Here is a 144,179-nt window from a genome sequence, read left to right as displayed (position 1 = left end):
ACAGCTCTTCAAATCTTCCCGTTTCCCCCCTGCTGTTTTAATATGCTTTATACAGATAATTATTTCCACAAGAAATACACATCTTGGTAGCCTGTGCTCTTGCTGTTTTCTCTTTTTTTTTCTAAAATATAACCCATTAAAATCGTTTAACTTTTGTATTTTTTAATACAGATGGATTAAAGGGAACTATCTGCCTATTTGCTACATATTACAGACAGCCTGTAGATTACACCACTAACATGTAAATGTAATGCCAGTGATTTAAGACTTACATAATTAGAGGCAGGTCCAGTTTTCTTTAATGTTAAAGTGTCTATTTGAATATTCCTCAGTGCAGCTACCAAGCATATCTCGGAGGTTTCTCTCCTCGCCCTGAATTGAATGTTTAGAACATTTGAAAAATTCATGAATAATATTTTTCTACTGTCCCAGGATTAATCACAGAATAAATTTACTTGTGAAAGGATTTTCCAGTCTCTGAGAGGTGAGATTAAATGATTCAGCGTGCAGACAAATATATGTACCTGTGCACATCCATATTTCAACTGTAACTGCATGCTCATTTTTCACATTGTGTATTCACTTTAACATCCCACTCTAAATTGAGTTATAGAGGTAATGTTTCCCGTTGCACACACCTTGTGTATGTGTGTGTGTGTGTGTGTGTGTGTGTGCACGCGCACGTGTGTGTGTGCGCACTGTAGGTGGGTGGATAGACTTGTGCTTTACTGCACATGCTGATTTGAGTTTACCTCTGCTTGACATTCAAAGGCTTATTGTGAGAAGTAGCATGCCATACTGTAGCTACCTGGATACAGTATCGATACCTGGCATGCTGATGTAGATGAATATTGAGTGTACTTAATGTCGGACATGACATGTTATACTGTAATTTACTGTAGGCCTAAACACTACCTTCAGTCAGGCATCAGCTGCTTGTACTGTATCATGATAGCAGGGAGCATTATTGAGTTGTTATGACTTTTTATGTCATGTTTTGTGCTGCTTTTTTCCTCCGCGTTGCACTAATGGCCTATTGAACCTGCCAATTCACATTCAGCTGAGTGTGCGAAAGCCCTCCTTGTTGTGAAAGGTCTTATCATTATGAACAGCTTACAGCGTCTCGGGCTGTACACAGTCTGAATACCAGTGCAGAGTTTGCGAGGGATCTATTTTTCCCGTGAACAGAAACATTCCATCCAGAGGAGGGATTCCTGGTGCTGGATGGGGCTCAGGACGCAGAAAGCAGATGCTGGCGTTGGAGCTGTGCCAACATGTGCAGGAGACCAGGGCCCTGGATGGTGCGCATGAACAGAGAGAGAGAGAAATGTTTGCTTTTTAGATGTGAGTTTCAAATGGGGGGAAAGCTATAAAAAGCATACGTCCAGAACTGAGTCTGGAAGTCAAGGCCAGAGGCCCGTCAGACAAGCGCATATATGCAGCACTGCTCTTTTTTTGGAACATATTTACGGTATAGTTACATTTCCTCCTCTTCTGAAACTTATGACTATTCTCCAGTTCTTTACTATGGTAATATTATTTTACAGTACTTGCCACTGTGCTGTATGTAAGATGTTTCTGAAAAATGCACCGCCGTTTTTAAACTTTCCAATGAAAAGTGGGTCTGTAATAGAGAAGAGTGTCCCAAACTGTAACACAGTGGCTGTGGCCTATTTACCCAAATTAGATTTAGAGCACAACTTAAAGGTTAGTAGTTCAGATTAGTTCACATTTTGTGACCTTTTTACCAAATTTTTGAAGCTCCATTAGTCCAAAAAAAAGTCCCATTGGACTGAAAGCTCATTTCTCCAACAGCCTGTTATTCCAAAAACAAACGCCCATCGTTCCAAAGTCCTGTTCCTCCAAAAATACACACCAATGCCACTGATCCTGGGTGTTTTTACCAACCCTTCACAGCATTTCCTAGTGGCATTTCAGCCACTTATCCCAGGTGTTTTTACCAACCACTTGCGGCGTATCCTAGAGACATGTGAGCCACCGATCCTTATGCTTTTACTGCACTTTGTGGCGTTTCCCAGCAGTGGTTGAACCACTAAACCTGGGTGTTTTTCACTGAGCCATCCCCACTTTTCCAGCAACTTTTATGCCACCAAAACATGATCTATTAGTTACCATAATCAAGTGGTTTCTGTGCCTTAATTTTATTACACATTCACCACAGTGTTGTTGGCAAATGTGAAGTATCCATGATTCACAGAAACATACCATGCAAACATTTTTTCTGCCAGCTGGGTTGTCTTACTGCAGGGAGTGTATATATTTGGAGTAATGGGATTGTGGAGCAATGGCTGTTTGTTTTGGGGACAACGAGCTGTCCGGCTTTTGGTCCAGTGGGACATTTTTTGGACTAAAAGGGAATTTTTGGCCGTTGGAGCAGTGGACACTCCTCTGTCTGTGCTCAGTCTTTATGCTAAGCTTAGCTGGCTGTAGCTTCATATTTACTTTACAAGAAAGCAAAAATATTACCCCAAACTATTCCTTTAATTCTAAATGACTGTGTACACCATTCAGAGAAAATTGTATTTATCAGTGTCAGATTGTTTGTGTCTCTTGTTACCACCTCCTTTGCTAAACATAAGTGTGCTGTGTGCATAATACAACATTTCACACCCCGTTAAGAACTTTAAAGCTGAATCCGTAACGATTCTAAAATGTCTGCTTCCCTCTTTCTTGCAGAATTTGATCAGGTCCACATGGAAATAAAAATTAACTCTGAGCTGAAATTGAATCAGCTCCCTGACCTCTGTGAGTTTTCCATGAACCCTCTCTGTGGGGTTTTTCAGGGACATAAATCTCTGGGAAACAGTCCTCCAGCTGAGCACCTGCTGGATGGCCAAACTGCTTACCTCGGCCAGAGCCCTTTAACAACGCGGCTGTGACGACTTCTCAAGGTGGCTCTCTGTTGCCAGGTCAAACTAAAACACACCTCATGTTATCCTTAACAGCACTGGTTGTGTTGGATGTACATTGTGGAATGGGTCAAGGCCAGAGTCATATCGTTTTATGATTAGCAATAACACCAAATACTGTTTATGTTGGTCATATGTGTTGTCTTAACCCTTCTATGCAACACTAGCTGTTAGTTGTTGTTTGTTAGCTTCAAGGCCTCTTTGTTGTATTGACTTAACCTTTAATTAGCCAGGACGCATGGCTGGTTTAATGACTTTGCCGCCTCAGGTCATGGCCACTGTAGGGAGCATAACAGCCTTTAACACTGGTGGTATCCTTCTGCTGATAGTAAAGATGACATTTCAGACAAAGGTATAGGAAACAGTCCATATAGTCCTTTCTTACTATAAATATCAGCTTGTATGTGTATGTTCAAACACACCTACATGTGTGCGTGCACCTGCATGTGTGTTTACGACAGGCAGTGAGCGAGTCCGCTCCTCCAGCCTTCAGTAGGATGCTATAAAAGTCAAAAACCAAATCAGACCCACAGGAGTATTCTTACCAAAAAATTTCCCAGCCAGGAGAAAGCAGTAAAATGTTATGTGTTCTCTGGGAGCACTTTGAACGGAAGAACCTCGACACAACACGATGCTTGAGCTCCACTCCGGCCGTCAACATGTGATGTGACAGCGGGGAAAGCATTCGTCACTTCCTGTCTTATCAGAGACATGAGCTGAAGTTGGAATTTGGCCTGTGTTTCACACGTTAAGTGAGGTTATATTAAGTCTATTTAAGTGTGTGTTTTTCCAATACCATGCACTGTACATGTAGTTTTATTTTCCAGATTCCTCTGTTTATTTACATTGCACAGTCAGTTCTTCAGAGCCGAAATTATACGATCAGATAATTCAAATTGATTAAAAAGAAACTTAGTGATTCATTTAAAGGAAATGTTTTCCAAACCAGAGGATATTATTGTAATTATGCACCCTTACAGGCATACACCCATGCAGCAGGAGAGAAAACAAAGAGGAACAAATGAAAGAAAACACGAAACAATTAAAATGCTAATTGTTTTATATGGTACCAACATGTGGAGAGGGGAGTCTGGAGGCCTTCCTTGAGAGCCTCCTCCAACATGGACTACCATTACAGCTGCTGTGTGAGTGCCAGTGTGCAGTTTTGTGAACGGGTGTAAAGAGAAAGACTTTTTTTTTTTCATTTCCGAAGGATTTTCCAGTTTGCATCATATGCTGCTGTAAAGGTTTCAGATGAACTGTCGCTTCGAGGGCACATGCATGGATCACCACATGGAGTTTTGATTGACAGCTCATCAGAATAACAGGCTTTGATGTGAGGGACGCCTAACCTCATGCACTAAAACATTCCCAACACACAGCTCCCGCGCTATAGTGCTGAGTAAACAGAAAAATGTAAACGCCGGTTATTTAACAAGCCTCCACCTCTCCATCCTCACATACCCCCTCGTCTCCTCCCACCTCCTGCCCTCGTCCTGCACCCCTGCCCCAGCGTCCCCGCCTCTTTACACATTAAGTATGCATTGATTCAGCCTTCCCCTGTGTTATAAATACAGCATCGATCCGCCTTGCGATCAATAGACTCATTCACATGCATAGAGCCACTTTGATAACTCTCCTACTCTGAGCCACTTGCAATAGCATCCCTCCCTCTCTCTCCCTTTTTCTCTCCATCTTGATAGCTTGACATATTCCTCTACATCATTCATTATTTTATCCCTATAAATACATATATGTTTTAAAGACATTAAAAACCAGCGGCACAAATCCCTTAGATGACAGTTACTCCAATCCATTATTTATCAAAATCACAATTACAGTGCATGAGCATGACTGCATGTCCGATACCTTCCCTTCTTGGTTACTGTCGAGAGTGACTGAGTGCATAATTGTTCAAATACGTCCTGCAGTCCAGATCTCTGGTCTCCTTCAGCAATAATTCACACACAGAGCTGATGAACAAGCTGCACGCTATCGAAAGCAGAGACATGCCTTCCAAACACCAAAATCAATTAAAGGTAAAGAATTAAAATGTTTATTAGGTGACTGATGGATTGAGAGCAGAGCCACGCGCAGCACCAGATCTATGATTATTTGCTTTCTCTGCAGACATCTGGATGGAAAAGCCATTTCTGGAAAACAGCAACCAGAAAAGACTGCCCGGCTATAAAGGGAAAGCAATTCACACAAGTTACAACTGCATTTGTAATCAAAAAAGATGGAAACAAACTCCACCCGGTTTAATCAGGCTGCATGTGGTCTGCTTTAGATAACATCCAGGTGGTTTATTGCCTCTATGTGTGAATAAAACCATGCGGAAACTCTCCCCATCGCTCCAGCTGCTTAACATGACTGAGGTACTAAAAAGTGGGATTTAGAAAACTGCTTTTTCACAATTACTTTCATTTTTATTTACTATCTTTCACATTCCTATGTCCTCCTCCACCGCACTCTTCCCCTCTGGAGGAAGTGAAGGTTGTTGATGATCTTTACAGGGGTCTGTCCCTGTTGTGCACTTAAGTAGCTCCTCATTGCTTTTATGGCGACTCACTAAAACCTGTCTTGTAAAAAGCAGTCCAGGGAAGGTAAGGAAAGGTGGAACACATTCATAAAAGACAGAGAAACGGGGAGAAAAATCAATGCCCATTTCTTCAGCACCTATGAATTTTATTGACGCAGCCCGCCCCCATCACTCGGTCACAAATTTGTCAGTTTTACTTGAAAATGTTGAAGAAGAAAAGTATCATATCCAGTTTGTGTATTTGTACTTTTTTTCCTCTCAGTGCTAACATTTCAAATAAATGGGAAGAGTCAACATGAAACAGGCCTCTCTGGAAATATGCAGCTTCACATTTAAGATGACTCCTCTTAATGTCAGAACCTCACTTTACATTAGTCGGGGTGTAGAACAAGCAGACAGATAATGTCATTTTGTCGCCGTGCTTTACAGCTACTCCGTTCTGACGGGGAGAGGTTTGCCTGGCAGTGCGTCTCATCTTAAAGATCAGCCTTAATTGTGCCAATGTGCAGGAGGACCCCGTCGTCCTCAGCGGGATTCTAATTGGCTTAAACTTAGCTTAACCTTTCCGCAGCTTCATTGTACAAGCAGTCAAAACGACATTATAAATGGATCTTTTGTAAAGCAACACAGTATGAGAAATTGTCGCACACCTCTGTCAATTACAGCAACACAGCGGATAGGCAGAAGCATGTTGCATGTGTCGTGCAATTCTGTGGAAGGAAATGAAATCAACGGTTTGGGTCGACCTCAGAAAAGCATTCAGATTTCATCTATCCGCCTCTGTCAAGATATTTTATACGTACACCGAAAGAAAAAAAGTCCACTGCAATCATTACTCTCCATCAACATGCTCAAAATTCAGAGATTTTTTACTTCTCAGGTTAAAGAGTGCTCTTCTTTTATTCTTCAAAGGCATGCAAATGTTCTTCCTCTCTGTCTTTTACCTTCATTCCAATAAACTAGGCTTATTAAATGCATTAGGGAGAATCAAAGTTGAGGTGTGCTTTGAGTGCATTCAAAGAGGGTGGTGATTGGAGCTTGGAAAAAGGGAAAAGATGGGAACCCCTCTCAGTGTCCCTGTGCCCATTACTGTACACTACTTCATTTAGCACCAATTAGATTTTCAGTTCCCTTTCTGCTGCTAATGCCCTGGCTTGCAGGGTCCATGCTAAATTAAGCACTAGATCTTCATTGCGGCCTGCAAACCAATTGATTTCGCCCCTTAATCAATTTATTTCATTAGTTATACATTCCTCTTTTTCCCTCTCGCCTCCCTCTTCGCCGTCTCGTCTCGGGAGCCGGCGTGAGGAGAGTGACCTATCCTGGAGTGTGACACGGAGGAGAGTGATTTGAATGATAACCAAATAGCTAGCACAGCCTCGGCGGTGTTTAAAGATCATATGTAAATCAAATGTCGGGGTGGGGGGGAGAAATTGCTTGGTGGGGTTCTGTCAGAAAACAATTTAGTGATCGTTAAAAGGAATGCCTTGCCGTCGTGCAAACCTCCGCAAATTAAATCAATGCAGCCACCGGTCTCTGCCCCCTTTCACTTCTATCAAGCCCCTCTCCTCCTCCTCCTCCTCCCACCCTCATCTTTCTTCTCTCTCACACCAACCTAAAGATACCCACAGAGGAAGACGGAAAGTGAAAACCTAAACCTTAAAGATTCTCCAGATAAGCAAGATAAGGATGATTTTATTACTCTGCTCCAACACTGTGCAATTTTGGAATTAATAAAGGGGAAAACTGCAAGTGCTAAGCCGTGGTGTAAATAACACAAAAGGGACACAGCGTGGCACATGCATGATGACAGGCGTGATAATGCAACATGAGATGCAGGGAAGATTGAAACAGACCCCACCCAGGATGATCTCACCGTTTATCCTAATGAGATGAGTTACTATAGCAGCGCCAGACAGCTTTGCTACAGAAAGACATCACTACAGCAGTAGTTATGGAGGAAAAATACTCTAAAATGTTAACCCCCCCAAGAGAGCCAGTCATGCTTGACTCCTATCCCTAAAGCCTGTATGTGTCAATCACAGTCCCTGGGGAGAGGCTGCATGTTTCATAAGACTAAGGAAATAAAAACAAGTTGTGGAAAATCTACATTTGGTAAGATGGAGGCGACATCACTCGCGTCAACATGTTTGCAGAGTTGCACGCCGGTGCGGGCTACTGATGTGGTTTGCAGTTGAAAAAGCAGAGTGTGTTTTTCTGTTTCTCAGCCCTTTTTCTCAAGCAGGAGTGTGCAGGCAGAGATGTGGGTGGGCTGGCATGTATGCATGCCCACATGTATGTTTGCTGTGTTGTCTGCAGGGTGTGCCGTCATACACAGTGTCACTACAAACACATACTGTGAAAAAGAAAAGAACTACCCCATGTGTTGTCTGAGAGGCTTGTAACAGCACCTTTGTTGAGGATAACACGCAGGCGCTTACACATGCATCTCACACACACACACACACACACACACACACACACACATAGCCACGTAGAGATTTTGCAGTACACACTCATTGTGTCTGCTTGTCAAATGGCACCTGATATCCGCCAGCGTCTGGGAATCAAATTAAGTGAGCGACTGCTGCTGAGGCCTCCTTCTCTTTTTTCTCATCCGCCATCCCTGGGCATAATTAATTTTATCATCAGCGTCATTATTATTGTTAAATTGTTTTTCATATTTCTTCATTCCCATCCCCCCCCCCACCCCACCCCCCACCCTCGCCTGCCCAGAATACCAAGTGTATGCTAATGTGTTTTGGAGATTGCCAGCGCACACAGAGATGGAGAGAGGTAGCGAGGAATGAGAATGAGAGAGGGTCTGAGATGAGGAGAGGGTGGGAGACGGAGGTGAGACAGAGAGGAGGAGGAGGAGGAGGAGGGGTGGGTGGGAAGAAGAGCAGGAGAGCAATGAGGTTGGGAGGCAGGTGGAGGGGGGAGGAAGGGTGTCGGTGGTGGGGAGGGGAGGGGGGGTGGCTGTTCAGGTGGGGAGGGGGCGCTGTTGTGAGGGACGCATTACGTATTCCGCTGGCATATTTGGAACCCAATTAATCAAGCCGAGGAGAGGAGAGATGCAGAAAGGATGAGATCGCCCTTCACGTTGATGAGGCCTGGCCGGGGCAAACGCTCAACCACCTGAGCTCCTAACAGCCATGCCGACACACAGGAATTATGGCAATATCTTCCCTCCTTTCTCTCTCTCTTTCCCTCAAACATACACTCCCTAGCTCTCTCTCTTCCCTCCTCTTTTTCCTCATCCCTCTCTTTGTGCTAATGTAACATAGTCTCACCTTCTCTACTTCTTCTACCAAAGCTATTTACCTTGCACATTTTTCACCCTGGAGGAGCAAAAGTCTGAGAGTTATTTTCTTTTCTTTGATCTGCTCATGTTAAAAGTTTTTATGTTAAATGAAAATTTTGGCTTAATGTGGTATAATTTAAGACACACTGATACCAGAGAGTAGAGTAAATAGGAAGAGACCTGAGAGAACGAAGGTAATTCTCATTTGTTTATCACATTTTATCTCTCGTAATTCCTTAAAGAGTTATGTTCAGTGTCACCTTCGCTGACTTCTGCAACAGCGCAGCTCTCCCTCCTCTCCACACATTTTGGGGTCAAGCCTTGTGGCGTTCGGCCACCACCGGCGATCGTTGGGAAATTGACCGTCTCATAGAGGAAGAGAGACAGAGAGAAAAACTCCAGTCCCTCGTTGACTTAATTTGATTCCCCTCCCTAGAATGCAAGCCAATAGATCCCGTATCTACATAGTGCTCTGCACAGGGTCTATAAATATTGACCCTCCATTTCCTGTGTGTGGCGTTAATGAAGCATTTAGTATACCCACAGCATTATGGAGGACCTATGTAAAGCCACCTCTCCCTCTGTCAATGCCATCCAATCCTACACACACACACACACACACACACACACACACACACACACACACATACTTACACACACAATAGATGGACTAAGGTGCCAAGAAAACAGACTTTCAAAAGGTAGGTGAAAAAGGTCACTTTAAATGCCCTTTCAGAAGGTAAAACAGAAACACGCACTCATCAGTTTCTGAATTTGTTTTTAAAGAACCTGGACTCATAAACTGTGCACACAAACTATGAAACTTGGTATTTCTCAGGGTAAAACTAAAAGCACCATCTGGATATCTTGCTCCCCAAACCAACCGCCTGTTGCTCCTCCATCTAAATGCTGTGAAATATACTTTATTTATATCACTTTCTGTGCATGGAGCATATACTTTAAGTTAAATACATACTCCTCCTTACACAAAACATTTAGAGGTCTACAACTAATATAACTTTTATGATTTAATTTTAGCAATGCCTCTCTGTATCTATGCAGTGATGTGAAAAAAAAGTGGGAAAAGACTGTTGATGTACAACAAAAGTGAGCAGCAGATGGATATTTGACCCCCCACAGAAGTTTGTTTTGACCAAAGGTGGCGGCGTCACCACCACTGAGCCTGAGCCAGCCTTTATTTTTATCACACATTGAGTGTGAAGGACAGTTTCCCAAAATGTCCTCTTGGAGTTTTCTTTCTATCACTATCACTTCCCACATCTCTCTGCTGCACTCCCTCCGTCTGTCACCCCCACTTCTCACCTGTCACCCCCTCACCTCACAACCAAACACCCTCCATCCTTTTTTTGGGGGGGAAAAATGAAATAATTTTGTTGTGGGGTCCCCGGGCGGTTTTGTAATTTCATGCCTGTGTATGATAATTTTATGCTGTCCTGCGTCGCGTAACTCAGGGCTGCCAAATGCTGACAGGTGATAAATATGATCTTTTCCGCCCCGTGTGCAACAGACCTGAAAAAAAAAAAAAAAGACAGACAGGAGGGGGTCTGGGGTTTGGGAGCTGAGGGTTTGTAGGGGGGGTGGTGGTGGCAGAGGAGGGGTTCCTATTGCAAGAGACTGGCTGAGGCCTTGGTGGAAGCAGTGTGCACAGCGGTGTCGCCAGTGTTGGGAGCAATTTCACGGCTTGCCCACCCCACCTTCCCTCACCCACACACTTTCATTCACTTACAACCTGCCTCCCAACATCTCCCTTATCTCTCTTTCCCTCTCCCTCTCCCCCCATCTTTTTCGATCTCTCTTTCTCCCCTGTCTTTCTCCTCCTCCCTCCATCCTCCCCTGCCCAGGGAACTCTGAGAGGACAAGAACCTTCAGGTAGCCTTGAACAGCAGGGATAGTGATCAGTGCATTTTTGCTTCTCTCAGGAATCATAGGAAATAAACAAGCAGACAGTTTACAGAGGGGCAGTTTTCCACCCTCTCAAGGAGACATTTATGTGGTGAAGGGGCAGGAGAAAAGGAGAGGAGGGAGGGAGGGAGGACAAGGAAGTGACCCAAGCGTGGAGGACTGATGGTTTTCTGAGTGACGTAATTATTCGCCTCCTTGCATCGTGCAGTTAGAATGATGATATCCAGAGTAAAAAAAAAAAAAAAAAGTCCAGTCTGCACACATGTCATATGTATACAGAGTACACAGTGACCTTCACATTATGCCTGCATGTCATGTGCATTATAGTTTATAGGTTATGGCAAACACATCCTAAAGCTTCTGTCATATGCACGACGGTTGGTTCTCTCTGCAGTAAAAAGACCTATCGGAAATTCACCTTTTTGACATAAATATATTAATTCTGCCAATGTTTTTTCTGAAGTGCAGGTACAGGATCCTGATGGCATTTTAACTCGCAGTAATAGGGAAATTGAATGTGATCATTCCTCACAGCATATCTGTGGATTCTGCACCATGTCCAAGAAATCCACTCAATCAATCTGGAGATGTGGGCGAGGGGCGGGGTGTCTGCACCACCGAGGTTCCAAGTCATTAAGCAGCCAGAAATTAATTGACTTCACGGTGCTTATATGGCTGAGCGTGGGTTTAACCCAGGCACAGCAGCCGCTATTAGTATTGTACTGCATGTTCCTATAGAGCTGCAAAATTGGAGGGACACAGCGCGATTCAAGTCAGCAAAAAACGTGTCCCGATGTCCCATATAGTATGATTAATAAGGCAGTGGTGTAGTGATAAATCGCCTCAATGATACACTGTAAACGAAAGGTTAATAATGAACATGCACGCATGTGATCTGAGCTCATTATGCTGCTGATAGTTATATGTCAATAAATTTCAATATAACCTACAATGAGGTTTGTAGTTCATAAGATACTTTTCCTTGTCAAAGTGTACATGAATGACCAGAGGCTTGTGTCAGCACACACACATACACACACACACACACACACACACACACACACACACACACACGAATGAGGACCGTCCTCGAGGCTCTCTTTGACCTCTGTGTTCGATCTCTCTCTCAGAATCCAATCAGGCTGAAGTCTCCAGAGGGAGAACAGACCAGGGCAGGAGGAGGAAGTGAAGTTAGGAGCATGGAGTCAGAAAGCAACAGGAGCTTAACACATTATGTCCATGCGTGCCATCAGAGCTGATGTGCTCAGAGGCAGCCGCTGCTCAGCACAGTGTGCTTGATGTTGCTTTGTAACACCAGAATCAAGACAGTTCACTGGAAAGAGACATGGAGTGATTGTGTGTGTGTATGTGTGTGTGTGTGTGTGTGTGTGTGTACGGTTCTGTTTAAATCTGATCTGATTTGTTTGCTTCATGCCACTTTGTGAATGAGAAGAAAGACTCCGGCTGGAGTCGGCAATTTATGAATGAAAGGAAGGATGAAAGGGCAGATGGGTGTACTGAAAGGCAGGTTAGATAGGCAGACAAAAAGCTAGTCAGATAAAAACACTTCAAAGTAGTTTCTTTTCCCCCCCATGTGAATTTTGCAATATTTTGCTGGGGGGAAAAAAATGAAGTTGTTTTTTTTTTTGTAGTTTGAGACTCCACTTGTGTCGTTATTACAGCCACGATCAACCCGAACTGACATCTAACAGGCAGAGGAGCCAAGATGGATGTTTGGTCCAATCTGTTTCAGCACTGTTCTTCTGTTTTATGGCCTCTAAAACCACATACGTCTTCAAAATCAGTCCAAGTGTCATGGAAAGACTTTTCCAGCCAAGAAAAAATAAACAAAGATATCAGAAGTTGGAGCAGCCAGTAGCCGTCCATGTTAGACCGGTAGTGCAACATTTTTTATGTGATACATATATGAGAATTACTTTTACAGTAGCTGTTTTACAATGACTTTATCTCCAAGGGATGAACAATGCTGCTCTTATAGATACAAACTGTTGCAGTGAGCTGGAGCTTTAAAAAAAAATAGATATTACTGGTAGTATTAAAGGTTCAGTGTGTAGGATTTAGGGGGATATATTGGCAGAAATTGAATATAACATAATAAGTATGTTTTCTTTTGCGTATGATTTCCTGAAAATAAGGATTGTTGTTTTTTGTTACCTTAGAATGAGCTGTTTAAATCTACATAGGGAGCGGGTCCTTATACAGTACCACGATGTACTTGCACCACCATGTTTGCACCACCATGTTTCTACAGTAGCCCAGAACGGACAAACCAAACACTGGCTCTAGATAGGGCCATTTGCATTTTTACAGTTTCGTATTTCCATGTTGGCTACCATGGTTAGCAGCCTCCCTGTGATGAGAGCATTATAAAAATACAGATCTTTTTAATTTCTGTTTTTTATTCTATTTTATTTTATTTTTTTAGTTTTCACAAGTTTAAAAAAAGGTGAGGACTCATTGGCAAGTGCGGGGCAAGCGGGCTGTTTATAAAGAAACACTCATTTGTAACATGAAATTACTTTATTCAGTGTTTTTACTGGTTTTAAACACCTGGTCCATTTGATTGGAGAGGAAGAGACTTATGCAAATAATTCAGCTCCTGGTTAAAACCTCCTGAACAATGAACACTGAAGGAACTCTAACTAGGAGAAGTTTCAGCTGGCTGCAATCGTCACTGCTAGATGTCACCAAATCCCCCTAAGTCTTACACACTATTACTTTAAAAGAGGATTTTTTTTTTGTCCCTGTTTTCAGGATCCTGTTCATTTTTCAGACCAGACCAGTTGTGTCCGTGCTGTTGGGCACTTATGCTGCAGTGTATGTAGTCAAAACTTACAAAGGTGAAAAGCATAGTATAAATCTCTCATAGTATAATGTATTTACAGAGTGCAGGTGAATGAATTGTGCAAGACACTCCCAATGTGTGGGGTAGCACTGTGTGTGTGTGTGTTTGTGAATGAGAGGCAAAACTGTAAAGCTCTCCGTCTGTTAAAAAGGCATAGGTAGAAAAGTGCAATATAAATGCAGTCCGATTATATAACCTAGATATTACACAGTATTGTAAGGTCAATTGTCATGTCTTTTAAATCAGAACTCATCTTTGGATGAATAGATTAGCATGTGTAGGTAGAATGAAATAATGACGGGCTTGACCCTAACTCTTACAGAAAAATCTATACGATATGCAGCGAAGGATAAAAAATGCCAATAAAGGAATAAATCAAATATATTTTGTATGAGAAATATATTCCTTTATGCTGTGACTTGACCTGCAGTGTCAGAATGTGGTTACAGAAGGCCCAGCATGCTGGACAAATCATTAAAACTATGTCAAGGAAAAATCCCAGCGAGCTTAATAAAACAGTATGATTAAAATTCAAGCAAGGATGGTAGTTATTCCACACACAATGGCTGTCTGCTTAATATACAGCAGTATGCAGGCCCCAGGTCTCTTTGTCCCAGGCCTCAGTGCTTGTAAAGAGCAAGGTCTTTTTACATTTTCACTGGGTCTGAGAAAACAAGCTGCTCACACATTCATGCTCCACAGCAGAGGAGAGTTTTTGGATGGAGGGTTGCTTCACCTCTACACACCACAAACTTCAATCCACAGAACCTGAAAGCATCTATTCTTTCTTTCTTTCCTTCCTTCCTCCTTTCTTTCTCTCTCTCTTCCTGTGTCTGTCTGTCTTACAGGGCACTCTGTCGCTCCTTATTCTTCTTTTCTGTTGTATTTGTGTCCCAAATGCAGGTTTCACCTTCAGAAAACAGTGGGTCTGAATGTCAAGGAGAGCAGCAGTCCCTTGCTCCAGAAACTTTTTTCTTTTTCTTTCAATAAATAAGAATCATAAGAGTGGCTCCAACTCCACACTTGACTGTCAGTAGTAAAGTATAGACAGTCTGAAAGGCATCAAACTGGGAGATATCTCTCCAGCAGCTTGATGGAGATTTGTGATAGGTGTGTGTGTGTGTGTACAGTATATGTTCCTGTACTGACCGTGTGTGTGTGTGTGTGCGTGCGCTGTCAGTTCCAGCACAAGGGAACTCCTAAACGGATCGGGTCACTGCTGATCACATGGCAGAGATAATGGTCCAAACAACCTTGACGAGAGTGGAAGAGGTCTCTCTATTTAATTAGAAACTTTAATATTTCATTCTCTGCTATGCCTCATTAGAGCCCTTCCATCACACCCTCCCAGGCCCATACGCACTACCACACGGCCTTTCTGTCTCAGAGGACTCTCATTGGCCAGATTTTCTGTTCCAGCACTGAAAATCAAGCTTAAAAAGAGAAGAAAGAAAGGCAGAGTTTTTCTTCTTTGTTCACAGTTTGTCTCTTCAAAGAAAAATGTGTGCAATTCTTCTTAAATATTTTGCACAAGTCTTTTTTTTATTTAGCAGAAAAGTAGTAATGGGAGACTACAACTTGCAAGACAAGGGTCATGATGTGACGGATGCAAAAACAAAACGAGCAATGCAAAAATGTAAAATCAAAATCTAACAGAATGCAGGGTGCGTTCTAGATGTTGCTTAGTTCAGCATATCCTCATAGAACAGTTCATATGATATTCTACGATAATGCAGGCTTGACAGTTTGTATGATATCCTACGAATTAGCGCCCTACGAATGACGTCCTTATATACAGTTACATAATTAATGATACAAAGGTTAGGTTTAGACAAGTAAAGTTACTGTGGTTAGGTTTAGGAAAAGAAACATATTGAGGATGTAAAATGACTCGGAGTTCACATAGTTCCAAGCCATGTCTCCAGGGGGAAAGTTCGAGGGTCATTTTTATGACCCATCCACATTTAGTTAGAAGATAACACAACAGAGGTTTGGAGGTCAAAACCTTCGTTACTAAATGCAGGCTGGAAGCAGGAACCTAACATTAGCTTACAGCTACTTGGGGCAAACAAATTTAATGGTGAATGACGCAAGGCAAATATTTGCATATTCGCAGTTGTATATGTTACAGAATTTTCCCTAAAATTCTTTAATGTGCAGGTCTGTCGCTCAAGTGAAAGCATCGCCAACTCTGTTCAGAGTTTAAAGAGAGGAACAGCAGAGGAACCAATTTAAGACCAGTTCAAGCTTATTTGTAATGATCAATTCTTACTGAAATGTGTCCATTGTAACGTTTCCAAGAAGACTGTCAAGCCCACAGTCAGTGTGGTCTTTAGATAATTTTGTTTTTGCTCAGCTGGCAGTAAAAAACATGCCAGCAGATTAGCTCGCTGCAGTGCTAGTTCGGCTACGGTCACGTGACCCTTCTCTTGCTGGTTGTAGCCTTTCATCCAGAGTCTCCCGTGGTCAGACAGGTGAAAACAGCCTTGGCAGTAGTTTAATATTTGCCAGTGGGTGCACATCATATGTGGAGGCTTAAACTCTCCACTGCTGGTTGGTCACTTTCGTCTCTTCACACAGCAACCGCTCAGGTATTCCACTCAGCTCACAGTTTCATAACCATCTCCGCCATGGGACCAATAAGATCTCATCTATTCTCTCTGCTTTTTATCTTTTGTCTGGTATCACGGGGGGCTCGAGCCTGGTTAGGAGAGGGAAGGCTTTGCCCAATCACTCTCTGTCGTCCCAGAGGCCCCCCTGGCCCTAATAATGGGAGGCAGGAATGTGATGACAGGACACTTTAAGGGTGATTCTGTTCAAGGGCACGTCACTCTGTCACTGACAACACTTTAATCCTGATCAAGGCGTCTGACTGGACACTGCTCGCTCTCTCTCCCTCTGCTCCCTCACTGTATATACAGTATATACTGTGTATGTATAAAAGCACTGGTGGTACCTGTGAGAAATCAGTGGTGAGTTTCAACAGATAGTGGTTCATACTGAACTGAACTAAAAAATTAGCATGAGCTAATTAGCATTGTATTATAATTACAAAAACAACAATTCCTAGTAAATATTAACAAGGATTTATGCAAATATGTATTTATTGTATATGTTTGCATGCGATTCTGCATGTGTGCGTTTGAAAGAATTGCAAATGTGTGTGTGTGTTTATGTGCATGTGTGTGGTACATTATATGTTTGTGTGTAAGCAGGCATAGAGGGGGGCATAAAATATGACGGATAATTACCAGGAAGAGGTTGGGACGCAGATGAAAAGGCCTCGTATTGATTCTTGAAAGGACCTGACAGCTCGCCTGAATGTTTTATTTCCTCCGCATTGTTTGTTTTGCATATAAAGGATTCCATTTTCTTGTGAATTTTGATTGCAGAATAGACGGCGGACCCTCTGCCTGCTGAGGGGAGGACAAGAGCCGTGTTAACTGTTAAGAGACAGAGGAGGGATCTGGGATGCATGTGACCCCTGCAGCAGGCTGCTTTACCTGTCAAATCCCCAACAACCAGAGGCAGATGACAGACATGCAGAGGTGTATGATAATGACATGACAAAAAAAGAAACACTCGCTGTAAGGAGGTGGAAGCTGAGACACTGGATTCATAAATATTCCCTGCTTAGAAGCTGCAGAGCTTTGTGCTCTTACATATCATGAGAGAGCAGCAGAATCCTGAGACACACACATATGCACACATTTAGGTAATGAAAAGTCAAGCGTGAAAACATGGATCCGGATCTGGTGAGCCCACCGTGAGCGCTGGAATGCATCGGCGTGTAGCGTCCCAGCCCAATGTAAACAGCCCACGCACGTGCTTGCATGCCTCCCTCCTCTAAAGCTGCTTTCCATTTCCCCCTGGTGCCCATTTCTCCTCATTCAGACCTTTGTTCCGCCAGCTACCACAGATGCAATCCCACCACAGGATTTCATACTGTACACAAACACAGCATCCGGATCCTCCCGCCTGCAGCCCACCCCTCTCTGAGTCCAGCTGTCCTCACCATCATGTTGTAAAGATAGCAGTCTGAGCTTCAGGTAAAGAAATTATATCAAAAATCATTTCATGTGCTGTTACATTTCAAGACAGAATCATCAGATTTTCTGAGCAGATCTTTTTTCAATAGTTAAATATTTCTACTTTATTGGATTTTAAATGTTTAATCACTCTCTTTTGTTTATATGAAAGAGTGAAGGTTTTTTTTAACCTGAAATGTGTTATACAAAATAAAATTAAAGACTCAGATTACCCAAACCACTTACCCCTAGCCTTGCAGATAGTTTTGAGATCTCAACCCCTTAGACTTTGCTGCCACCTCTTTACAAAGGAAGTGGAGCCAAATTCATTAACAAAATGTATATTTTAAAAACCCATTGTCATGTGCGCTTCCAGAAACAATATCCCGGTTAATCCGGATAATCCACAGACCTCGTTATTAGCACTTTTCATTTGAAAGAAAAAAGTGAAACACTTTTGCCCCGAGTACGCCACAACAGCTGCAAATTCGAAATATTATCTTGAATATAGGATACAAAGTTTAAACTTCATGTTAAAACAGTTGCCTCTTTTGTCTTTTTGAGAATCCAGATTGATGCTGCTTGCTTGCTATTTTGGCTGACATACCAGGAGTTATCTTCAGGGATGAAAATAGCTTTTGCCCTGTTTGGTTGTCAGCCAGTTTAAAACGTTATTTTATTGCAGTAAATCACATTATGTTTAAGAAATCACAAAATAACGGTGAATTACTGTTTTATTTATATCTAATCTCCCTTACTCCCTAATCATTTGCAGATTGAATTTACAGGCCTTTGTGCCATAATAAATATGCAGTACAGTATTGATCTTTAAAGGAAATTCTCCTTTTGCTTGTGCAGCAGGGTCAGAGGTCCGGGTCAATCACAGCACTTTGCCTCTGGAGCTGATGAGGAGGCTTCAGAGAGCAGAAGCTCACCAATGCTGGAGCAAATATATGGTGTCTCTCTTTGTACACCAGGCCATGGTGATGCCCCATCATGTATTTATCACTGGATGCATGAGCAGTACTTGCTGTTCTCAGTGGAATAGACCTCTGACCCCACACCGTGGCTATTACTAAACAAGACTTGATATGCAGCACTGCAAGACTTAAAGAATTTTCCACCAACTTCTCATAATATTGTAGACAGCTGGGTGAGATACAGATGCAGCAGATAGTGGAAGTGTAGCACACAGGATAGTCTAGCCAGACATCTGTTGTGTAAAAAGAGATGTTCTGTGTATTTTTTAAGAGCATTCATCTTTATTTTTAACCACAAAACATGCATCTCACTTTCACATTTAAATTTGTTCAGCATGTTTTTAAAACTCTGTTAAAAATGTTTTATTTCCACTCCGTTCCAATTAAATTAAGAAATAAAAAAAAGACACTTTCAACAGCTGACAGGGGAAAAAACAACTCAGATAAAAGTGAGCTGAAGGACAACAGAGTAGCTCTGTTCTGCACGCAGAGATTTATTTCAGGTTGGTGAAACACAGGAACATACTGTGTGACATATTCTTCTTTTAGTGAGCCTGATCCCCGCCTGAAGGATACATGTATCATGTTGATGCACATTTTTTTTTTGTGCTTACACATACTTTTTCATGTTTCTACTTCACACCATCTCCTGATTTCACTGCACCCTCTCACATAGTTAAATTCCTCACACACACTTAACCAACAGTTCCACCATCTAAAATGTCACTCCTCGTCCCACCGTCACCCCCATTTCAAACCATCACCCCCATCAATGCCATTTTGCTCCTGGGCTGAAAAGCAATTGAAACAATTTTCTTGCAGAGAATTATTGTCCTTAATTGCAATGAAGGGCACGTTTTCCCGTCATTCCTTGGGAGTTTTTCTCTCTCTCTCTCTCTCTCTCTCTCTCTCTCTCTCTCTCTCTCTCTCTGGGTGGAAATGTAGGCATTGCCACTGAGCGTGGGCTCTCTGAAAGAGGTCATAATTACATCCTTCAGTATGCTCGCCGTCGGCAAGGATTTTACGCCTCATAATTATTAAATGGCAGATTCACTCTGTGTCTGTGTGTGAGTGTGCGCCTGCTTGCGCGTGCATGTGTTAAAATGCAGGGTGAAAAGAGTCTGAATTTGTTCTCCAATGAAAGATTGAGAAGAAGACTATTTGTGTATGCTGCGCACGCACTCGCCAAAAGTTCTCCCTGGTGAGAGAAGTTCAAAGAAACTCTGCGGCACTGCTCAGTTGTTTCCATCTCACTAATGTATCACCAATCACACTCAGCATTATTGGCTGCCGCTGAAGTAAACAATGCATGAATAGCATCAAAGTCATTTATATGTTCCAAGGGGCACAGCAAATTGATTTCAAGTATATAATATTATTACTGAAGGACGGAATAGAATCCCAAATAGATAAATTATTTTGTAATTGTTATTGAGACATTAGTAATTGATATCGGAGATTGTAGGCAAAGTGCCATCCTAACAAGATAAGCTCCAGTCTGCTTAACTTTCCTCTTTCAGCATCATTTCCATATCATAATTATATTGTCTCATTCACAGCTGAGATAACATCCCACACTCTACATTCCTAATCTCCCTCCCATCTCTCTCCTCCTCTCGGCTCCCTTGCTGTCTTGGCTTGCTGTTATAAACTTTACACCAGAAACAAAAAATAGCCATCTTAAAAAGTCATTAAGTCTTGTGTTTTCTTTTAGAAAATAGCAAAAATTATGCCAAGATAGCTCTCCACATTTCTGTTGTGGTTCAAATTGCTAAAATACTTCTTAAACAAATGAAACAAGAAAACATGCTGATCGCTCTAGTCTCGGCTAAATGTATTGTTTAAGCATACATTTAAAGTGTTTCAATGAAATGTGTTTCCATTTGTGAGAGAAAGGGCTGTATGAATTACAATTATATAAGTCATTCAGATATTTTACCAGATGAGTAATTTAGAGTCTTATAACATGTCAGGTTCAATCTCAGCATCCCTCCCTTCCCTGCACCTCGTCTTTGATGAAGTAATTCTAGAGGTGATAATTGATTGGCACTCATCACAGACCCTGGCTCAGGCCCTCTCCTCCCTTCACTCCATTCACTCCTCCAGGAATTCATTATGTAAAGAGACCAGTGAGGTGCAATGGAATATTTTATATTATTATAACCAACAGGAAAGTAAACAATTAGTCCGCACCATTATACCCCCACTTCTGCTAATTGTTTTATTCCACTTGGTCTATATATACATATATAGCTGACACAAACATGTATGCATAATGACAATTCCCAAACACGCCACTAATTACTCTTTTTCCCATCCAGTTATTGTGTAGTGTCCACTGACTGTGCTTACGTGTTCCCCACTGAGAGCTATTAGAAGCAATTAGAAGAAAACTCTGCACCGTTGTTGTTGTTGGGGATAAGTGGAGTTTGTGTGCTGGTGGGAGGCAACAACATCTGCAACCAAAGAATCCACGAGTTTATTAGTGAACTTACAAAAATGAGTGAACATGGCAGTTTACAACATTTCTGTTTTGCTGATGATAGACGGCTGGAAATGTTTTACAAAAAGGCCAAACACCCGGTTTCATGTGCACATTTTTAACATTAGCATTGAAATGTGCACTCATGGCCTTTTGTGATTTTCTTTCTTTTGGAGGAGTGAAATGCTTTCGCAGTCACACCTTTTAAAAGTAAAGATTTTTTTAATTATCTTTTGTTTTTATGAAGGACTTTTTATTTCTTTTTCCTATCTAGTTAGTGAGGGTACAGGGACACAACACAAAAGATATTGAATGTACTCATACAACACCAGAGACGTACACTCCATAATTTAATAGCTGCAAACAATGTCTGAAAAACACAGTCAGAATTTTCTAACATCTCGCTCTTGGGCCACAACAGTATAGAAATAATTCTAAAGAAAATGCTAGTGCTCACCTATCCTTACTTACCTACACCCCACGACTGCAGGAGAGAAAGAGGAAATCGGTAAACAAATGAAATATGTAACAAACACAAAAAACTGAGAGCATTATCAGGCTTTATAGTCGGACACATGATAAAGCTATGAGCCTGTCTGGGCACAAAAAGCTTCTAGTAGTTAGTTTTGTTAATTTTTATGTTAGTTTGTTGTTAGTTTAGCACAATGTCATAGGTTAAGCTATTTTAGTAACTTTTCTCCTAACAGCAGGTTTGTACTAAAAAGTAACTGGTAGCTTTACCTATATGAAAAGTGCCTTTCTAAACATTGTTTTTTTACATTGTGATATGCTACATTTTTACACCCTCTTCACTCGTGCATGCTCTGTGCTGACAGATGTTTTTGCATGTGCACAAAAAGATCTTTTTGAGATCAAGATCTCTTTTCAGGAGAGACCTGTGTGCAACAGCACATGCAGTATAAAAGCAACGTCTATGTTTTAATTAAGAGTAGAAAAGAAAATACAACACACTCGATATATACACACACACAGCAGGGAACTCAGACTCAAATTTAAGAAACAGTTATAATTCAGAATGCCTGAGTTTTAAAGCCACTCCACAGAAGAGCCACACATTGAGGAGGATTTAGTTCATTTTTGCACAGCTCTATCTTGTGAATGTGCAAGATACATTGTACAACGTATGTGACAATTACTGCAGGTCTGTTCATAACAAAGGCAGGTAAATTGTGTTGTATGCTGAAGTTCAGCTTTAAATGTGGTGTAAATTCACTTGTCTATAAAGGTGAGGTCACTGTGTGCTGGCTACTCTGTAATAATGCCACTTCATGACACAAGTAAAGTCCCTGAGCAACACAAGCTTACCCACAAACAGGAAACAGCTTCCATGTAGAGTCAATTGAAAATAATAAAATAAGTGTGACTCCTATGTCTCTGGGGAAAACCGAACATCTCCTGCAACAAATCAAAACTTTCCCTCTCTTCTGCGGAGCGGGTGTCGCAAACGCCCTGTTTAGTCGTGCTCTATTTCTTCACAAACATGCGTTTTCTGGTGAAAAGGAGGAATCAAGACTTTTCAGTTGTCTCACTGGAAACAGACACCTGAGTTGGAAAGTGGGAGAGAAGTTGAGCTGTTAGATCTCAGTAGCATACGCTCCCCTGGGGAAAGCCACAGCTCAGGGTACTCATCCTACGCTGCTGTGGAGCTAGTTTAAAATACTGTTGTCACATAGCGATCACAGGCTTCCACTGATGGTACACAAATAGTCCCCTTGCGAAGCTCTTAAAAGCCCATTAGACGTCACCACGCGCGGCGCTGAAGACGCCAGTGCTAAGTGCTCCTGATGCCAAAGGGAAAGTATGAAGACAGACCTGATGCAGAACAATTCCTGTTTTCACCTGTTTTTCCTTTACTTCCATCTGAATATGTTTGTTGACTTTTCCGCTCATTTTATGTGGTAAACATCTAAGAGAGTGGCAGCAAATCTCAGATCAGGGTGTGACATTTCTTCACGTTCACAGTGCGACACAGATGTTTCGCTGGTGAAAGCTGAATTCTCAAGAGCGTTTCACTCTTTGCTGTCTCGTAACATCTCACAGTGTAACACGGCAGAGTCAAACAGGATCCTGCACTGTGTAGAGGTCAATCATGACCGCTGACCTCAGGGAGGAAGCTGCTGGTAAAGTTCTGCATCAGAGGAAACAACTATTAACATGTTCTTGTTGAGTTCTTTATGCAGTATGTGGAAGCTAAATAGTGCCATCTGGTGACTTTTAAGAATCAGGTGGCAAAGCCAGAAGATAATAAAGTGATAATGTAAAGCAATAATATTAATAATAAAGATGAACTGTATTAATTATGAGACATAATACGAAGAATATAGCTCAGTGCAGAATTTGTACAGTTTATAAATCTGTAATTTAGGCAAATAATAAATCTAATAGTTCAATCCAAAACAGGTGCTGTGTCTAATTAACACAACATTCTCACATCATGCAGCAGAGCGCGGCATCTCTCATCATCTCCCGAGCCGTCATAACGACTTTTTGAAATACAAATTCACTGATTCTGAAAAAAGAGCATCATACAAGTTGCCAGTGTTAGGAGAAAAAGAAGAAGCAATAAGAGGCAGAGGTGAAAATGTGAGAAACTGGAGAACGAAGCAGAGGAGGGGGGCGAAGGGGGAGTAAACAGCATGTGTGCGCTCCGTGCTCAGAGAGGTAGGTGAGGATAAATGGAGAGCAGAACACTGTTTGAGTGTGAGAATGCGTTGGCAGCCTCGGGAGCTCAGTGATCACTCCTCCAAACGGTTGCTGTGGGGATTGTGGCTCCTGGAAGTGGAAAAACTAACAGGTTCTAAAGAGGCGCGAGCCCAGAGGGAGGGAAACAGTGCTTACAGCAAAGGATCGGCCCAGCCAGTGCCTCTAATTGCACTTCATTATCTCATATTGATTTAATTAGCAGCTGCCTTGCCTTGTGTGCTCAGGGTTATGGTATGCTTTCAAACAAAAGCAGGCCAAAAGATGCATATATACTCGGCTGTATAGCAGCTTACTCTATAAAAGCACATCATATGACAACACTTAGCTGTGTCACTATAATTACCCTCATGCAATCCTGCACACGCAGACACAAATAAATATGTGTTTCGACCACAGGCCACAAAGCGGGGCTTGAAGAACAGTAGGTCAAAGAGTTGAAACACATACTGCACAGACCTGGAGTCAAGGTTCCTGTTTGCTCTCTCAGTAAATTGGTGTGCCATTATTTAAATAGAAAATATCTAAAAGGCTTCTTCTTGTTTTTTATGCCTGCTGTAGTTATGGAGTCAACGTCATGAAGGCTCTAAATATATAATTATAGGCCAGTTTTTACAAACACACGCTAAGTGTATAACTGTCAAATGAAGATGGCAGCACATGAGCAAACATATGAAAGTGTGCATTAGCAAAAATACTCTCTCACGTCAGAAGGTGAATACATTAAAATAATTGTCTCAATGGGGTCTGTTGTCCCGCTCTGCCATTACAGTGACTTCCACACCGACCATACTGACTTCAATGTTTACATCAGAGCTTGAAAAAAGTAGCAAAGGCACAAAAGAGCTCTATGAACACAGTGAATGGGTCACACAGAGGCATAAAGTGGGTGAAGACGATGACCCCCAAGTTGAGTTGTGCAGGTGGACAGACCGCACGTTTATAACCCACGTAGAAAAACAACACGTGTGTGGTGGCGAGTGATAGAAATAGTGAGGACATAGTGTGAGTGTGTGAAGGTGGGATGGGACTGACAGCTGACTGAGCGCTCTCGAATTAATGGTGGATTCTTTTGGAGTGAAGTTAGCACGCTCTTAAGAGTTGTGACAAGTTTTGTGTCCATCAGGTGAAGTCCCGAAGGTGGCAGAGGAAGCTGACAGCGGATAGGGACAAATGCTGCAGAGACAGCTGGGATGTCTTAAATGATCCAAGCAGCTTTGCCAACAGTCATCTTTGTAACATAACTTTGCTATATTCCGCCCCAACACGCTCCGTCCCATTACAGCAATCTGTACCGTATTATGAGCAACAACTGGGGAGAGATATTTTAATCAAAAGGACATGTCCTAGAGGGGAAGTTAAAAATATGTATTATATATATAACTTGAAAAATGCTGCTATTAATTTTAAAACCTGCTAAATATCTTAAAGATGTATTTTACTTATCAAACAGAGCAGCCAACGGAGGACAGATCTTACAAAGGAACCCAAATTTATTTCATATCCGCAGACTTTCCTGATTGTCACAGCCTTTTGAACACCCCTCTCTCTTCCTCTTTGACACAGCCCCTTTGAAGACTCCTATATACTGGCGGAATGAATGAATAGTTGAAATCAGTAACAGGGTTTAAAAGGGGTTAGCTTGACTTCACCTCGCTGCTTTTCATCCCGCAGACATGCAGTCTTTTGACAGCTCTGTCCTCTATTCACTCGTCCAACAAAACCAAAACTGCGGTCCCTCCTGTAGTCTACCCTCTAACCTCCTGAACAGACCTCACCGCTGTGTTTCAAAAATATATGTTCTTTATCTTTACTATCATCTACCTTTATTCAGCTCATTTCAGAAATTGTACAAGAGTCTTGCTGCACAAATGACTGTGTGCAAGTGGAAATGGAGTCTGTATTAAAGTAAATCCAAAGAATCTGCGGTTCACAAGAAAAGAAGTGAAGTGAGGGAATGGAGACGGCAAATAAAAAACAGCACTGGTTAGCAGAGAGTGCAGCATGGAGTGGAAAGCCCCAGCAGCAATCTGCTAGCACTTAGAGTGAAAGCAGCCCGGGGTCAATATCTAAAGCCAAAGACTTAGACACACAGACAATTTCAGCCACTTGAAATTGTTAAACAAATAACAGTTGTTTGGAGAGGACCGGAGAAGGTATGATTCTGTTCTTTTCCTTGCATTCTTTCTCCCCAAGTCTTTACGTTGCCTCCACTTTCTCCACTTTTCTCCACTTGGCATAACTTCTCCTGGAGTGTGTTCTCGTCTTCGTTCTCTCTCTGTGCTGGCTTGGCACACTGAGGCAGAGATAGATGGATGGACTTGGCAGGCACACATAGCCAGCCTGGTAATGTGAGAAAATCTGGTGCCAATACAGAGATGGTACAGATGGACATGACATGTTGCTGTTTTCTGTTTTTGTCTAATATTTCTATATTCTTTCCACGTCTGTCTTCTCACATGTGTTTAAACACATACTCGGGTGGTTCTCGCAGAGGTCTTTGCTCATATAGGCTGAGAATTGGCCATTAGGGTATATGTTCAAAGGACAAATCATCAACGGCTAATTAACAATTATTAACTGTTCTGCTGTGAAAGAAGACAAATTATCATAAATTACTGCCTAATTAAAATGTGATTGCTGGCTCAATAGTTATAAATCATTAATTTTTAACACCCTTATCACATGCGGACGGAACCAATTCAACAAAAGGTCTATTAGACAAAAATGAATTCACTGGCTTCTTTCAACACACACCCCACTTTCTGCTTCTCTCTCCCACTGCAGTCATTAGCTATAATTACTCTATGTAACACATTGGCTTTATCCATAGATATTAAAGAACAATTAAACCACAGCCTAATTGCATTAAGTGAAGTCTTGTGTAGTGGCTGCCCAATCTTAAACTCTATACATGCAATTAGTGCATGGAGATGTGCGGGTACACTGAGGTAACCAACCAGGAAGGTGCAATAAGAAACTTAAGTGCAGCAGTAGTAGGCTACTCAGATCCTTCAAAGAAGCAACACCAAAAATGTAAAAATATTCCATTACAAGAAAATAAAGTCCTGCCTTTCAAATTCTGCGTCTATAGAGGTACAGAAGTATGATCAGCTGAATATACACTTTTTTTTCTTCTTCTGTGTGGAGATTGCATGTTCTCCCCACATTGGTGTGGGTTTCCTCCAGGTTTTCCAGCTTCCCACAGTCTGAAGATATGTAGGTTAGCTTAACTGCTGACTGGAGCATGAATGGTTGTCCGTCTCTTTGTTCATCCCTGTGATAGTCTGGCAACCTGTCCAGGGTGTACCTTGCCTCTCACCAGTATCAGCTGGGATATGCTCCAGCCCCCCCATGACCCTGAATATGACAAGTGGTTTCAGATAATAAATGAATGAATGAATAATGATTTTTCTATATAGTCATCTTCATTGTTCGTGGCGGAGTCTGCCATTCCCATGCTTGATTCAAAAATGATGCTTGCATGTAACCAAACTGAATTTTATCTCACTGATAACAGCCTTGTTGTTTATTGTCTTCTTTCCTAACGCTGTATCAGAGCAACAGCTAGCTAAGACAGATTAAAAGCTTTCAACTTGCAAATCATGGGGTGCCTTTTTTTTGTTGTTGTTTTTATTGTGAAGCAGCCACACGAAACACAGTGTTTTGTTATATGGCATTTTTTTCATCAGTGGTTCCATTTTAAGTTTTGCAAAGGAGTAATGGAACAAGTCTGAGAACACATGATGAGCTGTCAGATGAAGGTAGGCAACTTTACTGTGCCTGGCTGTTGTATGGAAAACTACATGCACTGTGTGCAGCATGAAATGAGATCAGTGTTCCTATTGATATTGCCTGCCTTATTAAAACAATATTAAATTGTTTGACTGCACTGTAAACACATGCAGCAGTTGTTATATTATTGTAACTCTGACAAAGCAGCTGACCAATAAATATTTGCAGCTGTATCAAACTCCACTTGCCATTACCATGGTAATCACAGGGGGTGCCAAATCAACCAGGACTAACTATCTTAAAGATTACACGTTTAAAGTATCAAAAGCTTAGACTGTATAATGACGTACAAACTGAGATGTCACCCATTGGTTTGTGGAGCCCTGTTTTGTAGGGCTGTAGTCTCTTGGTCGACTAGTCGGTTATTTGGTCGATATGCTTTCGTCCAACCACATTCTCATTGGTCGAATAATTGCCGTGTTACTTCCATAAGGAGAAAAGTGCTACATCAGTAGCTTTCCAGGATTAATCCATTATTTCCTGCGGCGGGGGGACAGGCTAAGTTACCTGTGAAAATGGGGGTGTTTTCAAAACACCCCCGTTGTTGACAGAAAGTTGAACTTGCCCACCCTCACACTCAGTGTCACGGTGATGCAAACCTCCTGTCTGTTTCTGTATACTGACACCATTTCCCTCAGTGGAAACGAAGCTTGTATTTCACAGATAAGAAACAATAAATTGTGAAGAAAGTAAAGCCTCCACTAAAACAGCATTTTAAGTCGTGTGTGATCTATCCTTCAGGGATTTATACTTTGGGATTTATCATGTATGAGCAGAGGAAATCTCCGCTCGTCGCAAGGCTAATGTATACCATGGCTCTAATAATGTTAGCATGTTGTATTTGCTTGGAAAACGTGTTTAATATAAGACAGGGTTTGTCGGTGAATGCTGTGAGTTCTAATGGAGCCAAATTATGTACCGTTACCTTTGTTACATGTTACTGTTGTCCCTGGTTTTATATGAGAAGAGGAAAAGATCGCTAGACGCTAGGCTAATTTATACAATGTAAAACACCATAAACTTGTGCTAATAACGTTAGCATGTGGTATTGGTGAGGAAAATGTGTCCAGATGAAGACAAGTGTTTGTCAGTTCTGCGATTTATAGTGAAGCCAGTTTGCATACTTGTGTTTGAAATTGTCTCTATTAAGCCAGGTTTAATGTGTGTTTTGAATCAACTATATAAATAAAGTTTGATTTGAACTAAACTTCACAGCACTTAACACAGTTGACTAGTGTTTTGGAGGTGTAACTGCAGAGTGACACAGACACACCACCGCAGAAGTAAAAATAATGTGCAGATTTTTTTTTTCCCACGACCAAGATTTTCTTTGGTTGACTACAGCCCTACTGTTTTGAAGCATCGAATCTGGCATTTTGGCCGTCGCCATCTTGGAATTTTGGAGCCAGAAGTGATCCAGGCTGACCATATTTGGACAAGAGGGTGGAGCTGGGGATGAGTGAGGGTGGTTAAGTGACTTGAATTAGCCAAGGCGAGGCCTAGCAGACAGCCTGTCGCTCAAAGTGGCTACAGCCTTAATAATGCATAGGTTTATGTCTAATAAAATTAAAACGGTTGAGGTATAAAAAAATTTCACCCCACGAACAGTTGTCATGAAGGGTGAAATTAGCTTTAGAGACCAAAACCATTTTTTCACCAGGCTTTGTCTATTTTTGCTGTAAAGTTAGATATTTTAACATGGGGGTCTATGGGGACTGACTTGCTTTTGGAGCCAGCCTCAAGTGGCCATTAGAGGAACTGCATTTTTGGTACTTCCATGTTGGCTTAACTGATCCATCAATGCATGACTAAAGTACATGCAAAAAAGGTTGGGTTGGGAACCATAGGTTTTTATCATTCATTTTAATGAATTGTATTTAATAAGCACATCATATGTTTTCAAGTAAGCTAATAAATATACATTTCAGTTGTGTCCACATCCTCTGCCACCCTTATGTTCAATTATATCCCTCCTCTAAGTCCAACACCTCCTCCACATAGGTGATGTTATCCCACGGCTCCTGTTTGTACGATTTTTCTGTCTATTTTCTTTGCCTTCGACCCCTCCTCCTCTCCGTAACAAGCTAGCTCTGGGCCCAGCGAGGTGAGCAGAGGTGAGGTTACGGGGGGAGAGGTGTATTGTTTAGAGCTGCTTCCGACTGACATCCAGGTAAATGGGTAAATGTGCACTCTCATCCATATTCCAGCAACCCAGGCAGAGGCATTTGGCCAGAGCGTGGTTGGGGCCAGAATATGAAATATTAAAAGGATAAAGTGAAAGGTGGAGTACCCAGAGGGCCTCTGGACAGTTAAACAGCTCTTTGTGTAGATGCGTCTTCACCGCCTGTATCCCCACCTGGCATCCACCTCTGTGAGAGGCTGTGGGATTTCAGCAAGCCTGCATTGTGTACCTCAGCCAAGGTCAGCGCACAGTACACCAAGTTAGCATCAAACTGTGCTGTATGATCAGCTCTTACCATCCTAGAGCATTGTCAATGATGGACCATGTTCACAGCTCACAAACAAATCAATAACTCTTTGGATTGCATGACTGGAGAAGAGACAGTGAGCTGGGGAAGATGTAAAAAAAAAAAAAAAAAAGTGAAAGATGGAGCTCTTTCCAGTTTTTTTTTTCCAGCCTCACTTGGCAGGATGAAACCCAGCCTGCTGTTTGACTGGTTGTGCGCCAAGTAGGGACTCAGATATATCAGATTTCAATTAACCACAGTTCATGAGGGCCATCCACAGAGGTGACATGGCCCTCACATTCTCCGTCCCCTGCTTAGTTGCAGCCCCAGGGAGTAGGTAATGAGATGGCTTTCTATCTGGCTCTCCATCTTCCTTTCTCTTTCAGGAGGATGCCTGGCACTCAGGGCCAAGGGGGCCTGTTGACACCTAGGGCAGGTGCTTGGCCCATTTGACTCTGGCCTGCAGCCTCCAAGCATGTTTGGCTTGCAGTGGCCACACAGTTTGCCCCTCTGGACTGCTCTAGGGGGGTAGATAATGAATAGTCTGAATGCAGGTTTGTGCAGGTGCAAGCGTGTGTGTGTGTGTGTGCGAGTGTATATGTGCATGAATTATAAGTAGGTAATGAATATAAAAATGTTTTTAGCATTTCATATACAGGCATACCTACTTTGAATATAATGTTTTTAAAGCATTCAGTGAAATCTCACAGCAGAATTTCAGGTGGATAACAGAAGATTCCTGCGGTCACATCTGTCAACTGAGAAAGACAAGAGGCCTCCAAACCTGTAGTTCACTGCTCAATCACTTGAGCCTAATTTGTATGCTGATTCAATCACAGAAAAGGAAAACAAACCAAGGTGCAGAAAGATGACAGCCAATCACTCAGAAAACAAGGGAAGGAGGCTCCAGCAATTTTTCAAGCATACACCAGCAAATTCATAGAGTTACTCATTGGTGCCTGCTGCTGACTGTGAGATTCAAGTGGATGGTGGGCAGGTTGAGATGTCCTTTGTGGTAGTCTGGTGGGATGTGAGGGGTTGAGGCTAACACTTGTGGTCAGGGAATTTCCAGGCCAAGGCTTACTAACCTGTGAAAATGAGGGTGGGCGAGAGACAGAAATGACAGGTGGTCCTGACGACACTGTTTTTGCACGTGTTCACATTTCATTTTTGTGCCAATATGCTTTTGAGTCTTTTACTGGTTCGTTTGAGACTAGAATTCTGCCTTAGACAGAAACTAGTGAAGAAAAAGACTTGCCCCCGTATTTCCACGCTATGCCAGCAACATTCATAACCTGAGTGGGGCTGAGAGTTGGGAGGATGCAACAGTGCATCCGTCACCAAGAGGAATGGCGGTGTCATCACCAACTGTGGTGTGGAATCACAGGCAGTCGCTCTACGATACACTTCTTTATGGAGGCACTTTTTACATTCTGCTGAGTAGCCCTGGAAAAATAAAAGCTAAATCTTAGCTGTCACGATCACGCTTTGCTGCACTATAACACTGTCCGGTGTTTGGGCACTCCGCATGTAGCAAATGGAAACAGAGAAATTCCACGTATTCATCGATGCTGCATGCATCACACAAGAAAAATGGAAGGGGCTGTTTGTGTCTTTATATGTTTGTGTGTTTGTGCATGTGTGTGTGTGTGTGTGCTTGTTTGTGTGGTGGTGGACAATAATAGGGATGAGAAGGTCTCAGCGTGGCTGCACAGCCGTTTCAGAAAATCAAATGCCTGAACAGTCAGTAATGAGGCAGACAACAGAGACTCAGCCAGACCCAGAAGATTTGAAGGGCAGACGGAGGAGAGGAGGAGGGGGGGGGGGGGGGGGGGGGGATGAAGGGATGACAAAGGGGGGAGAAAATTATTGAATTAGTCAGACAGTAATAGCAGAAAGAGATGAGTATAATGTGAACATGCACTGGGAGGAGGGAGGAGGGGGGGTTATGACCCAAAATATGAAATCATGCAAAACAATAGCAGAACTAACAGCAGAGAGAAAAGATGCAGAGGACTGAATTGGTGGGTGAAGGTTCGCATTTGCATTATTTATCAGAGGGAGAGGTGTATAATAATAGGAAAAAGCATCTGCACAGTCCAATCTTCATTTATCATTATCAGAGGAAGAAGGGGCAGAGAGGAGAGAGGAGAGGAGAGGAGACGAGAGGAGAGAAGAAGAGAGGATTTGTGGCTCATTAACATGCTGTTGATCTTCTAAGTGCCACAACTCGCCCACCATTTTTTCAGCGTCACAAACACACTGTCACACTCGCAAAGCCACTTAAGTTATCACTGACAAAGTAATGTTGGGTATATGTGATATAGCAGCAATTGTGGTCAGTGGGCAATGTAACTGTTGGGACATGGCTGTGGCGATTATACACCTTTTCAAACGGAGTGCCAGGCTTGGGCTACATGTGATTTTAGGGCTACCAAATATATTAGCCACAAATATTACATACCACTACCTCCACCCTCATAGGTTTGCTTCTCTAAAAGGCTTAAGCAGGTTTATGCTAATGTGTTGAATTGATGCCGTACATACGGTGTAAGCTCTGTATAGACGCGTACCCTGCGGCATAGCCTACACCGTAGCCTGACGTGCACCTCCCCAGAAATGTAACTACATGTTGGGGCTACACAGACCACCTGTTTATTTAAAGTCTTTTGTGTGATTTATCCTGGCTTGATACGAGAAGAGGAAAGCTGCTGGGCTAAATTATGCAACAGGAAATGTCACAGGCCAGTAACATTAGCATGCTATATATGTGAGAAAATGTGTCTCGTATAAGACAGTGGTTTTGTCGGTTAATGTTGTGACTGAGTTAATAAAAATAAATTTTGTAATGTTATATTTGTGGCTGTTAGTTGCTAGGTTAATTTATGCAATATAAAATGTCATAGGCAGTGTTGGACTATTTACTCTAAAAATGTAATACATTACTCATTACTGGTTACTCTTTTCAAAAGTAATACTATCACTTTACTTATTACTCTCTGCCAACAGTAATTTGTTACACTGCTTGTTATATTACTTCTCAGTTACACCCCATAAAACTGGCAGCTTGCAAATTATTTATTTATTTATTTATTTTATTTATTTATTTTTTTACCTGGGGTCTTGTGTTGCCTGTGACCAGTATTTCCCAAAGATCCGCCTGAAAGAATATTTCCGGTCGCTAAGGTAAGTGTTTCCAACTTCATAATTAGCTTGCTGCTTTGTGACGTGCTTATGTATTAAAATGAATCCACTGACATGATTGTTGTATCTTAAGTCCTAAGTGATGTGTTACCAAAAGTAACGCTGTAACAAGTTCTTTGCTTTTGGGGTAACTGTAATATTATTACTGAATTTTTTTTAGTAATTAGTTACACTACTCGTTACTGGGAAAAGTAATTATTACTGTAATGCGTTAGTAACACATGTCTGCCCAATACTGGTTGAAGGCTTATGAGAATAACGTTAGCATGTTGTATTTGTGGGAAAATGTATCAAGCGGAAGATAAATGTTTTTTCTGCTAACCTTGTAAGTTATAATAGAGCTTTTCTTATATATTGTTGCTTATTAATCCATCTTTTATTAGTGTTTTAGTTGTGTGATTGAACCAATCAAATGTAATTGCAGTACAATGCAGACACACCACCACACAAGTAATGCTCACAACGGTGTGGCCACTTGTGTATGCTACTTGTCTAGGCTATCTGAACACTTTCAGACAAGGTGCCTGGTAAGCGTGTGCATTTGAACTCTGTTGCCGTAATCCTTAAAGTAGCTCAGACACTTTGTTGTCCATGCCTCAGACTGTTCATGCAAAAGTGTTTTAAATAGGCCTGGGTGTTAGGAAAGTACCAAACATACAATACGACATAATAACACTTGGATTATTTTTAACAAGTTGTGTGAGAGTTTGTGAACACCTGTTTTGATATGATTCAGCTGTTGTGAAATGCAGCCCCCTTTTACATCGATTCATCAAGAATTCCCCCCGTTTTTGGATTCTGTTCACTTTATGATTTCATTGTAACACAGGGTGGGTAATTGATATAGAAATGATTACTCTGTGAGTGAAGTATTCCTGCCTACTTCAATTTAACATTATCTCCCACACTCTGAGTCCAGCCAAATGTAAACACAGAAAGTAGTCCCCTTGAAATGACTGTAAGATCAAACAATCAACATTTTTGCTTGACCTGTTGGTAGTAAAATTTGCAGAAATGTTCTTTATTGTTGATGTTATATTATTGAGCCATTTATATGTAAACCTCATATTAATTTTATAGCAGGTGGACCAGGTCAACCCCATCTCATAGCAATCATATTGATATACCCTACTACTACTTTACAACCAAAAATATGTTTTAAAGAAACCATAATAGCACAGAATTATGTTGGTGTTTTGTGTTCGCTTGTTTTTAATCAACACAAGGAAACTTTTTTAGCATATCTGCCACAAAATATTTATACTTCTTCCAAAAATGCACACTGACATTTCATTTACTTATCTTACAGTATCCACTCTTGCCATACATTACCTGCTCATAGCAACTGAAACACACCACTTAGTAAAGGTTAGGGAAAGTTCAGAGTACCTTAATGCTTTAGCTACTGTTCAAATCTGGATATCAGAGGACTTTGTAATATGTCAGTCAGTGGACAAACTCTTGCAGACCACTGTGTGATAATGTGTGTGTGTGTGTGTGTGTGTGTGTGTGTGTGTGTGTGTGCAGAAAGATGCAGCTGGAGGTATTGTGATACTTCCTGTCTTCCATCTCCCCGGGAGCCCGGCTCTCTGGTATTCCTGGAAGGTGGTGATGCAGTGTCGGATTGTCGCTTCCTCTGATCTGCAGTCACACAGCGGATTCCCAGGGAGCGTGTCACCGAGGGCGGGGGGAGAGGGGGCTCAAATGCTCTGCTCGTTACTCTAAACGCCGCCTAATTAATAATGTATCAGAGAGGACGCGCTGAGACGCAGCGGGGCTCCTCTGCTTGTCACAAGCACTGACGCACACACACACACATACAGACACATACACATACACACACACACACACACACACATATTTGGGACTGATCAAGCCTCCCCCCTTTCCTTCTTCTACAGAAGCCCCCCACCCAATGCTCCTCTCAATATTCAGACATGGAAGCAGGAGAGAGAGGTGGAGGAAATAGACACCAGGCCCTGAATACATGTGTACAGTCCATTGTTGATGAATCCTCCACCCTGCTGAAGCCCTGTACATACATATATGTACATACTTACTGCACACACTTGCAGAGACAAAACAGGAACTGAGCACAACTTGATTCTTTTGGGCTTTGTTTCCGCCGCATGAATTTTCATAAGTGAAATTTTATGGTAAACTGAGCCGGTGAAGGGAGGGGTTGGGAGCAGTGACGGGGGTTAGTTTCTCTAGATTCCTCTGACACACACTCAAACATGCACCCACCCACACACATATCCAACCTGGATGGAGCGTGGCCCCCTGAGAGGGATGACAGGTGACACTGTGCTGGTGTTGAGGTAATGGCTCCTCCTGTCCGGCTGAGTCTCTCTGTTCTGTACCACACAAACACTTCAGGCCCGAAAAAACAACCACCTATTTTGAACTTCTTTAGATTGTATGTTTTTTGATTTTTGATTTTTTTTGTCAAAGCTTTTTATTCAAAGCCAGCTGTCATCTGGTGTCATTGTTGAGGACAGTTTGGGTTTTAATGGCGGTATGTTGTCTATTTAGTCTTTAAATTAAAACAAAGCTAAGTATTGGTTCCTATGGAGGAGCGCTCAGTCATTATGGTAACCATCCAGTGTTGCACAGCCATAATCTATTCATAGGTTATCAATATCACCACACTGTTGTTTTCATATATATGTTCTGAGACAGATAAACATCCACGGCTGCTCTCTGCCTCCTCCTCTCCTTCTTTCTCTCTCTACCTCACATTTGATTTATTTGCTTCTTTGTTTGTGTTTGTCATATGGAGAGATGTAAATTTAGCCACCCCAAGGGAGAGCATCCTCACTAGTGACACAAAAAAGACTGGAGAAAAAAAATCAGAATAACATAAGCCACAAAAAGTGAGAGGGGTGGGAGGAAAAAGTAAAGGAGGGATTGTGGTTTGAGAGATAGGGAGGGAGGGAGGGGGGGAGAAAACAGAGAACAAGAGACGGAGGTTTGAGATGCGCAGGACTCTGTAAACAGTCGACGCGGGGGCTGGAAAATTAACGCTGCATAAATTGTGCGAAACATGTCCTATTTTCTCTCCCTTTTTTCCTCTGCACCCTCTTTTAAAAGGGTTCAGGATGCAGGGCTGTCAGATGAACGCCAGACAGGCATTTTCCGACTTCGTTTGATCCCGGCTCCTTTTTAAAAAACACTTCCCAATGACAGAGGGGAGGCAGAAAAGCAGGTCGCAGTGTGTGTGAGGTGCCAGTGGTGAGCGAAGGAGGAACAGGAGAGACGAGCAGACAGGAGACACATGTAGACAGACTTTCACAGTTATCACACCCTCATTGACACTGCCTTTATAGTCCCTGCAACCAGCACCTCTCGCCGGGAGAGCGGCAGGGATTTTGTGTCTGATAACTGTGTCAGCACCTCGGCACATCTGATCTGTGCACAGTGGCACTGTGGTGTTATGGACAGGGACATATATAGTGTATAGCACAGGTCAGCTTTTACACTGAAAGGCCAGAACAGGTGGAAAAAATAGGACAAATACAGCAGAAAAAAACTACACTGACTCTAGCACAAGGAAATGAGTTGTGTGTCAGGGCAGGTGTAGGTTTATTCCACTCAAAAATGTATTAAGGAATAATAAAGGTTTAATATTTGATATAAGGAATGATGGATGGTGAGTTCTAAGTGTATTAAAATCACACAGCTGTTTTCCTGCTGCCCTCTTGCATGAAACAATTATATTTTTAAAGCTGTTCTGTCCGAAAAAATAATCCTAACTTCTTTCCTGCTGCTGCTGCTATCGACTTCACCCTTTGTGTCAAACTGCATCTGCCTCTGCTTGCTTCACCAGATAATGAATTCCAAACAGAGGGAAGAAATGAAAGAGAGAGAGAAGAAAAGCAGGGCATCTCTCATTGCTCTCTCTCTTTCTCTCTCGATCACAACAACACCATTTCCATTTATAATTTCGATTGTTAATTTGCATGAGAAAAATTAGTTGGGTGACATGCGTGATGTTTTCTTCACCCCCCTCTTTTCTTTTCTGCTTAATTTTCCCACTAATTATAAGCAGCAATGGCACATTATTTACATAAATAATTGTTGTTCCTTCTGTTCACTCATATTTTCCTCCTTTCTTTCTTTGTCAGAGTTGTTTTGGCATTTGTCGTCCGCAGGGGCAATTCTCCTCTGAGAACATTTTCACATCTCTCCTGACTGAAATATCTTGGATCTTGAGTATTTTTTTTTCCGCCTGATGTTTGTTGTGGTGTTTTGCTGTCCTTTGTTCAATAAATAGATTCATCCTACATTTTTACTTCCCCCTCAAAACTTCTAAACTCTCATTAATAAATATGTCAGTTGTGAACATTTTTCTACTATTTTTACTTCAAGACAGATCACTTTCCCACTTCTCCATCCGTGACTTTACAGAGAAAGTTGTGGTATAAGGAATCAAACGCAGACCTCGGATGTGTGTTTCTTGTTTGTTTATCGTCACCATTTTGTTACGGCTGGTTTTGTTCCTGCGAGCGTATCAAGGGTGGGTTTCAGTTATAGGGAGCAGGATAATAATGTCTTTTGTGTATCACAGGTGGAGCTGTAAACTGCCCCCCTGCTGCTTGGGGAGCTTTCACAGTTCATAAAGAACAGAACAACCAAACAATCAGGCCTGTAATGCAGGCCACATTTCACATGTAATGCACCCTGCCACACATAAAACCTGGTAATTGATATGGATGTTAAAAATGTTCTGAGCAATTCCATTAATTATGACTTTTTTTTTTTGCTCTTAGTTAATACAAGCTTTAACCCTTAATTAACCCTCAAAAGGAAAAACAAATGTTCAACATGCTCTTGTGTTGACTGGAATTCCTAAGAGACACATTTCCCAGTAGTGCGTATACAAAACAGTTTAGGATGTTGAAAGATAAAATTTCCCAAAAGTGCTTCTGTGGGGCTTTTCATCAATAGGTGTTTACAGAGAAATACAAAATAATACTACAAATGCAGAGAAAATCAAAAGATGTTTTAGAATTTAGTCTTCATAAGAAACATTATGTAACAGCTCAGAAATATGTTAAAGGTTTGCTTTATCATATTGTGTCAAACCCTATGAAAAGACCAAAATCAATAACATATAAAAGGTCCCCAACCTGTTTGTGACACTCAGCTGCAAGCCCAGTAGTTCCTACTGAAGACGTAGAGCTATGGTGGCTGACAAGGGCAAATGTGCGACACATTTGTTCAACAGCCTGAACATTTCCAGGAGAAACATGCTTCAGCTGCAGCTTCAAAAAGGATGCCACTTCAAAAACACATGAAAATGCAAAACAAATACAGACGGAAAAGAAATACAACAAATACAACCAAAATGTGTTGCAAATAAAGAGAGCCAAAATAAATAGATTAACAGCATATGCACTGCAAATTACAAAATGAATGTGAACTCAAACATCCCCAAAACAAATGCAGCAGAAAATTTCTGCTAATTCAATATAACTTAAGTTCTGCAGGCTTCTTGGAAATTTCAAAAATCAAGCTATTCTACCTAGCACTCCCTCTAGAGGCCTGGAGGACTTCCATCATGTTGACCAGATATGCAGTGTTTTGCTGTTGCATTTGTCCAGGTCAGGCTCTTCTCATGCACTGTTCACATGTGTGCCTACAAAAAGTAGTGTACCATAATTCATATAAACCTAAACCTATAACATAATCAGGAAGGCTGCAATCACTTGGCTAATGCGCTGATGGGAGTAAAGAAGGAAATAGAATAAAGACCGAAAGTCTGTGTAATGGGTCAAATAAATGTTCGCAACCATGTAAAAGCAAGTAAACCTTGAGGTATTTTAAGATACATCGTCACCACATTTCTTTTCTTGAATCTTACCCACATAAATAGAGTGACACCTGCGAGCTAATTCAGGCAGTCAACTCAAGCTACACTGATTCATAGACACACGATATACATCACTCCTCATATGTCATGTGCAAAACACACCCACCCAATTTGGCGGTATATTTAAGCTGCAAAGTCTTCCCAGGTCTCTCTTGACATTGTCTATGCCTCTGCTGCTCTGCATCAGTACTTCACCCCAGCATCCACCTGCAGGCTCCGGGGAAACATTTAATAATCACTAACCATTATCTCAGGTAAACGTATCTGCTGGGAGCAATGAGGCCAGAGTCTAGACTGCAAACTCTAACTGTTCAGCGGTTGTTGTCTGACTAAACTTTACTTGCCAAAACCTAAAGATGCCCAACTATGTTTCTTTTCATGAGTCTAACCTATGTAACTTCACATTAAGTATGTGACTTAACCATAAGATTGTAACATCATTCATGGGGCATTAATTTGTACAGTCATACAAATCCTTGTATGTGCATTTTCACAAAATATATGAACCACTGGATGAGGATACGTGGTCAGGGTTTGTGTGTTTTTGACTTTATCATTTCTGTATTTGCAGCTTGTTTGCTGGTAATCATTAGTTTTGGCTTTCTGCAGCACCTTTTTTTCATTTGCAGAAGGTTTCCATTGTATTTGTTTTGGATTTTTGCATGTGTTTTTGAATTGGCATCACTTCTAAAGCTGTGGCATGCTTCTCCTAATGCAAATGTTTTGGGCAACTGTAGCATGTTTCCCCTTGTTGGCTACTGTATATATCTGTATTACTGTCTTACAAATATATAGTTTAATTGTTTCAAAATGCTTAGTGATTTCCTAAAACAGCAGAGGACTGTATTTTATCAAATGTTACTGAAACAATAGTAAATATTACACATGTCGGGGACTGTTTCCAGCAGCTGCTGGATACATATTTGGTTTATTAGTAAGTATTTAAGGCAGCAGGGTGGTGAATATGGGATTTACACAAAACAAACAGCACCCTGAGGAGGAAGTGGGTATACTCTGCTTTATATTCCAGTGGCTTTTCTGGCTGATAATTAGGTATACGTTAAACGGACAAAAAAAGAGGTGGGTATACCTGCATAAATTCTCCACCACACCACTGGTTTTGGTCTTTCTTTGGATTTGTTTGCAACATTAAAATGTAAAGTATAAGAAGCCTCATCCTTTAAGTGCAATTAATGACGATCACTACACACTCAGACTGATGGTTTGTCTAATTCCTCCTGCCTTTAATTGTTCTTTTCCCCCACAGTCCTGCTAAGCTCTGATGTGAAGGCCCAGTTTATTCTTGGTAACAAGGGGAGTGAGAAGTCACTGGGAACAAGGGGAGAGGACAGCGTGTGGGGTACACACTTTTAATTGAGGGGAGGAAAATGTGCATCAGTAGTGTTGTGAAGGGGCGGAGGGCGATCTTCAGAGGCCAATTAATTTGGAATACAAAGCAGCGGTGCAATCTGCTCAGGTTTCTGTCCGGGTGTGTGGCTAGGCTCACACCAGCCATGTCTCTGAGGCATCCGAGATCAAATTAATTTAAACACTCCTCCACCCACCCCCTCCAACTCCCAGAGTCCTAGCACCACATCCACACACCAGTTCACTGTCTCTACCCCTTTTATTGCAACTCTGAACTCTCTATAGAAAAATCTCTCCCCACAGTGTAAGTTCATACTATTATCCCACACAAAATCACACAGACACGTTTTCAGTCTTTCTCACAAAGCATCTCACAGAGAGGAGTCTTTCAACTCAGCCAGAGATAGCAAGACTTTTCTCCTCAGATTGCTGTCTCTGTGCCTAGCAAAAAGACACACTGGTGGCCAAAGCTCAGCCACCCATTCCTCGATTTGGTTCTCTAACCCTGTGCATAAACACAAAGGGAATCTGGCTGTGTTCAACACTGCAATCTTATTATGCTAGCACTGAAAGTTTTTAATTCCTTTACAGTGGCTCAGCAGCAGAGAGCCACAGGTTAACTTGACAGGTCAAGATGAACACAGTCTGGATTTAGCCTACTAGCAATCTAAAAAATGCATTGTTTTAGTGGTTGTTTTCATTTCTTATTGCTCCGAATGTATGTTTCTGAAGGTTTTCCATGATGGCACTTGGAGCAACAACCCTTCCTAGAATCTTAAACAGACGTTCTCTAACTCATGATGAATGCTGTGCACTCGTGAGGATGAAGGCCTGAATAAGAATGGAACGAAAGGAAAATCGTGATGTATGTTCGTGCTGATGAAGGCCCGAGTAAAAGCTAAAAGATAAGGAAGGCTTACAAAGAGGAGAAACCTAATTGTGGAGGAGAGAGAGGGTTGCAGGATTGAGCTCCTCTGTGAGATGGTTAATTTATAAGACCGGTGGCGGGGGGTAACGTGACAGGCCGAGTAATGGTAAGGAATAGTTTGAAAGATTCCTTTGTCTCTCAGGTCAGGCATCCTTTCACGTCACTCAATTCCCTCTTCTGTCTTCCTTTTTCCTCACTCTCCTTTTTTTCAGTCTCTCTCTTCCTTAGTGGACACTCTTGTTCCCTCACAGAAGTAATCAATCTTAATCATAGTATGAATGAGATATTTGGCTTGGCTCAGTCGGAGCAGCATCTCTGGGCTGGGTCGAGTTGTCTCCTGTTTAAATCCCAGGAGGTCTCTTACATCAAGAAACCGAGGTGGGATGAAGGGACACAGTGTTGGCATTTTAGAAAATGATACACATGATTCTGCTCTATTTTATGTTTTTATTTTCTTTTTAACCTCCATTTTTATTCATAGTAAAAATCTGACAACAAATCCTCTGTCTCCTTCCCCATCTCGCTTGCTCTCTCCCTCTCTCTGCATATCGCTCTTCCTCTCTTGCCCTCCCTATTTCTTTCACCTCTCTCTATCTGCACCTCATTGCCAATGCAGGGAGCATAGCCGCAGCCATAGACCTCTGCGTGGAAACACCCAGCAGACAAGAAAAATGACGGCCAGCGCAATCTCATTTTCTGAGGGGCTGCAAGTCAGGCAGGAAATGGCTATTATTCCATCGACACTGTCGGTATTAAGTTATTTCCTTCTCTAAATACGAGAATGTTCATGAATATCTATTGAGTTCCAGGTGCGAGCGCTGGAGGTTTTGTCGCCACACACTCGGATGATTGCAGCCCTATATTCTGCCCGCTGCACCCTCACTTCTGAGATTGAAGTGAAAGACAATGGTAGTGGAAATTGGCTAATAAATCCAGAGGAGGCAAAGGGCTGTTTGAGCAATACTGCCAGCTCATGCATGCTTTTTAAGAAGAATAAAAACCTCCTGGCTTTTCTCAACCTTATGCTTTTCTAAAAAGAGGTTACCGGGCTAAATGGCTAACTCTCCAATGCCAGGCCCAGGCAATGTTCTTAACAGCTCTCTGCTTGTGTTGGTAGGAATGCAATTTCGCAGTGTGGTCAAAGGGATGCCACACTATATCTGCATGTACACAGCATCTATATTTCATAGAAATGAGATTATACATTTCTGCAGGTAAGTGCGCCCAGGAAGGGTGAGACAGAGCACGCAGCGTGGAAAGAAAAGAAGCTCATGACAGAACTAAGGGCCATTCGCATTTGTTCGGCATGTGCTTCTCTCAGTCTGCCGTTGGCTGCGTGCTTTGTTTATCATGAATCAGAGCCATATAGCTGCCAGTCACGAGCGGAGCAGGGAGGTGAAAGCCGGAGGAGGACGCCGAGAAAGGAGGGCAGGAGAGCAAAGAGTGCCGGGGAAAGCTGTAGGATGATGACCAGCAGCCAATCTAGGATTTGAGTGACCAGTTACCTCCCACTGCACAGCGACACAGAAGGCAGCCAGCTGAAGGAGGAAAAAAAAAAAGTCAGAGCTTGTGGAGCTCTGCTTACATGTGTCCAGTCAGAGGCAGTCCATCGTGGAGAGGAGACGGGGGCAGAATTGATTGAAGGTGGTGGACCATAAATGAAGGTATTGATTTCGGGGTCAGAGTCGCAGGATGAGGTCTTGAAATAAATTGAAATAAACATATCAATACATCAAGTATATTACACCCCGAGCACACACATACACTTTCACAGATATATTATGAACCTTGTTTAGCCTAATATACGGTTGATTAATGCAGACGTAATGGCTTTTATAGATAACTGGATGAAATAAGCAAACTAGGCCATCATTTCTGATTATGATTGTTTTAAGCATCTGTTTTTGTGAGGAATATTACATGCCTGCTGATTTAGGTGAATTAGGAATTACTGACTATAATGATGGTTTTTTTTTTAATCTCTTGGCAATATCTGCAATAATACAGCATGCAGTAATGCAGCACGTGTTTCTTTATGCAGTCATGTTATTTTCTGTTATAAAGAGATAAACTGTGCTGAGCCAATTAATGCCATTCTGTCATTTATTATGTGCTCTTTTCATAAATGTAGTCTTAAAACACAAATTCTGAAATAAAAAGTATTTAATAAAAGCAGGTGTGAGTGATACCAGTCCCTTTTTGAGATTTGAAAATCCATCTCATCTGCATAATAAAAGAATAAAGAGAGCACTATAAAGTGAGCACTCAGGAAAGGTTAAAGCACTTCCAATTTATGGGTCAGAGGGAGACGCTTTAGCTGGAAGAGGGGGAGAAATTACTTGGCTGGGAGACCAACAGAATCTCAGTGTAAAGACATGGCAGCCAATTAAGAGAAAGGTCAGACCATAAAAGAGGAAGCAGCACAGGAAAGGCTCCGCACACAAGGCAGCGGCATCTCCTCCTTTTCAACTAGGCCTATCTCTCACTCCACAATCGCTCCGCTGCTCGCAAAATGTCTTTATGTCTTTTACAACGACAATTTGTTTTATGAACCACGATTCATAGATGATTATTCAGATGAATAAAAGTTTATGTCCAGCTGCAGGGGAATTGGCAGTTCAAGCATTACTGTATATTGAATTAAACAGAAACTTTCTGAGAAGAAATCAAATCAACATGCTGTACACAAAAGGCCTGTAAATCCCCAGGATGATCTAAGCCGCTAAACCAAACTAACATCTGATCTGCAGAATAATCACCCTCACTTAAATGTCTGTAGCCATAAAGATATAACACATGGGTGCAAAGGTTTTTTCCTCATCTAAAATCAATGTAACCTTGCAGTTTGTGCCTAATAAAACACAGACCATCTCTCTTTTGTTTGCATAAATATTTCATTGCATAAATACTTTAAACTCCCTCTTTTCAGACCCCCTTCCGGAGCCAGTTTTTGCTAGATGACCTCACTTAAAAATCAAAAACAACTGGAACTGAATAAAAATGAAAGAAAAAGAAGTTTACCACACGACCACACAGTGTGCCTATTTTCTAGTGACATCTATGGTGATGAGCACTTATTGTTGTCTTCAAAGTGCACAGCCTGAGAATGATTTCAACATCAAATTGTCTTGTTTTTGCTCAAATGCTAACTCATGCTAACTACCTACTTCTTCTTGTCTTCACTCCAAACAAACCACTGCTGTACAACTGATATTTGTTATGCACCACAAGATTTCTTTCAGGGGGCAACATGATTTAGAGTTGTGTTTCTGGCCACCTGATGAATTCATGTCTAGTTCTTAGCTCTGTTCAAGTCTCCACCAACTCTTAAGAAAAAATATCTGGCTCTTCAGCTGCTTAAAGCTTCACCAGCTAGTTGCTAACTTTGTCTGTCTGCCATTTGGTGCTGAGCAGGTACAGTAGCATACAGCACAGTCCTGCATCAGGTACCAGTGGGTGACCCACAAAAAAGATGATTCGCAGGTGATATTTTGTCTCTATTTTATTTTCGGATTTGCTTCTGCTGGTCAGATCGCGGGTTTTGGATAATAAATGACAATAACTTTGTGTGTCGGCTCTGTCTTCTGTGCCGCCTATCATTCGAAAGCCACTTTAATCAGTTGCGTTACTTGAGGCAACTGTAGAAATGTGCTGCTCAATAATATGCAAATAAGCAAAAAAATATTCATTTAAATTGTGTCTCCTGAATTAACTTTGTTTTAAAATATATTACCTTTTTTTCACATTAGGGGTGTAGTGGTTCTCAAAATTCACAGTTCAGTTTGATATGACAGTGACATCACGGTTTGGTATGTTTTAAATAAGGCAAATAGTAAAGTTTCTCTTGATTTTTACATTTTTTAATTTATGGAAACTAACATAAAGTATTATGTTTTTTGACTCTTAAAGGGGAACTAAAGTTTTTTTTTCAACCTGGGCCCTATTTCCCGATCTACGTTTGTAATGAGTGATAGGATGTTCAATATTTGACATTTCTCCAGTACAAAGCTAGGGCTGACCTGCCTGCAGCCCGTGAGCGCGCGCTATATTAAATAATAGGGCACTCAGACAGCGTCAAACAACGTAAAAATACGTCCACTAAAAGTGCATTTTTTTCACACAGATAGGCTTGGATTGTTAGTATAATTATCCGACAACATAACGGAAAGGAGAAATGAATGTTTGTGTTTACTTTTTAGCTGGATTCGGACATGTTCCTCTGCTTGTTGCTGCTCCTCCTCTCTCCTCGTCAATTTCAATTTCAATGAGCTCTGCGTCCGTGTACGTCCATGTACTCCGTGTTCAAATAACTACGGGCGGCGGTCGTCAAATTCAAAAGGCTCATCCAGATCAAGTTGGTCAAAATAGGGTAAAAATTCAGCCATGACTACTCCAAACAAAGTAACTCCTCGCATTTGTAAGGTCACTCTAGCGGTAACTTCCCGCAACAACTCAAATCTCGCGAGACGTGAGATTTCAGAGCCAGACTTTCACTCTCTGAGTGAGTGTTTTGACTTGCCAAAACAAACATGTCTGAATTTTCACCCGATTTTGACTAACTGGATCTGGATGAGCCATTTGAATTTGATGACCACCGATATTTATTTGAACACGGAGTACATGGACGTACACGGATGCAGAGCTCATTGAAACTGAAGAGCAGATGATGAGAGGGAGGGAGCAGGGACAGGCAGAGGAACATGTCCGAATCCAGCTAAAAGGTAAACACAAACGTTCATTTCTCCTTTCCGTTATGTTGTCGAATAATTATACTGACAATCCGAGCCTATCTATGTGAAAAAAATGCACTTTTAGTGGACATATTTTGACGTTGTTTGACGCTGTCTGAGTGCCCTATTATTTAATATAGCGCACACTCACAGGCTGCAGGCAGGTCAGCCCTAGCTTCATACTGGAGAAATGTCAAATATTGAACATCCTGTCACTCATTTAGACAAAAGTAGATCGGAAAATAGGGCCCGGGTTGAAAAAAACATTAGTTCCCCTTTAACAATGATGGAGCTATACCTGAGTGACCCATCCTCTGAGTCATCCTCTGTCTTCTTAGCAGTATATAAAACAAAAACAGCTGCTTAAAAAACTTTAAGTTTAGTAGTTATAAACAAATACAATCTTGTGTTCTTGTGTATTTTATTTCAGAACTTGCCAAAGATGAATTTCTGTTACTTGTGACAGACAATAAAGGTTTATCTTATCTTATCTTATCTTATCTTATCTTAATCAAAGAAACAGGTCGGTTTCTAAAATTAAAGAAAAATTTCCTTTTTTTTTAATTTATAAAAACTGTCATCATAATTTGGGCCTTTTTTGTACAGTAATTATGGTCTGCCTGAATTGGGCTCATAAAGGGTCATTGTAACAGGGCTGGAATACATTAGGCATGTTTGTAAAGCCAGTCGGATCTCATATCCCCGTCTGTAAATGTAATGTTACCAATCGCTACAGTGATTTCTTTACCACTGTTTGAATCGGTTAGGAATGGCTGCATAAATGCTGCAGGGATTATGTTAACTTGTAGTGTTTTTGTTGCTCCTTGTTTTTGACTAGTTCCACCTATTTACACACTGAGGTGATGTTGTGTAGCAGATGCAACATACCTTTTTTTTTTTGTCCACCACTCTCTCGCCATTGCCCTCATAATACACAGTAAAACCAAAAGGGGCTCCAAAAACCAGATCTGTAGGTTATTGAAGGATCTTCTATTTCTAGTCTTCTAATGGTGTTAGTAACTAAACTGCAATGAGCTAGCTTAGCGTAGAATGCCTCCCAGTGTGTCTCACTGAAGTAGAATGTTTTGGTTTGGGGGTAGGAGGGCAGACAGCGTGCAGTGCCACTGAGAACATTATATTAAATACAATTTAAGCTGTTTATTTTATTTCGAAATGTAATAGAATTAATTTCATATCGTTGGGTTTCTAATGTGTGCCAAAATGAAAGCCTCACTCCAGACATTTCAATACAAATAAGTATATTGTTACACCCTTATTCACATGAATAAAATATCCCAAAATGATCACTTCTAAACGTGCTGTAAACTGAATTATTTGAACAGTGCTTGTTCACTATACGATTTCTGGTTTCAGGTTGGGCCAGGTCACAGAACTAATTGGTCACATGTGTGGATGGCAGGGCGGATGCAGCATTGCATGTTGCGGTTCTAGTTTGGGAGCAGGTCTTGAAAATCAGACCCATGCAGGACTCTGGCGGACAGTTGGTTTAGAACAGGGGTGTCAAAACTTTTTTTAAAGGGAACCAGATTAGATAATGTGAAAATACCAAGGGGCCCTCCAGTTCTTGCACAGGTTGTTTAAAAAAAATCGGCAGCCCTCGCTGTCGACTTTATGCTTCTTTCCTGTGGCCATGTCTGCTACCTAGCTGGAAATGTTTAAATGGTAGTCTTCTGAACACTCAAAGCACTTTTATACTGCATTTCATATTCACCCAGTCACATACTGGTGGCTGAGGTTTCCATACATGGTGCCATCTGCTACACAGTAAACATTCACATGCACTTGCACACGGATGGATCAGCCATCAGGGGCAATTTGGGGTTCAGTATTATACTTTGACATGCGCACTGGAGGAGCCAGGGATCACACCGCTAATCCTCCAACTAGTGGACAACCCACTCTACATCTGAGCTACAGTCGCCCCAAAAGATGCTATAATTGTCGTCTGCTGTTAGTTCCTACATGGTGCATGTCGACACTGTATGACAAGTCCTGCCATTGTGAGAAGAACAGAAGAAGATGCAAAGCGATCTTGCTTGATTAACCAATATTGTGTGTTGGGCCACTTAAAGTATATTTTGAACAACAAGTCATGGTCCGTTTAAAATCAGTCCATGGGTCACGATTGGCTTCCGGGCTTGATTTTGGATGTGTCTGGTTTAGAGCATAAGAAATTTTTGGCTGAAAACTGCTGCCAAAATATGTAGTTAGTCAGGGCGATGAGAGTGAACTAAGAAAATAAAGTTGCAAGCCGGAAAACCAAAACAATGGGCTGAAAGATTCTAAAAAGGCGTGACTTACTTAGGTGATATTTCTCTGCTACTTTTGTCACTATGAGTGACCCTTTGCAAGTACAAGTATTCATGTGATTCATGTATTCATGATGTGTGTCCATTGTTGTTATAAATAAAGTGATTATAGCGGCTTTAAAAACTTAAAAAACAACCACCACTAGCAAGTGTTTAATTGGAAACGATTATCTTTTTTAAGTCGTAAATGAAAATCTACATAATGAATGACCAAATCGCTCCACCAGCACCATCACCACACTTTGCACTCTGGCCACAGAGGGCCAGTTCATCCTCATTATGACAGACTGATGATGTTTTTCATTTAGTGCTAATGAACGAATTAAAAGGCCATTGTAATAACTGCAACTGCAGCAGCTCACTGCAGTTTCCCTTCACAAATCTGTCTCACTCAAAGCCACCACAACAGTTATTTAACCAGTGCATGAAACCCCAGCAGATACACATATACATGCAAACACACACACACAATGCGAGAATGACTTAAGACCTTGGGTGGTTGGTTAAATGTCGCTCTGTAATTTTGTCACGAAAAATACTGAAATAGCTCGTGGAGATGAAGAAAACTGAGACATCATTCTATTCTTTCTCTCTCCCCTTTCTGTATGTGATAAATGTGTTCATGTATGCATGCATCATGCATGTATGCGTGTATGTCTTTGTCTGTGTACATTTCTTGTTTCATCACCTCCACATCCCACTATAGACCTCATGTTCCTCCAGGGGCTTCGAGCCGGCCTCTCAGCTTCAGCAACAACATCACAGGTCGCTCCGCAAGACCTGCCCAGCAGGAAGTGAGATCATCATGGCTGTGAAACAGTCTCATTTTGAAAGGCTTCTGGTTCCTTCTTTCCGCTCGCCTGGCCACAGCCTTCGCCTTCACCTTAGGACCAGTCAACCATGGCCTCCGTTCCCTGCCTCATTTGCCGAATATAGTTTCTGCTCTGTCCAAGTGGTGGCAGGTGGGGGTGGAGGAGTTGTCAGGTCCAGCTATTCTCAGAGAGGAAGGAGCGCACGGGGGAAATACTATCATGGGGAGCAAATGCGCTCAAAAGGACGGGAGTCTTTTGGAGTCCTAGATTACATTTGCCAAGGTAATGAGACAGAACAAAAGCTGTCTAATATCAAGCTGTTCAAATGTATTCCTCATGTACTTAACACTGCCTTTTTTCCAGGCTGAGAACTGACAGTGATTATATTTTTCCTCTGTGAGAAACCTGGGAAAAATGTGATCTTGGTGAAGTTGCATTTATAATGAGAACTCACACATTTTTAAAAAAGGACACCTACGCTTGCACAACTAGTTGTTATACTTTTAAGAAATGATATTTGCAACCCGTTTACTCATCACATACAGTAGCTTGGTCAGTGACCCTGTTACAGATGCATAAGGCATTCTTTGCTGTCTGAGATGCACCACACTTTCAAATGTTTTCAATGTTACCTCAGAGCAACTGATGTATTTTAAAGAGCTAGAAAGTGCTTGTAGAGAGGTGGTTGGGGTGGATGATTTAAACAAACACAAGACTTTCACCCAAGAGACCACTGTTTGTGTCCTTTGTGAAACCAAAACTCAACTTAATTTTAACCCAAACCATGATCTTTTCCTAAACCTAACCAAATAGTTTCAGTTGCCAAAACCTACATTTCCTTTGAACACAGGAGTTTATTTTGAAAGGACACTGTACACGTTACAACTATAGTCTGTATATAAAGATGAACAACGTATCTCCTCTTCCTGTCATTGTACAAAAATTTGCCGAAATTTCCTAGATACAGGCACTGCCACGTTGTGCTGGTGACGTCATAATAAGCTAGAGTCTGCGCAGTAGCGATTGGGAAGTGGAGCAGTGGTATCGAGTCCCCCATACACCCGTCTGACCCAATTGCAAGCAGTGCCATTGATCACGAGTGCACAAAGCTGTCAATCATGACATCATATGCCCTTTTTATAGCATCACATAACTAATCAAAACCAAACTTATCATAAAATTATCATTTATGTATTTGACGTTTACGTAGATTTTTTAGTTTGGCCCCTGTCTCATCACTGCAGCAGCCAGCCACCATGGGGCAGTCCAGATGTTTTGGTTTCACTTTTGGGGAACTGTCATGTTGTCCATATACAGCCATTGGAAATGACAAAAACTGTACATCTCCTGTTAACACAGAAGTTAGTGTATTTAACAAGCTGGGAGTGAGAACGTGTTGATATTTGACTATACAGAAGACTGTGACTAACCTGTGTGTTAAAGTGATCAGAGTTTCTTCTTTACAACATGTACAGAATGATTATTTTTGTTGGGCCATAAAAACTTTGCCCAAAACAGATTAGTATTTATTTAACACTAAAGTTCAAGTGACATCAATTCATGGAAACAGTGACACCTTGCCCTGTCCTTGCTTTCCAACCCCTTTTGAGCAGCTGGCCAGGCACATGGGCATGGGAGCGTGGCATGAGGAATGACATGTGTAATGGGAAGTGGCGTGACAATTAGGGTGCTTATGTGGTACTGGAGGTGGGCTGGGTGTGGAAGGGCAGCCAGGATTCCTGCTGTACTAAAAACTGGCATGATAGGTCACTCACACTCAATAAGACACACAACAAATCTCTTCCTGTGGGTCTCAACATTTTCCTGGGGAAGACCAGCATTTTACAAGGCTTTCAAATGAAATATCAGTCAGCAGGAGAAAATATTCAAATGACATTTTATCAAGATGAAAATGCTGTATTGCATTACTTAAAACATGTGACATGTTGCATGAAATTACTTTGTAGGAAAGAATCTAGACATCAGGGACAAAATACAGTTCACAGCCTCATCATACTGAGGCCCATTGCCAATTACACTGACAGGGACTTACCGGAAAAAAAGGACAAAGCAATGATGAATTATGAGAATGATGAGGAGATGGAGGGAGGGAAATCATCAGAATATAAAAGATGGAAAAAGATGAGGCTGAGGAGTCTAAGCATATATTTTTTCCCCCCTCAAAGGTATAACAGCTCATGGTGGCTCTTTGACCTCAGCAAACCACTTTCCTTTCTCTGCTGCAAAGAATCCTGATCCTGGGTGGTGACAGCACCCTGACACCCTGTCACCTCCCTGCTCCCTCTCCAAGAAGCTCCTTCGTTGTATGTTTCTCATCTCTGAGCCTCCAGAGCTGATGGGAGAACAACCCGGCACTGTCCTGTCTGGTGCCTCTGTCTGTTTACTCCCCCTCCATTTTCAACAGCAGCGGCCGTGGATAGTGTCATCTGTTGAGATGATGTTTTTTTGTATGGTTGTTACAAGTTGGGTTAGATGGTGTGTTGAGAATTATTTTCACATCAGTAGCTATACAATTCCATGAGTTACAGTATTTCCTATGTATAGATTTCGAGAGGGAACGCAGGGGACATGTCTTCCTCATTAAAAACATGAAAGTGGCAGAGGACATATACACCATAAATTGATGCTGAGAATAAACAAATTGGAGCATAAGAATTCACCAAATTACAGGAAATTAAGTGTTTGATGGTCACAATTCTCTGGCGGAGGTCTCCCAAACCTCTTGTTTCATACAAAATCCACTCCCCTGCAGTATTTTCATGCTAATTCACAGCTACAGTGAAATTCACCTGTATTGTTTATCACAAATTTTTCCACAATCATATCCACTAAAATACTTACCTATTCACATTCATACATATACACTGCAAACTAAAACAGGGGCATAAATGCATGTGGGAATCAAGATGATTTATTTTCAGTCTGTATCCAGAGCTGTAGGATGAAAGATGAAATGCTATTAAATACTTGCACATACACTAAGAAAAACAAAAAACAATACATGCGTGTACACAGGATGAAATATGATAACCACAGGCTGATCCTGCATCTGTGTATATGCACACCATGGTGCACAAATACTGGATTCCCACAATTAACAATAGCCACATCTCACAGTTCTATTTATAACTGAAATACATGTATCCCCATATATTCAATATATGAATAGACAACACTGTTTAATAAAATACTGTTCCATACCCATTGGTAGCTTTGTCACCTTCTACCTATGCCAATCCTCAATGCCTATGTGCAGTTTCACATAGATTGACCACGTCAGTGAGTAGAAAAACGTGGGACAGACAGAATGACTGACTGACAGTTTCCGTGATTATGTACAGCTTACCATACCATGACTTAGTCATACCAAAAATTAGAAGAAAAAAAAACAAACATTCAGCCACAGCGATCTGTCACATTTTAGCCATTTTTAAGCATTTTTCTGTTGTTATAGCACCACCCAGTTGCCAATTAGAGTTAAATTTCTCCAGTCACCTTGAGGCGTCCTGTGCTAAATATCTACCAAGTTTAGTAAAAATCGATAAGGCGGTTAGGCCTAGATAAGTAATTAGCTCTCTAGCGCCCCCATTTTGTTTGATGGGGTCAATAATGGAGGGATCCCCTCAGATTATGTGTGGTCATATGCCTACAAAGTTGCGTGGTGACCGGTGAAACCCTTGAGATGTTATACACCTTTATGTGTTGAGCCACGCCCTCCACAATGTTCATTGCCTTATAGAAGCTCAGTTTTAGTAAGTTTTCCAACTTTTGCCAAGAGGGAACTTTAGATATTGGTCCCTACATTATGTTCACCGAGTTTCATGCAAATCAGTCAAACTTCCTAGGAAGAGATCGATTTTAATAGCCTGAGTGTGGGAGCTTCAGTCTGACACAAGGCAATGTCAGACTGAAGGTTCTGGCATGGCTTCCATTGAAGGCGATTTACAAGGGGGAGGGAATTTGATTTTGTTCCCTAACCAATCAGTAGAGATCAACGACTCACCCAGAATCTGATGTCAATAGTATCCATGCCTCGGGGGTGCCGAAAACAAGCGAGCATTGCCCGTTTAAAATGTCTCCGTCGTCTTGCACGCCCAGCTGCATCACCGTTAAATCCAGTTTAGCAGCTTCCTTAATTTGGTCCTCCATTAACGTGAGTAGTGGCGAAATACCTCGATAGCATCGTTAATGTGGTCTGTAGGATCTGTAGCAGTCGCCATTGTTGCTATCCTCACCAGTTACCCACCAGCGTACAGCTTGACATCAGGGTGGCGAATCGCTAGACCCCCGGCGTTATTGGTCCGTCCATCGTTTGGACGAGATAAATCGCAAATTCATTGAAGTATGCCAGACCAGTAATGCAAGCCTACTCAGTTGAGTGGGCGGGGTCTATGGTCTGGAACCAGACTACTATTTTAAGTGTTTTTCAAAAAATTCGAAATGGCGGAAAATCCATATAACCGTAAGTTATGGGGTCTTGAAGCAAATCTGTTCCTCATGAGGAGAGGCATCTCTGTGCAAAGTTTCATGTCTGTACGACATATGGGGCATGAGATATGGCGATTCAAAGTTTGCAATTTCATTCAGTTGCTACAGCGCCCCCCTTTGGCCAATTGATGTAATATTACTTCATTCGCTACCACTGTGCCAAATTTCACATGGATTGACTAAGTCAGTGAGGAGAAAAACGTGGAACAGAGACACAGACAGAGACACCCACAGACAGAGTTTTCGTCATTATAGTAAAATAGGATTACCGTACTTTAATCTGTGAATATTATGCATGATTCCCCTTAAAAGATTATGAATCTACAAGTTGTTACTAACTCTTTACTAACAATGGATAGAATACTAGACTTCACCTTCAAAATGTCACTGGAATTAACACATACTGACCAGGAAGAGACTCAAAATGACCACATAGAGACACAAAAAGGACCACAAGGAGACACAACAGAACTGCAGACACAAAATAACTACAAAAATGGGCAAAACAACCAAAAGGAGAAACAAAATGACTACAAAGCAAAACAAAAGGATCAAAACAAGACACAAAATTACCTTAGAGAGACCCAAACAGCTTCAAAACGACACAAAGCAACCACAAGGACAAACAACATTACTACAAGGGGCCACAAAACAACCAGAAAAGAGGCACAAAATAACTACAGAGTGACACAAAATGGCTACAAAGGGGCACAAAAAACCAGAGGAGACATAAGACTACATCAGTAAGACACAAAATTACCTCACAGAAACTCAAACGACCCCAAAAATTAAAAATAAATAAATGGAAATGCCCACAGAGATGCAAAACTACGACATAAGTCTGTGTGTTTTGGTCCTGTGTTGGAGATGTTGTGTGGCCCTTTGCATATCTGTGCCCAGGGGCCGAACGCCTCAAAATCCATCCATACTAATAACCAAAATATGACACTGTTATAATTTACCCATCAGTGAAAATATATTAGGCTATTAAAATATTATCAGATGAATCTTTGGTCCTGAGCATGGTGGACTTATGTTGAAGGTTAAATGTCTCCTCTATAGGCAGTTTTCTGCCAGTACTTTACAACAATTCAATTTTTTCTAAGCCTGTACAGTATGGGGGGCATGCTGTTCTTTAGACAGCAGAGCAGAATGGGAGGCTACGGTACAGAGGCCTCACTCTAGGGGTCTAGGGTTTTGGCAGCAGAATGTGTTTACATTGTAATTAGGACTTAATTGTCCTAATTAGAATCCCCAAACCCTGATTACTCAAAGCCTTGCAACCTACTGAGCCAAACGACCTGACTTTGCTTCAGTCATCAACCTAGACACCCTGCATAATGCTTGTTCCAAGAGCATGGTGTAATATTCATATCATTTTCCAAAAAGGCTCTGATGACTATGAAGTGACTACTCAGAACTGTCCAGGGAGCATTGAGAAAAATGGATTTCCTGGAAATGTGTTTCTTGCCTAAGGTTGAGTATATGTTAACAGAGGCAATCGTATGCACAATCCTGTATGCAGAGAGGAAGTCTTTGTCACAAACTACATCCTACAGGAATCCTCTATTGATTTTTATTGAGCAGAGTTTATGAGATCAATTTTCATGCCATCACATCACATTTTCCTTTCTCTGCCTCCATACCATGTCCCCCTTTTTGTTCCTTTGTCTGATTCTCCGTCTCTGTCTTTTCCAAAATCAATGTCATGGGCATCTGTCCTGGACTCTGTGGGGAAGGAGGGGAGGGGGGCAACAAGTGGAACATAAACACACCTGTCTCCCTCACCCTCTCTACCTGCCCTCATGGGGCTGCTGGGCAGAAGGCCCCATCAGCGGTCCATCTGAGCCCTGTAACCAGCACTGCCAAGCCCAGCTCCCAGTAGAGCACACTGGGCTGACACTCCAAGCGGTGTGCAGGGACGTCAGGCAGGCTGGCCGGGGCCGGCTGGCTGCTGCCGCTGTGCTGGAGGGATGCATGGAGCATGTCAAACCACAGCCAGTCTCTCCTGGGGCTTCGCACGGCTGGACGGGCCTGACGCTCTCAGGCGCATGGGGCTGAATCGATCCACAGCCAAGTCACGAGAGGCCACCACACATCAATGATAGCAAGGAAGGAGCATAGCAGAATGTGCTCAGAGCCTTTAAACTGGGACTTTTGACATACTGTACTTCCACGTCAGCCTTTCACTTTCTACATTTTTGTCCCACAGCTTTTGTGATGTTATTGTGAAAGACATCTGCAGATTCAAACTGAAATTGAAATTCAAAGTTTGTTTTGACTAGTCTGCTTAAAGTCTTAGGTCATACTTGCCATGAAAAACAAATTAAAGACTATTAATTTTCCTGTGGTGTAAGCATAGTTTTGACCAAACTGTAAGCACTCTTGTTAAAAAACACACTTATTGAAAAAGGATGAAAGATGATTTTTTTTTTTTGCAGTGAAACCACTGCCTACATTATTGTTCTCCAGGGATTGGGCAGACAATAAAAATAGTTCACAGCCGCACAGGCCGTTAACCAGCTGCAGGCTGCGGATCACAGTTAGCCAGTGCTTAAGCCTAGTTTATTTTTGCCACTGTGTCAACGTCACAAGGTTTACGTGCCAAAAAAAGACATCATCACGTCTTACGTGTCAAGGGCAAACTCTTGCAGCACTTGGTACTTCATTTCAACATGGCTGCCTTTAAAGGAAAGACAAGCCTCGCAGGATTGGTTGATAGACATGTTTACAATTATTCATGGAGACCACAGGGACAGTCAAATGGCCATTCTTGGAAAGAAGTAGCTACACCAACCTGGTCTTACTCCAAAGTCGTCGAAATCTGGCACTTGGGCAGGGACTTGCAGCATCAGACCCTGAGAAAAAAAAAGCCATCCCTTAAAGGGGAAGTTCCGTTTTTACAACCTGGACCTTATTTCTGGCATTAAATATGGTTGTTTACTCACCCAGATAAGTTTGGTGTCATTTGGAGTCCTTCGGAAGATATTTAGGTCCGCGAGAGCCGCGTACATCCAACTTGTTCATTTCACCAATATGTTTTTATGAATCGCTAGAGTTACTTGTCATCATCATCCTGGTCATTTATACTGACCTACTAACGTCTGACCTGGATGATGCCAGTAAATTCCAGCATTACAGCTGGAGTTTTTTGAAACATGCCTGAATATTTGCCAGATTTTGAGGTTGTGGACAACGACTTTGAATATGATGGACATCCTTACCGTTTTGAGCCAGAGTATACGGATGAGGAGCTCTTTGAAAGGAGGATGCGGAGGCAGAGAGAGGAACAGCTGGCCAGAGAACAACAAACCGCTGCACGTCCGAGAATAGATGCTAACTGGTGGTGTTCTTGTGGACAATGTTCCACTATGCCAACAGAGGAGGAATGCCTTTGTTGCTCCGAGTGGGATTTGAGGCCAGGAGATACACACTGGATGTCTCCAGAAATTACTGTCTCACAACTACAGAGGATTTCACTTCTATGATCAACCGTGCTGTTGTAGAGACTTTGTTTCGTGTCCCGAAAGTAAACTGGAAGACCCAGCCAAAGCCTGCAGGACCAAACGGACAACTTTCGATTGAGTAAGTAGCCTACACAGCTGCATAAATTGTTTATTTTCCTTGAATTTGTTTGCTTGATAAGTAAATAACAATGAGAATTTACATTTCTTTAGTTTTTTCTCATCGCTTGTGTAGAACGGCCCACTGCACAAAAAGCAGAGGCACTTCTTATGCAAAATGTGAATTTATTATTACATAGTGCTCAGTGACAAAAAGTGAGAAACAGAAAGGTGAACATTTCGGTGGTCAGAGGTTAGTAGGTCAGTATAAATGACCCGGATGATGACGACAAGCAACTCTAGTGATTCATAAAAACATATTGGTGAAATGAACGAGTTTCACAGCAGATAATGTGTTATTTAGAGCCTCATTGTCGGTGCCCCGATCATTCCCACTATATGGGTGTATGCGGCTCTCGTGGATCTAAATACCTTCCGAAGGACTCCAAATGACACCAAACTTATCTGGGTGAGTAAACAACCGTATTTAATGCCAGAAATAAGGTCAAGGTTGTAAAAAACGGAACTTCCCCTTTAACATTGGCGTGATATGCAGCTGGTTGCCATTATAGTTTAATGGCGCTCGGCAGTGTCAGTGGGAAACAAGGACAAAAGTTGAGGCGGCAAAAGTCCAAGTATGGCGGGTGGAAAGGGTGGTGTATGGGTCCAACACACACCGACCTTCACCCGAGAAACAGTGTTCACGTTCCGTAAGATTCTAAAGCCAAACCCTGTTCTTCTCGCCTAAAACCAACCACGTGAGTTAGTTGTTGGAGGAGAAAAATGCCAGTTTGCAGTGTTGTACGGATGTAGTGTGTTTATTTTGAAAGAGACACGGTATAAACTTCAAATACCTGTGAAAACTGAAGTGTATTTTGAAAGAAGACAATACATGTAACAGGCAGAACTTGACATGGCGTCCCAGAAAGTCAACAACCAACACACCCAGGGTACCTTTCATGTCGTATCTGGACGTGGAAAGTCCATGACCAAACGTCAATATGTGATGAGGTCAGAGTGAGAATGTGCTGACCACACTGAGGAAAGATGAGGCTTGTCGTATGGCCTGAAAGAACAAGAGAGATTGCTGTAAAAGCTAAAAAACTCAGTGACAACCTGGGGGGACACAAAGCAGTACAAAATAATACAAAATAGTTTTTCGAAGCATAATACAATGAGCAATGTATGAAGCAAACACCTTTCTGAATGCTCATCAGTGTTGGGTAAGGGTTACTTTAAAAGTAATCAAAGTACGTTACTGCGTTACTTTTTAAAAAAGTAACCAGTTACTTTACTGCGTTACTCCCTGAGTAAAGTAACTCAAGCACTTTTAAAGTACTTTTGAGTATTCTACATTTCCTATTGGGCAATGGGCCACAGGGCGCTAAGCCTACTTTCTTTTTGTCTCCAAAATTAAAGTTATGGACCACTTGCCCTTCACTGAGATCCAATTCTCCCATCACAGCCATCACTTTGACCAGTAGAAACACACAACGATCTGCTGCCGTAGACAACTGTATGACAACAACACCCCAACATTTATAATATTTCCTCTAGGGATGTTACCACACAGAGTAAAAGGGGGAAATGATGGAGTGAAACAGCAGAGGCACTTTGTCAACCCGCTGAGTTAACGTTGCTGTCATTAGCATCAAGCTAGCAAACAATGGTACATCCTCACGGTCGGACATAAAGTAATAACATTAACAAATAACGGCGGGGGCTTTGACTCACCACAACTGCAGACTCCCAGCTTCATTTGAAACAGACTACATTATAGACGGTCCGTTATTTATTAATCCCTCTGTGTGTTTGTTTATGTATTTACTTTTTATCCGCTCCCGTTGTCTTTGTAAAGTTAACATATCACACCGTCATTTCAAACTCAATACTTGTTTCAAATTAAAAGCCCCTTATAACATCGACTGAGAGAATCCCTCCATTTTATAAATAGGCTTTTATTCTGAAACATTTGTCAGAACTTCCTGTGGAAAATACAGTAGCTTGATAGTTTACTTATGGCGCTTCAAATGTAGTGCCATCTGCTGACGCTTTTAGGTGACTACAACAACATGTCGGCTGGCACATGAACAGACACAGTTTGACTCAAATAATAGTAAAAGTGATAAAAATAGGACAAGAATAACCCGATGACATCACACACGCCATGAAAGACGACCGGGGATAATAGAGTGTGCCAGTAAACCCGGAACTCCGTTAGCGCTTTTAGCTCTTCTGGTTCTCTCGTCAATACAATAAAAGTCAATACGTTTTTTGAATGGGATTTTGGTAAAATGCCTCAAATAAGGTCTGTGGTTAACAAAAGCTTAAGTGAGTTTCAGGTTTTGTTCTACAACAAACACGTCAGTAAACACCCTACTTGTGAATTTTGAAGCTTCTACGTGTCGTAAAAAAGGTGGTTGCTAACAAGTTGCTCAATACGACTACAAATCCTGTTGGGGACATTAAACGTCATCACCCCTGAACAGGCGAGAGTGCTGGCAGTCCGCCATTACAGCTTCTTATTTACCTTAAACAATCCGATTCCCCCATTATACAGTATTTTTAAAACAAAGCGGCCAAAATCAGTTGAAAGCTTAGTGGCAGTGACGTCAAGAGTCATGCGACCGTGGAGTAGTCATGTAGTCCATTAAAGCCTAACATTAGTTTTTTACTTCTGGCGATCGCATTTAAGCTTCAAATGCGGTATGAAAGGTGTTCATATGTGAAGATTATCTCGCTGAACAAAACCTGTAAATATCATAAACTTGTGTTAGCCACAGAGCTTATTTTCTGACATAATCCAAAACGCAATGCAAAAATCACATTCACTTTCTCTTCCGGGAACCAGTGCAATGCTAAACTTCCGGGTTTTGACGTCAGCCCTTGCACACTCTATTGGTGAGTACCAGCGCGTGTACCAGGCATAATGCAAGTCCTGAGTCCACGTAGCGAGCCACAAGCTCTGTGGCTTCTTTCAGACTGATAGGTTTAACGTTATCTCCGTTATTAGAATCAAACGACAGCCGTTGCTGTTTCAGAGCTGAAGGACCAGCGTTCTAAAAGTAATGGAAGTAACTGATGTCTTGTTTGAAAATGTACTTAAGTATTTGATTACTCAAACAGCAAACTAACGCGTTAGGTTACTCGTTACTGCAAAAAGTAATCAAAGTACTCTAACGCATTACTTTGCAGTTACTTTGTAACGCGTTATACCCAACTCTGATGCTCATATATATAATTCAGATATTATTTTGACTTTAATACTTATACCAACAAATAGCCTACATCTTTCCTGTTTTAAACCCACCTTCAACCAGGAGGTAGGAGAGCAGGAACCCTTAACATGCTTCTTTGCATCTGCAGTTGCATTTATCTTTGTCTCAGGTGTGAGACAAACCTCATTTCATTTTTTTCTTTTGCTAAAAAGCTAAATTAATGGAAGAAAAAACACAGGGACAGCCTCTCAGTGTGTGATCTGCGCTAAGCCCACACCGCTCGCTCACATCATTTAATGAACCAAGTCCTCTCACTAATGAGGCTAGCAAAGGACTCAGGGGTCAAGTTCTCTCTCTCACACACACATACACACACACGTACACACTTTGTCTTCACTGACGCTCATTTCCGAAGCTCTGTATAAAAAAAAAATCCTGGCGGTAAAATTTAGAGGCCCTTAGTTAATTAGTAAGGACAGGTCAGAGTCTCTTCATTAGACTTAAGTTCATTAACCTTCCATGACACCAGGCGATGAAGTGCCTTTTTCATATCACATCATTGTGGGAAATCACACCTTTGTGACCTCAGAAGGTGCCATCTGCCATGTTAGCATTATCAAGGCTGAAATTGTCTGTTACATGTTATGATAAATAATGATGCGAGATGATTAGCTGAGTCATGTTTGAAGCTGCTGTGAAGTAAATGCAGGGAATATTAACAGCACTAGAGATCATTTTTCATATACTGCCATCATGTTACTTAGCAACATGCTCAAAAACTATGATGCTGGGGAGAATATATGATTATTTTTATTGGTATGAATTCTAAATTAACGTGAGTAATAACAGTGAACCTTGGCCTCTCATGGCTTCTTGTCTAACTATCTGACGCTGTGCTGCCTAACTGAGGCAGAGTATGGAAGCGGATTTCGACAGCCAATCAGCATTGGAGGGGTTCTGTCCTGACAGAAGAATCTCTTTGTAATTTTGAAGCAGATTATTTCGAATATAAAGCAAATAAACATAGCTGTTACCCTACAGTCTGAGGTAGACATTCTGGTGATGAGTCTTGTATCTGTGCATCTGAAGGCATCCTTCACTGAGAGGCATACACAATCACAAGAAAATAGTGCTGACATGCCCGCACACACACACACACACACACACACACACACACACACACAATCAGATTCTCCATCTCTGCAGGTGCTGTCATGGGCCCACTCTTCAGCCTCCCATCTTTTCCCCAGCTCTCCTCTTCTTCCTTTGTTCCCAGACTGCACACCGACATGTCCAGGTCTCGCCTCTAGGGAGTTTAGCCTGGCAGGAGGCTTGTTTTCAGAGCTTTGCTCTTTTTTCCCTTCCTCTTCTTCTCCTTTCTCCTTCCTGGGTTTTTTCGTCTGTACCGGTGCTGGCTAATTACCGGCACATTCTCCTCCTGCCAACAGCGTGCTGCTGCTGCTGTCGAGCGCCTACCCGCCTCCCACCCTCCTCACCCTCCACCACCTCCCCCACTCCTCTGTTTCTCTCTTCCTCCTCACTAGGAGAGAGCGGAGAGAGGAGGTGGAGGGGAGGGCCGGGGTACAGATGTGTATTAATGAAGCAGTGAAGGGCAGGGGGTGACTCATAGAGAGGGGAAGAGAGAGGGAGGGAGAGAGGAGCAAGAGGCTATTTGCATGCAGAGACAACGAGATTCACCACTTCTACAATGCCTTTCTCTCCCTCTCTGTCTGTTTCTCTCTCCCCCTCCACATCCTCTTCCCATCATCCTGCATTCTCTCACTTTCTGCCTCTCTCCCCCTCTCTCTCCTCTACCTCCTTGCCTCTCTCCTTTGCTCTCCGGCTTGCTGCCACTGCTGATTTGAATAATTCAGCACAAGCCGGTATTCTCCAGGGCCCCATTGTCTGTGAGCGGCAGGAGAATGAGAAGGAGAGAGATAGGGAAAGAGAGGGGAAGAAGAGAGAGAGAGATGGGGGGGGGGAGTAGTGCAGGGCAGTGTGTGTATGAGTGTGTGGGGGAGGTGGGAGGTCCATCCTGCCTGCTTTCACCTAGCTGTGGCGTAAATCAGCACTAATGAGGTAGAGGAGGAATACCTAGGCTTCGCAACAGACTACAGAAGCCTTCGCCAGGCACTAATGCACACAGGTAGTCACACATTTAGCAGTCCACATGCATACAGCACCTCTATAACCTTCACTGCTCTGCTGTGTTTCGGTTATTGACTTGTTGCTAACCCTCACTCCCATGTGTGCTCAACTCGGCGCATGTTCAATGTCATCCTGCAGGAGGAGGAATATTGGCAAAGAGAGCAATGGTCCCAACAAACACAAGAAAAACAATCAGTGTAAGTAATCAATAGCGCTGCGTTAAGGTCATATGTTTGCAAGTGGTCAGCAAACACTTAAAACTGTTGGTGCATCTGCATGAATCACAATGAATTCATCATGGAAAGGGAAATTAGGGAAAATCATAATGACACCAACTGGCACTGACTAATTGCTGGCACACTTGCAGCTTTTTCTCCTACCATATATATACCCAGTGGTTCTATAATTTAAAAGCTATCATAAAGTTTGCTCATGGAGTGTGCGTCTCCTCTCTGGAGGATTTTCTGATGTAATACTTTTCTCATGATGTTATGACCATTTGTAGTTTTTACAGCTGCACAGGGAAGAGTAAGGATTGCACCATGGATGGATTACTGAAAAGCCAACCGGGCTCAGGCCCTGGGGTCTTAAGTGTCAGGGCCCCCTGTGGGCTTCACCTGCAAAATATGACTCAAATTAACACGCTTCAACCATGAAAAGATTAAAAATGACCACAAAGAGCTGCAAAGGAACTACAAAGACACACAAAACAATGACAAAGACTCAAAAAACAACCAAAAAAGACACACAATTATATCAAAGAGACACAAAACGACCAAAAATTACACACAGTTATCTAACAGAGATACAAAACAACCAAAAAAAAAAAAATACAGAAATGTACCTTAACGGGACACAAAATGACCTGAAAGAGACACAAAACAGCCACAAATAGATGCAAAGCAGCTACCAAGAGACACAAAATGATGGAAAAAGAGTCACAAAATGACCAAAAAAGACACACAATTATCTCAAAGGGTAACAAAATGACTATAAAGAGACATAAAACAACCATAAGGGCACACAACATGACCACAAAGGGAAGCAAAACCACAAAAAGACGCATAACAACTACAAGGAGACAAAAAAATAATAGAAAAAAGAGGCAAGCCACCTCAAAATCTGTGTCTTGCTCCTGTGTAGGAGAGGTGGTGGGGCCTTTTGTATATCTGTACCCAGGAGCCTATTGTCTCATGATCCGCTCATGGATTGCATGTTGAATGTACTACAAAAAAAGAATATCACAGACCATGATTTGACTTTTCCTCCCTTCCCAGAAATAGATCATCCACTTCAGATTGAACCCTGAAAGACTGGAGGCCCAACCCAAACTGCTGAGTACACAGGAAACAACAGATGCTCTCTCATTCTGTCTCTTTAGTTCTCTTTGACTTCTGCACTTTCTTTTACTGTTGAACCTCCTTGATCTTCACCTTATATCTTACCTTCTGTCGCCCTAATCCCTTACTCATTCCGCCCTCTTTCTCACCATCCACCCACTGACTGTCATAAGGGGGGGTCACTGTCCCGCCCATGGGAACTTCCCCACACGACAGGCGCAACACAAAGACTGGACTCAGATCAGCTGAATGTGACAAAGCTCCAGAGACTGTAGTGTATGCTGCAGCTTCTGCTTACACCCTACTGGTGATTTGTTCCCATAAGAAAATATGTCAGTAATAGCTACACCTTCATGAATATGGACCAATGTCGAAGCTTTGTACTGTCTACACAGTGACTTCAGTCAAGTACCTCTCTCTTAGGAGATGACATACTAGCCTGTCAGATGTAGGGTTTTTTAGTTTCTCAAAAAAAAAAAAAAAAGAAAGAAAGAAACATATAACGTCTAGACATCAAAGGAATGACGCAAATGTTGTGAAAGGGCTTTCTTTTGTAAGTCTTGTGAACTTGCTGTCAGGCATCGGTAAAACGTGCATTCTAAACCGTTTGGGAGTGTAGATTCAAAACTAAGTATTGCACATTATTTCTATGAGCGCGGCGTTAGTTCTATATTTGGCTCCTGTGGGTGAAGAACTCAATAAAAAACAATGAGTATGGGGGAGGCATGATCACAAGGGTTTTTTGTTTTTTGTTTTTATATAGAGGAACTGATTCCCTGGGTACATTTTACAACTGTAATAATGTAATCTGGGGAACATTTATTGGGTTGTTTGTCTGAAATAACAAGCTAACAACGTGTTAGATAGGCTCAATTAACCAGCGAATCACAAAACCAGCGTAATGTCGGTGCCTTCTCCTCATTTTCTCTTTTCTCAATTTCTGCTTGTTTGCTATTCTCCACCCCCATCTAGTTAAGAAGTCTAAACCATGAGGGTTTGTATTTTTTTTAGCCATCAGGAAAAGAGGGAAGACTTTACCTCGCATTATCAAGCTTCACATGATGAATGAGCATAATGGTCAAATAATCAGCTTCAGGAATTTGCTCAATGAATCAAACTCGATCCCTTGTATAATTTTACTCAATGAGTGGAAAGAACAGAGAGAAACTTTTCACTATTTGCACTCCGGGCCCTCTCGCTTTGTCTGTGGTCCCTCATCACTCGCCTCGTCAAAAGCACTGGGCGAGAGGAGGGTGGAATTCCTCCAGGCGAACTGCAAATTTGAGAGACACATCAAGTGAAATAAAAAAGGGAAAGAAAAGGCCCGGCGAAGAGAGAGACAGAACTGTAATAAATGTAAATGATGTTACAGCCTCTATGGCAATCACGGTTTCACTGGTATCTGGTGTGTGGCTGTGTGGTCAGAATTATGAATTCAGTCATCGTCATGGCCATCAGGGAGTTATATAGATAAAGGGAAAGGAGGATACAAAAAGAAAGAAAGAAAGAAGGATATTCGACATCTGTTATGCAGCTGGGAGTATTTCTAAGGGACGCCAGGAGAAAAAGGAATTAAACACATGGAGGAGGAGGGGACGCTCAGGGAAAGCTGGGAGAGAAGAGAAACGCGGGATCCAAAATGGCTGGACTGGATTAAGATGGCAGGAGCGCAAAAACACCTTTTTATTTACACACTCATATCAGCCTGGTTGTATATCCATGTCAAACCGGACTGATCTCTCTGCCATGATTAACTTCGGAAGTCTAGTTGAGAACTTGACCTTTATCGTAAAAGCTCTTTTTACGATAAAGGTGAAGCAATTTGCACCTTGTGTAAAGTTTCACCTCATGAGTGGTAATTGTACAGCAATGTCAGGGTTCATGTATCAGCAATCTGTAGCTGCTGAATGCAAATTCCAAGTCCTCATCCTCCAACAGCTTCTCAACAGCTGTAAAGTGGCAGAGAAAATAGGGCCACACACACAAACACACATTGTGCAGCAGAGTGGGGGCCTCACCGCGAGCTTGGCCGAGCTGCGTCACTCCTACAGGCCCTGACAGTAATCAGGAGGAGAAGTGAATGCTGAGGAAGTGTCAACAGAAACAAACCCTGTGCTTCGTTTAGGCCAGATTGAACTGATAGCTCATTGCCAGTGACATAATTTAGATGAATGGTGGGTGCAATCCATCAGAAGAGTATCGCTGGTGCTGGTGCGAGTGCGAGTGTGGGGAAGAGGAGGGTGTGCGACCCTTTCCGTGCCTGGCTGCCAGTAGGGATCCCATTACCCTACACCTGTTAACAACACCAATCCCCTTGTATAAACAGTAAAGTGATCCTTTTATCGAAGGCGGGGGGGGGACGCAAAGAGACAGACGGAGAGAGAATGTGGAGAATGTGAGAAGAGAAGGAGGAAAGAGCTGAGAGGAGAGATGAAGAGGTGGAATAAAGAAATGTTTTCTTGTTTGGTTTTAGAGATACTAGCACCCCTGGACATGATGGATGAACCCGGGGTCTGGATAGACAAGTCATGGACAGATGGCTCAGACACACACTCCAATCACAACACAGCAGCCTCCAGACTAAAGCAAGAGGGACATCTAGTGGTCGAGAGTTTAACTCCACCACAACTACATATCCCTCCTTCTGGCACTGGTGGAAATTTAATCAAGAAATCTCAAACAAACATTTTAAATGTCAAGTTTCAGACCTGGAAAATTTTGAAAATATTTATTTATTTACCTTAATATCATGCCATGAAAAGATTAGTCACAGCAAATATCAATTTAACTCTTCAGATAAGAACACATACCTGGCACTTGTAAAGATTTCAGATGTGAAAAAAACATTTCTTGCGAATCATGACAATTTATAGTTATTTAAGTGATTGAAATAATTAAATAAAATGGATGAATATACCCAGCACTTAACATACTGTGTATGTGGTTGCTGTTGGAAGGGTAGAGTGTACATGTAATAGTCTTGGCTGAGGCACTTCTGAGTGATTATTCACAGCAATGTGTTAACACTTATAATTAGAGAGCCAAATATGCTCTATGTGATGGCTGTACAGTGGGCTTCATTTGTTGGAATCAGTCCTCAGTTTCAAAGATGCAAGACAAACACCAAGACACAGAGTAAAAAAAAATGTGATACCTTTGTGTAGAGAGGGTAGATATGTTAATTTCTTGAGACAACCAACGTTGACTTTAATTAATTTTAATTAAAAAAAAATGCAGATTCATGCATGTTTTGTATCCATCTTTATTAATCATCCCCCATTCCTTTCTTTCTTGTGTTGTAATGTGGCACAAGCTAATCGCATTCCTCAAGATTCTCTGCATATATTCTGAGGTTTGTGCAACGCAGATGACCAATCTGCCATGAAACATATGGTCATTCATTTGGATATAGAGAAGGATTGTTACAGAAGGCAAGTGGCCATTATCTGCCACTGAAAGAAAATTTTTAAGTAGAGTTTTTTGGGGGTTGGGGGCATTATTATCCCTCAATGAATGGCTCATGCAGAAAAAATGAAAAGAACAACTATTGGGTAAAAGCAATTGCGTCAAGCAGTAGACTAATTGCCCTTTTTCAAACAGTGAAAATAATAGGCCAAAAAATCAAAAGCTGTCCAAAATTTGACTAAAAATTACCCTCCTATAGCTGGAGAGAGGGTTTATATTCATCACTGGGTAATAATAAGAGTCGGAAAAACACAGAGCAGTGACCTGGCAGGTTTTAAGGTAACCATTACCTATTTGATAGCTTTGGGGGCCACAACCATCTGCCTGCTTTTGTCATTATTGTTCACTTTTCACTGTCAACTTGATTTATGTTGGAGAAAGCAAATAAGGCTGTTTTCATGGCTGTTTTTCAGCTAGTTCTTTCCAGCTACAGTTTTACATCATTTTCTACTGCCTTAACACAGGTGAGGAGAGTTACAACAGCACGCTGACTGAAGTGTGGACAGACTCCCCTCCTCTGCTTTTGAGAGCTGGCTGTGTCTCCTGCTTTCCATCTGTCAAACTCATCCTATTGTGAAACATCTACTCAGTATTTCAGTGAATTCTGTTTTGTTTTGGAAAAGGATTCAACACAAAGACCTAATCTGTTATAAATAACTGTAACGACCTGCTATTAAAAAAGGAATTTGTATGAAACATAATGGCCTGGGTGTGAGTTAAGAGCATGGATCCCTTTGTCATCTGTCTGTTAGAGTTGTAGCTACTGACAGGGCGTGGTTAGCTTAGCGTAGCATAAAACTGTAAGCAGGGGAAACAACTAGCCTTCTCTGTCCAGAGGTTACAGAAAGTTACCAGCACCTCTAATCTCACTAATTAGCGCGCTATATCTCTTTGGTTTAATCTGTGCAAAACTAGAAGTGTAAAAACGACACATGGTTTGACATATGATGGTATTATGTGATGACTAATGATATCTCAGGAGTAGTGACTCGCTGGACTCGCCGCTAGTCAACACATTCTCACTCGTCCTCGTCACACATCGTTGTTTGGGTCATGGACTTTCCACATCCACATATGATGTGAGAGGTACCCCTGGGTGTGTTGATTGTTGATGTTCTGGGACAATGTGTCAAGTTCTGCCTGTTACATGCATTGTCGTCTTTCAAAAAACCCTTCTGTTTTCACAGGAAATTCATCGTTAACATACTGTGTCTTTCAAAATAAATGCACTACATTGGTACAACACCGCAAATTTACTTTTTTTTTCCTTCAACAACAAACGCACATGGTTGGGTTTAGGCAAAAAAAACCACATGGTTAGGTTGAGGAAAAAACAACAGGGTCTGGCTTTATAATCTTACAGGATGTGAACACCACTCTCCTAGGTGAAAGTATGTTTGTTGGACCCATCCAACACCTCCCACCGACCCTACTCGGCTTTCACTGCCTAACCTTTTGTTCTTGTCCTGCTGCATTTCCCTTGACGCTGCCGAGTGCCAAACTATAACAGCAATAAGCCGCGTACCATTCCAACATTAAAGGATGGCTTTTTTCGTCAGTGTCTGATGTCAAAAGTCACTGCCCAAACACCAGATTTCAACAACTTCGGAGTTGTGCTAGTTTACTGGGAACCTTCAGTGTCAAAAAGATTCCTGGTTTTTGTATGGACTAAACCTACAAGATATAACATGTTATTTGACCTATCCTAAGTCCTGCCCCTCTTAATTACTGTTCATACGTTGGACAAGCTAGTCATTATGTCATATTCTGGCAAATTAAAAAGTCTAAGCCTAAATCAGCAACCCTTGCTGACAGTACCATTGTGCTAAATCTAAAACTTGTATTGCCTTAATGATCAGCAATATAATAACGTGATGAAAATAACATTATGTTTGTTTATACCTGAACTAGCAGAGATGGCCGTGTCTGAGAGGCTTTGAGCCAGGCATCAGCAACATGGAGGAGATCAAATTTTAGTAGAGGTGGGAGCGAGTGCATTTGTTTACGAGACAGATGATGTGTTTTTTGTGGTGATGAGAGGCGACATGGCGGAGTCTCGCAAAAAACAAAAACTGCACCAATATGGCAACATTTTGGATTTAAAGCTGACAAAAGAGGTTTTGTGGCTGCAGGCAACACAGTGCATTGTTTAGGGCTGAATTTTGTCAGACAGCCCGTTTCTTTATATAGCCTACCTGTTGCTTGCTTTGAAAGCGTTGCATTGGATGAGGAACGGCTGATTCATGAATTATCTTGGCCTACACAATGCCTTCTTATTTCACGACAAGAAAAAACAACATAGGTGTCAGCTGGCTTTTAGGTAGTTTGCAAGGGAGCTGAAAATTTCTAGTAAGGTACATGACCATGCTAATAACAAACTAGGCTAGGCTACTTGCTCTTAGTTAAATTGTGTGTTATTTCCAGTAAATATTACAATATAAAATGTGTTTTCTGTTTTAAAGGTAACATTACAAATGTAGCAAGATAGCAAGTAGGCTATTCACCCATCATTTAGTGGTTATGTCTCCAGTCTGACCTCAACCACACAGCTGATATTTACATATATTTATGTTGCACTGGGGAGTGAATGCTGAGTTAAGTGCCGAAATTTGGTATACCGGTCTGGTCAGGCTCTTAAACTTTTTCAAACTGCTTTGAAAAAGTTTTCACTGGTCAAACCCTACTGGAAAGTACGCAAAAAACATACAGTCCGACAGAATAGCAGGATGGCGCACCGTGCACCAAAACATGCAGGACATTTTGTTACGATGGTGATAGCGTATTGTTTACAAAGAATTAAATAAAATGTATTGAATAAATTAATTTCATGTTTATTATTTTTTTCCAGTAATGACCAGTAATTGTCCAGATCATCCATGTTTTTACCTTGTTCTAGGTAGCTACATATCATCTGCTTGTATAAATTCATTGTAGAGGACAGCAAAAAATGAAAAATATTTTACCTTTGAATGGCAATACAATCTACCCTTCCCAATGCTGATATTCTCTGTTGGCCTTACCTAATTTTACCTTCTTGCTCTCGTCCACTAAGATGATAGCTGTTGTGCCCTTAACTGTCTTCCTGATTCCATGTGAATGCAACATTACACATAATTCATGCCAACTTAAATTATGTCAGCTACCAACCTATCATTAGCAAGCATTTTTCTAATATCGGCTAACTTAGGATGTGATTTTACAATGTCACATGTCTGTGAAGATTGTGACGGTCCCCGGGCACATTTAGACGAGCCTAGCACAGAGCATAATAGTAGGCTATAACAGGAAAGGAAAAAGTTAACTGAGGTTGTGCTGAAGCTTGCTCACCTGTTACTTTTACTGTTACTACTTTGGATGTGCTGGTCATGGATGTATTAAGAGAACTGGATACAGTGATGAACATGGGCCCCCGCTCATTCCTATGAGTTGCGCAGAGGCATGTGAAGCCAAAATGGTTCAACTGCCATGTATAAAATTAACCGAAGGATTCAGGGATTACCTGCACTGTACCTCCGCACTGTGTGGCCCATAGAGCAGGCGCACCAGAGACTTATAGGACGACATAAAGTGCGACTTACTCCTGCCAGCCAAAGGGATAACTCGCTTTGTAAACATGAATGGGCATAAAATGAATTAGTCATGCAGTTCTTATAGACTTTCCAAATGTTATCAGACCACATAGATCAAATCCTGAGAGTGAAATAAGTAATTTTGCAGGGCTTGTGATGCTCAAAAAATGTATCCACTGATTTACAGATGTCTCTTTCACAATGTAAATCAAATAATTGCAGTACCATTGTTTGGCCACTATGAAAAGTGGCTTGAAAGGAAGTGCGCCAGGTACACACTTCCTGGGGGCCTGGTGCTGGTAGGCAGATTTTGCTTTGGATAGAGCCAGGCAAGCTATCCCCCTGCTTCCAGTCTAAGTGTAGCTGAGCTAAGCGAAGCGGCAGCTGGTTGTAGCATTATATGTAGCCTGACAGACAGCTAAGACAGGTATCAATCTTCTCATCTGAATCTCGGCAAGACAGTTAATAAGGTAAGAATTTCCCTCAAAATATCAAACTACTCTTTAACCTTAACAAAGTATTAACTCAGTTGCCTATAAGCCTTACTAAAGACGCAGGATGACAGCAGCTCCCATATAGGACTGGGAAAGTGAGTAGTTTATAACCTCACATTCATTAATAAAGCCATCAGAAATGTTGAATATTCTGATGTGATGCATGTGTAATAGCCCATTAGTGTTCAACACAAACCTGTGGGAACTATAAAAGTTAACCTGTGTAGAGACTCATTCACGAATGTTTTAGTTTCAAAATGAAGTAGTTTCACATTTCCACAGTGCTAATGACAGTGCAACTAATTCTCTCCATTTCCATCTCATCAGTCCGCAGTATCACTTATCAATGAGTTTGTGCAAACTAGCGTGTGGGAGCACAAGTGGTGCAGCCCGACTAACAGCATTCATTCTCAGAAGAGTTTCTCCTGTCCTCCCCCCCTCTCTCCCCCTCTCCTTCCACTCTCATATTGTGTCTCTAACGAGTCACGTCCATCTAGCAATTATTATGAAATTAAAGCTATTTTCCATGGCCAATGTTTGCCCCGGTAATAACCACACCGAGATAGGCTTCATTCATTTAGCATTTTAGTTCAGCTCAATTCCTGTCGCATTAGCAAGAGGAGCAAAATCAGAGTGTCACTCAGATATTCTGCTTAATGGTTTGGCGATGGCCTGGCCTTTTTTTTCTCCTTTTCCTTTCGCGATCCTCCTAACCCTATCTCCCTGCCAATTACGCTGTTTAATCTATATGTAGATAATGGTGTCCAGGACCTCCCTGTTGAAATGTCAGGTGTGAAGAGGTTATTAGCTAACTTTTAATTACTGTCCATCATTCACCAGCCAGTAGGACAGATTGGTCTCTCCGACCGTTCGCTTATCTAGTCTCTGAATGTTGGCTGCAGGCAGGGGAAAAAAAGACATTTAGGAAGCACCAGGTCTCTGACTTAATATCACCATTTTCACACTATTAACAGGACTTAGTGTATGCAGGAAAGACACAGAAGGGATGGGGATATGGTGTGACCAGGTAGATCATGTGTCAAATAGTTTAATGGAGGCAGATCATGTGTCGTACAGTTCATTGGAAGATGATTTTAAAGTTTAGAAGGCTGGGTACTGGTACCTAATACCTTTCGGGTATTGGGAGAAATAACTTATTACCAAGTAGTAGTAAAACTTCTCCAGTAAAACGATACCTGCATTCGATCCTTCTTGTACCCAGATTTAGAAATAAAAGACTATTTGTATGGATTTACTCACAGCAAATCATGACTCTTTGATTTAATGTGACATGTGATCGGCTTGACACCACAGAGCCCAAACAGTTCAGTGTGCTGAGATGCCACCAAAGCAACCAAATGTATGGCTATACGACTCATATACTCATATACGACTCACTTCATTTGGAATTCTTCCGTTCACATGATGGGTATCAACTTAAGTAGAAAAAAAACAGTATCAAATGACGTACTCTATTGGTATCTGTATAACTTAAAGGGAATTTGGTACTGGTATTTTATTTTTTTAAATGACACCCAGCCCTGGGAGGCAGACTGAAAGAAACAGTAAAGAAAGAGTGTTTGTGGAATAACTGTTTCAAGTATGCAAGTAATTTTACATCAACATAAAGCAGAACAAGACTGTGCTCTCAGATTTTCCAAAATACTTGAACCACATTATGTTTTGTGGTTCTGCAGACACTCAGTCATGTCAGTCTCTGGATGTTTTGTTGGTCTGAAGAACCTGTAGTCTGGTTAAAACACAGATTGCCCTGTTCGGGGAGATTAGTGGGATTTTTCTGTTCTTCCAATGTTTTAAATGTCTGTAAACCATTTTCATGAACTCCCCCTGCCCTCCTGTTAAAGCCTCTATTGTACACTTAAAGACCCGCAACCCCTGACCCAAATTCTGCTGCTCTCCGCTTCCATTCCTGCTCACCAATACTTGTGTTGGGGCCCAAAATAATATGGGCGCCGGCCATGAGCTCTGAGGTCTGTCTGTATCTGCCATGTTGCAGATTGCAAGGGCTAAGTTTGTGATGCATTAAGAAATATGCAACTGTTAACTGGAGCATAAAAGACATCTCTAACCACCAATAGAAAAATAAACAGTGCTGGACATAGAAGACTCTGCACCCTAGGCAGGCCCCACCCCCCCCAAAAAACACTTCTTTTATCCTTAATATATTTGGAATTGATTATAGACAAGAGGAAAACTAGAGATAAGGAAAACTCAACACAAATAACAACTTAGCTAACAAACAGATAAATAAACAATAAAAGAATATGTATGTGCAAATTTACTAATTTTACCTTCTTCTTCTTCTTCTTCTTCTTCTTCTTCTTCTTCTTTTCTTGACTTTGATGAGCACTCACTGATGAACACATTAAGGTGAACTGCAGTGCTACCCTACTACAGACCGACTGTTAGCATTTGGATAATATTTCCCCTATGTTCAATTTTTCAAATTAGGTGCCTGCTTTTGTCGCTTCACATTCTGCAACAAAGTCACAAGTTTCTTTCCTGCTGGTTTTTACAAGACATGCTTTACAGCTTAAAGTAAAATGCATGTTTGCGAAATGCAACTCTGACAATGAGACAGATTTAAACACTTATGGGGGGTTGTTTCAGTGAGTTTGTAATGCTGCATTTTGTAAGGATGAGTTTGTATAATTTGTCTGGTGCATCTCCAGTATACTAGGATTAAGTGATCTCACCACTAATTTACACAGGTTTTGCCAAACATTTATGTACAGTTTGGGGTGTTCAAGCTTGTGACACATTTAACAAGTGTGAATGTAGAGCAGGCCTTAATAAGACTTATACCCTGAAACTAGAAACCCTCTACATAATAGACTCACAAGTCAGTCTTTAGACGCTTTGCTTATCAGAAGGTGGAGATCTCTGATTGTCTGGTGGCGAGACTATCTACATAAGAACCAAATTCACACATCTTCATTCAAACTAAAGGCAGACACACACATACAAACACACATACCTGCAGTAAGAACAATCTCTATGCAGCTCTTGAACTGTCTTTGAGCGGATTTACTATTTTAAACTCCACATGGCCGAGCGCTGCTGATTACAGCGCCGCAGAGAGAAATACTTCTCAGGCTCACTTTTTCTTCTCCTTCTCCCTCGCCATCTTTTACAGCTTACAGACAAATTCCGTTGGAGGCAGCGAGCTGTTATTTCAGCAGACATCCTCCCTGTGATGGAGGCTCTGGTTACAGGGAGCTGCTTCTGGATCACACACATAAACACAGGCACATCTGCACTGTGCACAGACATTCCTCATTCTTTTTTTAGGAAAGAGTAAAACGGAAATACATAGTCGGTAAAATCTCCAGAAATTCTGCAACGATGAGATAATTGTGGAATTATTTCTTGCCAGCCCGCACTGTTTCTTCTCCACTGCTTTCTCTTGCTCGCTCTCTCTCTCTGGGCCACAAATGCCTCTGTGGCATCCAAGTCCCTGTAAACTAGAGCATTAGTGTGTTTTCAAAGTCTGGCTAAAGTAACCATTCACTAAAGAACATCATTAAGCCGATTAATGTTTTTCATCCCGACATACCTGCCTTTGAACTGGAGTTTGTGTGATATTCAAGACTTTAAGTGGAGCCTCCCTGTTCTGTGAGGGGGTTTGTGTGGTGAGACTCTGCTCTCTGAGCTCTGTGGTGAATTACAGCTGACCCATGAAGACCCCGGGCCCCGCTGCTCCTACCTCTGGAACCCCCGTCATCTGGATCACATCGGGCTCAAATGGGGGGCAGAGCAGAGCCCCCCTCTGTCAGAGGACGACGGTGGAATGAAGGTCCACTGAGGTGTGTGTGCGTGTGTGGGTTTCAGCGTGCAACATGAGCCCTCAGTCTTTCTCTCTGTCTGTGTCACACACACATAAATCTGTATGACATATAGTTGGAGTAAAAACAACCAGAATTAGTTGTTTTAAATAGATAAATAAATTGGTCACATTAGCCTTGGCTGTCCATAGTGCTCTGACGTCATTGGACACTGCTGCTGTCTGTATAGCTTGTAATCTCTCAAAATACAGATGGGATGACTTTTGACCTTTGTATCTCAATCAAGACGGGATGGAGTGGAGTGAAATTAGTGAAATTCAGTCTGCACTATGAAAATTTCTGATTTCCACAGCATGCAAAGGAAAAGCATTCTGACAACAGCTGCATCACAAACACCTGCCAGACAGTGTATCAGAGAAATCACACACATGTAACAGGAAACAATACATTGCTTCAATGCAATGTGCATGTCTACAAAGTTATGACTTCTGTTTAAGGTGAAAAGTGTTTATAATTAATTCAGTTCCTTAAAGTTGAGACGCTTACAGAACGTACTGTGCTCATTTTACAAGGAAAGACACATTTACACATGCTGATGTTACAAATCTCACCACTGACACCAACAAACCGGTGTGTCCAAACGATCTTTTAAAGTTGAAAGACACCTATTGCAAATCTTAAAAAAACACTTCATGATAAATATGGGTTTAAAGTGATTCCGAAATGCATAGTTTGAACTACAATTCAGCAAATACACACAGTGTATCATCCAAATACACTGTTAATAGTATGAAATCATTGCAGCGTCTCAAACATTTGTCCAGTAGCTGCAAATATAAGCAGAGGAATATGAACTGGTGGAGGAGCTTACACTGCACCAAAAACCACCCAATACTCTAACCTGATGAGTTGCTGCCCTCTGCTGTTATACTGCATGCATAACAATCTAGAAAATATCCCATTGATGTGTGGCTTCATGTCCCAAGAGGGTTTATATGTATTACAGTTATTCAGAGGTGGCACATGGTGATCAAATAGTATCACCTACAAATAAAACATCTCAAATAAATGTCAAAAATCCCGCTTTAAAGGTAAAAAACAAACCTTGAAATATTATCTCCATTATTAATTAGTTACAAAGGTTTCTGAAAAACTTTTGTCACCTAAAATTGATACCTCGGCACTCTGCAAAAGCTGGGCATGCTGCAAGAGAAATCATGATTCAGGGTGATTATAGCAATCAATAAAATATACTCCATATCACCATAGAAATAAAATACCTTGTAATTTCCTGGCTGAGTTCAGAAATCATGTCCGTGGACAGGACTGTGCTGTTCCTTATGTTGTCTTGGACAGTTTGAATGCTTGCCTGGATGGGGAGCCCATGGATTAGACACTGTAAGTTGCAGTTTTTTATGTCATTCGTTGAGAAAGGAGACAATACAATAAAAACGTGTTTGTTTGTTTGATATGTGAAAAACATTTATTACAAAAGTATGTCATAAAGACAGCTGGTCAATAAGCAATAAATTACAAAAATAGTTATGGACACTGAATTTATTTTTCTTTCCATGCATGATACTTCCACACAGTGTATTGTTTTAGAAGCTAAAGGTGTGTTGTATAAGTATCCTGGTGCTCCGATGGAAGAGCAATTGTGGATACATTTGGCTAACACTGTTCTAAAGAACATAATCTCCATTAGTATGTTAAAGGAGCACTTCATCCCCTAAGTGATCATTTGTAAATCAATAACTCATCCTGTGTTTTGTTAAATTCATGAAGAAAAATTTGTTTTTCTTGCATGCCTCCAAGGTGAACGAAGAATCCAAAAACTGAGAAATTCTCAATAAATTGGAGTTAAAGGGGCCGGCATTTAACAACAGCAAACTATATCAAATCATCCGTCAACTGACTCTTACACAACTTAGGCAGTATGATCCAATTTATCAAGTCATATACTCAGAACTTCCCAGTCATATGCATTTTAGCCAAAACGTTACTATTTAAAACAGTCCCACACACAAAAGAGTAGTGCACCTGGGCAAGCGTGGCCCCCTATGACTTCAGTTTATCAAGATTATTCTCTATTATTGGACTCTTTGTTCTACATGGAGGCATGTAAGAAAAACAAAGTTTCCTTCACAAATTCAACCTAACATGGGGTGAGTAATTGATATACAAATGATCCTTTTGGGGGTGAAGTACTCCTTTAAATTATTGTTTGAAGAACAAACACACACACACACACTCACAATCTCCTGTGCTCTTTCTCTCTCACACACACACACATGAACAGGCACATTCAATCAGTGACTCTTAAGAATTCTGTTAGTACTTAATAAGTGATGCCACTCCTCCAAATCAGGGTGCTTCACTCAGCACAAAGTTAGTGATTTTAGTTAGTTTTTGTTAGATTATTAGTTTATTAGTAGGTTAGTTTGTTAGTTTGCAGAGAGCTAATAAAAGCTCTTTGGTTAGTACCTGTTAATTCAACTTTAGGCGATGTTAGTAGTTTGTTGAGCAAAACTTGTCTTGCTTGCTTATCAGGATTTCTATCAAACATGTCAATGACACGGTTAGTGCTTAGTTCCGATTGCTAAAAAGCATACACTCGTGGCACTAGAAGATGTTTTGGATAAAAGCTTCCATGTAATGTAATTTTATAAACATCACTAGTACCACAAGGCATGCTCTGATTTAATTAAAGACTAAGAAAGAGACGGAATAATTTGATTACAGACATCAGGATGTTTCAGTCAGAAAGAACACAGATGTTAGTAAGAGCAACAGGTGGGCCTTTACAGCCTCACCACTGTTAGTATCAACACCAAAATAAGTTAGTAGTGGAATTGAGGTTTGTGTGGCCTGTGGTGACAACAAGCCAGGCACTCACCTGCAAGGGTTGACCACACAGCACACAGGTAGAGACAGAAAGACGGCCTCTGAAGATGTGAATTTAGCCTGTGAAGTGCAACACTGTGCTTTGATAATATTTAAGATCAGATCATAATTGGTTTTGCAAGCCTTCTTCTGAAGTATGTGGTCAACCCAGTTTGATATCAGCAGCTCTTTCTGCTCATCGTTTGATCTAGTGGTTAATAACATTTCCCTTCCCAAGTCCTGAAACCCTTCTTGACTTGCTCACTTTATCTGCTTTCATTGATTTTCGCCTTTAATAGTTCATCTTAGTCTGTGATTTCTTGAAGAAGGATTGCAGGATCATGAGAGAGGAGTGTGTGTGCATTGGACTGCGGGCATAAAGCAGAGGGTTAGTCAGTGGGTTAGAAAGAACAAGGCCAGCCATCAGCATTCAGAGTACGGGTTAGTAATCATCCGACTGTTAGCAGACATTAGTATTGTTAGATATTAGTGAGATACAGTTAGTAGAATCCAGACCTGGGTAAAAAGCTATTTGCACATAATTATTAGCATTTGCTGTAATTTGCTGAAGTATCAGATGATGGGGTTGTAGGCATTAGGACAGTTTAATTAACACCAGCAGGCACCATTTAGAAAACTACACACCATTAATTTCCAGCGACATTCTTGTGATTATCTAAATCACAAGAACCCCCACCTAACTGGTACTTCAATGAGGCTTGTAACAAATGCTAAGAATCATTTGTAAATAAGGTTTTTATCCTTTGTCTGGTACATCCAGTGTGCTGAAAGAAGAGACTCAGGCATTGTTTTTTTCAAATCTGTGCAGCGATGAGAAAACCACTGAAAAGCAGCTAGTAGCTTCAGGCCCATTACAAATGTGTTTTATCAGACGGACACATGCACACGTACAAGAAAAAACACGCACACAAATAGAGCACATGCACACAAACACATGCACTCACGCAGACACACACACACGCCCACACGCTACAGTAAAAATACACAGAGTGTACTGTAAAAAGTAGCTGGTTTCACACCCAAATTAAGATGTTTCAAGACAAACAAAGAACATACTGTGAGAATTACACATTGTCATAATGTGAGAAAACTAGTCACACACTGAAGCAGATTTTTTTTAAAAAAAACATTACAGGCTTGAAACATTAAAGCTTTCCAGTTCTGGATCTGGCATGGATACAGGCTCGCTTTGCTGAGAAGTTAACACATGTTAAAACACCACTTATGGTGCATTTAAAGTGTCTTATGTGGGGAGAAGTGGCCGCAGTGTTAGAGTGGCCAAGGTAATGGAGCGAGGAGGTCACTGCACAAGGCGGCTGAAGAAAACAAGCATGAGCGGGTTGTTTGATGGCTGCAGTGTCTGTGTTTGTGATCAGCCCAAAAAAAAAAAAACAAAAAAAAAAAAACCCATGAGAGTGGGAGTGGATGAGGCTATATCAGTGTTACAGCTCAGAAATTACGCACATTTGAGAGAAACAGGAGAGAACACTGCAGCAGATTATTTTGGACTCAGAACACCACCCGTGAAATACCTTCCTGTTAAATCTGATCATGCTGACACTGACTACAAAGCGGTGGTGGCATTTTGAACTCTTCAAAGCCCTTTTCACTGATACACAGAGGCAGCAGAAGTCGTCTCCTGGTGGGGGAACACTTGGACATGGATCCTCTCCTTCTGAAGGTACAGGACGGCAGTGGTGGCAGCATGCATCGATCACTGCAGGTGAAAGGACACGACAGCTCTTTGAAAAGAAAGGAGGAAATACAGAAGTGGATGATGATGTAATTTTCTCTTGGACTCTTTAACTTATTTTTAGATTTTTTTTTGTCAAACATGCAAATATGTTCTTGCAGCATAATCCTGCATAATGTTGAATAACGAATCTGAAAAGCTGAAAATGCTAAATCTGATTTGGTCATGGTTTCCACTTTTAGATTGGTTTATCTCCCCTCTTAACCATAATCCTGGAAAAGGGTAGCAGCATATAGTGGAAAATATGGCAGCGATTTAACACATAACTAATCTCCCATGTTCTATCTGCTCCCCATTTATCTGCACTCTCAGCCGGCACAGAGACTTAACACACACACACACACACACACACACACACACACACACGTACGCAGGGACACATCCTGTATGTGGGCAAAAGGCAAGATAAGAGTCTGTAAAAATCGGCTCTGCAGTTTATATTCATCTAGACCTATATAACAAGTCACAGGGTGGAGTGTAAAGTGAATATGAGGGGGGATAAAAGTCACAGAGGTGTAAATCTACCGACAGCTCCTGTACCAGTCTGTGAGGCAGCACAGCGGAGGGCGGTGGAGCCGTGCAGCTCGTGAGGTCCAGCACGAGCCCCGGTTCTGCTTTGTTCATCAGTGTAACTGGAGAGGAACACACAAGACAAAGCAGCAGAAAAGTGGGACGCAACCCAACTGTCCTCCAAAGATACACCAGGGATTACTTGTGCTTTCGTTTCATTGTTTCCCCTTGCTGTTTTTATTTAGTCTCACACAAATTACATTGAAATACACCCACTGCTAAAAGACATGTTATCTAACTGACTGAGTAATACTGCTAAATTATCTATTTGATGTCGTGTACTATTAAAAAACTATCCTCTGTCATGATTTGTGATAAATATAATCCAGCCTGTACACATAACCTGTACTGGTGTTGGTTCCCATTTGGATCCTCCCAGTTTCCTGACTGGTGACGTGCCTGCAGCTCTGTAGATGAATCCCCCGACCATAAGGTAACCTAAAAAATAAAAGCATACAGCTGATCATATCTAGAATAGATGTTACAGTGGATGATTCAGTATGTTTTGGGATTACATTTTTTAATTTAAAGACCTACTTTGCCTTATATTTAACTAATAACTAAAGATATAAACAGAACTTTACCACAGCTAAGGCTTGGATTATGAATTTGTCTGACATTTCTGTTGTCCCAGCAGCAAAAAAAAAAAAAAAAGAAAAAGAAAAAGACATTACAGTGGCTGCAGCTGATGCTTTATTGTCTATCTGGTGATGTAGGCTAACACTGCTTACAGCAACATATTGCCCGATATTTAACACATCTTAAGCCTAATCTGTCATGTGCTCACCAGGAATAGCTTTTCTATAAATAAGCATGTTTTAATATTCATAAATTCTGCAAGGATGTCAGGTTGAGGAAAGACAGACTAGGCCCTCCTCTGCAGGAAATTCAATGAGTCCATGTTTATCTAATTTAACAGCAGATGAATCCGATTTGACCAGTTTGATTCGCGCAATAAAGGCGTTGAATATAAAATGACAAGAGAATAATAGGAAGAATATGGTCTTTTATTCCTACCAGTGATCTCCAGGTTCACATGCACCTGTCCCGCAGTATCAGACGGTGCGAAAACATCACTTCTTCTCTTTCTTCTTTTTCTTCTTCCTCTCCTTCTTCTTCCATGCTCAGGGCAAGCTGTCGACCCTGCAAATTCACGCCGTGTGTGTGCAGTGATTAGCCCGCAGTAAAAGGCTGCTCGCCCCCTGGACCTACACGCTACGCACTAACACGAGCCGCGGCAGAGCGTCGTCTACATGGCTGCCGATCCGAGACAAGCAGATGTGGGAGTGCCAACAACAGCTGCGCACTGACGGCAGACCAGTCCAGGGAAAACAGGATAAAGTGGAAGACGGAAGCCCCGGGACAAAGAAAATGGATGGGAGGTATTAGAGAGAACAGAGACGTCTTTGACTAAAGCGGGGCTGCACAGACCTGAATTAATCAGTGGTCTCGGTCTCCAGCTGCTGCCACAGGTTTATGGTCTTTTGTATGCGCGCCCTTCATCCACCATCTGTGTTTCCTGGGCAACCGAGGACTGCCTGCAGGCACCAGCAGCTAGTACACAGCAAGCACCTCAAACCAAAAGACACTACAGTACTCTGCTATCATTTCACTTAAAGAGACATACTACTGTAACATAACTAATGCTTTATATGCAGGTTATACTTAATTATTTCTCCACATACACAGCATGTTTATTGTCTTTTTCTGCGTCTCATTTATTTAAACAGCACAAGAATACACAATGTGATGAATTTACAATTAAATTACATGGTTAAATTAATGATTTAATTATTTCAATTCAAGTGTCATGCCTGATTGTTTATACTGCAATCTATACACTTAATTTTAGCATTTTATTGTGACTTTCTTTATTGATATTCCTGTGACATATCTTGTATGTAATTGTGTTTTCATGTCTGTTTAATGGTGAAAAGCATCTATATAAATAGGCCTAAGTAAAATATATTTAAAAATTAAAGCAAAGATAATAATCATGACCATAATAAATCCATTTCTGATTAACAGAAAGAACGTTTGTGCTGATAAGATTTAAAACTTTGAACATGCATCACATAATCAGACTGTGATGCTAGTGTGAAAACAAAAAAGATGGATGAAAAAACATTTTTAGATCTTTACCACTTTGGCAAAACAGCTAGGCCTTTGAGGACAGACTCTAGTTAAAGGAAGGGTTTACTTATCAGGTGAGTATGAAATAGTTCAGAAATTTGTACATTGCACTTTTTGGGCCTGAGGGTGGTGCTAGAGGAATGGCTGCTATATTCATGAGATTTTGGGATATCTTGTATGGGGATGGCAATCACAGAGTTATTCACAGGCTACTATTGTCACATGTATTAAACATAAAAATAAAAGTATCAAGATACAGGAGATTTAACAACATACTGAAATACAAATCAAATCTTTGTAACAGTGAGGAAACAGGACATTGAAAATAGTTTTTAATAGCAGTTGTATTCTGTATTTATTCAAGTGAACTGAACCAGTTTGCACTGTTGGCTACTTTAAATGTAAAGCAGCAATAAAATAACAGAAAGCAGAACAACATTAAATAGACAAATTATTATAATTTATCTGACCTCTGACCTGAAAGTTGCTGCAAGAGTCTTCGTCACATATCACTTAATTTTATCTGCACATCCGCATGAATATTATTTCTGACACCATGGAAGTATTTCACATTAAGGGTCAGCTGACAATTACAAAGCAAAAAGACTCAGCTCGATTAAGGTTGTGTTAGCAGTGGCAGATCCGGGTGGCAAAAGGTTTTCATACATACATGTGAATGACAACAGAAAATAGACAATAAAAGACATGATTTTATTGAGTGACTTGCAGTAGTGAAGATGTGGTATGATCTCTCGTTAAAATCTGTTTTATCTGGGGTCAGTACAACAAGTAACAAACCTACCAATAAACGATGGGATGATGGGATCATGGCTAAAACGCAGCCTTTGTACAGGCTCATATGCTCACAGGTGTTTTAGCAAGCAACTTAAGTTCTGGCTTACATTATGATAATGGTCTGCTTTGATTATTGAATCCAGTTGAACATCCACTAATTACCTTCATTACTGAGTTGACTTGAGTTTAACTTTACACAGGGAAGCTCTGATGTCACCTCCCTGGATCGGATTTGTCTCTGACCTGTCAAGGCATGGATACATAACCTCTGGAGGGTGTCCTGTGGTGTCTGGCACCGGGGTGCTAGCTTTGGATCATTTGAGACCTGTCAGTTGTGAGGTGGGGTACCAGCACTTCCCAAGATGCTCAATCAGACTGGGGTGTGGGAGATTTGGAGGTCAGGTCAACAGCTTGAGTTTTTTGTCAAGTTCCTCAGGCCATTCCTGAGCAGTTTTTGTGGTGTGGTGTGGCATGGTGCATTTTTCTGCTGGGGGGCCGCTGCCATCAGGGAGTACTGTTGCCGTCAGGGGCGGTTACTTAGCCCATAGCGATGGCATCCACATGAATGTCATGACCAAAGGTCTCCCAGCAGAACATTGCATTGTAATAAAATGATCTAGTCTATTGTCCAACATTAAGATAAAAGTTAAATCTGTTGTTGGTGCACAGTCACAACATATAGTGTTAGAAACTGAAGCAATGGAGCCAAACTTAAGTTGTTTACATGATGTGGAGCAGTAGTCTGACGGCTTTATTTGTTGTGACCCTTAGATGGACGAGGAAGACCAGTGGGCCAGCCTCCTTGCTCCAGTCCCGGTTCCAGCACTGACCTCCCCCAGTGGCTCACCAGCTGGCTCCGCACCCGGGGACTCAGATACGCCCAGTCTGCTGGGAGATACTGTAAGACACTGTATTTTGATCTAAATCTGATCTAGTCTGTTGTCTAACATGCAGATAAAAAAATGGATCCAAATTGAAGTTGTTAACATGATGTGGAGCAGTAGTCTGACGGCTGTATTTGTTGTTACCTTCAGACGGACCAGGGCGACACGTGGACCAGTGAGGTGATCCCACACCAAGACGAGGACGCTGTTCCACGTGGCCGTGATCCTGAGGTGAGCCCCTGTGACCCACCTCCAGCACCAGGTAAGCCTGTGGAAGCCGGCCCCCCTAAAGCTCCAGGTAAGCCAAAGTCGTTGCCGAGGGGCCCTAAGCCAAGGTGGGTACATAACCTGTTCAGGATGTGGAACCAGGCTGGCAGCAGGTGGGGCAAGAGGTCAGCCAAACCTTAAGGTGAGTCTTCAGGTAAGCGCTTCCGTCCACCAACTTGATTGTGTTGGGCAAATTTCACGTTTTTCTCACTGAAACAAACTGTGATGATTTTTTATCACATTTATTTAGATTTAGTGAGATTTATTTGAATTGCATGTTCTTTACTCAAACCTCCATCAACAATGTCTACCAGCAACCTCCATCTCCTTACTGTAAAGTGTCCTGCTCCACCCTACACAGTTAGCTTCTTACAGTCACTTTTATTTATAAACTCTGGGTTAATATTACAACGGCCATCTGCTGCCTGACCCTCCACCTGCAGGCAGCAAACAGCTGTGAAAAAAATGCTCAAAATACAACCTCCACCAGCAGTTTCCATCAACTCCGCCATCTCAAAGTGCTGAAGTCCAATGTTTCATCTGCACCTCTGTCAACCTCCACCTTGAGCTTCGGCCAGCAACATTCAGCTGCCGCCTCCACCTGTATATTCTGGCAGACTGCTCAGCACCTCCATCTACAGCCTCTGTCAGTGACCTGCAGCCATTGCCTCCGCCTGTAGACTCTGACAGACAGTTGTGACCAAGCCTCTAACAAAGCCTCTTCCAGCAACCTACAGCCGCCTCCTCCAACTGCTGAGTCTGGCAGACAGCTCAGCTCCTCCATCTACAGCCTCTGTCAGGAACCTGCAGCCGCTGCCTCAACCTGCAGATTCTGGCAGAGAAATTTGGCCAATTGTCCATCTACAGCATCATCCAGCAACCTACACCACTGCCAGCAACCTGTCCTTTTGCCATGTGGAGACCTTAACCAGAAACCAGACATGTGCTCATGAATATAACCCTTCAGGTAAGATAGACAATCATAACTGTGTAACTATAGCATACCTGGGCTGATAAATTAAAGCCACCTCTCTGTTTACATTCAGTTTATATCATCTTCTTCTTCTAACAGGTTTTTTCCACATGCTGTGTGAGAGAAGAGCACACACCCCTCATCAGAAATCCTAGGAACTGAGATGCTGAATGTCCTCCACCTGCAGCTTCTGGCAGACAAATCAGCTCCTCCATCTACAGCCTCTGTCAGGAACCTGCAGGGGCCACCTACACCTGCAGATTGTGACAGACAGCTTAGCCAAACCTCTAACTGTAGCCTCTGCCAGCAACCTGCAAGTGCCACCTCCACCTGCAGACAAATGTGGCCAGGTCTTCATCGACAGCATCGTCCAGCAACCGACACCACTGCCAGCAACCTGCTCTTTTGCCATGTGAAGACCTTAGCTGACCAGGGACCAGAGATGCACCAGGGACCAAAGAGCAGAGATGCACTCATAAATATAACCTTTCAGGTAAGATAGACAATCATAACTGTGTAACTACAGCATAACTGGGCTGATAAATTAAAGCCACCTCTCTGTTTACATTCAGTTTACATCATCTTCATCTAGGTATTCCCACATGCTGTGTGAGAGGCGCCACCTCCACTTGCTGAGTCTGGCAGACAGCTTTGCTCCTCCATCTACAGCCTCTGCCAGCAGTCTGCAACCGCAACCTCCACCTGCATATTCTGGCTGACAGCTGTCAGATGATGAACGTAGATTATCTGATATGGAACTACAGAGATGGCATGAGAAATTACAAAGTAACCCTTTATGTGATAGTTATAAATTGTTTAAAACTGATTTCACTTTTGAACCTTATCTGATTATGATAAGACCTGCCGAAAGAGTTTGTTTGTCTAAGTTTCGGTGTGGAAATCATAAGTTACCTATCTCTTAGCGCAGGTATGATCGTGAAAATGTCCCCCGGAAATGTACTCTTTGTTTGACTGGCAATCGAGGAGACGAATATCATTATGTACTTGTGTGATCTTTTTTTTATAAAGAGAGAAGAGAGTTGGTTGGACAGTTCTATAGAGCAAATCCAAATATTTATAAGTTTCAAAAGTTAATGTCATCTCGAAAAGTAAAGGTCTTGTCAAATTTGTTGAAACTTTTAAAGAAAATCTTGAATCGTTTCTCTTGATTTGCTTTGACTTGTTTGTATGTACACAAATTCTGTTTTATTTATTTTGCTGTGCATTGGCTGCCGCCTGTCCTGATTTGTTAATGTTATTTTTTGTTGTTTGCCCCTTATACCCCGGGGAGGGGTCAAAAGGAATAAATGAAATGAAATGAAATGTGGCCAGACCTGCACCTACCAGCAACCTGCAAGTGCCGCCTCCACCTGCACATTCTGGCAGACAACTCAGCTCCTCCATCTACAGCCTCTGTCAGGAACCTGCAGGGGCCACCTCCATCTGCACATTCTGGCAGACAGCTTAGCCAAACCTGTAACCTGGGCCTCTGCCAGCAACCTGCAGCCGCCACCTCCACCTGATAAATTAAAGCCACTTCTCTGTTTACATTCAGTTTACATCATCTTCGTCTTCTAACAGGTTTTTCCACATGCTGTGTGAGAGGCGCCACCTCCACTTGCTGAGTCTGGCAGACAGCTCAGCTCCTCCATCTACAGCCTCTGCCAGCAACCTGCAGCCGCAACCTCCACCTGCATATTGTGGCTGACAGCTGTGGCCAGACCTGCACCAGAAGCCTCTGCCAGCAACCTGCAAGTGCGGCCTCCACCTGCACATTCTGGCAGACAGCTCAGCTCCTCCATCTACAGCCTCTGTCAGGAACCTGCAGGGGCCACCTCCATCTGCAGATACTGGCAGACAGCTTAGCCAAACCTGTAACCTGGGCCTCTGCCAGCAACCTGCAGCCGCCACCGCCACCGCCACCGCCACCTGCAGATTCTAGCAGACAGCTCAGCTCCTCCATCTACAGCCTCTGCCAGCAACCTGCAAGTGCCGCCTCCACCTGCAGAGAAATGTGGCCAATTCTTCATCTACAGCATCATCCAGCAACCGACACCACTGCCAGCAACCTGTCTTTTTGCCATGTGAAGAACTTAGCTGACCAGGGACCAGAGATGCACCAGGGACCAAAGAGCAGAGATGCACTCATAAATATAACCTTTCAGGTAAGATAGACAATCATAACTGTGTACTGTAACTACAGCATACCTGGGCTGATAAATTAAAACCACCTCTCTGTTTACATTCAGTTTACATCATCTTCTTCTTCTAACAGGTTTTTCCACATGCTGTGTGAGAGGCGCCACCTCCACTTGCTGAGTCTGGCAGACAGCTCAGCTCCTCCATCTACAGCCTCTGCCAGCAACCTGCAGCCGCAACCTCCACCTGCATATTCTGGCTGACAGCTGCGGCCAGACCTACACCTCAAGCCTCCGCCAGCAACCTGCAGCTGCTGCCTCCACCTGTAGATTCTGGCAGAGAAAACTAGCCAGTTCTGCATCTACAACATCATCCAGCAACCTACACTGCTTCCAGCAACCTGTACTTTTGCCATGTGAAGACCTTAGCTGACCAGGGACTGCCTCCTCCACCTTCAGATTCTGGCAGACTGCTTGGCAAAACCTCCAACTAGAGCCTCTGCCAGCAGCCTGCAGCTGCTGCCTCCACCTGCAGAGTCTGGCAGACAGCTGTGGCCAGACCTGCACCTAAAGTCTCTGCCAGCAACTTGCAACCTCCACCTGCAGATTCTGGCAGACAGCTTGGCAAAACCTCCAGCTAGAGCCTCTGCCAGCAGCCTGCAGCTGCCACCTTCACCCGTCACCTCTCAAGTGAAAACAGGGATTCTATTTTTCTGTCTTATAGTACATCTAAAAATAATATCTGAAGTGGAAACTCTCTGTGGTTTTCTGCAGGCCCTGTTGGACTTCACAGACTTCCCGGTCAACCAAGAGCTGTTTAAGAGCTGGCAGGACAATTCCATCTGCCAAAAGTTTCGATCTCTGTCAACCTCCATCTTAAGTTTCTGCCAGGAACATGCAGCTTCTGCCTCCACCTGCGTTCTTTGGCAGACAGCTTGGCAATACCTCCATGTACAGCCTCTGCCAGCAACCTGCAGCTGCCTTCTCCTTGTACAGATTCTGGCAGACAGCTCAGCTCCTCCGTCGACAGCCTCTGTCAGCAACCCGCAGCTGCTGTCTCCACCTTCACATTCTGAAAGACAGCTTGGCCATACCACCAACAACCTGCAGCTGCCACCTTCACCTGCTGATTCTGGCAGACAGCTCAGCTGCTCCATCTAAAGCCTCTGCCAGCAACCTGCAAGTGCTGCCTCCACTTGCAGATTCTGGGAGACAGCTTAGCTCCTCCATCTACAGACTCTGTCAGCAAACAGCAGCTTCCGCCTTCACCTGCAGATTCTGGCAGAGAAATGCGGGCAAATCTTTATCTACAGCATCATCCAGCAACCTGATCTTTTGCCATGTGACCTTAGCTGACCAGGGACCAGAGATGCACCAGGGACCAAAGAGCAGAGATGCACTCATAAATATAACCTTTCAGGTAAGATAGACAATCATAACTGTGTAACTACAGCATAACTGGGCTGATAAATTAAAGCCACCTCTCTGTTTACATTCAGTTTACATCATCTTCTTCTCCAACAGGTATTTCCAGAGGTGTGAGAGCTGCCACCTCCACTTGTCTGGCAGAAAGCTTGTCCAAACCTCCATCCACAGCATCTGCCAGCAACCTGCAGCCACTGCCTCCACCTGCAGACTCTGGCAAACAGGTTCGCCAGACCTCCATCTACAGGCTCTGCCAGGAACCTGCAGTCGCAACATCCACTTGCAGATTCTGGCAGACAGCTGTGGCCAGACCTGCACCTAAAGCCTCTACCAGTGACCTGTAGCTGCCCCCTCCACCTGCAGATTTTAGCAGGCAGCTCAGCCTATCCATTTACAGCCTCGGCCAGCAACCTGTAGCCACTGCCTCCACCTGCAGATTCTGGCAAACAGGTTCACCAGACCTCCATCTACAGCCTCTGCCAGCAACCCACAGCTGCTGCCTCCACCTGCAGATTCTGGCAGAGAAATGCTGCCAATTCTTTATCTACATCATCATCCAGCAACCTGTCCTTTTGCCATGTGAAGACCTTAGCTGACCAGGGACTGCCTCCTCCACCTGCAGATTCTGGCAAACAGGTTCACCAGACCTCCATCTACAGCCTCTGCCAGCAACCCACAGCTGCTGCCTCCACCTGCAGATTCTGGCAGAGAAATGCTGCCAATTCTTTATCTACATCATCATCCAGCAACCTGTCCTTTTGCCATGTGAAGACCTTAGCTGACCAGGGACTGCCTCCTCCACCTGCAGATTCTGGCAGACAGCTCAGCCTCTCCACTTACAGCCTCTGCCAGCAACTTGCATCCACTGCCTCCACCTGCAGATTCTGGCAGACTGGTTTGCCAGAACTCCATCTATAGAGTCTGCCAGCAACCTGCATCCACTGTCTCCACCTGCATATTCTGGCAGACACCTGCAGCCAAACCTCCAACCAACCCCAGCTGCTGTCTCCATCTGCATACTCATGCAGACAGCTGTTGCCAGACGTGCACCTAAAGCCTCTGCCAGCAACCTCCACCTGCAGATTCTGGCAGACAGCTTGGCAAACCCTCCAACTGTCAGAGCCTCTGACAGCAGCCTGCAGCTGCCGCCTCCACCTGTCACCTGTCACCTGTCACCTGTCAAGTGAAAACAGGGATTCTATTTTTCTGTGTTATAGGTTAATGATATAAAACGCAACACTGGAGAAGCTGGAACACAAAGAATATTTGACATATAACTTAAAAAATGACAAACTATTACTTGGTTATCAGAATGTGGATTGATTTCATGTCAAGTAACAGGTCTCATCTCACCCATGGTCTCATTTGTATTTAAGCAAGTTATCACAACTACATAATAATTTGATGCTATGAAAATACATAAACATGAAATACCTTAAAATGGCTACTTTTAGATGTTGTTGGTCGTTAGTTTTGGATAAGGATAAGATACCCTAAACGATTCTGATGTCAGTTTGTCCCTTTGTGCAAAATATCTCAAAAACTACTGCTCTGAATTACAATTACAAAATGCATGCTCACTCCAGAGGATAAATCCTCCCGTGTTACCTTTTATCTAAAATCATTACACAAAAATTTCCCATTTAACACATTTTAAAATCAAATGGGTTGATGGTGACATCCAGATTTTTAATCTTGTGTTGTGTCCCAAACACTGAAGCTGTTTTACATAATTGTCAGCAGGTAAATATATTGCCTCCCTGAGGTGGATGTACTATGGGTAGGCAGGAAGGTTACTGAGGAGGAAGTGGGTGTAATCTCATATATATTCCAATGGCAGTTTTGACTGATAGGTGGATATACTATTACTAAAAATGATTGCTTGTCCCCTGCAATGAGTCAGCATGTTCTCATTAAGATAAGATAACATAATCCTTTTTTCATCCGACATGGGGAAATTTGCAACATAGCATCAGTAAAAAAAAATAAAATGCACCGCAATATATAAGCATGTCAAATAAGTGAACTGAGTGGTCAATTTTACATTATTGACTGATGGAAGTACAGATAGTACACAGTTTAACAATACTGATATTGCACCTGAGTGATTGATTGATTAATTTAAAGAAAAAAAGCAAGATATGATATAATGATAAATAAACAGGCTGAGATAAAGATGGTCTGTGACTCGGCACAGGCCTGACAGACACTCTGCTAAGTAACGCACTTATTTAATTATCTACATATTTTTTTCATTTTTTGACATTTGGTTTTAATAAAATTGTTTGAATGATAATAATACCAAAGTCTATTTACAAAATACTTCAATCAAATTTGCTACAGTGCCTCACATAAAATAGAATTTAAGCAGAAACAATAAAAAATGAAAGGAATAAATTGGGAAATAATTTCAGTAAAACATGTCACACTAAACACCTAAAAATGTAAAGTAGATCTTTATATAATACAAAGATAATTTATTATTATTATTATTATTATTATTGTTGTTGTTGTTGTCTTTGTTGTTGTTGTTATTATTATTATTATTATTATTATTACTATTAACTTATGATAATAAGTAAGAAAATGAAGGGAACTGTGTGCATTTTCTCCCTCATGAAAACCACCATCCAGCAGGGGTCGACAGCGTGTGCGCTCACACAAGTTTGGCCACTTTGTGTTGCCTTACAGTTTCCCGCTGTGGCTTAACTGTGAACTGGGCTGTGTGCAACTTGCATCATTTTGGGAAGACATTTCTGTTGCAGTGGTACATTTCTCGCCGTGTATGCATCAGTCGGGTCTCGCAGGTCTGTCAGGCCTGTGCCGAGTCACCGACCACCTGTATCTCAGTAATGGCAGAGCAGCCAGTGACTCCTCTCAGCTGACTCGGTGCAACATAACCTGCATCATCAACGTTACTGAGACCAAGAGCCGCAGCCGTCCTCCTCCTCCCGGGGTAGAGTACATCCACATCCCGCTGTCTGACTCCCCGGTGTCCCCTCTCTGTGAGCACTTTGACGAGGTGGCGGATAAAGTAGAGCTCACTGCAGAGCGCGGAGGCCGCACACTGGTGCACTGCAATGCAGGTGTGAGCCGCTCCGCCGCCCTGTGCATGGCCTACCTGATGAAGCACCGCGGGGTGACTCTCCTGGAGGCCCACGGGTGGGTTAGGAACAGTCGACCCGTGGTGAGGCCGAATAATGGCTTCTGGAAGCAGCTCATCCGGTATGAAATGGAGCTTCGTGGATGCACATCTGTCCGAATGGTGTCGTCCTTCATGGGAGAGGTGCCAGACATTTATGAAGAGGAGAGCAGGAACATGATGCCACTGTGAAGAGGCCCCTGCACTGCTCTGTGGGGGCAATACTGAGCAATGGATAAATGTATGGACAATAATATATTCTATTCTGTGTTGCATTTCTACAGTGAAAAAATGCTGTTTAGTCATGTAAAGAAACATCAAAGCATAGTGTGCTCCAGAATGAGTTATAACACTGCTACATTACATTTATCTGGCAGCTATAGTTACAAGTTGTAGATCAAGACTCCCATGATTTTCAGCTTGTGGCCCCTTACATACAAGCTGCTGGTCACATTTCTGAGTTTAGGTTGAAACAACCATCTACAGTGTCCAATAATCCACTGTATGACTAGACTAAGAGGTGCCAGGTTTCAGGAGCAAGTTAAACAATATGTTGCCTTCTTCATGTAAAATTCTGCTTCATATACTTTTCCACCCTGACCAGGATACAATTCTCTGATATAACAATAAATACTTCCCTCTGAGCATGTTTAAAGATATTGAACATTGTGCAAAATATTGTCAACCAGCAGCTTCAGTTCAAAAGAGTCAGTATCAGGAAATGTGTGGATAATTGCACATGTAATGACAGTGAGAGGTAGGCTGACTGAATGTGGAAAACCTGAGACATACTGTTAAAATTGTGCTTATTTTTCTTATGACATCTCAGGCTGTTCATCTGTTTTGTAAGAACATCTACAGAATGTACTTGCAGTTCTTTACACAAAAAAAGGAAAATATCGGAGCTGACGGTACTTACAGGTTAAAGTGCGACGATTTTATTGGTCCAGCCCATCTGAGATTAAATTGGGATGTATGGGACCCTTTTAAGGTGTCTGACCCCCAGGTGTGGAGCCACTTGACTCATCCGACTGTTTTCAGAGTAGATAAACTAGAGCTGTTGCATCAATATAAACTATTAACTATAATATAAATATGTATTATAATATGTAATGATCAGCTATGTTGCCATTTTTCTGCATAACAAATGCTTTTACTTTAAATTTTGTTGATAATACTGTGTAGGGTTTTTGTTGTATTGATATTTTTACTTAAAGGAATACTTCACCCACAAAATAACCATTTATAAAACACACTATCATGCTGTGTTGCCTTGAATTTGTTAAGAAAACTTTTGTTTTTCCGGCATGCCTCCACAGAGCACATTTTAACATATTCATTCCATGTGAACAACAGAGAGACTGTATCAAAACATCCATCGCACAATTCTTGCAGTATAATCTAGGGCTGCACCGGACTCAGAATCATTGTTTTGGTTTTCAACACATATTCATCGTCTTGTGCCTTAATTCCATTTAGTTTGAGAGTTTGAACAGGGTTCAGCGGGACATTGAGGGTGATGGCAATGATCACGTAAAATGGTAAACAAGCCCCCTGAGCTTATGCATGCTTATTACATTACCACAGATCAGGAATGCCAGAGACTTCATATTGCAGTCTGGCTTTAAAGAAAGCATAAATAAGTTTGGGAAGTACTGAGCATATAGCTGGATAAATGAGACTTGGATTATACTGCAGAAGTTCTGTGAGAGATTGCATGGATGTTAATCGGCTCCCAATCAATCAGTATGTTTGCCATTTTCTGTAGAGGCATGTGTGAAAAACAGTGTCTTCTTCATTAATTTAAAGTAACACAGCATGATTAATCGACCCACATGTGATAATTTTTTTGGGTAAAGTATTCCTTTAATGACCTGAGTTCTTCTTTTACCACCAACTATATGACTGGCCCTGAATCACTAAACAAGCTGTGACAGTGAAGGCAGTCAAGGAATCCGACTCATTTGAGGCTAGAAAGTACAAAAAGCTTTTATTTTAGAATCAATACTCATCTCAGTCGGTTCAGCAGACACATATTTGTGCAAAGCCTGAAGGACAGCAGGATGTTTTCATGGACAGCCATTCCTAATAAGCTGAAATAAATAGCTACGTAGTCATTTAGCTACATATTTAGTAAACATCTTGAAAACATGCTAATGTCATGCTAACTGTCACACTGTATGAAAAAGTGACTCGTGGTGTTTGATTTTCCAGAGCAAATTATATTTTTAAAAAAATGCTGTTTGCAGATTTAACAATAAAAATATATATTTTGGGACATGATGTAGACTTTGATTCTTCCCAAGAAAAACTTGGGTTATATTTCTTTTCCTTTTCAGGGGCTTTCCATACAGTATATAATGACCACCGCCTAGTACAAATATAGTTTTAATTTAGGAAACAGGCACAATACAAGAATCACACATTGAATCACAGTAAGACCGTTCACAATTTGGCACAAGTCTTGTCACGTCTGAACATAAACACACATTTCTACTCTAGAGGGAAGATTTAATCTGATGTATTAGTGGTCAACCTATCCCCAGAGACACAGACAGTCCACTCCAAACAGTCAAAGCAGTGCAGCTCTTGGCCAACTTCCTTTTGCAAAACAGTTTTCATGTTAACATTTCAGACCGTGGTTTAAAAGCAGAGCAACAAGTGGTGTGAGAGAGAAGTTCAACCAAAAGAGGATGTCACAGAGGTGTTGGGGAGCCATACAGTGACCAGACTGGTGGTTTCCAGATTGGCAACATTTTTCTGAGTCACACATCGCAGATTCTCTTCGCATGACATTCGCTTTAATTAAGATGCATTTACATGTGCAGCCAACACCCTGACATCATTAAAATGTCATGCAGTTATTAAGATGTATCTTAAGGGTGTGGTTATTTGCAGTCTTGCTGAGGCTACCTGTTCCCCCTCATTTCCAATCCTTAGGCAAGGCTAAGCTTACTGGCAGCTAGCTGTGGCTGTAATGTTATATTCACAGGATGTATTTAAGAGTGGTATCGATCTTCTCCTCTGACTCAGCAAGAAAGCAACACAGCACATTTTCCAAAACTACTGCTTTAAGCACAGACTTATTATGTTAAAGCCTCAGCCTTTAAGCAGTTACTATGTGTGAGCACTGTGCCAGCATCTCCTTTGGAAAATAAATGTCGCTACATTCATCCGGCCAACACCACAGGCTTATGAACATGAGCACAAATCCCACTGTGAAACCTCAACATCTCAACTCTTGATACATTTTATCTTAAAGACATTTCAAACGACCTCAAAGAAATAGTACAAAGCCAGTATTTTACAAAGATTCAGATGGCTTCTTCAGTGCACAGTGCAATCACTAACGCACTGTACGAACAAGTCCGGAATCCAAACAAGCTAGTATTTTTCTCATTTGCTACTTAAATATCCTGAGTCAGGACCTTGGTCAGGTCAAATTACAAGATTGCCATAAAAGAGGAATAACGACACGAGTGCAAAAACAGCATGCTTATTTTTCCTTCACTGCATTTCACTAATTCCCTCGATAAGGCAACAGTGTCATCTGCATAGTCAAACGATAAGCATCTAAAGGTACAAAATAGAAGAATGTCCGTCTGACGAAGGGTGAAATCAACGCAGAGTGCACCAGGAAAATATCTAACACGCAACCCCCAGTGTATTCAGCTGCTCGAGGCAATGGCTTCAAAAGGATGACTCGAGATTACATCTGAAAGAAAATGGAGAGAATTCAAACATCACAATGTATTTCATGATATTGTATTTCCGTTTTAAAGGGGTGGGGGGGGGGGTGTTTCCTCATATCAACAACTTACATGCTGTTCCAGCTTCTGGTAGTCTGTGGATTTGGGTCGACGAGTGGATCTGGATTTCTTTCCTTCCAAAAGAAAGGCAATAATCTGGGGAAAAGGAGAGAAAATAAGTTTTCAGCTAAGTTAGCCTGTTGCATGAAGCTCGTTTTCCTAAAATGTCAGACTATTCCTTTAAGGTCGCTCCTCTCTGTTGTCATTAGGGATGAGCGCAGTTAGTCGACTACTCGATTAAACGTTGCCACCCTCACCAGTTGGCGCCAGGAATAGTCTTCAGTTAACTTTATTATTCAAATTATTATTATTTTAAGCAATTTGCATTCACACAATGAAAAAGCCATTCTAATAATCACATTTCCTAAAGATTTATTGTCCTAAAGAATATTGTTTTCAATAGATTGTATTTGTTAACTTTTACTCAGTGAGTTGTTGTCATGTTTTGTAGGATAATGAGCAATGTTCATAATGCCCAGTGCAAAGTACCGCACATTTTAGCTACATTTAAAATACAATGTGGTTGCTGGAAAATGTGATTAACAATTTCAAATGGTTCTTATACGCAATATTTTTTCGGAAAATGTTTAAACTAATGGATTAAGTTGTGCTCAATTACGACTGTTTTCTAAATGATTTCTTACTTTTAGGCTAGTCGACTGGTCTTAAGTTTAAACTTATGCTTAAATCTCAAGGAACTCAGTCGTTAGGAACATCTCTGCTTGTCAAGTGCTTATTTGGATACAAAAATGTATCTGCAAGCCACAAGCTGACCACATGTACCAAATATTCAGTTGTAATTAATTATATTCAGTGTATGACACAATTCTGCACTGACCTAAATTTAATGTTACCTAGACCAGCAAATATTCACCTGAGTTTTAACTCAGTTATTCCACTGCATAAAGTGAAAACCTGACTAATTATAAAGCAACAGTCTGCAACAGATTTAGCTAAAAATAATTCCATTTCTGTCTCCATTTTGTTGCAACAAGAACACATGGACCAAAATGGCTGACACACAATAGAACATTTGCACCTCAGATCTAGGTCAGTGGAAACACAGACAGTATGCTTCAAAGAGGTCTGAGTAAGGGCAAAAAGCCAAGTACCTTGCGCTTGTTGTGATAAGTGATGTAAAGCACTGCTACAAGCACAGCTGTGGTGACAAGGTAGGCGAAGAAATGGCTGCTCTCTGCCTCATCCTTTACAGCGAATGGGTTATACTGTTTTTTTCCTCCTTTATTTTTGGTGTCCTCTACTCCTGGCTTATTCTTCTTGATGTCCCCTCCTTTAGCATTTTCCTCATTACCATCCTCATCATTGTCCTCTCCCGTTCTATTCTCATCATCGGTCTCTTCTGGTATTTGCTCATCATCGTCGTCCTCTCCTGGTGCTGTTTTCTCATCGTCGTCCCCTCCTGGTGCTGTTTTCTCATCATTGGCCTCTGCTGGTGCTGTTTTCTCATCATCGTCCCCTCCTGGTGCTGTTTTCTCATCGTTGGCCTCTGCTGGTGCTGTTTTCTCATCATCGTCCCCTCCTGGTGCTGTTTTCTCATCATTGGCCTCTCCTGGTGCTGTTTTCTCATTGTCGTCCCCTGCTGGTGCTGTTTTCTCATTGTCGTCCCCTCCTGTTGCTGTTTTGTTGTTGCTGTTCTTTGCTTTGTTTTCATCTTCACTGGGGTCTACATGTGGTTTTCCCCCAGCATTATCTACTTCTGACTTGCCCACCTCGGTGCCGTTTCCTTCTGTCTTATTGTCTTTCTCTCCTAACTCTACGGTGGTCTTAGGTTGTACTTTTGGCAGTGTGCCTGCAGGCTGCTGACCCTTGTTTATGTCAGTGGATTTTCCCGGCACACTTGTCATTTCGTTTTGTTGACTTTGCTGACTTTGTGTGTTTTCTTGCCCTTGCTTATTTTCCATGTCTCGGTCTCCTGCATTACTGTCTTGATGTTTCTCCTGATCAGCTGGTGGTTTGGTCTTATCTTGTATTTTGTCATTTGATGGATTTTTTGTAGGTGTTATAGCATTTGCTGCTTTAGGCTCACTGTCCGCTCCATTAGCACCACCTACATCTCCTGCCGGTGGATTGTCATTGCTACCTTGCCGGTCTGCAGTGCTTTGCTTGTTATTGGTTGTGGTCAGGTTGGGCCCCACAGGTTGTGGTGATGGAGGCCCTGTAAATAAGACAATAAACAACAAAAAAGTTTAGACTTTTAATAGCAGAACACAAGGCATGGTAACAACAACAGATCAAACAGAGAAGTAACAGTAACAGTAAATGCTAATGAATGCTGCCAATGTCAATCTTTGAATTCTGCATGTGTGACCTAGACGTATCTGTTGGCCGGTCCCCATTACTTTTCCTTCTTTGTTTCCACTGCAAACATTTATTATTAGTTTCCACTACTTGTATGTTCTGTCCCGCCTTGTTAGTATTGTCCCGTCTTCTTCTTGTCAGCTTCCCCCAGTTGATTAAATAAGCCGAGAAGATTATATTAGATGATTAGATTATATGCTGTAAATATGCTGTATTATATGCTGTGACTGTAAAAATAATGGACGCAGGGGGAAATTAGACAGAGACCAAAACCGTTTTTTGAACCAGGCCATAAACATATTTCTTTCTGCCGTAAAGAATTTGGGCGTTTTAACATGGGGGTCTAGAGCTTCCAGTGGTCATTCAAAGAACAGCTTCTGGCACTTCCATGTTGGTTTATTTTTCAGGCCTGGAGGTTGCCGCTTGGTAAAAACGCATAAAATAAATAACAGATCACTGAAGTCGAGGAAGCCGACTCTGTGCTCTGGAAACCATCTTGAAAATATAAGAACTAGTTTGGTGTACAGACTGAACAAGAAGAAATGACAATAATTTAGTATAAAACAGTGCATTCTGGTAGTATTAAGTTTTCTATCTCTTGAGCAAAAGCAAATGCCACAACCCCTTTTCTGTGTTCTCTCTGGTCACGTAGTAATCGCGTCTCTCTACTCCACAGACAGCTTCATGAAAAAAACATCTTTTCAGCAGTGAAATACTTCTTTAAGCGTTTATTGAGCATGACAGTGAATGACACGGTTTAACTCATATGGCACATTGTGTCCCATACGCAAGATTTGTACACTTTCTTGTGGCTGTATCGCATTCCAGGCGCAGGAGAGAAGGATCCCATGGGCCCCAATAGGTCCTGGAGTTACTGCATGTCTTTTAGTCTCAATAATTTGACATTTAAATTTGTTTTCAGTAGTAAAATATCAACTAAGGGGGCTGTTTCCATGTCTTTTTTAGGGGTCCTGTGTCTAATTACAGTTTTAAAAGCTTTATTTTTTTAGTTTCTAATGCACTCATACTTAATCGTAACTTAAGTTGTGTTTACTACAATTTCCACAAACTAAATGACACATTAAAAACCTGTGGTAAACCAGGTGAGGGTTCAGGATAAGAAAAGTAGTTGTCTGGGTGTGTAATTAAGCTGCTGTATGTAGCCTGTTGTGTGTACTGCACTTAATGGAAACTTGGCAGCAGGGTCCAGAAACAAATAGATGAGGGAGTGGGGTGTGGCGGCCAGAGTACTCTAATCCCCGGATGCATCGCTTTTTTGTGTCTATTTTGTAAAGTGATATCTTGTTTTGTGAATGCAGTTTGGTGGCAGAAACTTTAAGTAAATCAAATAAATTATTCAACTTAATTCATTTGCAGTCAATTCCTTCTGTTTTTCTTTTTCAGGTAACATATTAATACACAAAAGTAAAGCCTACTTGGTTTTTAGGTACAGTTTAAACCAGTGGTTCTCATCCTGGGGTCCTTGAGGGAGCTTTAGGGGGTCCCATAATAATGGTGAATATTTTATTTTCACAATTTAATTCACCATATAAGTGAGCTCAGTGTGAATATGTGTCATAAGAGTGAGTATTCTGATCATAGGTTTCACTTCCACCACAGTTATCCTCTCAACTGTGGGTGAAAACTTAATTTTTTGTCATTAATCTTATCGAACAACCATTTTCTTTTCAGATGGAGGTCCCTGAAACGAAATCTTCTCAAATGGGTGGCCCGTGACTTAGTGTGCTTTATTCAGGGGCCCTTAACATGAAACAGCTTGAGAATCACTGCTTTAAATCAAAGGAACATGTAGGCTATACTTCTTTCATTAAACCGACACTGACCTGTCTGATTACCACATCTTCTCCCAGTGATACTTACGTAATATTGCAACAGCGAGAGCCATCTGAATTGGCTGGTCGGGATTGTGGGGGACGCAAACATTTCCCTGACATTAAGATGAATATTCTCTGGCATCTATGAACAGTAAAACGACACGAAACACTCACCTCTGACCGAGCAGACACACAGAAATATCGTGAGCACCAGGAAAGCCGTCCTCATTGTGTCCGCACAGCAATTAAAAAGACAAACCAAATCTCTTTTAAGCTGTCTCTCCTACGCCACAATCCGCGTTGACAAATGCAGGTCGACAGGTTGGAAGTCCTGTTCCTGCTTCCGTGTACAAACAAGCTTGCTCTTCTTCTGCAGAGGGAAAAAACGGCGGTGTGATCTACTGCTACCTAAAGGCCGAGGGCTGACATTACAGGACTGTGCTGTTAATGGCGGTGATGTGTCATAGTGCAGCTCAGGAGAATTTAGGCCTATATGTTATTTATTCATTTATTTTATGTTTTTTTTATCTGTCCCCTACAAACTTCATTCTCAGTAGTTACCATACTGCCTCTCCAGCTGCCTTACACAACACTATCACCTTTCTTTGCATGCATTCATACAGACTATCTGTTTGCTTGCTTAAGGCAGGACTGTCTACTTATCACACCTTTCTTTCCGTGTGTGATGATGTTTCACTAAGAACAACAGGATTAGTGGGTAGTGTTGAGTTAAAAATTTGCCTGTTCTTACTGGAAATGGAAATAACTTCTACAATTTAAAAAAAAAGACCTTTCTTTTTTGGGGTTAAATAGACTGTGCTTGTCTTTTTGATTTTAATCAGTCTAACTGATTTGAATTCAAGTTGAAATGTGATACTGATACTGCAACTGAAACTAACAAATGTAAGCAGTGGTGGCCCCAAGGGAAGGGCATGGCCCCCCTGATGCAACTGCTGCCCTCCACCCAAAATACATGGAGGCTAACATAAATGTCTTTAAGGGGCTGTGATATACTCAATGTTTTCAGCTAGCACGAAGGTAATGGTTTCTTGTCAAACAAGACAACCTAAGGCTTTCACTGTTACCAGCTTGATGGGAAAGGAGTATAAAATGCTCCAAACTTAGTCTGAAGTTTGGTCAGGGAACAACTGACACGGCCCTTCTCAAAGGCATCCCTTGAACTTGCTCCTCAAGATATCTAGGAGGAAATGGGCTCTCTGGGTACCCATGGGTCTCAGCTAAACTTGAGTGGGCTTGTTCTTAGTAAATGTTTTGTTCCCTACAATCAATTGGCTTCTTTAAATTAAAGCTGCATGTGTCTTTTTTTTAAGAAAAGGACCATCAGACTGTTTTAAGAGCAATGAATCACCTAACATGTTCATACATAAATTAATAAAGAACCAAATGTTAACTGTACTGGTATTAGTGTATGAACATCAGATTAGATACTAATCAGACAGTTAGTAGCCTAAGACTATCTGTAAATCAAGAAACCAAAGAAATACTTCAACAGCATAATGGAATTCCTGAAATTCAGTTATGGCTTTTTGTTTTGGTGTGCCAACTCAAGATTTTGAGAAGCCCCATGTGGCCACCCCTATGACAGATTTCTGAGGGCGCCACTGAATGCAAGTGACATTTTTCAAGTGTCAATTAGACTCAATTGCCAACATTTAATGTCATTTATCACAACATGATATGTTAAAATTCAACTGTTTGGTTGAGCAGCTCTCACACTGTAACCTGGGAGAAACCAACGATCGCTCTTATCAAGTGTAACAATGTGAAATCTCTGACCCTGAAAATCTGGATCCACCAGTTTAGCAACAAGAAATCATCTGACTAGAATCAACCTATCAGATTACATTACGTCAACCCTCAGATGTTGCCATGAGAAAAAAAAGTACTAGACATGCTACAGCATAACATATTGTAGGGCTGCGGTTATGATAATCATTGGGTTGAAAAGTTGCAATTACAGTTTCACTTTTTCATGCCCTATGGCCATTCGTTGAAGTGATTTCAACCAGCCGTACAGACACACACACACACACACACACACACACACACACACGAAATATATCTGCCATCCACGTGTCCACAAAATGCTGCCTAGTGTTTATGACACCTGCTCAAACTGGAGGATGTAAAGCTCCTCCTGCCCTTCTTTGCACATTTCCTTCACATATACCTGGGCATATCTCTGTATATACATTTCACAGAGTAAAACAATGCATGTTTGCAGAGCTCTTTGTGACTCTTGGCATTCAGTGGGAGGATGGGACCTGACTTTCACAGCTGCATTATTTACATGTATTTGAATAGCACATGTGGAAGCAAAAGGAGACTAAATATTTAGGCCGGATTCAAACACAGATGCTGCTGTGTGTGAGGCTGACATCCTACTATTGTGCTCACACCCCACTGTACTCAACTGACCTGAACTTGTAAAGGTAGAGAGAGCTCTACTAGAGAAATAAAACTTGTATCTAAGTACATTTACTCAAGTACTGTACTTAACTACAATTTTGAGGTACTTGTACTTTGCTTAAGTATTTCATTTTATGCCACTCTTTACTTCTACTTCACTACAATTCAGAAGGAGATATTGTATACTCTTCACTCACTACATTCATTTGATAACTTTAGTTATTGTAGTTATTTTGCGGATTAGATTGTTAATACAAAATACAAATAAATTATGATGTATAATTATTGATTAAGCTACCTGGCAACATGTAAAATAACTTAAATGAGTCCCAACTTTGCCAGCTGCACGTTATTTTCATGTGATATAAATGTTAATTGCATCAACACTCAATAATTAATCCAATAATAATATGACATTATTCTGAAATGGGCCGTTCTGCCTAATGAGTACTTTTACTATTGGTGCTTAAAGTAGATTGTAATGCTCTTACTTTTGTACTTTTGCTTGAGAAAACTTTTGATTGCAGAACTTTTACTTGTAACAGAGTATTTCTCTCATTACTTTCATTTGTTTTGTTTTTGTTGGAATAAAAGGTCTGAGTACTTTCTCCACCAATGATTATAAATATATTTTTTTCTAAAGATCCACCACAAGAGGAGTGGAGGAGATAATATTTAGTAATATATTTAGTACTGCCACCCACAGGTTAGGCGCTGACATGATGGGGTATTTACTCCACATGAGGTGGCTGCGTCAGTATTTGACCTTATCAGCAGATGGCAGTATTGATATACAGTGCAAATAAAAAAAAAGCTCATGACACCAGATTACTTTACATGCATGTAATTATAGGGGTTTGCAAAACACTATTAACCCATTATATGGTCAAATAATAACTTTTATATGTATAAAAATATTAGTTATAGAGATTAAAATTCTGTTTAAGTAAAAAAAAAAAAAAACATAAAGTCACTAAAGTTTACAGTCGAGCACCACAAGTAGTATTAACAATATTATAGGGACAACAGTTGAAGGTGAGTAGTCGCTTTAGACATGAGATAATCATCAAAATGTTAACTGGAGGTGTTTAACATCTCAGCAGGGTGTGGGGGACCTGTGGGCTCTTGTAATGAATATGTCTTAATTGTAGCAAGCTATTTGACATTTGAAAAGTCCGATGATCCCTCTCATTCTTGACACCTATTTGCATTTCCATCTTTAAGGTCAAATGGGTATGAATAATACATTAAGGAGGTTCTTAAGCTCACAGCCAGCTATACCTTTCTGCACAAAGGCACCAGCTGAGTGTTGCTGAGCTCGGTGAATGCTAAAGAAACAATCAATTAATATCACTTTGGGAAACCACATGTGAAGCAAATACAGCATCCTGTTATTAATGGGAATATAAGGTCATGAGTCAATAGCAGATATGCTGTAGGATCTCATCAGTTTCATGGAGTCGACTTGTTAATCACAGTGGTATTAATTTTTTAGCCTTGTTGTGTGCATTCAGACTAAATTGTGCTGTTGGGAAAGTGTTGCTCCTTTTTAAAAAAATATTTTTAGTGACTTATCAAATGACGGTTCCTGGTGCAATATTAGGCATGTGAACTATCAAAGGGTTAACCTGGAATTAATTCAAGATCAAAGGAAGGCCCAAAAAAGAACCTTGGCAAGAGATTGGAAGAATTTAATGAGCAAAAATTAACATGTATTAAATCTGACCTCGTGCTTACATGGCAGATGTTGAGTGGAGCAGCAACCAGATACGTTATTAGAGATAAACAGTGGCGTGTTACATTTTGAGAGGAGCATGGGAACTTTCAGATAACAACCTTTTTTTTTTTTATTCCATTTCAAAAAGATATTTCATTTAAAGCTGAGAAAAATGCCTGCACTTAGAATCCTATTCACTCCTGTGTTATGTACTAAATTTCATCGATCAAATGATGCTTTAATAATCATGTTTCACTAGATATCATGGGATTTCCTTCAATATGATAAAACTCATATGAGATTAAAAGAAATAAAAAATAAAAATAAGGCAGGCGCAGGCAGGGGAATGTCTTTAATAAAGGAACTACCGAGTATAACCAGCACATTTGAAGTCATTCACTTGGGGGCTGAGTTTCATAATAAGGGTACTGTCTTAGGAGAATTGAACATTGCACTGGATGTATGGCCTTGAGGAGACAGATTTGCCGGCTGTTTTGACAACTCATTACCTGTAATTTCACTGACGGATTGGTGAAGTGGCTCCGAGAAGGCAGCCGTGGAACCAGAGACTGTGTGGTTTGTGCCCGGAATGATGTAAGATAGAACGCCACATAAGCAAAGATTTATTATGGCTAATGATTGTTTAAAAACGGAGCGAGGGGGACTTGACAGTTTGGTGCCTCTGCCAGAAACAGAGACACATTCTCAGTCCACCTATCTATAGATTTAGAAGCCTATTTGAAACAGAGTTAAGACGATTAACAGTAAACTGGTGACAAATATATATCTGCTCCTGGATCTTTCTGGCAGTGTTAAGATCATTATTGTTGAATCTAAGCTTACAATCAATTAATTCAGACTGCCCTGTTGTTTCCAGTGTGCCTGATGGTGCTGTCTAATATCTGGAAACTAATCTTTATTGGTAAAATGCACACACTGAATATTCCAATCAGCTCAAATACTCTAAAAAAAAAAAAAAGTAACATTTCCCAGTTCTCCCCGTGGGTAAGATCTTGGATAAGTCTCCAAGTCAGTAGGTGATGGGGGTGGGCGTCAGTGGGCTCGTCCAGGCCAGTCCCCCCTGCTCCGACATAATTGGTCCATCCCTGGCACAACTCCTCATCTCCAAAGCCACCAAAAACTGTAACCTACCTTGTGTATTTTTCACTAATTGAAATGCCTAATGAGGTCCCAGGGGCTCCATCCCATTACCTCTGAGTTAATTAAAGCCTAAGCAGTGTGCCAAACGGTGAATAAAGATGCAGTAAAAGTGCAAGAGGAACAGGGAGCCTGAGCAGGGTTCGGTGTGCTGGGATGGGGCTGACCTGCTTTTTTGTCATTGTTGTGGGACGCTATATTCCGAGACAGAGCAGATGTCTATTATTTTTTTTATTTGTATTTATTTTGGGCTTCAAATTTTGTTACCCTGGTTCAAGCGCTTATTATCCAGTGTGGTTAGCCTAATTCTGCTTTATTAAACATTAAAACTCGCCGCCACCATCAGCAAGGTTTTTACAAAGATGCTCCCTGTTTAGAACTAAAGCAGAACACAAGGCAAAAAAACACAGGTGTGTTACATACTTTTCTTCTATTTCAGTGTGGCTGTGATAAAATTATAGTGCTCATTAAATCTACATTTGTAACACGTACAAAAGGCAGTTATCTACTTGTTATGCTCTGTGGTCACTAGTGTGAGAATATTAACCCAAACCACATTACCTTGTTAAGAAACCTCTCTTTATTAAAAGGCAAAAGCATCGACTGGTGGAACGTGAAAAGACAAAAAGAGGCATTTCTTTTAAGAAACAATTTCAAATGTTTATTTAACATGTCAAAGAAGGGGCACACACTCGTGAATTCAAAAGGGGGGCGGCAATTATTGGCCAGTACTATGACTTAAACTTAATACTAACATTAATCAGGTTTTGGCTAAAAAGAAAACATGTTTTTGTTCCTTTTTGTTTTTATAAAGAAACTTTATGTACATTGGTTCTTTTATACAAGAGGTTCATTGGATAAATGCATCAAAAAGAAACCAGTTCTGCAGTAAATTTTACAAAAAATACATTTTGTTTTCATTGAGAGATGTAGAAAAGGAGGCAGTCAAATATTGACCAATAATATTTCTTCCTTTTCATTATTTAGAAAAAAAGCAGTTCTAATACCTATTTTAAGGAAAAGCAATATACAGCACAATAAATGGGAGAGAATTGCCTTTGCGGATTCATTCAGTTGGTTTGGTGACCAGAGAGAGGGGCTGCGACTGGAAGAGGGCATGATGGGAGTGAAGGGCTGCCTGATGGAAAGGGGAAGGTGGGGAGAGCATGGAAGGGTGCAGGGAGGTGAAGGGGATTGGCCGGGTGAGGATGGGTGTGGTCGACTGGCTACCTGAAGTACCAATTGGGATGGAGAGGTGGGTGTGGGAGGAGGAGGAGGAAGAGGAGGAGGAGGAGGAGGAGGAGGAGGAGGAGGAGGAGGAGGAAGAAGATGTGGATCCAGAAGCCTTCCCGGCTAGGGAGAAGTGGTGGTGCACGCGTCCCTCCGGTTTGGTGGTGAGCGATAACGGCTGGGCCTGCTCGGAGTGAGTGGCGGCGGGAGCAGCCGGGGAGGCCAAGGCTGCAGAGGGAGTGGCCGGCGAGTCCAGCATGCTGCCGTGTGACGACGCCGGGCTGTCACACATCTTCTCCGAGGGCAGGTACTGCACGCACTGCTTCTTGCTTCTTATCGAGAAGTCTGGGGAAAACAAAGAGACGTGAGAAAGCTGAATTATGGATCTGCTGCTGGCTTCAAATCTGGTTCACGTCCCTCAATGCTGCCGTGACAGAAGCGAACGAGTGATTATCAAAGCAGTGAAGATGATGGCGGTGAAAACTGTGAAAGAAATCAACTTGAAAACGCATTCCAACAGGGAGAGTGAAACGTGATGTTTAACATGTTCAGATGGTATGCATTTGCAATAAAAAAAGGAACGTGACACGATGTAAATGTGGACTGAAGTGTGGAAAGTGCTCTTATTTTGGGCAAATTACAGTGGTCACTTGGTTGCACAACAGCACACATACCTGCCACTATTAGCACTGAACCTCATAAGCTGCTTGTCAAAGCATAGAAGCAGGGAAAGAAGTTAGTCAGTGTTAGTGAGGAAAAGAATCCATGCAGAAATAACTGAATAAAGGTGCAGCATCGCAGTTTGCACTTCAGCTTTGCAAGAAAATTCAAGTCCTACCCGTTAGTTCCTACGCTTCTTCTCCCTTACTTCAGTTTGTGGAGAAAAAAAATCTAAAATACAGACAGGAAGAAAAGGCCCCTTACCTTCTGGTTTTGAGTCGGGTTTATTGTCTCTCTTCCTCTTTTTCCGCTTCCCCTGCACAGATAAGACAATGCTGTTAATTCTCATAGTGAAAGCAAACCACCTCAACTGCTTCGGTTTTAAAGTTCAATTACTATAATTAACTGACACACTCATATTTGACTCAGCCTGGTGAGAAAAAACAAACTTCCTCTTCTCATATATAACATAAGAGATGATCATGGAAATGTGCTACTCACATAGTTGTCTCGTGCTGACCACCCTGGATAGAGCTGGGAGTGGAGTTGCCTCTCTTTTCTGGCCAGCTCATAGTATTTGGCTTGTTCCTCTCTTGACAGGGAATGCCACTGTGGACGAAGACAGAAGATATCAAAGGACTGCTAAACACGCACACATATATCACGGTCATAAACTCACATGCACATCAGTGACTGTGCTACTTACCCGTCTTCCAAGGATCTGGTTGATGGCAGCGCTCTCTTTCAGAGTGCATTCTGCCACTACTTTGGCTCTCATCTCCTTCATATACAGCATGAAAGCATTCAGAGGTTTCTTGATATGAGGCCTCTTGTCCTCTTCTTTCTTGGGAGGAACGGGGGATTTCCTGCTAATCCGAAACATTAAAAATATGCCATTTAGAAACCGTGAATGGTGGCGAGGTGACGGTGAATTAAAGCTAACAAAGGGAAATATTGTGCGGCAATGAAAGCAGGTTTTGATACAATTATAAGACATTCTTACGCATGCATCGAGGGACTCATGTCACCACTGGGCTCCTGTTTGATAGCCGGGGAGACGATGGCAGGGTGCGGTATGCCGGTCTGGTGGAGGCTGTGCGGTGGCGGAGTCACCATGTGAGGGGAGAAGCGGCTGGACACCAAGCTGCGAGAGCAACAGGAGGGAATGTTTTAACAGTCGGGTTTAACAGGGAACCTCTGTGAACCTGACGAGAAAAGGTTCAGCTAACTTGGCACACAACTGCCCTGCCTTACCCTCTGGGTTAAATTCACTGTGCCTACTGTGTCCGTCTAGACTAAAATCATACACACAATGAGTTACATGCTTGCTTTTTGTTCAAATAAAGACTTTTTCAAAAGCCCCTTTATTCAGCAGTGGCTGGAGAAAAGTGGAGTGTGTTGTTACCATGGCGACAGCATGGCCGTGACACCTGAAACCACTTTCCTTACCACGTTCCAGAGAGCGTTCTGACAGCCGTCCACACAGAACACCTTTACAAAGTGTCTCTCTTTATTTCCAATTGTTAATACAATGGAGCATTGTAATGAACAAGGGGGGAAATTAAACTCTCTCTCTATCACACACACGCCCTAGTTAATGTTGGAAAATTCCTCTATTTTAACATGTCACAGCTCTACCTCATGATATATGTAGTATGGACAAACCCGGAGCTAACTTAAAATATATAAAGGCATTACTAACAGTCAAACAGGGGCCGGGCAATATATGTCTACATTATATAGATATCATGACATTAGGGGTGTGCAACATATCAATTATACTTGATGTTTCATGGCTTGTTCCACCTGGACGTATAAAAATGACTACATTGCAAACATCGACTTTAAATTGCTACATTATTATTTTTAAGCTACCAGCACAAACATGATGCTTCACACACCCATCCAGACCTCTGGTTCCTGGGCGACAGTGGCTGAGCAGGCAGAGTATGTGCTTTTGTATGTGCAGGGCTTCACATCGCCACCATTTACTCACAGTTTGCAACTAACCAGCACCAGTACAACTTGCAAATATTATTAATAAATGAACTGGAGAGCTGTTAGTTTGTGTCCGGCACACAGTGAATAAATCCTCACGTTTAACTGCGCCATCGTGACAGTTTAACTCTCTGCTACAGGCTAACATCTAGCTGCTGACTGGAAGCTTCAAATTCACAGCAAACATATCAACGGAGACAAGCCGGGTGCTTCAAAATGAAAGCACCAGTGGTTAAATTTGAATTTATTTCCCTGGAACAATACTTGAACTTTTTTTTATTTATTAAACTTCATTATAACAGTACTTTATTTAACTTTATTGTAACAGTAGTTCATTTATTAGTTTAGTAATTTAGTAATCTGCAGTCTTTTAAGGAGGAATTCAATAAAGGCCATATCACCCAGCCCTGCATGATACAACACAAGATATCATCTTCGATTTTGGAAAACATAATAGCATTAAAATTTGTCTTCCCTAGTTTTAAAGGCTGAATTAAAGTAAGGTGACATTATTTCTGAGCTTACCAGTCTGTTTTAGCTGTTCTATTATTTGCCTTTACCCACATAAATATTTTGTGAATGTACCACTAGTCAACCCTACAACATTGTTGCAATATCAATAATATTGTGATATTTGATTTTTGCCATATTGCTCAATCCTGTGACAAACACAACAGCATTAGAGTCCAGGTTAAAAATGCTCACACAGCACGATAGTTAAAAGCTTGTTTTGACTCCATGTTTGATATCTACTATCTGACTGAATTTAGAATCCAACCCTAAGAAAAAAAAGTCATAAATACATGGAGTCTAATAAAATATCTGTTATTAAGAGCTAATATTTTGCTTTTTTCCTTTTTTTTTGAACCACTTAATAATTCATGCTGTATAAACAAGGAGGTGCCTGTCATTCCCTCGGTAATAAACCTATACCGACTTACTCTGTAAACATCCCACTCAGTCCCTGATGAATAACTCAGCGCTGCTCACAGCTGATGGCATGCAGACAAGCTCCACATTTTGAAAATAATGCTCCCATTCGTGTAATGCAGTCATGTTTATGCTACCTAAAGTATGCTGTTGCCATAAGATTTTATTCTTAATTTGAAATTTTGGCGCAGTATTTGGCATGCCCTAAATCCGATGCATTATATAGTGTGAAAAAAAACTTGCGAGGTATGTTTGCAATTGTTGTGAGTCCATCTCAGCTTGGCATTACACATCCTATTGATCACAGAGACCCTTCTGAATTTTTCATCTCATACTAACACCGGAAGGCTCGCTACAAATCTTTCCAATTTTGAAAGAGGGTCGGAGAGTTTAGTCTGATTGGACGCGTAGGTTCAGATGAGCTTTGATTTGTCGTTATCGATTCCCAGCCCTTTCATCTCTGCGGTGTGTGTGTGTGTTGTGGAGTGGCTCAGAACATTGGCCTGACCACAGAAGTTTAGCTCTGAGAGAAAAGACAGAAGGAGAGTGCTGAATGCCAATAATGCCTTCACACTATTTAAGAAGCTGAACTTGTCTGTGAGAGACTTAGACCTCACATCCCTTTGTAGTCCTGACACCGCAGCCTGTGCATGATCTGACAATGTTTGTCACAAACGGAAAGTGTGTTATGCAAAATAAGATTCATGCTATTTTTGTAGAATGTTGCCAAAACAGTTTAACAATGCAAACAATGGATGTTTAAAAGTGCACATCAGCCATTTCTTTGACCTAGTGTGTAAAAAGGCTGGCATAGAAAGCCTGAGAAATGTGATTACAGCATGTCATATAAGCAGCAGATATTAGATGTCTCCCTTTGGGAGGGTGGGGGTGTTGCTGAACACGATCCGCTCACCTGGACATGGATGCATTCATTGCTAGCGCTGGATAAGGGTGACGGAATCCCCCCGGAGGGATGGAGTACATGGGCTGGCCCTGCCTGAGAGACAGAGGAGACAGAGGGAGACAGAGTGAGCGAAAGCTCCAGTGTGAGGTGGATCAAACACAGCTGACAGCTAACCCACCAGCACTAATCCTCTACTCATCAACTCAAATCCCCTGCTTGTGGAACAGCACCGTTGCAATTGATTATGAGAGCCGTAGCAAAACCCATGAATGTTCATAAATTCCTCCTGTGAACTCAAATGTTTAAATTTATTATTGTTCTGATATGGCGCAGGTGAACACACACACACGCACTTAAACAGGAGGGGATAAAAAACAGAAAAAAATGTCCCTGTGTTCACCTTTTTTCTTCTTGACTTGAACTTTATCAAACAGTTTGGTGTGCCTTCCTAAATCTTAACTCAGCACAAGTTGTTAGCCACACTGTGGATTCGCTGACGTCAGTACTTTATCTGTGCTGTGGTTTGTATCTATGAAGAAAATGTGTCTGGCCGAGTGGACGGCAAAAAAATCAAAGTGACTTACTGTGGCATGAGCCAGCCCAGAGGGTGTGCGATGGAACCAACAGCGCCAGGAGACAGGGGATAGTATGGAGAGAGCTCCGACGGGTGAGGTGTCCGAGGAATACCTGCAGGTGCCACAGACGGAAGAAGCCAGCTTTTAAAAACCAGTGCATAAAAACAGCATTTAACATCTTTGAAAATATTGCTATCATCTCCGCCATACTCTCAATACTCCACCCAGAATCTGAGTACAGCAGCTGAATTCACTTTGGCGATCCCAATAGTGTCCGCTTCTCAAGGTGGAAAAAAGTAACAAAATGTTCATAGAAACCTGCTCAGGACGTTCCAAACTGAAACAGTTTTTCCAAAATGTGTTTAAACACACCGTTTCCTTTTCAAACTTCATGACCCTGTCATGCTCATTAGCGTGCGTTCGTTTGTGCACATTAGCATGCATGCTTCCTGGTTTCTATGGATGTTTCAGTACTTCTTTCCCTCTTATGACAGGTGGTCACGACTGGAATTCATTGTGTAACTGGCAGGAATTTTGCACGGTTGTTGACCTGTTAATTCAGTTACTGCAAAATGCTGAACCTCTTTGCTCCTTCTGTCACCACACAGATGAGACGACAACTCATCTTTTTTGGGATTGTACCTCTAGTCAGACTTTCAGTACGACCTTAACCTTTCATAAACAGAATATTAGATACTCAACTCAAACTTGAAATTTAATTAATTAATTATTTGCTGATTTAAAGCCTGTTATCAATAATATTTTCTTAATAACACACTAGCAAATTTGCAAAACAGAAACCCAACCTTACTTTGTTCATGTCTTCCTTAATTTCTTTTGTTTGTAATTTATTTTTATTTTATTTGTGTTTACTTGCTATTTTTATTTCTTATGTACTTTTTTATTTATAATGTTCTCTGCACTACCTAAACCTGTTTTAAGTTCCATTGTGTAAATAAAGTTAAACAAAAAAATTGACATAAATTTACTGACTAAACTAGAATTTTTTACAGCCACTTGTAAAGATTACAGACAGATAATATGAGGAATATCACTTTAAGATCTACAATGAAACGAGCCAGTGCCCATTACCTGTCTTTGGATCGAGGATCTCTGGGGAGAGGTGTGATGGTGGCGTGCCGGGGGAGAAGTGTTCATTGCTGTAGGTGATGAGGGGCGTCAGTGGGTGAACATGGTGGGCGTGCTGCACCACTGGGACTTTATTGGACTGTTGATGAAGAAAAAAAGAGAAGAACACATACACAAATAAGTTATGAGCAGGAGGAGACCAATGTGCAACAAGTGTCTGACAAGTAACATTCAAAACACAGTGAGAGTCATCCATCAAAGCTTTAATGTCTGTGGCTGAGACAAGTTTATAACTCTCCCAAAGTGTACACCACGCTTGCTTTCCGTTTCACATTGTTCAAAAGAAAAAGGACTGGAGTAAACACGCCATCATGTGTGAATGCCCTCTACGGTAAACATCACATCAGCCTGCACACGTGACCGGCCCTGTGATGCAATCTGGACCGGCACCAAGGAACACTAAAAAGCTTTGCAGACACATGCCAACGGTCATTTAGCTGAGGAGAGAACTGTTTGTTCAGTCCAACAAAAAAAAACAACGGTGCCACCGAGTCCAAAAGTCACACCAAGTGAGCCACAAACAAACACAATCACGCTAAGGTAAACTGAATACCCATAAACAAGTGGAGACATCAGCTCCCACTCTGTCTGACGACAGTCACTTGATGGGAAGAAGCAGACACCCATGGGTGGATTACACTGCCACATTATACTGCATATGACCCTAATGTTAGAACAACACTTGAACTTCTGTATAACTTAAAGGGACAGTTCACCCGAAAACCTAAAATACATATTTTTCCTCTTGCCTGTAGTGCTATTTATCAATCTAGACTGTTTTGTCCGCCTCCTCTTGAATATACTGGAACTAGATGTCACTCAGCTTGTGGTGCTCAAAAACATAAATTTCCAAAACTCACCAGCAATGTCTCTTTCCAGAAATCATGACCAGTTCCTCAAAATAACCCACAGACCTTGTTGTGAGAAAGTTTCATGAAGGAACTATTTTCTTTCAACTGAACTACACCTGCCAACCGTATCAACGTGCAGAAGGAAGTGTGCATCTACTCATGGAAGAGAGGGTCTTGCTCGTGACAGCACAACATGTAAACATTAATGCCGTCCCCCTCGGCTGAGCTGAGATCAGCTAGCTCAGTGTTGCTAGGAGAGCTAGCAGTAGATGCACACTTTCTTTTGTGCTGTGACGCGGTTGGCAGAGTGCCATCTAGTTCTATTATATTCGAGACAATGCAGACATCTCTACAGCCAATATCTGCAAATGTGGTAACAATCTGGATTAATAAATAGCACTGCAGGTGAGCGGAAAAATAGGTATTGTTGATTTTGGGATGAACTGTCCATTTAAGTTAAGTGGTGAGGAAGAGAAAGAAGAAACTTCCTTTTACATTCAACGACGCTTTACCCACAGACCCCAGTTGAGATCTGACTGGCATCATGGCTACGACTAGGATGATGAAGACAATAATAATAACCAGCGTCTCTACTTTCATTAGGCAGCGCTCAGCCTCGCAGTCATTTCCCCTGGCTGCCTGGCTGAATAGAGCACTTGTTGGCTCAACTTGTCACATGGGAGGGTCAAGGGGTGGAGGGGGGGTTTGAAGGGGGGAGAAAGGAGTCTTGTTCCTCCAGGCTAACCTTTCTTCAATATCCCTCCCCACCCCCTTCTCAACCTCTCGTCTCTCTCCAACGTGGTCTGCTAAGGGAACAAGGTTTGCATTGAGACTTCTGTACACTCTCTTGCTTCACGCTGCTTAGAATTGTTCCAAATCTTTGCTTTTTTTTTGGCCACTCTTTTTTTTTTTCTTTTTAAAGGAAGGTCCAACCTTTTCCTCCTTTTAAATCTTTAGCAAATTGGTTTCTCCCGTGTCTAAAGCACGCTTTGATTCTGGTAATGCCAGATGGAGTGAGGAAAATATTTACTGGTGTTAAACATGGCTATATTAAGATCACTTTGCTCAGGACGTTTTTTTAGGTTTCGCCAGACTTAGAGCATATAAGGTCAATGCATATGGTGATGCGCAGAGAATACGCACAGCACAGAAAAGGCTTTGATGAAGCTTCATGGCAGAAATAGTGTTGACCTGCTGGGTTGAAATCCCAAGTCCCACATGTCATGTATATTTGAGTTGTGCTTTGTTGTTCTACTTAATGTACAATATGCCTGAATTTTCCCTATATTGTGAGGGCTGTTTGAGACCTCTAGACCTGGGTGCCAACACATTTTGGGAAGCACTTCAGTGAGAATTTGAAATGATGCCTATTAATTATTCATATCCTGGAATACACCAATCGTGTGCTCCCTACACATATTTCTAAGTTTGAAGGCACTAGTTTCAACTCCAGGCTGCCTTTCAGTTCAGCGGCTCGACAAAATGTGGAGAAAAATGGAGTCTGCAGGTTGCACACATGCAAAACTCTTCTAACCTGTATCCTACCTGCCAGGTTTTATCCAGGAGGAATAAAGATGGCTTCATCGAGGAAATTCCTCTCTTTAAATCATTTTTGAATGAAATAAATCAAAATCAGCATCATTTTTAAACTCATTTAAATGAGAATTACGAGAACTACGAGAATTAAGCTCTCCAGAACTCTGAGAGCAAAACATGTGGTTTTGTGAAATTGAAAAACTGGACTAATGGCTCAATCATGACTTAAAACTAAACACTAGTGTATCAATGCCTTCTTTCACTTGCTTTATGTGTGGAGGTAATATTCCTGCAGCCCATGAGGGCTTCATACGTCTGGTTTCATGATCCACAAGCAAAGTGTAATAAGGAAACCACAAGGAACATGAGCCGTGTTTCAAATATAAACAACATCTACGTGATAGCACGGATAAAGGGCAACCTGGAACCAGATGGTATCTACATTGACTGACAGAAATCATGCTCTGTACATTGATGTGCCTGTTACAAACAGGTCTGCAGTGGTGTTAAGTATAAACACCCAAACTGGTCTTTTGGACATATTAACAGGAAGATTTAGAGGAAGAAATAAAAACAGCAAAAAGTTGCTGAGCCGGTGCAGAGAAAAAGATGTCTGTCTCATAAGAGGGTTTGAAGCTAAAAAGGCCGAGGTGGCAGTACCTCGTCTGGCTGTCCAACTTGGAACGGCGCTAAGAAAAGCACAGTCCTTGGTCAATGTGGGTGGAGGGGTGGATTTCATTCAAGCAAACATGTTTTTGGATCCTGCACATCTGAATTGAATTACTAGGCAAACAGCCGATGGGGAAGAGAGCTTAGAACAAACTGAATAACCCCACAGCTTTGTGTGTCTTTATGCTCGGTGATTCTGGGTGGGAGGCTCAGAGGCCTTTCAAAACTCCAGGAAAGACAGGGTGAAAAGAATGCCTGGCATTCTGAGAAATCCAAGCCTTGTTTGTCAACGCCAACAGGAAGCGGACGTGAGAGGGGACCGAGCGTGTCGTATGTCTTTAAAATCAACCCCTCCAAAAACTATGCCATTCATCACAGACAACGTGTGCTTTGCTGGTCTGGTCATCGCCTCTGAAAGGGTCAACGGGAGTAATATTCTAGCTTGAAATAATACAGAGCAGAGCGGCATCATATTACTGGAGTGAATATCCCCAGTGGTCATTAAATAAATTGAGAGAACGCTTAACAAAATCAGCAAAGCATACATGGGCACAAACATGGACAAATTGAGATCTAATTAATATTTGTAAACTGACATATATTAGCATTATTTTCTGGTAACTCTGCCGATAATAAACGCTGTAATTTCAAGGATTCATTCTGCGTACATTTCAGGGTTTGACTGAAATCAAAACGCTGGTTCCTTATTCCATTTCTGGAGAGGATCTTGTCTCTGCAGTGGCCCAGCAGGACTGCAGACCTTAGATCAGTATTCAGTTCAGTCCTCCCAAAGCCTTTGATTTCGTGATGAATCCCGGTTGTTCACTGCCTAATGCAAAGTGAGAGAATCTCTCTGGACTCCCAGTCAAAGGTCTGTTGAAAGAATATGGGTCGAAAGCAAGTATGTGTATCGCTTTGGGAGCAAAAAAAAAGAAAAGGCAGCAGATTTTCAGTTAATATCTCTGCTTTAGGTGTCGTATAGCCCTGAGAGTTAAAGATTGCACCGGACACATGCAGGGAGACAAAAGGCATCTCTGGAATGCTGCTCTAGACCTTCCCACTTCAATTCACTTAAACAATTCTGTGACTAAGTGACATATGACACGCTGACAGGACCCAGGTCCCTCTGTGCCTTGATTACTCTTGACGCTAATACGATATTGAAACAAGGAGGGCAATTCTTGCGTCCCTGTCAAGTGAAGATCAGCCCATATTTGAGCCCTGAGTGCACAGTGATCTGATAAGTAACTGAGGGATGGGCACCCTAGTCAGTTCTACCTCATTATAGAGTCACAGCTCCTTCTAATCCAGAATAACAGTACAAGTCAGTGTAGTCTGTAATGACACAGAGAACAGACATTATGGACAAATTACTCCGAGTGACCTCAGAGAAGGATGTACGCAGCCTTGACATCATTATCAGGAGAGTGTTAATGACTGTGAATCAGTGTGTTGTGGAAGATGAGTACAAGACACGCATGATTCAGACAGTTCCTCCTCTCCTCTCCTCTCCTCTCCTCTCCTCTACTGCCTGGTCCAGCTCGGCCACTACTGATGGGCTGACACGTTCCCCATACTGCATCACCTGGCCCTGCAGCGCCTTTGATGTATTATTCATGAAGAGGCAGCCCTCTGAACACCGGGGTCTATATGGGGGTTTTGGGGTGCTGAACGTGTGTGTGCGCATGTGCATGTGTGTGCGTATGCATGGTGGGGTGCGATATGTTCATAGAAAAGCTCCTTCCCTTCTTCCCAGTCCTCCCACCCCACCACCACCATTACTACCAAAAGCAATACCAACTGAATGCTAAACAAACCTGTCTGTTGAATAATTGAGGATCTCAAGCCAGAGCAGGCTACGATTAGCATACGGGCCTTATGGACCCAATCTGCACAGTGACAGGATGGTCTTTCCCTGGACTTTGGAATCTGCCGAACGCTCTGATTTCTATTTAACATTCTGTAATCTTGTTCAGCGCTGCCAGAATTAGCAGAAATGTCACAGCAATTTCAAATCATCAACAATGAGCGCATTGATCTCCGCAGGGCAGCATATGTAGGAATGATAGAGATGATATCATTCACAAAAAAAATCCCAATATCAACATTGTCTTCATGTGGAGGCTCGCCAGTGGATGATTTATTAATCTGCAGAGGAGGCACTTGACTGAGCAGGCCTCTCACTGCTATCAGTACACTAACATTATGCATAGTTGACATGAATGTAAAATATAAGATGTGCCTACAAGCAGGCCTTGACACATATTCCAAACCATGCCAGTCCATCATAGAAACAAAACAACGATGTCAGATTTAACACATGCTTGCAGAATGACTGCAGGAGTACAGGTCTGCTCCAGGAGTCCCTGCTGGTGTCTCCTCTCCTCGGGTCTTTCTCTCTGGCTCCTCTTGGCCCTGGGCAGTAATCCCTGGCCCCCCGTGTGTGCCCATCCGCTCCCCCTGCTCTCATTAGTGCAGTGTTGGGGCCTGGGGAGCCTGCAGGCCTGGGGAGACAGCCTGCTGCTCCCCTCCCACTCTCCCTCTCTCTCCTCGGCTGGAGTAATGAGCACATAATCAGCCTGGCTCCCTGTCAGCAGCAGCACACCAGAGGGGCATGTGGGCTCCTGGCCCAGAGTGGGGGGTAAGGCACAGCGGGGTGTTTCGCTCTCTATCCTCTGTGCCCAGGGTATGCCGCACCCGGTATTAGAGCTTCCCACCACTAATCAAATCATCCTCTAGTCACAGGTCACCAGATCAAGCATGGCGACTTCCTCTTTTCGTTCACATACCGAAAGCTGTTACACTTTCAATGAACTTCCCTACATTTTAAACTGCTTTAACATTAAAGTGTTACATGAAGACACGTATGTTGTCTCACATTCTTTTTTTGCCAGTTCAAGTGTTTGACTTGAGATGTTTGGCCTTGGGCTGCACATTCATTAGAGCTGTTATTTGATGTCAGTAAACACAGTAAAATGATCATAATAAATAGCAGGAAAGTATTGACATTTATTTAAAAGCAAGATAAAAGAGGCTTCTATCTATGCTGACAACAATGTTGGATATGTGTAGGTACTTTTAGGGTCCTATGTGCACATATAAAAACATTTAAGCATCAAATAATTAATCAAAGGGAAAGGGACAAACGCTCCAAACTTAAGGGAAGTACATATTAAGGCTCGCAAAAAAAATGTGAAGGCTAAAAATTATTCCGTTTTTAACAGCTTGATCGCTCACATTCTCAGCCCTCTACAAAGTTTCTTTTTGTATTGACTTTTATGGCTTAATGACGTTCAAACAGATGAAGGCCAAACAAAAAAAGAAAGAGAAAAAGAAAAAAGAAAAGCACCAAAGCAGAGCCACATGAAAAGTAACAGCAACCACCAAAGGACAGAACAGAAACAACCAAAGCAAGGAAGTCAACTTCAGTCAATGTGCTTTCATTTCCTTTAAATTCAACTGCTATTATCGTACTCATTGTTTTGACTTTTTCTCCTAATTCCGTCTCCCTGCACTGTGGATTCACAGATTTCATAACTGTCTTAAGTTATCAGAATCAGTTTGCTGTGACACAAACTTCACACAATAGCTGCTGTGTCTAACAGAAAAATCAACAGGGTCACTGACAGGTCAGCGTTTATTCTGATCAAATATATAACTGCTTCCTATTGAGACTTAAGTCAGTCCTGGATTCCCATGAGCAAACTCCATCCCCTTCACAACAGTTTCCCATTGACTTGCCCTCAATGAGGACTTTGTCATGTGCATCGCTGCGATTATGGGATCCAGCGAGTCAACCACAAACTCAGCAAGCACGTCGTCTAGCCAGGATATGTGAGGTCAAGGGGCTGCGTCACAGCGGCTGCATTTACCAAAGTGTAGTGACAGTGGCTTTCTGCTCCATGCACTGCTTAACTTGACTTCCCGGAGCAGAAAACACCCAGATACGTTCGAGTAGGTGCCAGATAGATGCTCGCGTTATCTAATGTTTTCAATCCCAAACACACATCCCTCAGCGAAGCCACACACCAAACAGGTCTGCTGAGGCCCCGCATTGTCTAACCAGAGTGTGACACCATGATGACTAGTTCACACCTGTGTGGGAAAGTTCAAGAATGGCAAGCAGGTTTGAGGTTGAGAGATTTATGGCGGGGACTGAGTTATTGAGGTAAAGGCAGACAGACTGTACAGCAGTTGGCCTGCGGGCGGGTGCTGTGGCGGGGTTGTGCGGGGGGTGACTGTAGATGGGATAGATGGGAACCAGTAAAAATTTACATGCCCACTAACTTCATTATTGTGAATAATCACATTATGGTGATAGTTTGATTAAAGCATTTATATGATTCGCAGTAAACTGATTCCCCGAATAAGCTGACATGATTTGTTTGATAATTGACTTAATGTCCCGTAGGATGTAGACCCGGAGGAAACATCTTATTACTGCCACAAAATAAGGGAGGGATAGTGTTGGGACACTGCTGGTGTTCAATTCAGTTATTTTGTGTGTGAAATTTGTCTTTTTTTCCTCCAACCAGTCACATTGCTCTTTGGTCAAAAACAATTTATCTGGTTTACTTGCAGTCTTTCAAATGTTTCTGGCTTCTTCATCTCCTCATAATCGAAATTTTGTTTTGTATTGAGTGTAAGTACTTACTAAATGCCCCGGTGTTGGAGAACGGGAGTCTTTTAGTGCTGCAGATCCAGGGACATCCAAAAGAGGCCATTTCATCTGCAGGTACTGTGGGCGACACAAAGGAAGCAGAATTACAAAACAGAAGCAGACGCACTGCAGGGAAGAAACATGCACGGTAATAAAAACAAAATGCATTCAGAAATAGACATGATAAAGAAACCACAAAGCTAAATCCAAAGCTCTGTTTTGCAAAAAAACACAACAACTCTAATATTTACTTTTAGTGAACCGTGGGGACTGAAGCGTGCAAAAGTGGTATGAATGGTGTCAAGCCCGCAGAGATCTCCAGCAGACACCTGTACCAGACCCACATCGCTGCTGGAGTCAGACAGTGAGTTTTGGCATGAGGGAGAGCAGGGAGAGCGATGTGAACACAGCAGACTGGTGGAGGACTGTGAAATTGCCGTTTGTCAAGGAAAAACAAGAGGCCAGCTGTGGGCGCCCATCGCTGAGCGGGTGGGAAGAGACAGCTGGAAGGAAGCCCCGTCTAGAGCGGCGAATGGTTGAGCCTCCAACTCGGAGCTAACTCCATTGGTTTGGCCTTTTGACCCCAGACATAGTCCCTCCTCCTTTCAGTATCACTACTTTTCACACATGTACCAAAGTTATCATGAGAGGGTTGTGTAAGTGTTTGCTCTTTTTTTTCCCCCCACGTCACTAAGACTTCCACCACCGTGTTGCCCGTCTCTTTGCCACTGTGCCATGCGGAAAGAGCTGTGTGTACTGGAGGAGAGGTTTTTATGATTTACAGCCTCATACAACAAGCTTTTTTTTTTTGTCCTCCAGCGATGGAGATAGCATGAAGCCAGAGCTCCAAAAGCACGGCTCAACCATCTGGTTTATGAATCAGTTTAAATACCGGACACAGCAGCTTGTCATGCATGTGGATTTTCTCTCTGGTACAATTTCAAATTAATTAAAAGGGTTTTATATTATAGGTTGTGTTTTGCTCATCCAGACCCATGTAGTGCAGAGACATAAAGGTATCGTAGAACATTACTGAAGTTGCCTTTTGGGCACGGGAGCGTATACGGGTTATATATTCTGTCTGTAAGTGGTGATTATACAATCTCACCATGCATCCTCTGTTATTACTCTACAATGCATACTATCATTTGTATTTACATAGCACTGTGCATAAGAATTCCTCCGCCCAGAGCAAACATCGGATGAATGGAAGAGACACGAAATAGTATCTGACGTTTAAGAAATGACTGATGACAGCAGTTAAAGAATATATGCAACGCTTTGTCCACTTTTCAAAAGTTGTTGCAGGATAAATGATGACAAACAAGCAAACTGGAGGAGTCATGCATTCAGGTTCTGATTTTTAAAACTTCATTCATCACTCAGGGTTTGTAAGGAGGAAGGAAGCTTGGATGGCTGTGGGTTAAAAATGGAAAAGACATTATAGCAGGAGGGGGAAAGGGAGAGGAGGGAGAGAAAAAAAAACATTTTCAGGAATGAGTTTGTCGGAGCAGGCAGAGGGTATTGTTTCCTGACAGCTGGGGTCCAACAGAGCACCGAGGCAGGGGGAAGGGGACCCTTTTTCCCTTCGAAAAGGGGGGAAATTCTTGGAGTTGACATCAGCCCTCTTCATTTTCACTATACTGCTCAAGGCTGAATCGTAGGTTCCAACTAATGGGCCCAAGTCCATACAACTGTCAGGAGGCAGTTGCTTTTAGAGGCTGCTAGCTCCCTATTGAAACTTTACTCTGCTGTGTGCATGGCGCCTAATGAATGCTGCTCTCCGGAGAGAAAATCCAAAACAATGCAGTTTTCTCTGTCTAATCTATGTCAATCATGAGTCCTTCCACAAATGAAACGAGCGCTATTGTGAGCGTTTGGTCTTGCCCGGCCGTGCCCACCCCGACTCTCCCACCCAATCCATCCCTTATTTGACAGCTTCTGCCAGGACTGAGGAACATGCCCCCAGGCACTTTTTTTTTTCCTGAGCGCCTACTTTTCTTTTAATTGCCAGCGTGCCCTATGGAGCAACTGTTCACACACTCCCCGAAACATCCAGCCAGGTAAATGCCAGCCGCACACTGTCACATTAGCTCCAGTCCAGACTACAGCAGCACACCACTCACACTAACACATGAGAGGGAGAGAGGGAGGGTGTTCCGGAAACAAAAGGCGAGGAATTGTGGGCCATGCTGCTCAGCAAAAACTTTCTCAGTGTTACAGTGAGAAAAAAAAACCCACAAGGGAAGTGTAAGAAAAAAAAAGTTAGGACAGCTGTATGAGAACCAGCACTTAAAATGGATGATTCAAATAGTTCTGACATGTTTTAAAAGATATTAAATGTTTGTAAAAGACAGGAGATGCATCAGTATCACTGTAAGTGCAGGACATTTAGTGATCCTTTACACATGCCCTTATTTTATTAGAGACAAATACAGACATATGGCTGGGGCCCATAGCAATGTCTGTTTCAGCATGGGTGCTGGAAGCTCTGGTAAACAGACTCGGACGGACTACTGAAAGAAATGTGTAACTAAAGTAAAGTTTAGTTGATCCATTTTCATAGCTCTCTAATTGTCTTCCAGCCTTCCCTGCTGCCTCCAATGCTTAGAATAGACATCAGTAGAATGTGCTACTTTTACAGGACCCAGATGCGACAAAGGTGGCAGTGATGCCACTGAAATTTTCCAAAAAGCTACACTGGAGCCCTTTGGTTTTTTGAACAGAGAGAATGCAACATATGCTCTGGGGCATGTGGCCTGCCAGAGCTGGGTTCTAATTGTTACATCGCTCTCACAGAGCGAAGGAAAACACAGCCAAGAGTCTTTGTCATCTCTGAAGTGTGTGGTGCCATACTGCAGGCCAACATCAGAGCACCAAGAAGAGACAGATGTCTGGACATTTGCTGTCAAACTAAGTCAGACACTCTGCCAAAGGGACAGAAAAAAAAAATCCCAAACTTTGCTAGCTACTGTCTGCCCACTTCAGGGCTGCAGTGAGAAGTCAGAATGACTGTCAAAAAGTAAAGTCAAGAAATAATATAAAAGCAGAATTTGTTTGTAATTCTATAAAATGTGCAGAATAATTATTACTAAAACATTTTGATTTTGGAAAACAGTAGATGTGCCTTAAAACTAACACTATCTAAAACAGACCATTTGTTTCTGCAGCTTACCCTGAATTGCATTAACTCAGTAAGTCACGAGCAGACAATCAGACAAAGTCAAACAACAAATAAAAGAATGAATATGTATAAAGTCGCAGCTCAGACGCTTGTGAAATGGCTTCCCTTAAGTTGTGTTGAATAGCGGAGCAGCAGGAATGCCTCCACGGATCGCTCCAGCAGATAATGTCAATCACCTACTGTGTGGAGAGCCCCTCCCCATTGTTTTCTTTTACCCCCCAACAGAAAACAAATGGGCCGCACAGCTTGCTGTTTGGCTGAGGTGTTAATTACCGTCCCCTGCCCATATGAACAGCAACTTCAGACAATGGCCCTGTCAGGCCCCCTACACAACAGTCCCTCCCTGGTTTGCTCTGCTGATATCACCTGCTCATGTGGGGGCCATTGACACCTAAACCTGATCTATGCGCGCAACACAATTAAAGCCGCGGTGACAAAGACAATGTGATAAGGAGCCCCCGCCTTGTCTCGGAGTTTGCATTAAGGCTCATTGTTTACCAACATTAGAGGCAATTACATTGACAATTCTTAAGCAAACCTCGGCAGTCATTGTGCTAATTAGTGTGTAATTGATGGGGAAACGACAAGCAGCTCAGCTGGTCAGACCCACAATGCACTACTGGGCCACTGCAAATTTTTCTGAATGGGGACCATGTCCTATTATCCAGTCCACTATGAAGTAAGTGGATTAGTCAGGGAGGAAGTTATTAATTAAAGTTATCTTCAAGGAAGGTACAGAGAGAAAAACCATTACGTATATTTTGTTGTGGGTGTAATTGGTGGAGATATTAGTCATCCAAACAGACTACCTGGATTTCTACCCATTTTAGTAGTGGGGATGTTCTTCAATTTTAGATGCTGCCCATAAAAAATCTATAAGTACTGTATTTGTCCATTTTTCCTGTCATCACTTGAATTTAACACACAGCCGAGTCTCTTTACATTTATTAACCCTGAGAAGCCTGTGGTCCTGCAGTGGAGATAGCACACAGCTAATGGCTACCACATTTGAAGTGTCCATTAGCCCATAGAGGAATGAAGTTAAGTGACTATGACAGGGGCACTCCCTCAGTTCGCCGGGCCTCTATTGTGACCCGGTTGGTCGTCCTGCGCTCTTATTCACAGCCAGCAAAAAAAACTGGGTCAAAGGTCAGACATCCAGAGTGCTGCGGTTTCTATGGCAACGTGGCCTATTAAGGCCAGGCTCATTGGCCTCTTAACATGCTCTTGTACACAAAAGAACTATTAGTGCAAAGAGGGAGAGAGGAGAGTGAAGAGGGGAGGCAGCGCGAGGGAGGTCCCAACAACACAGCGACAAGGTTTTTCCAAGATTTCCAAGATGGTTACACACTCGGCCTGCGACTCCAACCACATCTACGTGGAGCACGCAGAGAATCTGAGCAGTGAATTTATTAACACATAATCAGAAGGAGATAAATCTGTTGTGGTAGTTTGTGCCACATTTGAAGGGTAAAATTCTCATTTTCTGCAAAGAATTTTTAAACTCACTTTTTAAAAAGTCAGTGAGCAGTGATGTCACATGACTGTCTCATGTATATTCTACACAAGGCCAAGCTGGCCAGCAAACTTGTTTTATTTGAAAAGTCCTGGGAGTGAATTTACTGCTGTTTCAGTAATAAAACAGCATTAAGAGAATACAAGGCCAAGATAAACCCCCCCTAAAGAGCTTCTTTAACATTCTGCCCCGGTGAGTGAGCTGCGACTTCAGCAGGAGTTTGCATTTTTGCAACTCAAGCAATTATTTGTATCAGGGCTTTTTTTTTTCCTTTTGCATGACATGATCCTGAGTTATTGCTTCCTGTATCCACAGCATTAGAGTTCATATGAGTCATTAAATGAAGCCGCCATTGTTCTTATTCTATCTCACTGACTCTCAGGTACTTTGAATCAGACGTGGAGCAGTCCGGTCTCACTGAGGTTAAACTTAGGAATAAGTGAGTAATTCTGTAACGGCAGCTCATATAAAACTCACTGTATAATTAGACACACAAGAAAATAATTATGCATCTGGTAAGAGCAAGGCCATCTCATAAAGACAGAGAGGAGGGCGCGAAGCTATTCAAGTCAATTATGTGCAGTCAGTTATGTGGTTTCCCGTACCTGGGAGATCTGCTTTCAATTGTCACACACTGCTCCGCTTAATGTCAGTGTGATCTGATGTCAGGACAGGCTACACCTCGAATGTCAAAGATGTCATCCTTTTCCATGTCCTGTGGCATTGTTTGTCCAGTCAAGCAGGAACACAAATTTTTATTGTTTGGGGAGTAGCCTCGTTTCATTGAAATTCACAGCCGTAAACGTTTGTATAATTAACTCCAGAACACGAGGTGGTTACCAGTGGTTGGCTGGATGTTTACAGTAAAGCTCGACTTAGAAATGAAACGCGTGTGTGTGCGTCTGAGTGTAGGTGTGTGTGCAAGTCTACGCCAATGACACACAAGTGAGACCTGAATTGTTCATTTATGACCGAGCACAAATTGACTGGAGACAGCATGGGTTACCAATATAATACAGCGTTTCCTGCCAAGGCATTTAGGAGGCAATAATCCAGCATGCACCCCTCACACCGAACAGGGCAAATACCACAGCGCAGTAATCACTCCAAACTCTCGGCAAAGACATAAAAATAATCTTTTTCTCTTCTTTTTCCAGAAACTGCAGATAAATATTTACCCCCACCGAAAGAGTAAATTTGAGCACCTCTGCTAAAAGTGTGTCTAAAAGTTTTGTTTTTTTCCCCTGACAGGGCACAGTGGGTGATTGTTTCTTTTTTAAAAACTTCCTAAGAGCAGCTGACAGTGGCAGGGGAGGCAACGAGGCATCTTGAAGGGGGAAAAAAGTCAGTTTTGAAAGCCTGAGGTGGGCATAAGTGGGTGTAGTGGAAAAGGCAAGAGAGAGAGAAAAAAGGGCCTAAATTAAACACATTTGTTTCTGCTCTCACATACCACAAGTCTTATGAAAACAGAGGGCTGATTGTGTTCACTCTGCAAGTCCACCCCCCCACCCCACCCCTCCTCCCTCTCTCTCTCTCTCTCTCTCTCTCTCTCTCTTCACCACCACCCAACACCACCACCCAGCTCCACACCCCCACCCCCTGTCCTGAGCAGCAGCAGCCCATCCCCCCCCACCCTCACACACACACACACATACGCACACACAGCTGCCTGCAGATGCCTCCTGTGTTTGCTCTCCGAGTGCAGGCGCAAATCTCCAGGCCCCGCAGACTCCTGGGCCCTGCCTCATCTCACTTTTTACTACCTGACATCCCTATCACCCCACCGCTAACTCCACTCGCTCCCGTCTCCTCTCCGCCTGCCTGCCCCGCCACCTGCCCTCCCCCCACCAAGTCTGTCCTACTCAAACACGCAGACACATTCACGATCCACAGGTATGCATCGACACCCGCTCCTGTCGCACAGGGAGACAGACACTGACTGTAAGAATTAAAACCTACATCATATATGTACACTTTATAATATCTAAAAATGGGCTTGAATCAAAAAAACTCTCTTATCTAACAGGCTAAAGCAGATAAACAACAAAAATAACATATTTTTGCACAGAAAATAAATTCATTTGACACACAATGCTTTGTCTGTTACACATGATCCAATAATATAATGAAAACAATATTTTGTAAAGTAGTTTCAAACTTCCACACTGTGCCACAGAGTACCCAACTTACTACCATGACATTCCCCAGGATTAGTTATGCGTATTGTCAGCAGGCTGCAGGGAGGTCTGGAACGTCGCCAGAGCATTTTTATACCTTAAAACATTTGTAAAAGTCATTCCCCTGCAATCTACAGGCTTTGTTTTCATCACGCTGCGTGCATAGTGATATTGAGTGCTAAATCATGATCTAGTGATAGCTCTGGCTGTAAATTCCGATGCACGCTCACATCCAGGGATCCTCTTACATGACTGAAACTTTGTAAAGAATAAATTTTCCAGTAAGAACGTATAGGTTTTCAGTGTTGGAGGAAAAAGCCTTTAGAGAAGTCACAAGGCGGGATGAGGTTGGATCATGAGGTCCCCTACCTCTTCAAGGTTCATCAGGTCTCTTGAAAGCAAAACAATGGGAGTAGAGACATTAAGCAAAGAAGTGCCCTAGATTTTTTTTTTGCTCTGTCAATATTGAATAAATTACTTTTTACACATTTTGTTAAGAGACATGTTTGAGGGGAACTAACATTGATTTATATGAGCTGCTAGAGTTTTCAAAGTTGCAGAAAAATGTCGTCGTAACATTAACCAGACCACTGAGAACTCAAGGTTGGACATGCTATTTAAAACAATATATATATGTACAGCTGCTGCTATCTTTCAGTTTCAATACAATCTAATGAGAACGGCAAGGTGATTACGATCAGGGGCTGCTGCAAATATCAAATTCCCAGGGACAGAGTTTAGGAGAGGCCCCTCACAATTACACAGTATTCAGGAATGCAGAGCATGAACCACAGTAACATGGAGCTGAAGACAAAATGCTCACATCCCATTTTGGACGTTAAGCACACACCACGTGACAGACGAGGTTTACGAACAACATAAAAATAAAAAAAAGTAGGAAAGTTTATCTTTCATGAAGAGCTGTTTCTGCGAACCCCAAATCGGTGCCACAATGCAACAAACTTCCACTCAATCCAAACTGCACACTTCTGCAAACAATTAGTGTTAACCCAAGAACTGTAAGCTGCTCAGAGAGAGCGAGGACAGAGAGACTGAGGGAGAAGGAGAGAAAGAGAGAAAGGGGGAGTGACTGGAGAAAGAGAGGGGTGCTTGTGCACAATTACAGCAGGGATTTATGGCCTGAGAAACAATTTATAAATCACAGCGCCTGAGCTAATGTGCTCCAGATTGTTCTCCATGCAGCTGCAATTTTGGTCTGCGTGAAACGGCATAATAAACCTGGCTGGAGGACATGTTTGGGTGGTGGTGGTGGTGGAGCAGGGAGAAAAGTTGAGTTGGTGGGTGGGGGCTGATGCGGGTGAGGTTGTGGGTTTGCAAACTTTTGGAGGTGTTTGGAACAAAGAAACTGAGAACTTTTTTTTTGGTGTGAGATTTTGCTGAGGTGCCATTCTTGTTTTTTTCAGTCGACAGAGAAAGAGCAAATAAGAAGGTTAGTACAAAAATCTCAGAAATATAAATTCCCAAACCATGCGAGGACCAATTACGGGATTTTTTCTATGGTAATAGTGGGCTTACACAGTAGCAGGACAGTAAATGCAACAAAACTGTAACTGAATAATTACTCAGGTTTCCACTGAGAAACAATTAAAGTCGCCAGCCGTAAACCTAAGACAGTTTTATGACCTCATTGTGAAACTGTGAACTATAACCTTCTAATTACACTCTCCACATGAGCGAAAATGAATTTTAGGTTATAATAAGAAAAGACAAATGTTGCAAACCGATCCCTTCATTGTGGCTACAGGCTGGTGTGGACGAAGGGATCGGATGTGCTGAGGGGAAGCCTGGGCTTTTGTGGCCACTCAGCCAACTGGCCCTGAACCTTGACCTCTAACCCTTCACCCTGGGGGGCAAACAAAGCTCTGAGTGACATCTGAAACTAGACACTCTGTGGGGAGAGAGTGTCTGGACAGGACTCAAATAACCCCATTAACTCTGCAGAAAAGATTTATGGCTTTTTATTCTTGCCCGTGCAAAATCTTGATCGCTGACGAGTCCTGTGGATCCGTCAAAGACAATTAGAGGTGTGCACCCAGTTTCGTCTTGTTTACTCGCCAACACCTCCATCTTGCACGAAGATAAGCAGAGAAAAAGTTCCATAATTAACGACTCCGGGTAGAGTTGTGATTAGCGGTGATACACACATATGCCAGCAGTTAGTCTGTATCCAAATAAATTCTGCTTAATACGAACAACATGAAGCTAATCTTCAGGCGGTTTTAAAAGAGTCACTGATGCATATTCACCAGCACCTCTGATGGATTCTATACAATGGATTACGTAAACAGCTCTGGCATTAGTATACTGTAAACAAAAACAGAGAGAAAAGTTGATGGTAAATGTGCTGCAGTGAATGCGGGCCTCCGTCGCCAGAATGCTGAAAGCCACTGTAGTATTTAAATCAGGCAAGGAGGGAGGAAGACTGGGCCAAGCATTCTGTAGCTCAGCTGTGAGGCTCTAAGCCGTTGCCCTAGGGTCTTTGTCCTGCCTTTCAGGGCAAGTCTGAGGTAGTCAAAGACCCTATTCATGACCGGCGCTCCCCCTGCCAACACACCCATACAGCCCCAGTCAAGTCAGCCGAGAGCTATAGAGCCTTCCCATTTCACACGAGAATCAGACCTGCCCCTAAAGCCTGCTTCAGGGATTTCCAATAGCCAACCCCTCCAACCCATGTACAAATCAAACAAAAGGGCTCCTTGGCCTACTCCATGTCATATAGGGCTGATTAGATCTTTTTTTTCTAATGTAGCTACTCTAAATTTGAGGCAAATAAGTCAGTCACATTTGTAGGGATTTAGTATACAGCCATGTAAATGGATGAGGGATTATGTCAGCGGACGACGTGGAGCGGCCATCCAACACCCTTTCGTTATCATTCAATAATACAAGATTCACCTCATGCCTATTTTAAAGAAACAGACAAACATGAGTATGTCAAATGATAAAGTCACAGAGCAAGGACATCTAATCACACTAGTCATCTGAGGCAGGCACAAGGGGGAATCCCTCTATCACTACTCATGTCCGAGGAGCACAAGACCCTTGACAACAGCCATTACTCATAAATAATCATTACCTCATCATTTTAAATTGAGCAGATAAGGTCAGGCAAGAGTCATATTCTTCGGCCGAGGCCAGACTGAAAAAAAATATCAAGACGTTTCTGCTGCTTCTGCTGTTTATTCTAACAGGATCCACAAGTCTGGGTCCAGTTAAGGAGGCTACACAGTTTAGATGACTTGCGCCTCTGCCACGCTTTAATTGAATTTGTTGCTCCGCAGAACATTGTGACTTCTTAACAAGTACAATTGGTTTACGAGGGTAACTAGGGGAAGCAAGGGGCACCTAAGGGTTACGTTCTTATCAATATTAGGACAAGCAAGCTCATGGGAAAACAGTACTTATGTGATATTCTAATTTCTAATTATCTCTAACCGAAAATTATTTTACCTTACCTTAACCCTCAAAGAATTGAAAGACTTATTTCAATTAATTCCACAGTTATTTCACAAGAGCAAATATGGCCATCAATAACAGCTAAAATAAATCTGGGTTTAATTCCATATCTACCTAGGCTCATCTTTTCCTCTTGTATTCTTAGACAAAGTTAGTAAAAGTAACCCCAAAGTAGCACGTCCCATTTATATAAAAGTATTAAAACATGGAAAAATTCCCTGTGGCTCCGTTTAAGATTTATGTAGTCAAACATACTATCCATTACATACTCCACTTGTGTTTTTAGAGCCGGAGCTAAATTCAGATTACAGATGGCACGTCAGTCTCTCAGTTACATCATCAGTTACAGCTCTAAGTTTATAGCATAAGTAAGTTTTAATCTTTATTTATACATAAGTATTAAGTGAGAGACAGATCCACGCTGTGACTTGAAGTAAATAAAAGATTATCGGTGAAGTAATAATTTACATGAATTGAAGCTATCCCAACTCAGCTATAATCTGCCAAAGGTCTGTAGGTTGCACGTGTACGCAGGTGCAATGTGTTGACGTGACATGTGTCCGTCAGGGGACGTGAGCCGCTCCGGCAGGCCAAACTTGCTCCACCATTACGGGGACAAACTCAGTGGGAAGCAGCCAAACTGATTTATAACTTCAACAAGAAGAACAGCTGCTCTGCTCGCTGTCAACTAACCTCATCCTGGACGGATATCCATCCACTTCTTAATTTAGTATGACCACTACAACCTCACTGATACTACGCACATACTGCATGACATGGCCTTTAACAGACGCGGCACAGCGAGAACACATTTCTACGTGAACTGAAGCGAAGCCCGATACAAATCTTCGTAGTGCTGATGCAACATGTGCAGGATCTGATAGCCTCCTGCTGTTTGCTGATTGGGCCTCTGCTGTAAGGGAATGGTGAAGCATTGTGGTCGACGGTGGAGAAACAGTGCTCTGTGGGAGACAGAATCCCTCAGATAAGTGAGTGCCTCAAGGTCTGGAAGCTGGCCCACCTCGGGATAACAGGCAAAGGAATAGCAGGACCCGTATCTGCCCCAGTTTATGCTCCCACCACCACATCTCATCAACAATCTCTCCTCCTGCCTTCTCTCTCTCTCTCTCTCTCTCTCTCTCTCTCTCTCGCTCTCTTGCTGCCTGCAGTGCTTAAACTGAAAACAGCTGCTTGGAATACCAGACTGATGAAACCCTGTTTAGAGCTTTTTCGTTTTCTTCCTGCTGTACAATCACGTTTTATTAGCATGGAGTGAAGCGTTTAAGGTACAATTACAGAGGGAAAACATTTCTTTATGTGAGCTCAACAGTAGTGGTTATGGCTATGAGTGGGCCACATACACTTATATGGGACAGTCCAGCAGCACAGCATACTGCCTTCCCCCACCCCCCAGTCTATCAGTTAGATACAAATATGACTACAAGTAAGGACTGTTTTCGCTATCAGCTAATCTGAAGGGCTCAATCAAATTACGCTGTCTGTAGCCGAAACAACAGTCGACTGATAAGATGATCAACAGGGATTAATCTGCATCTATTTTGATAATCAGTAGGACCCAATAACAAAATACAATACCAGTACCTTTAAAGGTCCAGTGTGCAGGATTTAGGGACATCTATTGGCAGAACATCATATTCGTAACTACGTTTTAATTAGTGTGTAATCACCTGAAAATAAGAATCACTGTGTTTTCGTTACCTTAGAATGAGCAGCTTATATCTATATATGGAGGGGTTCCTCATCTATACAGTCCGCCATGTTGTTCTACAGTAGCCCAGACTGGGTAAAAGCTGGCTCTAGATACACATTTGGCACACAGGTGAAGTTTAAGATGACTGCAATCTGCAACCTAACCACTAGATGCCACTAAATCCTACACACTAGACCTTTAAAGTGATCCCAAAACAAATTAAGTACTTCATTTAATATCATTTTGTCTTCTCCATTGGATACCAGTCATATGATTGGAAGTACTTACTTAATCCTGGCAGACGCCTCAAGCATGTAGTATAGCCATTCTTTTGAACGTTTTGGTGGCATCTTGTCACGCTGAACTGCCAACTATGTCAAAAAAACTGCACTCGACTTCACCACACTACAGACTTTACGGGTTGTAGCTGCTGTAGTAGTGGGCCAATCACATGAAACATCAAATCGAAGAACGCTTGCGGTTATCGGCTGTGAGCAAAATCACATAAACAGTCTTTTTTTTCTAGATCTGGGTACAAAAAGGATCAAATGCAGGTATCCTTGATTGGAGACGTTTTGATACTACTTGGTACTGGGTTATTTCAGTCATGGTATCGTACTGATACCAGCAGTAGTTTATCACTTAGTAGTTACAGACATGTTTCAAGCAAGCATTCCCAGAATATTCACTGATTCTCAACTGTGACTATTTGATGTTTTTCTCTATCACATTTGACAGTAAACTCAATATCTTTGGGTTTTTTTTATTGTTGGTCATACAAATAAGCCTGGGCTCTTTTCCATTTTCTAGAATTTTACAGCCCAACCAATTAAATATATTTAATTAACAGCTGCAGCCATGAATCACGTATTAGTTTAACTAACAGACCATCAACCAAAATATGTTCGATGTCTGACATGCTGATGTAACCAAAACAGAAAGCAGAAGCTGCAAAGAGCTCATGTTTGGATTTAAAATGATTTTACAAGATAAATGAGTTTAACAATTTATCCATGATCAGATATTGTTCCAGGACACATAGTTTCAGGACTGTGGTCACTTGGGAGTGAGTCTGACCACCTTCCTGATAAATCCAGGGGCCCACCCTCATCCCTCCCATCCCCCCCCCCCCCCCTTTGCACCAGGGCTCCAGGTTAAGACCACAGAACAGACATGACTAAGCTGGTATTCACATGACACATGATACATGTCTCCACCTCCCACATCTTCATCTCCCAGAGCTTTAATTCATGGTAAAAACTTTTTTGATAATTAGCAGCTGTGGAGGACGGCAGATAGCAAGCTTTGTGTTTCCACTGCTCCAGACTCAACTCTTCTGTCTCTGAGTTTCATAATAGCTCAACCAAGCAGTGACCATCCCCTACACAAGGATTGCAATTGTTTGAAAGTGTAGACCAAACACGTGTAGACATGACCAGCAGTTTCCTCAATAAGTAGCTAGAGATTTTTTGTTTACTGAAAGGCTTTAATATCTAACTCTACAGCAGCTTTTTTGTTGTTGTTTTGATGTCAAACAGACATGGTCAACAACACGTCGTTAAAGTGCTTCAAAGCTATAAAGAGATTTTGGTGTGAACTCAGGTTGTTAGGGATGTTCACCTTTGGCCAAATGTCTCTCTTGAAAACACAAGTTTGCCCAAATTTTTTAACAGGGAAAAAGCAATGTACCAAACCGCGGAGCAGCTCCAGCCAAACACAGCGAATGAGAAAAACACATTAATTGATAAAAACACATTTGCACACATATTCATCTTGGCACATCAAAGGGATTCATTGATGTCACTGAACATGGGGAGTCTGCGGCTGGAGAGGGGAGATGTTGGTTATCCTTTCCTCAAAGGGTGCTGAGATGCTCCTGATGGGCCCCGCGCTCGAGAAGCCAGAGAGCGCTATAAACAGAATTTCTAATGTCAGGCGGGCGGGTGGGTGGGTTTAGGTAGTGAACTAGCAGGCTATGGGGTAGTGGGAGGAATTGACGCCAGCTCATGCTTTCCACAGAGACCAAAGAGGGAAGGATACAGACCAGGACTGACACCATTTCACACAGTTCTATACAAGTGATGTTAGGAAGTCAGCGTGAGCATCAACGGTCTGAAAACTGAAGGCATGATCCTGTAAGACTGTATAACAAAGGCTGTATGTGAAGCTACAGATTACAGAAGTGTTTCTTTCCACTCTGACGCCTACTGATTTCAATGTCTGTTACACACTGAGTGAATTTATACATGTAAAGTGGAATATTTGCAAACTGCTCTGATAATACAATCACCACTATACACTGCTTTGCTTTGTGTTGCACTAATTAGGCCTGTCCTTGAGTACCCCTGTGTCACATAAAAGTAACTGCTGAGACACACAGTTGTTGAGATACACAACAATTTCAACTGTAATCAATTAAAATGCTTCTATTTTAAAATGTGAAAGTGCACGCATCAGTCCAAACTCCTCCTCCTCAAACTAAAATCATGACGAATCTAATATTTCAAAAACGTTTATTAATTTGCCAAATTTAATTTAATTTCCTCAAGCCCTAGCACTGAGTTTATTATCAGAATGAATCACTCCAGACGAGAGCTCTCAGCCAGCGATGGCATTTCTGCGGTCGCTCGCGATCTGTTTTTAATTGAACAGTGCCACTAAATTGATGTAGATGTGTTTGCCTTTGAAGGAAAAATCTTTTAAAAACTATAAACCCAGTCAAAAATGTTAGCTCTGTTGACACAGCGCTTGGTTGAAAAAATATTTGCCGCGCTAACATTCAGGAACACAACACTGAGGGTTGTCAGAATGTGAGCCCTGTACACTGTTCCCTCTGTTGCAAAGTATCCACAGAGCCTCACCTGAGCACCCCTCCCCACCCCTCCTCTCCATCAACCCCCGACACTCACAGACCTTACACACACAAACGTGCAGCACGCATGGATGCATGTGTGCACATTCGCGTATGCAAGCAAGGTGAGCGAAATGCCAAGTGAGCCACCTGATGAAAAGACACCTCCACACAAACAGCGTTTGCTTATGCAGGGTGAGGCCCTTTTATTCAGTGGGACAATGTCTGTGTTGACTTTTTCTTTGTCTGCACATTTTTAAGCACCAAAAGCAGCAGAAAAAAACGGGGGAAGGAAAAAAAGAGTGGAAGTCAGAGAGGCATGCAATCGTAGCCACCGACATGTTCAGACTTATACAAGCTCTCCATTCATATCTCAATCTCAAACAATTTTCTATTCAACAATCATGCTCGGGAGTTGGAGTGTCCCGCTGCGCATTTGATGAAGATACATTCGAGCGACTAACCTCGCTCTCGCATACGTGCCACCTCTCACACACAAGAGGCATTTCACTCTTTGGTGATGATGATGATGTACTAGCAGAGTTATCTAAAAGTGCTGATGAGGCTGACAAGAGGTGGCGTCAAAGCAGAGTGTGTGCTCACCAATTAAATCTGGCACCAGTCTGTCACTACGGGAACAATGTGGCGATAATCACATCAATGAATTGACAAACAATAAGCTGGATTTGTCGGACTGACTTGGTAGGAAGGGGGGAAAAAAGAAAACTCTCTCTGGGCCTGGCACACCACAGCAGGCAGAAGTCTGGTGGAACATCTCTGCAAACATAAAAAACCTCCCTCCTCAGCTCTCAGTGGATTACAGCAGAATGTCAGCTCTGAGCAGGCTTTAAATCAGTTATGCTTGGCCCTCAGGGGAACTCTGTGCTGATCCCATGTAGGCCTGTCTCTCATTGCTCATGATAGGGTTGCCACATCCAAATTTAAAAGTTCGGGCCTCAAATCCTTCATCCTTCTGCACATTGCTGAGTGAAATCACTGCACGATGACTCTTGAGCAACATCTCGTATCTATTACTGAGCAGTGTGTTCCCTTAAATGCTGATATGTGCGGAATACATATGCATTACACTGCTTCAGTACTTTATTATTACGCAAAGATGGCAGACCGGAAGGGGGAGTTGTAAATAGATGCATGCAGGAAATGAAAAAAAACATGCCTCACACACACGTGCACACATTATTCTATCTGTAATTACAAAAAAATATATATATTTTACTCAAAGCAATTAAACTAAGAGCTGCAGAGAAGTCTGTCGGCTGGCAATAATCACGTGATCTGCTAGAGAGCCATAACTTTAATATGTCTCCATGCAGCACAAGTACAACCACATACCACACCACACTTATAAAACAAATCTGTCAGTCCCAGCAGGGCTTTCCAAGACACACACTATAATACACAGGGATTGTTTGTGAGAAGTGGCAACACAAATTAGGCTACCCTGTGGGCAAATTTTTTTATCTCACAAGCCAATCAGCATATTCCACACAATGATGCCTGATAAATGGGGCCGAGGAGTTCGGTTAAACTAAGTTGTTGGCCAGGCGTGGGTGCAGGCCGCTGGTAAATATCATCTGTACTGAACTTCATCCACAGGTGTAAACAAACCAAACCCCCAGAATGCGAGCCTAAAAAGGTGCTAAGTCGAACCTCTCTCATCAATCAAATTCACTGCGTTAAGCCACAGGCAATATGGAGGACCTTAAGACATCTGCTAAGTATGCCAGCCATTGTCTGCCTGCATGTTTTCTGCCACGCTGATGATTGACACAGTCAGCTCACTCTGTCCCATTGACCTCATTCTTTTCTCTTTCTAACATGGAGGATTATACCTCTGAATTTTAAATCCTCTCCAATTATTTGCTACTTTGCCTCGAGTAACAAGAACAGCAGTTTTTAATTTTCAACTTTGCTTTCCTGGACAAAAACACAAGACAGTGAGCGGCTTTCATACAAGACACAAGACAAAACAAAGCAGAGACTAGATAATGGGCTGCTAAAAATTCAGACAGTTACTTAAGACTGTTTGCTCCTTAATTATACTAAACACATCCAACAAAGTTTTCTGGTAAAAAATCTGTCAGAAAAAGCACAGCACGTTACGCTGCATTTACATTCCCGCGTGTTTATCTCTGACATTATCCTCTTCGAAGCTCTGGTGGCCAGAAGCAACGAGATAGACGATCTGCACACAGTGGTATGTATCACCTAGTGTGAGCAGAGTAGCCATTTAGTTAATGAGCCCCAATGGAGACCTCCAATGAAGCCATCAAGACTGCTCAGAATAACAATGGTCAACTAACGCCTTTCTAATTGAATGGAAGGTAGAGGGAGGCAAGGGGAGTGGGCCTGGAACAGTGAAAAGGAGACAGAAAAAAAGGGAAGGGGGGGCAAAGAGGGGGCCTTTTCAGTCAGATGCCTGCCAGGCCTTAACGAAAGTACTTGTTTTTCGGGGGGGATGTGACATGGATTGGGGGATGGATGAGCTCGGAGGAACACAGCTCTCCAGCAGGGATTATTTCAAGGAAGTTTGCATAGTTAAATTGCATTTAATAGGTTGCCATCCCAAATAGTGTTGGTGAAATTGCTTAAAATCTTGCATGTTTGTTAGGAATCAGCGTCCATTGTCACTACATATGACATGTTCTTTGACCTTAGTGTGGACTGTTTTTTTATATCATGAACTTACTTCTGTGACTTTATTAGTCATGTCTGCAGCATTGCTAACTGCTGTGAAATCATTGTACAGCCTCCACGCTTTATTAGCCTGTTGTTAAGGCGTGTTAAAATGTGAAATGTATGGATTATACTGGAGAAACCAAAGCAACTATAATCCCAACGCTGGCTGAAAGCCCTTCACAAGCTTCATGGACGACTGATGTGATGCAACAAGTCAATGAATCATTGCGAACTCCACATCAACAACACTTACTTAAGAGTGTCAACCCTTATCTAGACTTTTTAAAAGTCCCTGCACAACAGCTGTCACAGACACGGCAGTGAAATGCCTCCCATGTGTGTCAAAGCGAGGTATTACATTGTGTTACTGAAGGATATGACTTCAGGAACAGGTTATTTTTTTTTTTTATACTTTCTGCAGGGAATGTGTGCAAAAAGCCCGTAGGGTTCAAAAGTAGTGATAGTGGCTTGACTGCATACTGAGGGAAGGCCTTCCTTAAAAACAGAAGTGCAAACACAAAGGCAATCTTGCACTTCTAAAATACATTCTTTTGAAGAATACTTGCATCTACAGTGCAAAATATAAGAAACTAATGGTGGAAGCATATTAAATAAAAGCATGTTTAGTAAAGCAAGGTCACTTTAAAGTATGATCAACGTGCAGCATGGGTGTTGCAGGATATTTTCGACAAGGAATTGCCATAAATCATTCAAAAATAATACAGGAAAACAAAGAATGACTAATGTGTCTGAACTTTGAGCCGATTGAGAAGTTGTCAAATGCACGGCTTGTAGAGGGGGTGGGTGGCAGGGAGAAATTTATATCCCCAAAAAAAGAACAAAGAAGTAGTTAGTACTCCTTGAGAGGCCACTCGGAGGGAATATGGCGGTCTGGCAGTGCACAAGGAACTTTTACGCACGGCCAAAGTTTTTGCAGAGCGCGAGCAAACGAGGAAAAGGGAGGAAAGAGTAACATATCCACGGGGGGGAACTTACTGTTCGTGCACTCGGAGACAGTGACCCGTTGGATAGGTATGGATTGGTAAGGTCTGGGATCATGAGAAACGGGTAGCCTGGATAGTGAGGACTCTTAAAAAAGCCACCATCTTGCTGCCTCCTCAGTGCTGCAAGGAGAAAGAAAAGTGAGGGTTGATATAAAGGCACAAAAGCGACACAATTGCCAGCTGTGGCACATGAAGAGGTTTAGTTATATATGTTTTTTACCTTCATTGAAGTAGTCTCTTGCTTTCTCATAACTTTCTGAGTCTGGTCTGGTTTGGGGGCGCCTCTCAGCTTGCTGACAAGGGGAGAAATATACACACGGAGGGGGAGAAACTATTGAAACTTTCAACACTATTATTATTTCTCTTCACGCTGGGCAGCATGAGACGCTTTTTATATATTTGCAATGTCCTTACCTCTGAGTCTGACGAGCTGCTGTTGTTTTCCGACTCGTTCACTAAGGAGGATTTCACATCATCCAAATCCCTTTCCGCTGACACATTTTCGGATATCTTTTCCTCCTGCTCCCCTTCGTCTTTAAACGAAATCATCTCATCATTGGCCCCCAAATCATCCCCACCACCTCCGTTCAGCTGAGGCATTTTTGCAGGATAGATCGTATCGAGGTGAGGCGAGAAACAAACAAAAAAAAAACAATCGCAGTATATTTTTATATGATCAGATCAATGTAGTCCAAACGTGTCACTGGAGTAGTAAACTAACTACAAGAAAAAGTGTTCATGTTTCAAAAGCCCCTTTTCATCCTCTGAACGTGCTCCACTGGTCCATGACGAGCCTCGCGATAATAATCCACAGTTAAAGTTGCGACAGAGGCAGAAAATATCGCAGGATATTTTGGCGTCGGCGGCCGGATGCGCAGCAACTTGGCAAAGTTTGGTCTCCTTCGCAGCTTGTGGACAACTTGTGGCCCCTGTGTGTGTCTCCTTGTTGTGCTGCTGAGGAATGGGACTCTCTCTCCTCCTCCTACAGAGCCCGGGGACCACATAAACTACAGTCCGAGCGACCGAGCAGGGGTTACTCAAGAACAAGGAACGCGTCCGATATGATCTCCTTTAATATCCATGTGTGAGAAAACAATGGCTCGAGTTTTTAAAAAAAAGAAAAAGAAAACACGAGACGATCAGGCTGCAGTTTTCTCCACTTCTCACTCGCTTCTTGTTTTTTCTTCCCTAACAAGCGACGATCCGCAGTTTCTTCCTCTTGCAAAGTTGATCAAGGAGAAATAAAAGCCGATGCAAGTGTGTATAAAAATGTTCAACTGGACGTGGTCGCCCTTTCCCTCCACATTGCTGCCGGGGAATGCGCCCTGAAAAACTACTTGGTTGTTCAAGTGGAAGAAAAGCGCAGCCCGTCCGTAGGGGAGGAGTTTGCACTGAAAACCGACACTTCATTCACCACCATGTAGATCAGCTATTCTTCACTCTCAAGCCACCAACGCACAGCCACCACAGCATGCAGTGAAATGAGGGCATTTGGACGGAATAATGGAGGTTTGCAAATGGAGAGATACAGTAACCAAACACATAGGGCAGAATGAGACAGTTATTTATAGCAGTATTATTATTAGTATTAATGCTGACTTTATTTTTTAAAGGATCACTCAGTCAATTCTGCATGTGTTATGAGAATAAACTTATGTTTTCTTATGGGAAGTTGAAGGAAACTTAAGCAGCACCAATCTATCATGTGGTGATCAGCTGATACCTACGCAATATTGTCAGGGAAAGATAAGAGTGTAGGTTTTGTTTCAACATTTGGGAGGACACATATGTAATCAGTGGGTTAAGGGGTCCAGAAAAATTCAAACACTTGATTTAGTGCATTCAGGTGACATGTATGCATCAATTTGTGCATTTATGACTTTTTTATGTGCATTTTAATTTTGTCAAAAAAAGAAGCCTTCTGCTGCTTTTCTGTTTCTATTAATATAGAGGGGGATGTGTCCCCTCTGCCCCCCCCCCCTTAAATCTACGCCTATGGGGCAAGAGACCACACTGCCTCCCTCTGTGTGAAAATGACAGACCAGGACTAAGTGAAAAAGTCATAATTACACACTGCCATGTAAATTGCACGTCTGTGTGTCCTAAAAACAATGCGCTGGGAAAGACAAAGCGCAATAACACCTGGGATAAGCAGGGGCCCATTGTGGCACAACTGTAGGCATGACAGAGAGAGGCAGCATGCAGGCCTCCTCTGACAGGACAAACCTCACTTCTCTGCCCCCCCCCCCTCTCTCTCTCTCTCTCTCTGGGCTGTAATACATGGCCCCATTGTTGATTTGAGGAACAGGACTGGAGGCCCTGTTTTGCAAGCAGTCTTGGAAGAAGGAGGAAGGGAAGTTGTTTCAGCTTTTTTTCTCCATTCCTGTGGAGTAACCTGCACATTAATCTGAACCATGACTCGGAGATGTGTTTTTTTTTTAAATGCACGAAAAAGAAATGTTTGCTCTCAAAGTTGCAAAGTTGGATGTACACACAGAAGTTAGCTGCTGCTCCTGTGTCCCTGAAGCTCTTTTAGAACATTTTCCATCCCCCATCCCGTCTTCACCTGTCTCAGTCCAAGTCCGATGGACCTCAGACTTCTCTTTACTTCTGATGCAATTCGACAGGCTTCCCCCCGTTTGAGAAAAGAAGTCATTGATGTTGTCGACTGCGTGTCAGCAAGCTGAGGGTTGACTGACAATTCAGCAGTGTCTCCACGGGCCTCATTAGATCCACACTCCTCCTGGGTGTGAGTGTGTGTGCGCTCAGTGTGTGTATTTGTATTCAGTTAAAAGCAACATATACTGTAGTTGCATACTGCATCATCTATGAATTGCATGCCGGGTGGTTATGGATAGTGGGGTTTCTCAGACGCAGAGATACAGGTTTGCACTTGCTTGCACACACACACACACACAGGTGAATATTTGCCCTCAGGGCTACATATCATTGTTTTTCTTGGCTACAGTATGCAGGGAATGCATTCTCCAAATGATGCTCGCAAAAGATGTTCATCCACATTTGTGATGCAACACTTTAGACTGACACTGAGCTAAAATCTATTTTTTTTCCACCAAAAAAACGAAGATTTTTCCCCCCTAAATGTATCACATGTCGGAGATGTAATGGACTGTGCATGTCCCAGCAGGTGTAATTACAATTATTCAGTGCTCATGGACCATAGCTTTATGAATGATTAATAAAGAAATCAAATATTAAAACAAGTCAACACAGAAAAAATAATAATGACATGCATAAGCAGTCGCTGAGCAGGAATATCTCTTAAATACTGACACTTCTCACACACGCACAAGTTTCAGCAGTGTGCTATTAAGCACCATTGGCATGCAGTAAGTAGACTGTTGTTCACAGTGAGCTGTAACAGAACAGCGAGACATAACACTTAGGTGATAAATGTAAAAAAAAAAAATATCCAGCATATCAGAAATGTTTTATTCCGAAGTGAGAAAGCCACCATTTCACAAACAAAAGGATGCCTATTGTTACAAAATGGATGCAGGCGTGACAATAAAGCAGACTAATTGATCGCTTTTAGCTTTAATGGAAGACATAATTATTACACATACATGTTTGCTGATTGAGAAATTTCAGGTGTCTTTTATGTGTTTTGTTTTGGAGCTCCATGCGCTGGTTTAATCATTAAAGCATCTGCACTTTTGCTTTTTTTTGTAGAAAATCTGACAATGGAGTATTTGGTAAAAATAAATTTCTTCATACCTGCAACATGTGAGAGGAGAGGATATTTATCTCCTTTAAATATGCCTACGTATCCCTCCCTTCTGTACGACTGCCTCGTTGGAGTGGGATTGGTTTTAACTGGGAGTTGATGAGGGGTCAGGAGAGATGCGAACAGCCACAATCTTAGCCTGGGGGCAGATCGACTGGTGGCCAGAAAATTTATTCAGTGGGTGCTGTCCCTGCATCTGCCTTACTTTGAAGTTGCTCTCTCAACTCTGGCTTGTCGTACGTGACAGTGTGTTCATCTACCCCCCCTTTCACTAAAGAGAGCGGGGGGAAAAGCAGAGATGGAGCACTCGTGTGTGTCGATACCCATGTATGTGATTCACCTTCCACGTGTGGTGTGTGTGCTCCTACCAGGGTGTGTATGGGTTCGTGTGTGTGTGTTTGTGTGGTGTTATGTGCGTGTGTTTGAAAGACAGTGAGGGAGGAGAGAGGGGGGAGATGCTGCGTGCCAATCCATACTCGCTTTGGAGAATTCAAGGTCATTCTTTCATGTTTTGCCAACCATCGGTCAATCAGTTTCCAATCAAAGTGGTGCTTAATTCAGCAGTAATTCCCATCTCCTCATCACGTTTTCGCCTCACTATTCCAGAGGCGTTAAAGCATTTCCCTTGTCTTCCCTCTGATCTGCTGCAGTGTGTCCAACATGTCTTGCCAGGGCCAAACCCGCCCTGTCAAGCTCTCTAATAATACTAGTTAAAGTGTGCGGAGGACATGTCAGATCACACAATGTGCGACTGCTGCGTCCATCTATCTCACTTCAGGAGATTTAGGTCTCACTTGATTGTCTTTGAAGCGTACCCAAGTCATGTTCTTTCATTAATCCAAAGAGCCCTCCGCGATGTCTCCATTCGTTTTTTTTTGTACGGCTTGAATTTCGGGAGATGGTGCAAGAAGATGGTCAAAGCAAATCTGGAAGAATTATGAAAGATATGACCTCTTAGCCTTGCATTAAGATGCTCAATAAAACACATTGTTTTCTGTT

The 144,179-nt window shown here is 42.1% G+C and overlaps 3 protein-coding genes and 1 long non-coding RNA gene across 6 annotated transcripts; 1 reads left to right on the top strand and 3 right to left on the bottom strand.

The window, feature by feature from the left end:
- Nucleotides 1–76,854: 76,854 nt before the first annotated feature.
- On the bottom strand, nt 76,855–82,209 carry LOC117253065 (uncharacterized). Of its 2 annotated transcripts, none has more exons than XR_004501359.2 (3): nt 81,643–82,209; nt 80,581–81,063; nt 76,855–80,044 (listed from the first exon to the last, which is right to left on the bottom strand). It is a non-coding gene; the product is annotated as an uncharacterized LOC117253065 (long non-coding RNA). The 2 variants fall into 2 exon arrangements; XR_004501358.2 differs by having other exon boundaries at nt 76,855–80,019; nt 81,643–82,208.
- Nucleotides 82,210–91,926: 9,717 nt separating this feature from the next.
- Nucleotides 91,927–94,660, top strand: LOC117252746 (dual specificity protein phosphatase 18). The gene has a single exon (XM_033619863.2). It carries the CDS (start codon nt 92,026–92,028, stop codon nt 92,572–92,574), a length of 549 nt encoding a protein of 182 aa, XP_033475754.1. The 5' UTR covers nt 91,927–92,025; the 3' UTR covers nt 92,575–94,660.
- tgoln2 (trans-golgi network protein 2) lies at nt 94,346–100,716 on the bottom strand. Its single transcript, XM_033619862.2, has 4 exons — nt 100,520–100,716; nt 97,304–98,367; nt 96,204–96,287; nt 94,346–96,097 (listed from the first exon to the last, which is right to left on the bottom strand). Exons 1-4 carry the CDS (start codon nt 100,572–100,574, stop codon nt 96,092–96,094), a joined length of 1,209 nt encoding a protein of 402 aa, XP_033475753.2. The 5' UTR covers nt 100,575–100,716; the 3' UTR covers nt 94,346–96,091.
- A 5,568-nt stretch (nt 100,717–106,284) lies between these two features.
- On the bottom strand, nt 106,285–140,796 carry tcf7l1b (transcription factor 7 like 1b). Of its 2 annotated transcripts, none has more exons than XM_033620358.2 (12): nt 139,847–140,796; nt 139,653–139,725; nt 139,425–139,552; nt 120,807–120,890; nt 113,040–113,175; nt 111,957–112,059; nt 111,382–111,465; nt 108,544–108,684; nt 108,247–108,409; nt 108,042–108,149; nt 107,805–107,856; nt 106,285–107,225 (listed from the first exon to the last, which is right to left on the bottom strand). In XM_033620358.2, the coding sequence occupies exons 1-12, from the start codon at nt 140,030–140,032 to the stop codon at nt 106,717–106,719; spliced, it is 1,767 nt and encodes a 588-aa protein (XP_033476249.1). In that variant the 5' UTR covers nt 140,033–140,796; the 3' UTR covers nt 106,285–106,716. The 2 variants fall into 2 exon arrangements, with proteins under 2 accessions (XP_033476249.1, XP_033476251.1); XM_033620360.2 differs by having other exon boundaries at nt 108,247–108,406; nt 139,847–140,795.
- Nucleotides 140,797–144,179: the final 3,383 nt, after the last annotated feature.

Source organism: Epinephelus lanceolatus, chromosome 9 (genome assembly GCF_041903045.1).
Source record: "Epinephelus lanceolatus isolate andai-2023 chromosome 9, ASM4190304v1, whole genome shotgun sequence".
Lineage (NCBI taxonomy): Eukaryota > Metazoa > Chordata > Actinopteri > Perciformes > Serranidae > Epinephelus > Epinephelus lanceolatus.
The sequence above is the reverse complement of the archived record's forward strand: the minus strand, read 5'-3'. Positions and strand labels throughout refer to the sequence as shown.

Bases quoted from the DNA above. Each gene is read 5' to 3' on its own strand.
- LOC117252746 (XM_033619863.2), top strand. From the start codon at position 92,026: ATGCATCAGTCGGGTCTCGCAGGTCTGTCAGGCCTGTGCCGAGTCACC.
- tgoln2 (XM_033619862.2), bottom strand. From the start codon at position 100,574: ATGAGGACGGCTTTCCTGGTGCTCACGATATTTCTGTGTGTCTGCTCG. The intron at 98,368-100,519 runs GTGAGTGTTTCG...TCTTATTTACAG, and splicing joins GTGTGTCTGCTCGGTCAGAG to GGCCTCCATCACCACAACCT. The intron at 96,288-97,303 runs GTACTTGGCTTT...CCTTTTCCCCAG, and splicing joins CTTATCACAACAAGCGCAAG to ATTATTGCCTTTCTTTTGGA.
- tcf7l1b (XM_033620358.2), bottom strand. From the start codon at position 140,032: ATGCCTCAGCTGAACGGAGGTGGTGGGGATGATTTGGGGGCCAATGAT. The intron at 108,685-111,381 runs GTGAGCGGATCG...TTGCTCTCGCAG, and splicing joins ATGAATGCATCCATGTCCAG to CTTGGTGTCCAGCCGCTTCT. The intron at 108,150-108,246 runs GTAAGTAGCACA...CTTCGTCCACAG, and splicing joins ACCAGATCCTTGGAAGACGG to TGGCATTCCCTGTCAAGAGA.